This window comes from Rhipicephalus microplus, chromosome 3 (genome assembly GCF_043290135.1).
Source record: "Rhipicephalus microplus isolate Deutch F79 chromosome 3, USDA_Rmic, whole genome shotgun sequence".
Classification (NCBI taxonomy): domain Eukaryota; kingdom Metazoa; phylum Arthropoda; class Arachnida; order Ixodida; family Ixodidae; genus Rhipicephalus; species Rhipicephalus microplus.
The window spans coordinates 20,737,068-20,881,246 of NC_134702.1; the positions used below are offsets into that span (position 1 = coordinate 20,737,068).

Here is a 144,179-nt window from a genome sequence, read left to right on the forward strand (position 1 = left end):
AAAGAGACGTGGACGAAAAAAATAAATTGTCGTGGGCAGGGATCAAACCAGCGGCCTTTAAACCACGCGTGCGATGCCTTTACCAGTTGAGCTACAGCGGTGCTTACGCCGTCGTCCACATTACGGCACATACAGGGTGTCGCAGTTATCACGCAGCGCAATTGAAAAAGAAAAAAGAGTGGTGTTCCCGTTTTGTGAAGGAAACCTAGTGCATATTGTTCAGACTGTACTGTAGTGACCAATACTAATTTTATAATGATGTTGTATAGATAATGGGTCATAATTAGACATGTAATTCAGAAACACTCTCCTTATTATCAAAGTATCAATGAGGCAGGCGTTCGCATGTTCAAATGACATCCAAATGCGATAGTTTCAACAATGTACTCGGGGTGCTCTTTTTTTCTCCCGTTGATAAAAAAAAAACAGTGAAATCCGAAACCTGACAGCTTACTAGACTGCTGCGTGCACTAGTGCACATCGGAAAGCGGCGCTTTTAAACAGGCTCACTTTGAGGTAGATCAGTATCAATGAAAGAAACGTAGAACAAAAAAAAATACAGATGGCGCTATCTGCCAACTTTACGCCCGAATAAACACACCGCTTCTAAGTTTATCAGAACAGTGCTCCAGTCACGTTATCCATAAGAACGGTTGGCTGTGAGATGTGGATAATGATGGTGACGTGCAATCAAGCGCAATACATCCCCGCGAAATAGCGACACTACATTGCAGACCAATTCTCAGGCGAGTATATATGAGCAAGTTATTAAGACGACAATGACCACGTGGTGTTCCTCGTAAAGGGTACGGGTAATTCTGGCTCAACTCTAACAATATCGAACCGTTTTGTTTTTCGGGGCCAGTCGTTTATAAGGGCAAATTTGCCAGCACAAAGTGTCACACCAGCAGAGACCCCCCCCCCCCCCCCGCACTTTCTCGATGGAACATGAAAGATCGATAGCCGGAGGCTCGCCATCTAATCTATCTTTTCATTGTCAAGATTGTACACGCGGAGATTCGATGAATGTGTGATTCCGTGCCAGCTTGAAAATTAAAAGAAAGCATGTGTAATGGTTTAGGCCTGGAACATAAAATATAGTGGTTGCGCATGCCTGAGCCAACCGTCGGTTAATCTGCATAAAGAAGGGATCACGTGTCTAAATAGTTATCTCTCACACAAGCCAACACACGCATCGAATGGACAGGTTCGACTGTGGCACGGGCATACATGCAGGTAAGCTTTCGTGCCTTCTTTCTATTCCACGGTTGTGCGCCTTTGCTGTTGTTAGGTGGTATTTGTGGTATCTTGACGTTTATCTTGCGTCCCTGTTTGCACCCACTGTCTTTGCAACATTCGACTTTTTTTTTTTGCTTTTTCAATGCACAGTGCAAAAAAAAATGCACCTGCTACTCTTTTTGGTGAGGGCTTACTTGCTACGTTTATGACTCTCTTCCTGGAGACACGTTAAATATATTTTGGGCGCCACGACTCTCCAAAGGGAGTATTATCTCCAAGAAGATGTCCACGCTTCTTTTTGAGGAGAATCATGTAGGTGGCAAGCCAGAGCCAGCACCCCCCCCCCCCCCCCGACATACCCGCACACGCACTCTCAGGGCCCGAAGACTTCTTTCTCTCTTTCAGTGATATTTCAAATATTGATTTCCCGTCCAATAGGCGCACAATACATACCTGCATCCTTTCTTTTCATGGTCAGTCCACATATGTTACCCTTAATATCTTAAGCCTACGCTGTTTGTCCCATATTATGCTCTGAGCTTTCGAAAAGTGCGCGGTGATACGAATTTCCTCCTCTTAACCACCACTTGGCTGCTGCTACTGGGTGGCTTGCTGAGCTGACCATTGGGCATCATAGCCGTATTGCCGTAGCCACACAGTCGCTTCAGCTGCCTCTGCGATGTCCGACTGAGCCGTTCTTGTAGGACATATAATAGAACCATTCGTCTGGCTCCGTAGTCTTGGCATTGTCCCTGGCTTCGTACTTCTTGGACAGCAGACGAAATAGGTACGCGTGTACTGGTGTCAATGGCGCGATCGAGTGCTCCCTATTTCGCCCCGAGATGCAGCCCACGTTTATTGAGACGCAGCTCCGAAACCATCGAACCCTGCCGAGATCGTGACAGCGAAAATGACGATCATGCTCACAGAATGGCAGAGCAGCTGCGCAGACCTATTGCCTCCTTTCCCCGATTCTTCTCTCGTACTTCCTAGTCCATCCAGTGCACAGATTTTCGCTTTCTCTCTCTCTCTATCTCTTTCTCTCGCCTTCCGTACAGTTGCCGTTATGGAACAACCCCAGATCCCCACCAGCATTCAGCTCATCCCCCATTTCTTCATTCGCTCTCACTGTCTTCAGCACACATCTACTTGTTTTGTCCCCCGCTGAGTCTTGGTGAACCATCGACCGCGTTGTATGGAGCCCTCTGCGAACAATAAACGGTGGCGGAGGCTGTTGATGTGGTTCTACGAACACGTTTCTTCTGTGCACGTTCTGCGCAATATTCTTACGTAAATAGAAGCCGAGAGGCTATTGAAACGAGCGGAATGATGGGATTGCGGGGCGCGGGGCCGCCACCGTTAACGCAGCAACTAATCGCCTCGCGCCTGTTACAGGGAATCAAGAGATTAGCGAACAAAGGCGCATACGCAAGCTGAGAAAAAAAAAGGCTTGCGGTGTGTCAATTACGCCCCGGAGGAGATAGAGAAAGATAAAAAGCTTCGAGCCCAATTCACGAGAGGAGAGGCTAGGCGGCTGAGCGTGTAAAAAGGCCCCCCCCCTCTCCCCCTCTCTCACTTGGGCTTAGTTGGTACGTATTTATGAATTAAAATTAACAAGGCAAACACAGAACATGCCGTGTAGTTGTTTTTTTTTCTTTTCTCCGTGGGGCGCGCTCTGTGTTTGCGATGTTATTTTAACTCACAGTCATGGCCAGTGCTTACAGGAGCTCTTATGCGAGCGCTCTTATGAGCTTCAGGAGCTCCTCCTTCAACGAGAAGATTAGAATTATTTAGTCATACGTGTCAAACATGCTAAACGAAGGACTAAATTTTGATATTGCGTGCGCTACGTGACTTTGACCCGAGTTCGCCCGATTTACTCGCTCCGATTTACTCGCAAACTAATGTAGAGTAACTTAAGCTGGTTCTTTCTATACGTTACTACACGTGTTTGGATGAGCTGATTGTTGGTCAGGGATTGAATAAAGTGCATTCACACGTTTCAGAGAGGAGGTTTTAGAATTAAGCGACGAGAATACATCTGAACTCACCGCGCAGAATACACAATGCCAGACTGGTGTATATTTAATTCATTTTTTCTTTAATTCATTCCACTCTCAGGGTCAGTGAGAAATTGTGCACCATAAAGTAAAGCATAACTGTTTAACACACACACACACACACACACACACACACACACACACACACACACACACACACACACACACACACACACACACACACACACACACACACACACACACACACACACACACACACACACACACACACACACACACACACACACACACACACACACACACACACACACACACACACACACACACACACACACACACACACACACACACACACACACACACACACACACACACACACACACACACACACACACACACACACACACAAACACACACACACACAAACACACACACACACACACACACACACACACACACACACACACACACACACACACACACACACACACACACACACACACACACACACACACACACACACACACACACACACACACACACACACACACACACACACACACACACACACACACACACACACACACACACACACACACACACACACACACACACACACACACACACACACACACACACAGACACACACACACACACACATATATATATATATATATATATATATATATATATATATATATATATATATATAATGGCATTCTAGTTTGCGTTGTTGTTTAAGGTACCGTGAAGTTTTCGAACAAGCGATTCAGCTTTAATGACGTCCGAGGTATGATCGATGCATAGGAGCACACTAGCATGGTATGGCGTTAACACCAAGACACACAAGAACGCCCTAAATTCACTCCAAGTAGTTTCTGACATGGAGTCACTAAACATCATCAACTGCTTGTCATTCGTGGTGCTTCCTTCGCGTTTTCTTTTCAGTTACATGCATCAGGAGTCTCTCGGAAAACCGGGTTTTACGTCTCTGGTGGAGCAGGCCACTGATAGCAGCGTTAGTAGAAGTGAGCACACTTATTGGAGGCTCTTAAGGGGGTACAGGTTACGCGTTGGGCACATCGTTTGCCAGCATCAATATTGAAAGCGCTGGTGCTTGTTTACACCTGAGGCTCAGCTTCCAAGTGCCAGCCACCGACAACGCGGAACCGGGAAGCCCTCGAAGTCACGTGTCTTGGACGGAAGCTATTAAGAGTCTAGCTTTGGGAAACTTCCGAAGCACGTGTTTGCCCATTCACTGAGCGCCGTCCACTTTTGGTCAAGTGGCGAGTGACTGATGTAAACAGTAATTCGAGCAGTATATAGAAAGCAATTCTTGGCTTAGTGATCAGTGCCATTCTTACTGTAGTTTCCTGGTGAGTGACCAATCAAGCTTGCAGCTGAGCTGAGCCAGGTCACTTATTCGAGTCAAACGGTTTTACTTTTTTTTTTATCACTAACAGCTGGAGGTTGGGAAACATGCTGACAACTCTAAAACGGACTATACTCGAGATACAGTGCAAAACGCCTGCTTCGTGTGTGTTCTTGTTATGCAGTCGGGACCACTCTTACATGTTGGCCCGGTGCTTCGCAAGGCTTGAGGCTCAATTCACAAAGATTATCTTTCGTAAACGCATTTTACCATTGGTCAGCCGGCTTCGCTAATAATATGTCCTGCACCTGGCTGGTCGGCTAAAACATTATCTTATGAAACTTTGCAGCGTAACTTGTTCTTGTGAATGCGGGGCGTGATGAACAAGTACACGAGGACGAAGTGAAGTAACAGTTGGAGTCGGTGTTAAAACAGGTAGAGTTATACGATGTTTTGAGCAAGGCTGCTAGAGAATATACAGAGTGCTGATTGAATTCCCTTATTTTACAAAAAAACAAAGAAAACAAAATGGCAGCATATCCACGGGGTGAATGATGGAGAGTGGGGCGGAGCATCCGTCCGTCCATTCGTTCTTGCTTCCGTCCGTCCATGCGTCCGTCTGTGTAACCATCCGTGCGTCCATCCGCCAGGCCGTGCGTGCGTCTGTTCGTGCGTCCACGCGTCCATCCGTGCGTCCGTTCCTGCGTCCGTCCATGCATCCGCCCCTGGGTCCGTCCATGTGTCCATCCATCCGTGCAGCCATCTGTGCGTCCGTCCATGCATCTGTCTCTGTGTCCGTTCGTCTATCTATTCAACACTCCAAGTACCACCATCTCGCATCTTTTCATCATATATTTCCCCATATAGAAGCACCGCCATCCAGCGGACATTCCAAGGACTAAACGAGAAGTGGCACACGCACACTTTCTCACGGCTTGCGCTTCTTGTCTATTTCCCATATTTAACCACCTCGAGTTCATGGCACTGTATTGATTCGCTGTATTCATGGCACTGCGGCTCAACGCTCGCTAAACCTTTCTAAAACCAAGGAGGTTACGCCCAGCGAGTATAACGTAGCAACCCTTTCTTGTCAGATAGTGCTCAATGTACATGCCAATGGCTGCTAATGGGAAATGAGAGGCAGGAGAATTCGGCTTTTAGCAAATGCGCACGCTGCGAATATTTTTTATTGTTCAACAACGCACAGGAAAAATCTCCCACCGGCACCACCTTGCAGGTCAAAGCGTAAGACATGTTACGCTCTACTACGTGGGACGAACGGGTGCCACTTTAAAGAGCTTCGCCCTAACAAAGTAAACGAAAGTACGTTCTACTGGGTGCGGCTTATTTTCATGGGACGGCTTTCAGCTCTCCCATGGTAGAGTACTAAGTACTCTAAATCGTTAACCACTTTTTCTAAACACACAATAAAAGTATCGGGTGGACGCTTGAGCTTTGTTTTCAAGAGTACAACGCGACGGAACACATAGTCGGCCCGAGAAGGGCCTTCGAAGTCGCTGGGCTAACTTCGGTTTTCGATGCATGCCACAACCGTGTCGCGAGGAAGCGAACGTCCGCGCACGTAACATTGGCCATTCGTATCTATCCGGGAGTGCAAACGGCAAGAACCGTCGTAGTACTTCTCGCCCTTTCTCTCCCTTTTTCGAATCAGTCAAGGGCCCACCACGTGTCCCTGAACAGGCTGATCTACGCAGATGCTCATTCCGTTTATGCTTTGGTTGTCGACGATGATGCTTAAATAAGTCGGAGTTCCCTGTAATGGGTGAGCCTTTAGAACACCGACTCGTCGTGCGATGCGCATGCCTCCAGGTGAGCACGCTTTCGATGAGCGACGTCTGACCTTCTCTCGCGGTTCTATACAAACGCACGCCGCATGCACACCACGTGCGATCGCGGGTGAAGCGAGCAACCGGCGCACCTACGGTCGAATCTGTCTCGTGTGCCATTTGTATTGTCTTGCGTTTTTCGTGTGGACAGGTGATTACGACATCCGGTCAAATCGGTTACTCGCACGTGTCCCGCGTGAATTTCGAGTCCGTTCGCCCACTCGCTCACGCGACTAATGGTAACCTGTGACAGTGACGCGGGAGAGCACTGCGTGTGTCGTGTCGCAGCGCTTTTGCGAAACTCGGCCGGTGGCTGTGGTTTACGCCCACAACTCCCATTCGATGTATATGCTGGCCTCGTTGGCATCCGCACATAGGGAGAAGGGGCGGGGGGAAGAGAGGCCAGGGGGTCCGGCCACCCCATTCTATTCATCGATGGAAGGCGCCGAGTCTGCCCCATACCTCTTTTCGGTCAGTCCTGTGCCGACGTTGTTCAATTTACACGATTACGGTGATCAAGGTTTAAGAGATAGTGGCTGCCAATGACTGCATGCTGATGCTGCACGGATTCTAGAGGCTGTTTCCTTTCCTACGTTATCCCCGGGTAGCTGGGTACCACAGTTGGGATGTTCTGAGCACCACGTCATCGCTTCGTTTCAAAGTTGGCTTCCATCGTTTGCTTCCAAGTTTGCTTTTTTTTTCAGATACGGCCGACTTGGGAAATGAATTAGGCAATATTTGCCGCAAAGTGACACAAAGACGAGAATGGAGGACACAAGACGTGAACCAACTTCTCTGCTCTCATCTGTTCGCCACCTCCCATATTTAGCGCTCAATATTGCGCTAAATATTGCCTAATGTATTATGAACAATGACGAATTTCTCCCCTTAAGAAGTGGAGGGGAAAAGAAGACAGCCTAGTTTAGCGCTTTCTAATTTTCAATGAGTGACTGCTAGGCAAAACCAGTGTTGAATAAATATAGACTATACTGCTGGCTAACGCCAGGCTAATGCAGGCTAGAAGGTGAGGTCTATATGGGACCGTGTTGGCTACCCGCCACGCTGGTCGTCTCTTGGTTGTAGTGTTCAGGGTCTGACCCGAAAATCACGGGATCCAATCCCGGCCGCGGTGACCGCATATTTGGTGGAGGTGAACGTTTTTGAGGCCCGTGTAGTTAGATTTAGGCAGTCCAAATTTCCGTAGCCCTCACTTACGGCGTATCTCATGATGGTATCTTGGTTTTACGACATAAAACTGCGACAATAATTATTATGGGGCAGTGTTGGCTAATGTTGGTCATTGCTGACTGCTTTTAAGTATCTACATTATTGAAATCCACTTTGCCTCCACGATTGAGCCGTCCGCCATTTGAGAGGAAAATCCGAACGCAACCGTCATCAACGAACGTCCGTAGCTAGAAGTCATAGCGAACAAGCCGTGAAAGAACCACGTTGGTCTTGCAGCACGTGTCAGCCAAAGGTGTTTTATAAACGAGGGCACAATGCGGGCGCGATTCCATAGCGTGAGTGAGCCCGCTCTGCTCTTTCTGCGGTTACAAAAGCGACAGAGCATGATATTGCTTTCCAACGTGAAGCGGGGCAACGAGGATATTAGATGACACCAGGGGCACCGTTACAAAATCTGGCTGTATGATCTTCCTCGTCTCTCCGACAGCAGTGTCGAATACGCATTTGCGTGCGAATTGGTAGATTGGTTGCGGTTGCGATTCTTGCCGTGAAAATGAGATACGTTGTGAAACAATGCTCTTGTGAAACAGAGTTACGTTGTTAGAGTCAAAACAGTTACGGCTCGATGATGATGAAAACATTTTATTACGAAAATTCAAAGAACACGGGGAGGGTCCCCGTTGCCGGACTCCTATGGTAACCTCTGCGACAGCACAGGCCCTGAGAATGAGAGCCCGGCAGACATCGGTGGCGCCGTCGTGGAGGGCGCCTTCCCACTGCACTGGGGTACGGGTGGACCGAAGGATTGGAGGGAGCTGGGGGAAGTAAGCGGCGGAGTCCTCTACGGTAACGTGAAAAGTTGCGGGGATAGCGCCACAGCCTGGACAGTATAACGAGTCGGGTATATCTTATTCAAAAAGTGGAGGTTCGGGAAAGTTCGGGTCTGCAGTTGGCGAATCGCGAAGGATTCCTCGAAAACCAAGCGTTGACTTTCGGATTGTTGCAAGTCTGAATTATGTTCTGGCAGTGGGGCGTGTTTTTTTTTTTCCACGCAACAGAAGATGAAAAACGAGATTGTATAATAAAAGAACGACTTCGACGACCACAACAACAACAACAACAACAACAACAACAACAACAACAACAACAACAACAACAACAACAACAACGACGACGACGACGACGACGACGACGACGATGATGATAATAATAATGATAATAATATTGATGTAATATAATATTAGTAATAATAATTCCACGTCATGAAAATCTTTCAGCGAATCTCTAAGCGCACCAGTGTATGCGATTGGCTATAGAGATCATGGACATTGTCATTTCGAGCACCGTAATCACTATTATTATTATAATAATTTACAATAATCGTTTCTAACATTATCACCATTATTATAAGTGCCTCTAGTGGTGAGGAGGAGAATCTGGCCCTGCGTGGCATAGTACATACGAGTACATGCCGATGGCGCCAGTTCAGCTTGGCTCCGCTGTTAGTACTGTAAATGTTCGCCAATTTGAGCCCGGTTAATCCAAACTTACAGTTAATTACGCCATGGCTGCGGCAGAGTCTAGTGTATTTCTATGGGGGTAAACTGCGGATATTTGGAACGCACCAGTATCCACGACGGTTGCTTCGAATCGGAAGCGTCTGGTTTGCATCGCACGCACTCGCAGAAGTCGACCCCGATTGATCACAACGTGTTGGTAAACCAATTCAAACCAAATTTAGTAGAGACTCAGAACAACGAAACAGCGACAGATGAGAATTCGGACGCTGCGCTGGAGCTCTTGGGCAAGCTGCAAACATTGCTCGTGAATTTACGCAAGAAAATGCAAATTATTGATTAATTTTATTTTGGTTGCTCTTCCATGTAAATAAACGTGTTTTAGAGCATGAATATTTCGAAGTTAAGGCTCACTTCTCACATGAGTGCATTCCGGTGCTTCTTTGTGGCGTATCACTAACTGATCTGTCGATTTCTGTTCGCTGTTAGAGCTTCATGAACCTAATTTACCAAATCACCTGATGGTAATGCTGAAGGTAATGCTGAAGATGAGTAGGTAGGACCGTAAGGCGGCGTATTTCGGAGGTCAGACGGGATGGGACGGCTTTACGCTCTCCCATAGTAGAGTACCTAGTACTCAAAATCGTTACCCACTTTTTCTAAACAGGGCGGCAAGAAAAGTGGAACTCACTCAGCCTCACTCAAGAAATATATCTTGGGCGTTGGACTCACAAAAATTTTCCTGAGCCCAACTCACTCAAACTCACACTCACAAAAAAAAAAGTTTTCTTCTACAGGACTCACCCGTACTCAAGCTCAGCAAAATATTACCCACCCGGACTGATTCGGGATCAGACTCACGGCTTGATCTGAGTCCAAGTGAATCGATAGTTCACCGACCTATGCTGTCCACTCATTCAAACTCCGCTTAATATGAACACTTTCGCAACAACAGTAACAATAATTCAATTCAATAACAATTCAATAACAATAACAATAATAATTCAATAACGATAATAATAATAATAATAGTTCGAACAATCACTCAACAATATAATAGTCCTCCTCGAGTTTAAGTTACCGAAATTTTACTGTAATAATCAAAGCAGCAACAAAATCAGTTTTACAACAGTTACTGCTACTGTACTACGTACCTCCTGCTACTTATACACCTACTGGAATTGTGAACATGCAGCTACAATGCAAAAAAGGTGGGCGGGGGCTCTTAAGCACTCGCCTGAGACTACCCCACGGCAAAAACCATCTCCGTTTTCTTCTCAGCCGATGTATTAAACCGCCTATCCCCGCCGCCACCCCCGAAAGCTTTGCGCACCTCACGTGGTTTTGCTCTTGCTTCGGGATCGTCCACCTTTGACCAAGCGCCCCGCCACGGTGGTCTAGTGGCTAAGGTACTCGGCTGCTGACCCGCAGGTTGCAGGATCAAATCCCGGCTGTGGCGGCTGCATTTCCGATAGAGACGGAAATGTTGTAGGCCCGTGTACTCTGATTTGGGTGCACGTTAAAGAACCCCAGGTGGTCGAAATTTCCGGAGCCCTCTACTACGGCGTCTCTCATAATGATATGGTGGTTTTGGGACGTTAATCCTCGCAAATCCAATCAAATCAACCTTTGACCAAGTGACGATGCCTTGGGGTAACGCCGTCATGAGAAGGGACGTTACGGGACGTCACAGGGACGTAATAAGAAGCCACGACGACTGTAGAAATTTTGGTGGTGGGTGACGTCACGATGACGTAATATCGAGATGTCATCACGTGGCGATGATTTTTTTTTTCATCGTGTCATCCCGAGAGCGGTACCTTGCACTGTGTTGGCAAACACAGAGGTCCCGCTTTTGGACCCACATGTCGAGAACGGCACCTCCACACGAAACACGTCAAAGTCACTCGCGCTAACTTCGACGTCAGTTTTCACGTTTGACGCGGCAGTGCTTGCTGGGCCTTAATGTTGAGCCAGTGCTTGGCCTTGGCAACCGTAAAACAAAATATTGTGGTCTTTTCACTCTGTCTATTGATGTTTTCCCCCCACTCCTTGAAGGCTTCCCTCACCTAACGTGCTTTTGCACTGGCTTCAGGATCGGAAGCAGTACCAGCTTTCTGCATTTCATTCGGTGTTGCATTACCTCCGAGATCGCCACATTTTTGATCATGTGATGATCTAGTGTATAACGTCACCACGCTATGCCATTTTTTGCGACTTCGTAGTTACACCATGATGGCGTCATAAAGGCGTCACAAGTTTTGAAGACCTGTGACATCATAACGACGTCACGTGATGACGACGTGAAGCAGTAATCTCTGAAAGCGTAACTTTTTTTTATCACTTGATCGTCGGCTTACCGATGCCGACGATCACTTTGCTCGTTTTATGAGGCATTCACGCCTTGAAAGATAACTCTTGAACCATAAATGTCAGTTTCGTACCAGTTTGCCGAGCCGTATCTCAGAGGCCACCTAGAAAGAATCGTGTGGTTGAGATTTGTTTCGCCTGGTGGTGCAATAATTCCAGCTGCTCAGCAGTTTTCAATGAACTCAGTCAATTCATCGTCATAAATGATTGTGGCAGTCTATTGGCTCACTTCTTAAGTCAACTTATGCTCCGTTATTATGTCTATCTAGCATAACTCCTAATTTAAACCAGAACCATTCATTTCATACCAGTTTTAGGGGGGAAGCTCTTCAAGCCGTGGGTCTTGCATCCCCGATGTAGTAGTAGTAGTAGTAGTAGTAGTAGTAGTAGTAGTAGTAGTAGTAGTAGGTAGCCACCTCTAGTTTAGTCCTTGGAATGTCCACTGGATGGCGGTACTTGTGTATTATTAATATATGATGAAAAGCTGCGAGTTGGTGGTACTTTGTTCACTAGATCGACGGACGGATTGATGGACAGACGCACCGACAGACAGACGGACGGACTACCGGATACGCTTCGCCACATTCATTATTCACTCCGTGGATATGCTGTGATTTTTTTTCTAAATATTTGTAAAACCAGAAGGAAGAGCTTGAGCTGTGAGTCACTTATACCCTTAAAAGAATGGGTGCTTCATATCACTCGAGTTCATAATAAGGTGACTGTGGGGTTTAGTAAACTTGGTTAACGATTTTGAGTACTTCGTACTCTACTACTGGAGAGCATAAACCGGTCCCGTGGGCCTCGGTCCCAAATGATGCTCCGGTAGACCAACTGAAAAAGGGAAGTTCATTGTACACTTAACTTGTACATACACAAACGAAACATCGAAAACAAGCGACGACAGTGTATACATCTTACAAATGAGCACCAAACTTTAATTGATCACTGGATATCCAAATATTCCAAGTCAAAGGAAAATAAAATGAATCAAGTTACTCACATTTTAGAGAATGCCACATATGCATGCGTACTAGAGGGGGCGCATGGCTAGTATAGAACAACTGGAAAGTTCAGCTGTCTCTCCTTTACTCTGAAGAAACGTGTATGCTATCGTCGAAGGAGAGCCTCTTCACCGTGCGTTTCCAGATGCTGATCGAGGTATTTTCACACAATGAGCTGTATATTCTGGAGTTCGGGGTAGGCGCCTCTATGAGGCTTGCGCTGTACTTCCGCTAAACAACGTCGCCGCCACAGTACGTACGCTGTAAAGACCAGTCTTTCAAACAGCCTACGTTCTGCTCCCATGTGCACTGTGCGAAAGCCAAAGAGGCGTTGTACCACGTGCCAGACGCCTTTCGCCACCGAGCACTGAAATAGAGCAAGTTGGGCCGTCTCTCTTTTGCCGCAGTTTAGACAGCGGTCATTTGGAACGACTGCCCAAAGAACTAACCGGTCACGCGTAGGTAATGCCTTTTACCTTCTCAACCAGTCAAACTCGCGCACCTGTTTAGGTACGTGATTGCAACGCCATCGTTTCATTTTTTTTTCTGGGCAGGTTGCTTTTTCTTGCTCTTTGCCCAGTGTGCTACTTGTCACCATTTCGCTTATTTCCTGTGGTGAAACATCTTCCAGACTGCATGAACCTGTTGATTACACTGTTCGTTTTAAGCCGCTGGCAGTTCTGTAAAACTTGACTGACAGCGTTTTGAAAAAAAAAAATGGCAGCATATCCACGGTGTGAATGATGGATAGTGGGGTGAAGCATCCGTCCGTCCATTCGTGTTTGCTTCCATCCATTCATGCGTGTGTCTGTGTGGCCGCCCGTGCGTCCATCCGCCCGTCCGTCCGTGCGTCTGTTCGTGTGTCCGCACGTTGCATCTGTGCGTCCGTCCCTGCTTTCGTCAATGCATCCGCCCCTGCGTCCGTCCATGTGTCTATCCGTCCGTGCAGCCAACCATGCGTCCGTCCATGCGTCTGTCTGTGTGTCCGTTCGTCCACCTATTCAACACTCCAAGTACCACCATCTCCCATCTTTTCATTATATATTCCCCATATAGAAGCACTGCCATTCAGTGGAAATTCCAAGGACTAAACGAAAGGTGGCACACGCACACTTTCTTACAGCTTCCGCTTCGTATCTGCTTCCCCCCTTTAACCACCTCGAATTCATTCATGGTATGTACTGATTCATTGTATTCATGGCCCTGCGGCTCAATTCTCGCTAAACCTTTCTAAAACTAAGGAGGTTAAACCCAGCGAGTATAATGTAGCAACCCTTTCTTGTCCGATAGTGCTCAATGTACATGCCAATGGCTGCTAATGGGGATCGCAGCGTGCGCGTTGACTAAAAGCCGAATGCTCATGTCTCTCATTCCCCATTAGCAGCCATTGGCATGTACATTGAGCACTATTTTTTATTGTTAAACAACGCACAGAAGAAATCTCTCACCGGCACCACCTTGGAGGTCAAATGTTATACCTATTTCGGGTATGTGCCAATAGTGGTTACGTACTACGAGAGATGCACAAGCCACGCCATAAGGAGCTTCGCCCCTAAAAGTGGTTAACGATTTAGAGTACTTGGTACTCTACTATGGGAGAGCTTAAAGCTGTCCCGTGCACCCTGGAAGAACGAAGACTTTCTGGTTTAGAAAAAAAATTTATTCACAGCATGTACAGAACACAAAGGCTTCATACCGTTCCTGTAGCAGGGCATATACAACTCGGCACATCTATATTTCACGACTGTTCACTCATATATACTTCTTGAGCATAGAGCGAAATCGTTAACGGCACTCGAGATATATGATATACTGAAAAGCCCTCTTGCATTCTCTGTGTTGATTGCAGGATTTGCATTTCTATTGAGCTGAGGTGAAGGGGTGACCCAACCTATTACCTTTTTTTACCGATATCTTCAATACTATTTTATGTCTTTTACCCTAAGACCATCGAAAGCAAGTAAAAAATGTTAGTTACACACAACGTGACAGCTGTATAGAAAGTGCTTCACTTTTCCTCTCGCGATTCATTTTTCCTTCAGTGACGAACTCATAGAGAGTGTGTTGGTGGGTTATAGCATGGTCCTTCAATGCGTTTATTGAAGGAGCATGGTTATAGTGAATGAGTGGGTGGTGGTAATGGTGAAAACATTTAATAACCATTAAATGGTTACAGAGAGGTGATTGGGTTGGGGCCTTATTGGCCTCCTACCCTCACAGCACTAGGTGGAACCCCTATTCCGGGGCTCCATTGGCAAGCAACGCTGCCCGCGCTTGTTGAACCAGAGCCTCTTGGGCCTTCAGGTCTTGACAGCCGAGCAGGGCCGCCTCCCAGTCCTCTCTCGTGGGATTGGGGTTGGGGGGGATAGATGGATTAGACTGGCACGCCCAGACGATGGGAAAGGTGTCAGCCACCTCACCACAGAACTGGCACGTGCCATCAAAGGATGAATTGAAATGTTTTAGCACCGCCGGGCACAGTACAGTATTGGTAAACAGTTTTAAAAGGAGGCGCTCGTCAGCGCGATGCAGTCCCTTACAAGGGTCTGGATAGCTCCGGTGCTCCTCCTTGTAGTAATTGGTAATATCTTTGAATGAGAGGGCCGAATTGTCTGATTGCGAGTAGGCTTCCAAAGACAGGGAGATAGCCCGGGAAGAGAGTGCGCGGGCGGCCTGATCGGCCTGTTCGTTACCCCTGAGTCCTTGGTGACCGGGTGCCCAAACCAGATTTCGCGGAGTTGGATTAACGTATCGGCAGCTAGGTTCCAGTATGCGCCGAGCAAGCGGTGAAGCTTACCCTAGCTGATAGTTCCGACAGGCCCCTCGTGAGTCGGGGATGATATGTTTAGAAGAGGGATAGGTGAGAGCCAGAGCGATGGCAATCTCCTCCGCGTGTTGCGCTGTAGGCTTTGAAAGTGAGCCCGTTTACGGTGTTTGCGTTGTGTTTGACTGCGGCAGTATACCACCCCCCATGGTGCGGGCCGGCAACGTCCACGTAGCACACGTGTTCCTCTTGACCAAAGTGTCGCTGCAACGCTTCCGCGCGCGCTTGGCGGCGACCACTGTGGTTTTATTTGGACATGTTGCGGGGAAGGGGTCGGACCCAGAGGGCGCGTCTCCAAGGTTCTGGCACTCTCACCTTTTCCTCAATATAGTAATCGTGTTGGATGTGTATTCGGTCCAAGAGGCGGCGACCGGAATGGGTCTGTGCAAGGCGCGTGTATTGGTTAACGAGGTGGGCTTCTCGAAGTTCCCGGTAAGTATTCACCACGCCTAGGGCCAGAAGTCTCTGGTTGGACGTGGTGATAGGGAGGTCGAGAGCCCGCTTGATAACTTTACGGTGGATGACCTCGAGTGGATCATCCTCGTGTTTGCGTAGGTACAAGTAGGGAGTCGAGTAGAGTATTCTACTCGTTACGAAAGCATGGGCAAGCCGCATTGCATCCCTGCTTCGTAATCCGCCCCGCTTGTTGGAGACCCGGTGGACCATACGGCCCACCTGGTCTCCCACCGTGCAAAGTTTGGCTATTGTGGTGTCGGCCTTGCGTTGGTGGTGTATGAAGAAGCCAAGGACGCGGATCTCCTTGGCCTCACGGATCGGTCCCGAGGGAAGACTGATATGGAGCTGAGTTGTGTCCTGAGGGGAGGGACGTACGTGCACAAATTCTGACTTGGCCGGGGCCCACTGGAGTCCGCAGTAGGTTGCGTAGTCGTCGACTACAGTCACTGCTGCTTGCAGGCATGACTCCATGTGACCCGGGTTACCTTGCGTGGCCCAGATCGTGATATCATTAGCGTAAAGAGCGTGATGTATCCCTGGTAAAGAAGCCAATTTGGGGGGAAGATGAAACATGGCTATGTTAAATAGGAGGGGAGAGAGGACCGCGCCTTGAGGAGTTCCCCTCGAGCCGATGCCGTAAGGCCCATGTTCCTCATCTTGTATGCGTATGTAGGCTTGACGGTCTGTAAGAAACTGTCTAACATAATTGTATGTTTTATAACCACAGTTGGTCTGACTGAGGTGGTCAAGGATTACTTCATGCTTCACGTTGTCGAATGCCCCTTTAAGATCCAAGGCCAGGACTACCTTGTCATTGTGGGGGCATTCAACAGGATCTAATATGTCATGCTGCAGCTGTAGAAGTATATCCTGGGCTGACTTCTGAGGGCGAAATCCAAACATGGTGTCCGCAAAAGTGTGCTGTGTTTCTAGAAACTCGGAGAGTCTGTCGCGCACCATCGTTTCCATCAGCTTGCCGACACAAGACGTGAGGGAGATGGGGTGAAGGTTCTCCACGTCAATAGGTTTACTGCCTTCGGGATGAAGGTCACGAGAGCTGATTTCCATTCAAGAGGGAGAGGAGTTTCTCCGTCCCAAATGCTATTGATGTGTTTGAGGAACGTGGCGTAGGCTGCGTCGGGAAGATTGGCCAACAGTTTGACCGTAACCTGGTCACGCCCTGGTGCAGTGCCACGCTTCATCTTGCGTAAGGACGCCTGGAGGTCGTGGAGCTGGAACGGGGTGTCCAATTGCGTGTTCTTTTTGCCTGCGTAGGAGTATGCGGCCGTCCGGGGGTCCTTGGTGGTGCACAGGTATCGGTCCCTGAGCGTGTTTGCCAGCTGTGTTGTCGTTCCTGTAAAGTTGTGCATGACCTTATGTAAGTGACGTTGAGTCTCCGTGCGTGTTTGTGTTGGATCGATGAGAGCGCGAAACAGGCGCCACGTGTTGCGATCAGACATCTGGCGTGCAGCCGTGTTGCACCTGTCCACCCAGTTAGTGTCGGCTAGCTGAGCAGCATATTCCGCAGCTTGCTCCGTGAGTTCTAGGCTGCGTTTCTTGAGGCGTCTGTTATGTTTCTGTTTTTTACATCGTTTGGTGAGGCTTCGGCGGGCCTGCCAAAGATGGAGGAGGTGGTTGTCCACGTCCGTTTGAGTTTCCGTGAGCTGTATCAGCTGTTCGTGTTGTTTCAGTGTAGACGTCACTGATTTAGACCAGGTGTCGTATCCCGACTGGAGAGGGTCTACAATAGGTAGAGTGGTGCGGAAAGTTGTCCAGTCTGGGATATGAGCTTGTGTAAGTGGGCGTTTTAAGGGACGCATGTACACGGTTGTGTTTAATACACAATGATCACTACCGAGAGTGTCCTGTGTGTTCAGCCAGTCGGCATGGCGTATGTTGCGTGTAATTGTGAGGTCCGGGCAAGTATCTCGTTGAACAGAGTTGCCTACACGTGTTGGGCTGGCGGTATCAGTGTGGAGGGTGAGTCTAAGTGTAGAAAGAAGTTTCGCAAGCTTCCTTCCACGCGTGTCCTCTCGTGGGTAACCCCATAACCTGCTTGGGGCATTGAAGTCGCCGACGATCAGGAGGGGGTCCCGTCCTGCCACCTGCATAGCTTGTGTGAAAGTTGCGCTGAACGTGACGTTCTTAAGCTTTGGGGGACACTAAATGTTTAAAATATGAACAGGTGGGTCAGATCGCCTTATAGGCAGCACCGACACCATCGTGTATGGGAAATGCAGTGTTGTGGGGAGTGTGACTTCCTGGGCGGTATATTGCTTGTGAACAAGTATACATGTCTCCGGGTTGTGTTGAAATGTAGTGTAATTTGTGAGTTTGACGTCCGTGCCGGGTTCTTGAAGGGCAACCTCGGCAATGAGGAACTCAAAGGTCTCAAGATAGAGGCGGAAATGAGCCCGCTTCTTGTGGTTCTTGAGACCTCTGCAGTTCCACTGTGTTAGTAACAACGGCTGAGTTTCTCTGGCTCGCGACCTAGGGTAGAGGCCATGTTCGGAGATAGAGGGTGGGGTTGTGTTGTTAAGATTACTCAGTTCACTAGCACCCTGTGCTGACGTACTGGAGTCTTCAGAAAAGTCCGACTCATCTGGAGTCACTCTGTCACATTTTGAGGGGCGATTAACGTCCCTAATTGGCCCTACGCGCTTGAGGACGCGTGGATTGTCTTGTATCCACTTTTGAATAATGTGAGTTACTGTTTGTGTCACCTGTGCGATGACAGTCTCCATATGACGCGCGATGGTGTCGTGGATAATTTTGGGGAGGTCGGCCAATTGTGTTTCTATTGCATTCACCTGGGTCTCCAGGGCCGCGACGCGACTCTCTGCAGTAGTAGCAATCTCCCTGTCTGTTATATTTTCCTCTTTGTCGCTCAACGAGGGCTTAGTAGTGAGATTGGTTCTGAGCGAGTCAAGTTCGCTGGCTGGCTTTTCATTCTGAGATCGCAAAAGGGCGAGCTCATGCCTGAGTTTTTGTGTTTCGGTAGTGCTTGTGGCAGAAGAAGGTGGAGAGGAGAGAGAGAGAGGAGGGAGAGGAGGCGACCTCCACCCAACTGCCTACCTTGGGTTGGTTGCGTGCAGCGTTGCCAGATGGAGCGCCGAAAGCTGGAGATTCCGCCGCGCCAGGTGGTAGCGTTGCCGTTGCTGCTTTGCCAGGAATTGGCGCTTTGCCAGTTGACCGGCGCTTTGGTTTTGTTGGGGTCCCCGATGTCCTGGACCCTGGTTGCTGAAGCCTGATGAATTTTTCAGTGCATTCGCGGGAGCTGGTGAGGTGCGGATCCCCGCAAACTATGCACGTTGGGTTGCATTCGTGGGGGGCCATCCCCTCAGGACCAGCGCCCACGTTTTGGCCACAAAGGGTGCATCTTTCGGTGACCGGGTTGGGACAGATATCCGCCCGGTGCCCCAGTGCACCACATTGGTAGCAAGCTGGCACTGTCTTCTTGTACTCCCTGACGGGAGTCAGTTCTGCGTTATAGTGGACGAAACGCGGAACGTTCCTTCCCGCGAAAGTCAACACAGCTACGTTGGAGTTCCCCAGCTTGCGCGCATAAACTAGTTCACCGCCACGCCACTGCACACTATGTTTCAGAGACGCACTGGTTTCGAGGTTGTGCACAGAAATCACGCCGCGACACACATCACCGGTGAGCTTGAGGTGACCGCGAAGCGGCAGCGGTCCTTTGCTGGTGTGTATTTGAAAGTCCGACAGCAGTTTCTGAACCACCTCGTCATTCTGCGTGCCACAGATGATGATGTTTTGCTCCCAATTGGGAGAAATGCTGATGTCATTCATGTGCTGCCTTCCGATGAGTTGGGAAATGGCAGCGCCGAGCTCACCTTGTTGAAATGCTGCCTTGAGGGCTACTGTGATGCGTTGCTTGAGCACGATCACGTAGTCGCCAGGATTCATCCTGGCCGTTGGTTTCGGCGTCCACTTGGAGACTGGCGAAGTCTTTTGTGGAGCTTTAGGAGATGGAGCGCGAGCGTCTCCAGTGGCTGGATTGTTGAGAGGAGTTTTCAGTGCAGACGCTCCTTCCGCGTTTCTTCGACGGCGACGCCGAGCCTCGACGAGTTGCAAAATGTCAGCTTGCTCCGCCGAAATGGTGGATGGGCCGTCGTCTGATGGATTTGTCGGGATATACGACCACGACAGAGTCGTAGGGTCGTAGCCACGTTGTTCAGGCAGCGCCATGTTGAGAAGTTGACCGAGCGGCGTCTCCGCATCCAGCAGCGGCGGAGCCGCCGCCGTGAGGCTTAGCTCGTTCGCTACGTTGTGATGCAAAGTTGCTCGAAGTGGCCGAAAATTGCGCGTACCTGGGTAAGATCGGTGTCTCCAGAATCTTGCTGACTTGGCAGATGCAGTCACACAAGTTTTAGAGCAGCCACATTGAAAAGAGCACGGTTCCAGCCGAAAATCAACGGAGCCGATGAGCGTCGCGTCCGATCACTTCGCGAAGCGCCCGCGTCTCCGTGAATGAGTGAGAACTTTATTTTGGTCCAAAGGCAGCAGAGGCTGGACGAGACTGGAGGCCACGCTAGCACAGCCAGGTGGCCCCGCCCAGGATGGTGCCGGGAGGTGGTGTCTCTCTGCGATGTTCCGGGCCCTCCGGACGGACAGGAGTTGGTTGTCGAGTTCCGTGCTGTGCGTGGCAGCCTCCCAGGAGGTTTAGACTGGTAGTTATGATACCGAGTTAAAGGGGCACAAGCAGAGCATGTGTTTACGCAAAGACCACTTTTTTTTTGGCAATTTGAGGACAACCTCTACCGAGGCTATGCGAAACATGGCTTGGTAGCAAAGATCGGGAAGGCCAGCTGGATTTGCTCGATCAAGCCTAGCGAGCCGCAAAGGCCAGTAAAACCCTAAACTGAGGACATCACCCACTTGACCAGACACGTTTTAGTGAATAATAAAGTCACAGCTTTGCCACAAAGGCTAAGCAATGAACGCGATAGCAACAAATTAGAAGGTCACGCGCAAAATGGCAAGCGGATCGAAACGTGCCCCGCGTTTCTCACGCACAAATGACGCACCAAACTTACTCACAGGTACAGATGAACGCGAATAAGCGTCTCAGTTGTTACTTCGTTGTGTCTGAAAGGCGCCCCCTTTTCGCAAACGGAGACTGTGCAACTATTGCAGTGACTTGTGCGCGCTCCGTAACTACAACAGGATTGTTGCAGTGCAAGCCCAACGCCAGCCATGGCGTATGATCCTCCCCACTGGGAGATAACGGTGCGCGAGAGATTGTCCACTCCTCTCTGCGGGCCAATGTACGCGTGAGAGATGAGAGCCGCCCCGCGCTCATTGCACCATCTTGCTGATAATGCTGAAAACACGATATTCCCCCCAAGATGCCCGCCAACAGCGGTAAGTAGTAGATATAAATAGCTTGCCATTTAAGTGCTGAAGGAGGTATCCCTCGGTGGGTCAGTGGTTAACGCCTCGCATTCACGACGTGGAGTTCCCACGTTCGATTACGCGCGCAGGAGTCTTTTTTTTCTGAATTTTATTCTTCCTTGCGTTTTCATGTATATAGATACGTATACATACACGGTGCATGACGCCGGTGGCGAAATCCATCCGAGAGTGTCAATATAATTGCTATCGCAATAAAAGAAAGTTTCTTTTCTCTTTCTCTCTGAAGGGAAAGCTACGCGGGCGGAGCTTCTGCACACGTAGCAGTACGCAAAGTAGTCCAACCTGTTGCACGTCCGTAATGCTGTGGGAAGTGACGGGGGCGCACCATCAGTGTTTCATGCAGACGCAGATGACGCTCAATGTTCGAGGTACACGCAAAGAGGCGGTATGTTCTCGCACCTTCAGAAACACCAAGTCACAACGAATAAATAATAGAAATACGAATATCTTAGTAGCGTGCACTGCGTACAGTCAGGAATAGCTCCACGTAGAAAATACAGCCTCGAGGAACTTTTATATTTCAAGTTGAAAATACGGGCGTTATTGTGGAACTACATTTACTGACGGTAGGATGCACGCCATTTCGGCTCTGTAGCCTTCGTTCGCAAGACGTCGGTCATTCCAGTGACGCAGGCGGCGCCATGTGGCCGTGCTCCGAAGCCGTCACACGGTAATAATCTGCGACGGCATCAGTGACGCAGTTCGGTCTCTTAGTGGTCATGAACCAATGAACACGTCTTCACTCTACGACGCTGACGTGCACGCTCGTGACCTTACCGTCTCGTCCACCATTTCGACGTACCGTTGCGCCGCCTATACACCTTTTCACAGGAAGGAAAAAATCACCACCATGATGGGCTGTGCGCGAGAGTACAAAGGCTAAGGGCGCAGCGTTTCCAGTGCATTTTCGAGGGGACACGCCAATTTGCACAGCCCAAGGAGGGCTATGGTGGCGCCCAGGGAGGCGTTTATGAGAAGGTGAATAGTCACTGGAATGATTGAATTACGGGAACTAAAAAACTGTGCTTGGAACGAGGCACCGGAGTTGAAGTAGACCAGACGAATGCAGCCTATGAGGCTGCGCTTATATGAATCTCCTCGCCTGCAGCGATTCGAAGCCGACCCAATTCATGTGCGTAGGCGGGCTCATTGGGTCCGTCCTGTCAACTGGTGCTCCATCATCCGCGCAGTTTTATTTCAGTTTCACTCGAGGGCGACCCCGATTCTTCACCTGGGTGTTTGTTGGGGGCACTCTCACGTCTGCGTTCGTGGGCCCGTTGTAATTCTTCGGTTAGCTTTGCGTTTCGTGGTCCGCGGGGGTGGTGTAGCGGCTACTGTGCTCGGCTGCTGATTCGAAGGTCACGAGTGCGGCCGCGGTGATCCCATTCTGGAGGAGGTGAAATGCAGGAGGTCCGTGTAGTACTGAGCGACATTAAAGTGCCGTGTTAGAAAGAACGCCAGGTGGTTGAAATTTCTAGAGCCCTCTACTACGGCGTGCCTCATAATCGTGTCGTGGTTTCGGTACGTAAAACACTACATATTAGGGTATAATCGTTTCGTGCACTGCTGTAGGGAATCTCGGAGGTCACGTAGAAAGAAGCGCGTGGTTCTTGTCTGCTCCGCCATGTGCAACAACGATCCCAGATGCTCGCAAGAAAACTGCCTTGCTCTTTCGTTGAGCTCATTCAATCACTAATCATTAAATATTCCCACAGGAATATTTTTGTGAACATATTTTGTGTGAACATTTGGCAAGCACTCTCAAATTATGCCAGGTAGATTGCCATTATCCACTAAGAGGAAAGTATATTATAGCTGTATCTTGCCGGTACTTAGTTATGCATGGAGTAGAAACCTGGAGACTTACGAAGAGGGTTCAGCTTAAATTGAGGACGACGCAGCGAGTGATAGAAAGGAAAATTATAGGTGTAACCTTAAGAGACAAGAAGAAAGCAGAGTGGATTAGGAAACAAACGGGGGTTAAGCATATTATAGTTGAAATCAAGAAGAGGAAACGGACATGGGCCGGGCATGTAGCGCGTATACAGGATAACCGCTGGTCATTAAGGTTAACTAACTGGATTCCCAGAGAAGGTAAGTAGGTTAGGGGAAGAGAGAAGGTTGGGTGGGTAGATGAGATTAAGAGTTTGCGGGTATGAATTGGCAGCAGCAAGCGCAGAACCAAGTTAACTGGCGGAACATGGGAGAGGCCTTTGTCCTGCAGTGGACGTAGTCAGGCTGATAATGATGGTGATGATGATGATTATGCTAAGGATGATAGTGATGATGATGATGATGTGTGTGTGAACTTATTTCCAACGCCATATGTAGTCAACATAACTCTTCATTTGAACCAGAACCGCGAGTTTCGTACCAGGTTTCGTAGTGTTAGCTACACTGGCCGAACCGAAGCCATTTCGCGCGCACGTCCAAAAGCTGTGCTGCGTATGCGCGAGAAGCAGTGATTGCGTGCGCTTCATCGGTCTGCTCATTCCAGAGGAGTGACGTCATAGCTGCGGCAGAAGCATTTTGATCGTACCCCACGACTCGTACACCTCGAGCCACGCTGCTCTCTTCCGCAACGTCTCTTCCGCTACGTGCATATAGCGGGGCATTTGCCAGTATGGTATAGCAATGAACAAGGCGAGCAAAATCTCTGCTAAGCGGCGTAGAAGGGCAGAGAAGCTTGCCTGATTGGACCATGATGTAGTTGCCTGGAAATCAGCTGTTGAACGTAGGAAGAACAAATAAAAGCTAAACGTGCTGCTGGGACACTGGAGCAAAAGGAGGAACACCCACCAAGGCGGCGTCCCCGGGAGACCGATTGACTGACTACGCGATGAAATTCGGCGAAAACGCCAGTGCGACTCTGACCTTCGAGACGGACTTCGTAAACAATCCGTTTGCATGTGTGTGCAGTGTGCGTGAAGGACCGTGGCACATGAAAGATTTGACGCTGGTAATTAGTGCCATGCGTGAAACGTTGAGTTTATCGGCGCCGCCTTAGCTCGCACTACGTATATCCTGGCATAGCTGTGCTAAGCCACTGCTAGATTTTCATTTTTAGCTGACGTTTTTTTTTCTGAATATTTCAAAAACAAAAAAAAGGAAGCGCCCGACCAGAAGAGCCTGGAAGACGCACTTCCGGTCACACAAGTGTCGCTTTTGCCACGGCTCATGCCCAGAATAAGAGACACCTTGACGACCTCAGGAAACGGTGACAGCGGAGCGTAAATGATTGATATGACCGACTTGGCGTTATCTGTTCCTGAGATAGAGACCTATTACCTGAACTAGGACAATTAACATCATCGTGACATTCTCTCTTTTTGAACCTTGCAATAAACCATCAAAACCCCCCGTTAGCGCTCGCCACTTGTAAAGGAATGGCCACTGCATTTGAGGAGAACGAGCATCGCGTTATCGGACTTTCATCTGTTGAGGTGTCCACTCACCGGTGAATAACACGGTGGTGTGTCACGTCAGGAAGGGAAGCTTATCGGCTGCGTCATCGTTAAGTTGACGCATCCATAGCCTGCGGAAACTCGGGGAGTGAAAAAAATATTCCGGTCCTTAGCTTTTCTGTTTCCTTTTTTTTTTCCTTCTTGGTCTCTTTCTCCATCCGCATAACGATCTTTCATCGTAATTATAGTAAACCCGATGACAGCGCGCCACTGCGTCATTTATTTTCGTCCACCCGACAACAGTCAATATGCGCAGAAGGAACAAGAAGAAAAAGAGAAAGAAAGAAAAAAAAAACAGCAGCACCTGTTGATTCGCTCAGCTTGACACGACGGTCATGTCGACAAGCGTTGTGTGTGTGGGTCGTCTCATTCGGAGGAAGGAAAGTTGAGGAGAGAAAAAAAAAAAGGACGGTGAAAGAAAAAGTAACACGTTAAGAGAGAAAGAAATAAACCCCGTCGGGAGAAAGCTGCGGCGGACTCGTGACACGGACGGTCGCTTCTAAATGCGAAACCGTTCGTCCGCGTGCTCCCGCTACCCTTCCCTCCGCCTCACCGGTCACTCTCGTCATCCCCGTCATGCAGCTCTTTCGAAACTCGGATACTGCACCGAATTATTTACGTGCACCGCTATGAAAGATGCGTGCTTCACGAGTCAACTGTTTTTCGTTCCCAGTCAAATCGTGGAGAAGGTCAGTGCCAAAAGCCTTTTCGTTTGGCGATTTCTTACCAACGGCTGTTTTATTTAGAGTACTGGAAGGGTGCAATGGGTGAACGCCTACTGTAGCCACGCTCTCGGGAAAAAGAAAAACAATTGTAGCTGGTTGTCGCTGAATTTGAAACATCCGAGAACAAGCAAGAGCGAAAGAGAGAACACCTTAAATGGGCACTGACGTGAGTCTTACATTCAGACTTATCATTTAGTATTTTACTACTTTTCAGCACGAATACTTACCAGCTAGCTCAATTTAACCTTCTTGGATCTCTCGCCAACTTGGCGAGTGGCACTGACTGGGCAGTTCGCTAACCTGTACCGAACTTGAGCGACGCCACACGAAGACGGAGACTAAATGCAATGGCATCTTGTATGCGGCGCGTTCAGCTACTTCTTCTCGTTGATTTTCATCGCTGTTTCAGTTGTTTCGCGCTGTTGACGTTTCGAATCTCGTCATCTGATGTACTGACTTACTGCAACAGTGCTGTTTCGAAGTCTTTCTCTTCCCTAGAAGATAGAGTTCGCTTCCACGTCGGAGGCTGGATAATCGCGGTCCTCTCACGTTGTCTGCCTGAATTGTGTATCTACAGGCCTCAGTCATCTCGTGACCGACTGACACGACCTCCGCACTGAATCGTCATGATGCACGCAACTTTCACCGCAGTGCACGGAGCATGTGAGGAGCAGCGTGCGCACTCTGCGCGCGTGTTGAGAGAGTGCGTGCTCCTCTCCTCACGAGGGGCGAGGGTGAGGAGGTTGAGAGGGAGAAGGTAAAACGTCCGGAACGTGACCAGGCATCGATCGGGAACTGGGATGGTGGTGTGACGCTGCGGGCGGCAGGTAAGGACCCGGAGACTGGGCTGCGCGCGAAACGGACCAGCGCTCAGAGAGGAGCCGGAGCTTGGCCGGTGTGCGCGCGTAGAAAAAAGTTTGGCCGACACGGGCCCCCAGCACGGGATGTACCCCGACGACGCCGCAGCAGGGATGAGCTTGGGCACTTTCTTGGATTTTTGTGTGTCGAATCCGGCGCGAGAGCCTGTGTCTTCCCGTCTGCGTCCAGCCCTAGGTAAGCGCTTCACCAATACTTTTCAAAAACTTTGTTTTTTTTTCTTCTTTTCAGACCGCCGTTTTCTCAAGTTAAGCTCAATGACACCCACAGGCGTTTCCGGCAGATTAGTGCATTACACTGACAGAAGTCTTTAGGTTGAGTTCAATTATCTGAACAATGCTTGCCGGCATACGATATCAGTACTAAACACTTTTGTTACTTGGCAAGAGTGAACAGCTTTGATTAAGGCATGAGTGTACTGAGCAACAACGTGTAGATAACGAAGCCTTGCAAGAACTCCACTAAAGGACATACACGTCTTAAAACTATAATGTGGGCAATCTACATTCGACTACGTCATTTTGCGAATTAGTCGATAACAACGAAAGTAGGAGAATACATGGGCTTACTTTATTTGTTACACACAACATGATTAACAAACAACGGACAATCAAGCCAAGTAAAGTACAGAGGGCACTATTTTTAACAACTACGATATAAGCTTGTCAATAATGCAATGGCAACTACGAGTATAATCATTCCAACATACCAGCCAGTAAGTTTAATGCCATTATCTCAGCAAGACCCGTCGACCGTTCATATCGCTTTCGTGCGCGTACACCCGGATGGCAATGATTTGATGTATATCTGTAGAGAACTTAGTGAAACATGATTGGTAATACGAACAACTGAGAGGCAATATCAACATCGCTTTCATTCGTAGTTGAACCGAACATCAACATTGGTCTCAGTGCATGCTGACTACGTGGCTTCAGTAGAGCGCTTGTTTAAGGTGAAGCGCACTTCAAAGTGACTCTTGTTAACTACGTAAAGTAATGGCCACGTTTACTGAAAAACAAGGCCTGTCAAACTGGAGAAAAAACTTGCATAAAAGACAGGTGGCGATGCCACTTTAACGTTGCCATGACACTCTCATATGACGTCACGAATTTGAACAGATTATATACGGGTCTAGTGGATAGTCTCGTAGCAAAGATCTGCACTACACCACTTTAACAATAGAACCAAGCAGTGGACCTAGCAAGTTTCCAGAACTTTAATCTGCCTCATAAGAGAACTGAGATGAAGTATGCTATGACGTCACATTAAGGAACCGCTCGAGCTTTCTTCACAGATGAGGACGGTTGACCTTGTTTCTTCCCAACAAACTTCAAACTCTTTCTTTTTTTGCCAAGCGAATACATTATTGGAAAGATTGTCACTCATCCATCTTTAGTACCAAGCCAAAATGTGAATTCGGTAGTTAGATAATGCGTCCATAGCTTTGCTCTTCACTGTTCCCCTGTTGAAGTACAACGAGGATTGCAAACGGGCTAATGTACCGGATCGCGTGGACTGCGTTGTTTTTGAAGCACACGCATCGGCTTGTGAGCGCACCTTTAGCCACCACGTTATATGCCAGCCTGAGGGTGCGTCAAGTCTTTCAGTTGCGCAGAGCTTGAGAGCAAAGCATAGTTGACGATTGACACGAAACTAGCTTTTCTAAAGCACCAGCTCGGAAAACTCTGCAACATTCACTACATTTGCTGACAGGAATCAGAACAAAAAAAAAAAAAAACACCTTCGTTTCACTCGGTTTCCGCATGCGTTCGCATGCAAGAGACGACTTCGATCATCCGCCTGGCAGATGGCAATAAAAGCTTGTGATTGCGACCTTCCAAGTGAAATGTCAGGCACCTTGGCATATTGTTCGAGAGCTTTGATTGAGACACTGCGTTGCCTTTGTAGATTCATGCGTAAGCATACAGAGGGCGCTCTAGTACAAAGAAGCTGCACTTGTAACCAGGGGTGTAGCCAGGGCGTGACACATTGAGCACGTGCCCCCCTCTTCCCGAAAATATTTTTCGCCATGATATGGAGAGCAAAAAATGACCATTTTAAGAAAGTGCCCCCACCCCTCTCCACCCACCAAAACGTTCTGACTGCGCGCCTGCATGTAATTACATATAAACGTATACATAGCAAGAGGATACCTTATTAAACATTTTTAGTGAAATCTAGTAGATAAGAAATAAGCGATATTACACCATTTTCATACGTGAACAGTGTGACTCAGTTCATGCGCGCAGTAGTGGGAAGCAGTGGCAGCTATAATCTGAACTTCTAATACGTATGCCTGTTATAACGTGTTGTCCTCAGGCTGTGACCACGTCTGATTACGATCACGTACACATTGCTTTAGACCTTCATATTTTTTTCGTGGAAGCAATCTTTATGTGGTCTTTGTAATTGGTGACACAGCGTTTTGTGAATCATCTTCAGCGTTGTGTGCGTATGTCGTGCGTGGCACCAATATGTGCAATCACGGAAAAAGATCTATCATCTACATTTGCTTTTCGCCATGCTTCGTGTTACCTCGTTTAGCGCCTCAAACGTCTTATCTCTGGGCAGATATCACAATTATACGCAAGTGTGCCCTTACGACTTCCGATGCAAGAGCCGTTGTTCGCGAAGTGCATAGCGAGTGGTTTGAAAGTACCACCCCGTATTAAACGGAGACACGTCGCACCAATGCACGCAGTATACGGACCTTGTATGTTCCAACTGGTTCATCGGCGCAGGAAGTGTTTCCTGATGTGATGATTGATATGCGGGGTTTAATGTCCCAAAACCACCATACGATTATGAGAGACGCCGCAGTGGAGGACTCCGGAAATTTCGACCACCTGGGGTTCTTTAACGTGCACCCAAATCTGAGCACACGGGCCTACAACATTTCCGCCTCCATCGGAATTGCAGCCGCCACCGCCGGGATTCGATCCAACGACGTGCGGATCAGCAGCCGAGTACCTTAGTCACTGGACCACCGCGGCGGGGCTTTCCTGATGTGTAACAGCGCGGACGGTCCTGAAGATGTCCAACGTGAACATGGGAACGCGTGGGGCACCGAGCTTTGAACGACGCTTATGTCATGACAAATGCGAAGCTCCGCACATGCGCTGTTCGTTCGCGGTGTCGCTAGCTTGCTGTCGTGCGCGTCACGTCATCGTTGAGCTTATTCGACGAAGACGTGCGCGATGGTGCAGTAGTCGCGCCACTAGTGCACCGCACAAGCGCCGAGCTTGCATTGGTATAGGTAGGTGAGGTTTAAAAAAAAGGAATTGACGAATCTTGCACTATAAGCCGAGCAAAGCTTGAAACAGCTAAATTGGATGGTGCTGGAGATTAATCAGGTAGTTTCTAGGCCTTTACTATAGTGATGCAGGTTGCTTCTAGGTCGTTGCTATACGATTGAACTACATGATGGTAAGTTGTTTTCTGTTGACTCTCGGCGCAGATAGGCTCGAGTTAAAGCACAGACAGCCACAGGCACGACACGGGCACGTCGGTGGCATAGGGCTTTCCTCGCTTCAGGCTCTCCTCACGGGCAACGTTGCTTCTTCCGTTCCCTAGTGGTCTCGTTGTATGTAGTCGGGTATTCGCTTCCCCATTGTCACTTTGCAATCATTTGTTGGGCTAGCTTGTGCCTTTTTAATTTTTAGTGGCTATTGGTGGGTAATGGAACTTACCCAGTTTTTTTAGAACTGGATTGGATAAACTTCTGTTGCGTCCTCCAAAACGCAGATCACCGTGGTCGCTCCCACGTGGGGATTGAGACGCGGAGTTCCTCATCCGCCTCGCGGGCTTAGTGGACAGCCCAGACGAGCACATTCTCGTTTATCGATCGGGATACAACTTACACCTAGCTTACACACCTTCGCTGTTAAAAGCGCACGAGAAACGTGGACAAGTAGACACCACACTAGCACCATGTCTTGCACTGTGTCCTGCACATGCAAAGAGCTGTGTCTAAACCGCAATAGCTGCCTGCATTCAGGTGGTATTTAGCTATAGGCGGCGCTGATAGCACCGGGCGGTGCGCGCTGATATGTTTCGCACTGTACGCCGGCTCACGACTAAACGACAGCGATACCGTAAGAAAAAGAGGTCTGGACGCATTACGCACGTCCCGAGAATTGTATTTTTATACGGAGAAGCTTTGATTTGCCTTCCTTTGAGAACTATAAAAACATTGCTTACTTTTCATTTGGGCAATAATTTTCGAAACTCAGAAAGTGGATATTTTGTTTTAATATTTGGCTTTCGAAGTATTGCGCTGTATAACAGCGCACTGTGTCGCAACGTACTTGATCATTTTGTGCGTTCTCCCGATAGATGCACGAGTTGTATACGGGTATGTTTCGTGTGCGTTGTAAACTTTCCTCCAGGTTGTTAGGTTCCCATGCATGCCGGCCTCTCGGGAATGGTGTTCTTGCAAAACAGACTAGTGAAACAAGGCTATAGGCGGCACTGCATACCTTTACAATTTGTGCAAGAAAACACATGGGCGCTAAAAAAACAGTGTGTTTTGGGGCCTTATATTCCTGCCGTAGTGTTTATTTGTGCTAAACCCCCCCCCCCCCCCCCGAAAAAAAACATTTTCACAAAGTGCTCTCGCGGGATGCTCAACAGTCGTTATCGTCACGTCTGCCTTGAGCGCGAGATAGAGCTGTCCAATTCTTTCAGGGCATTTGCCGCAAACGTGGTGCAATTGATTGATTGATTTGTGGGATTTAACGTTCCAAAACCACCATATGATTATGAGAGACGCCGTAGTGAAGGGCTCCGGAAATTTCGACCACCTGGGGTTTCGGAAATTTCGACCACCCAAATCTGAGCACACGGGCCTACAGCATTTCCGCCTCCATCGGAAATGCAGCCGCCGCAGTCAGGATTTGATCCCGCGACCTGCGGGTCAGCAGCCGAGTACGCAAACGTGGTGCAGGTTGCCTGACATATCTGGACCCGACCGAACGTTTGTCGTCCAGCAATAGTAGAGATGGACGTTTTTTTTTTTTAAACTTCAATAGGACATAACACTTTTACCATTCAGTTTATCAGCGTGCATGAACAAGCCTGGCAAGACGTACGCAGTGAATTTATCCCAATCACAAATACTGTTAGCTAAACTCTGTTTCTATTGCGGTTGTCTCACTTTAGGAAATAGACGGCATGTTCCTGGATTTCCGCCTCTACGGCGATTTTGACATTCGCATGTGAGTACGCGCGTCAGCACAGTTTTGGTGAACTATATTTCCGTAGCATTCTTGAACCAGACTCTGAGGTAAAGTGGTTACTCTGTTTTAAGCCCCACATTGTTCAATGTGGCCCTCATTGGTCTGGTGAAGGTTCTGACAAAGTCGGTGTGCCTATCCATATACGCCGATGATATTTGCCTCTGGAGTGCTGCAGTTACTCGCCCTCAGGTGCGTGCACGAATACAGCGGACAGCAACCCTCACAACAGCCTACCTTCAGAAACAAGGCCTAAATATATCAACTGTGAAGAGCGCGTTGATGGCGTTAACACGCAAACCAATGACGCCATACCCTGTTTACATCAATGGGCAGAGTGTCAAATATGCACGGACGCATCGTTTCCTGGGAATAATAATCGACAGAGGTCTTTCGTGGAGCCCACATTGTGCGTATTTGAAGAAGAGACTGCTATCTATTGCGCATATCATGAAATTCTTGTGCGGTAAAGCATGGGGAACTTCTGTGGCCTCCATGCTACAGCTGTACAGGGTCCTATTTCTGGGTCTATTGCGCTACAGCTTGCCGGTACTGACTAACACTTGCAAATCGAATACTCATTCATTGGAGAGTTTGCAGGGTCAGGCACTGCGTATCTGCCTAGGACTACCCCGATGCGCTTCTACTTATGCCACAATCATGCTTGCCAAAGACCATCCGGTCAGGACATATATAGTTGTGGATTGCCTCAGAGCGCACATTCGACATGCTAGCCGTGTCCCCGACCACCACTTGGCCCTTCTACCTTCCGGAAGACCACGTGCTACGTTTTCAGACGTCATAGCCAAGCACATAAACAGCATTCCATCAGGATATACGCCAGCTGCGAGAACGGCATGCCCTTTGTGGTGCCTCGACCAGCCCCAAGTACGTCTAGAAATTCCGGGAATCAAAAAGAAAAGCAGTCACTCCTGAGTAGCATTGAAGCAAGCAACACTGCTATTATTACATGAGTTGTACTTAGACCGAACGCAGATATACACTGATGGGTCCGTCTCATCCAGCAGCTCATCAGGTGCCGCTGTAATTCCGGCTGCAGCAATGACAATCAAGTTTAAGTTGTCGCATATGACTACCTCTACGGCATCAGAGCTTGCTGCTATAAGGGCTGCTTTACAATATTTCGTTCAAGAACGTCCAGGAAAATGGGTCATATTCTGTGATTCGAAGGCAGCGCTTCAGAGTTTGCAGTCTGCCATGCGTAGGAGGAGCCATGACCAACTGGTACAAGAAATAAGACATTGCCATCATGAAGCTCTAGCACGAGGGCATGATATTATATATATCAATGGCTGCCTGGACATATCAGTATTACCGGAAATCAATTAGCCGATGATGCAGCCCGCTCAGCCCATGAAGAAACCCGTGTAGTCCCGATTCCTCTATCAAGGAATGATGCAGCAAGACAACTTTACCTGCTGGCTCGAGATCTCACACGCACGTTCTGGTCGTCTACCAGCTTCCAAAGGTGTCAATTTTATGAACTGGATCCTTCGCTCAAGCTAAAGCTACCATCACAACTTTCCCGCTCCGATGCGACACTGTTATGCCGCCTTTGGTTGGGTGTTGCATTCACAAAGGTGTACTCCTTTCGCATTGGTATGGCAGACACTCCTACATGCGACTATTGCGGAGCTGAAGAGACCATCGAACACGTCCTGTGCAGCTGCGCTTGCTACGACACACAGTGATGCCAGCTACGGATGGTTTTGAATCGACTTGACCCCAGATCATTTTGTGTGCAGAAGATACTAGGACCTTGGGCATCTGCCTCAGTTGCGCAGAAAGCAACTAAAGCACTGCTACTTTACCTTAAGTCAACAAACCTGAGCGACCGCCTGTAGACTGTGTGTGCTCCCCGAGTGTGCTCGTGATTGTGTGTACATTGTCATCTTTCTGCAACCTCTTTTCTCCCCTTTATCCCTTCCCCAGTGCAGGGTAGCAAACCGGATGTGCGTCTGGTTAACCTCCCTGCCTTTCCTTGCATCTTTATCTCTCTCTCTCTCTCTCTGTTCAGCTGATTGCCCCGCCACGGTGGTCTAGTGGCTAAGGTACTCGGCTGCTGACCCGCAGGTCGCGGGATCTGTACGCTAAAAAACACACCGATGGACTGAAATTTATCGAGCGCACCACTACGGTTCGCCTCAAAATCACGTGACGGTTCTGATGCGTCAAACTCGGATTTTTGTTTCATTGCTGCTTCGTTACATTAATAAGCAAAAACAACAGAGGTAGAGCGCGACTAAACAGAGATTTTAGCTTTCTTGAAAATGAAAACTGCAGGACAAACTTAGATTATTCTGTGCAGGCGGGAACACGAAAATATTCGTGACCGTTCGACGTCATCACATGCAAAGTACGAAAGGTTACAAAAATAAGAGCTGTACGAGCGCACGAAACGAATTGAAGCGCCATCTGAGTCCTCTCAGAGAAGCGCATTGCCGGTCACTGCGACTCTCGGTGCTGTACCACCGCTCGAATCTCAGAGCTCCTTGATATCGACCGCCTGGTTTGAGATGATAGCCGCCAGATGGCAGGTTGGCGTTAGTCATTTGTAGGGAGCCTTCATACGCGTCGGCGCGCACATGAAGGCTCCCTAGCTATTAGTTAGGGAATGTTGATTGCAAACTGGGTTATAATGAACTAGAAGAGGTGGCTATCGCCACGCCGTTGCGAAGGGGATGCCAATCTTGATAACGACGATCTTCATCATTCATCAGTCACGGATATAAGTGATCACTGTTCATTCCTTCTTACATGTGAGGGTGAACATCTCTCGATCAATACCTCATGGTTACCTTGCTATCCGTCTCCCTCAGTGATGAGAGGCGTTCCTGATCGAAAACATTTACAGTAGCAGTTGCCGATGTTCGCGCGCCTGCACTAGTCGGCACGTGGATGCTGTTTATGGCAGTGTGGCTTAACAGAAATAACAGCGTAAGGTGTGTCGAATAAATCGTTTTGTTATGTACAAAAACATGCCAAATATAGGCGTATGATTATTATTTGGTAAAACAAAAACGTTTAGTTGAATAAATAAACAAAAACATATTTTTGCTTTTCGCACTTGCGTCCTCTGGTGTTTGGTGAGAGCACTAGTTTGTTACGTAGCCGTGACGTACTTCCTGAGGCCAGATTTTGCGGTGTGTCCGCTATTAACTTTTTCTTTTTTTATGCAATGAGGCATTCAAATGCGAAGAAGAGCGTGACAGTTCATGCAGTGACGCGTTTAACGATGATCATATTACACGTAGTGTTGCTTATTACAAACGCGGTATGACGATTATGAGATATGCCATAGGGGAGTGCTTCGGAAATTTCGATCATCTGGCGTTCTTTAACGTGCACGGCAGTCTCACACCACACGGGTTCCTAGCGTTTTGCCTCTATCGAAACGCGATCGCTACGGCTGTGACGTACCACCGATCTTTGGTCAGCAATTGCTTATCGTAATCGTTGCACCACCGAGGCATACTGAGGGGCATATGTACAGAGTGAATTTTTATGAAAGGGAACACGGGAGCGAGTGGCCTGCGTGCTCCGGCGGCTGCTGGAAGTGCGTTCAAGCGGAAGCTAGAGCAACCACAGTCTCTTGTCGCGTCATCTCGCGGCGAGCCAAACAACCATTCGTTGCTGATATAGAACGGCAATATTGCAGCCCCTACCCCTTCAAGGCGATTACCAGCTCTCGCGTAATCCCCTTGAAGGGGAGAGGGTCGCAATCTTACTGCTGGTTCCCTATAAGCAACGAATGGTTCTTTTGCTCGCCGCGAGATGACGTGAGAAGAGACTGTGGTTGCTCTAGCTTCCGCTTGAACGCACTGCCAGCAGCCGCCGGAGTGCGCAGGCTACGCGCTCCCGTGTTCCCTTTCATAAAAATTGACACTGTACACCCAGTCTGTAAACTTTATTCCACTTATTTCCATAACGTGTCTGCCATTCCATGCACTGAAGAGATGCTTGGCAGACCACGAAGTTGCACCTCTGAACAACCTTATTAGTGCATATTCTCGGTGTCCATACGCATGCGCAGCTGCAAGCCACTGTCATGTTCGCGCAGGCGCAATGACAGTTTCATGCTTTGGGCATGACGCGAGTGCCTCTATCGTTGTAATGTTTTCGCTTATCTCATTGTCATGGCGGCCTCAGCCCTGGGCGCCGTAATATTTGCAGCACAATTCATTATAATAACCAGCCGACCAACCAATGCATTTCTCTGTAGCCTCGTCGGCATGTAACGCGTTGAAGTATCTCGCACCTGATGCTCGCTATGAACTAAGATTGTACAATCCAGTATGACAGTTGAAATGCGGCGCTTTAGCACTCCTGCTGACGTCATCTTATTACACGCGCACTGTTGCTTCGTGAGCGCGCAACGTAGCATCATCACAACCATAAAAAAAAATACCGATCAAGTACCGCGAATTAGGCTGCATGGTGCTTCTTTGGCGTCGCTTTATTTCTTGTAAGGTGACTACGAGCCCAACATAAAGGCGCGGGCTCCGCGTTTGACGTCACGACGGACGTCAACGAGGTCCGACTGATCGAGAGGCTCTCGCCTCGACGGGCTAATGGTAGTTGCGTAATATACCCTCGTGTCCCAGGAGCCCGCATGCAAGTACGATGCCATGGGGCTCGCGGCTGCACACCTCTGGCCGTGACATCGTTAATCTGGAGCACGCGCGGACCTTCGGCAAATTGACGTCACGCGGCGCTCTGCGTCGTCGTCATGTACAGATTGGGAGCGGCGCTGTACCTGTAACGTTTTCTGTCAGAAATGGGTTGCTGTGCAGAGATCAGCTTGCAAGTGGTTCCGGCTCTCTGTATTAGGTATAGTCGTCACTTTCGCAATAGAAAAAAAAAGCGTATCAACCCACGTAGTTGTAGCATACATATAGATGCTGTATATAGATGATAAAGTTATAGCAACTTATATCTGGGGTTTTACGTGCAAGAACCACGGTAATATTGAGAGAGGACGTAGCAGAAGCCTTCGAAAATGTTGGCCACCTGGTGCTTTCTGGCATACGCTGACCTCACACAGCCTCAAGGATTATAATCCTCAAGGATTATGTCTCCGTCGAAACGTGAGCGCTGCGGCAAGAAATCAACCTGAGACCTTCGAGGCAGCAACGGTGCACCGGGATCATTGTACCAATGAGGCGTACTAGTTAAGGATGTTGGGCAGCTTTAAGTGGTCATTCGACATTCTTCTTTGTGTTTGTGCGTGTGCAGCGACAAGGTCAATTTTTTTTTGTTTAAGTGCGTGTGCAAACCCTATTGGCATCACGAGTTCGGCTAACGATTTCTGCGTGGTTTCGATGGCGTCAGAATGCCAGTCATAAGGCAGTTATTATTAAAAATTTTCGAACATTTCAGACAACCCGCTGAATTAGACTTGTCATTGTCTCTCAAAGACAACACGTGCAATTCTTCCTTCTGCTCTTCATTTCTATTCAAATGTAATCGAGTCACGCTGCGCACACTACCTTGGTATTCCTTCATTCTTGAATCGAAAAGGACTCGAGGTGTGCTAAAAAAAACACAAGTATCGGGAACCTCGACAATGGGTGCCTAAAAGAGCAAGGGATGCTGTAAGCCGCATCTACATCGAGGCGATGTGCTGAAATGTTGGAATGCATTAAATAGTGCTCCATTGGATCTCAGCAAAAAAGAATAAAAGAGAAAGCAGGTTGAGGAGTATTCTTCTGCACTCACCCACTCCGGTATTTCGATGGTGTCGCGCACAGGGAAATCCTTACGGAAGCTTCTGGCGTAAGCACGCACTTCACCGGTAGCGACGGGAACGTCGAAAGACATCTGCATAGCTGGAAGCAATTACCACTTTTGCCGAGATTTTTTTGTGGAACAAATTTATCTCCAACTTAGCATGTGCTATTATAACTTTCATGGGGTATTACGATCAGGTAAGTATATTGAAGCTATACTGCTTAAAACATGCTACCGCTCAAGAAGCTGACTTTGATAAGAAAGAAGGAATAAAAAAGAAAACAGTGCAGTTCACAAGAAACGTGTGCGGTTCTCCACCCTACGCTGGGGGAATAAAAAGGGGAAAATATTGGAGAGAGAGAGCAATGCAAGAAGCAAATGAGCACTAGATGCTCGTATCCGGTGCACTGCAAAATAGTCAAAGCCGTTCAAACAAGCCCGTAGTCTTTAAAAAGACCAAAAGTGCGTTACTGTCTTGTGGGCAGTTGAGTGACGGATATTTGTCAATCCGCTGCTAAAGTTTTCGCATGTCTTCCGGTGATACTCATCTTCTCAATCTCTATTAAATACCGCGGTAGAAAAGGTGGCTATGTCGAAATCTTAGCCATCCTATTTTAGGGTGGTGTGCTTCTCTTGCAATGAATGGGGTCACTGCGTCCAAGCAGCAATGGGAAGTTGGATCGAGAAACCACACAGCGTTTCGAAAGTGGATAACAGCTTTCGTTAACACGTTCCCATGAAATCATGAAGCCTGCTCTTCATAATTTAATGAGATCATGCCACAAAAATGCTACACAGTGAAATCGATCTACTGATGACTGTTTCAACTAACTTCTTGTATTAGTTATGAGTTGCTTCCCGTGGACGGAAATTGGCTGTCGGGTAAACACAGGGGACAAGGGAAGGGTGAAAGGTCTTAAAGAAAAACGGAAGGAGGGCTTATTGGTGCGTATCAGTGAAAATTTGAGAGCAACCTAAGAAGGGGATCAGACGTTTCCTCAGTTGTCTTTGTCTTCGATTGGCCTTACATGTTCAATGATCACTGGCACCGTTCTAAACTTGATGCACAAGCTGTTCGGTATATCATATCCTCAACACCGGAACAGCACTATAACCAGGACACATGTGTAAAGCGCCAGTGCCATGACACTGCTACTCAACCGCCACTTAGCTCATACAACGAAGTTAACGCAGACTAGGTCCAGTTTCAATCTCCCCGCCACAGACGTCAGGTTCGCGGCAGTTCCACGGAGTTATTATGACCAGTGTGTGTCGTGCAAGCGACGTCTGTGCGCAGAGTGGTTCTTTAAACCAATCTGCCACTCACACAAGGAATAAATGAAGTTGCCTCTAAATTCCGGTGCACTGCTGCAAGCTTGTTATGCACCGAGGAAATGGACAAACCGCCTTCTCTCATAATGCATGACTAGTCCAGTGTACTGACGGTTTGAACGACTATAAGGATTACTACTCTAATGGCTCATTTACTCGATGAGACTATTCAAGATTAGAGGTCGATTCAACTTAGCCACGGAATTTCAGCTCGCAAAAGGCAAGAACATGGTCTCATTGTCTTTTGTGCTCACTTAAATTTCGCTATAAAAATTAACCTACTCGCCCAACACTCAGTTAACCTGGAGTCCAGTAGAACTTAACTCGACCCGTTGTCACTACCTCCAATATACAAGTTTACGCATTTTTCTAACTAGTAAAGATGATTGACATGTCGTATTAACAGCGAATTGAGGTTTACTTCACAGTACTAGAACAATGCGTAGGTTGTCATGTGACCTTGATCTTGGTGGTCCGCAGTGTTGAGCCTTCGTCCGGCGTGAGCAACCGTCGCAGTAAGAGGTCCGCGTGATAATCGCGACGTCCACGGAGGAGCCGGCCCGGGAGGACCGGGCGACAGCGTGCGGAGCCGTCCTCCTTGGTGGGGCCACCCCACCCTCCGCCGCCCCCAGCAAGCGGAACATGAAATCGCTGATGCCCGACGTGTACCCCGACCAGCTAAGGGAGCTCAACCCGCTCATCTGCTACGTGCAGTGCCTGCGCGGTAAGCCACACGATCAATATATCAATCGACCAATCAATCAATCAATCAATCAATCAGTCAATCAGTTAGCGAGTGGCAACATTAAGTCAGTGAGTGGCAACATAAGAATACTGAGTGGTTGGCAACATAAAATCACTGAGTGAGTAGCAACATGGAATGGACGAATGAATAGCATCATAGAATCAGTGAGCGAGTGACAGCATAGAATCGGTGAGTGGTGGCAACATAGAACCGATGATTGAGTGGCAACATAGAATCGCTGGATGAGTGGCAGCATAGGATAACTCAGTGAGAACAGCATATAATCACCGAACGAGTGGCAGCACACAGTCACTGAGTGGCAACGGAATCGGTGATTGAGTGGCAACATAAAATCGGTGAGTGGTGGCAAAATAGAATCGATGATTTAGAGGCAACATAGAATCAGTGAGTGAGGGACAGCATAGAATCACGGAATTAGGGGTGGCATTGAATTGCTAAGTGAGAGGAGCATGGAATCACTGAGTGATTGGCAACATTAACCGAATGAAAGCAGTAGGGCATCGTTTATATAGGGCTTTACTAGATTTTTTTATATCGGCCCATTATCGGACAATATAGAAAAGAGATTAAGGCATTCCGTTATTGTGCATCACGCGTTGGGAAACTACTGTGTATGGACTGTGGAGCCACTGTGTGTGTCACTTGTAAATTCGTCACTGTCATTTATTGCGCCATAAAAGCTCAGGTTTTCGCGTGAAAATTAACTCTTCTTGTTCTCGGCTTGTGCCTGGCGAAGGAAAAAGAAGCGTGTTTTCAATGAGCAGCATAACTGAACCTTTTCAGAAGCTTTAAAAGAACAATTACAAAGCGATCCCTCCGTGGAAAGGTTTCTGGCACATTTCTAGTTGTGTTCAGCTTGGCCATAAATTGGCACCGTAAACATGTGACGCATCATGTCAGGATCATCAAACGCCCAAATGTTCCACCTGCCTGCTCACGTGCAGCGCTTCGGTTTCGCGATGACGAAACTTCAGAAGAAACCTTAGCAGCGTTGCCTGGCTAATCGAAGCCACCCGACTCTCGCAATCGCTTGCGCTGTGTCGCTCGAAGCAGACGTCACGGATTTTGGGAAACTTCACCGGGTCACTGTTATTATGGACGTCAGCCTACCACCCGAAAAAGCTGACTCAAAGTTGCGCAGGCCGAGGAGACAAAAAAAAAAAAAAAAAACGATTGGTCAAGTCCGGTGGATTCGGTTGACGTCACGAGGATTGCACGACACGTGATTGATGTGACTGTTGTGTCGTCAGTAGGGTTACGAAATGTAAAAGAAAACCAAAGAACAATCGCAAGAAAGGTGCTTGTAAAGTAAGAAAGTAGCCACGTCAAAGCAACGTCGGCGTCAATTTTAGCGTCTGCGCGTCTCGCCGAGAAAGTTGCCTCCGCGAAGTGGGGTTATGAAAAGCGCGCGTAATTCGAATGAGAGTCGCCCGTGACGTCACTTCAAAGGTGTCCACGTGTTTGGCGGATGGTTAGCGGCGTTGACACAGATTCTCGAAGGTGATCGCTTACTCGGTAGTACATCGGCTGCCGGGTAGAGCTTGTCAGAAACTCCTCGTTTCGAGAGGACAAGGCCATGTTTCTCGAGAGTCAGTATCAGTTTTGTAGTATGCGGAACAGATAAATCATACGTTGTATTATGGCCATAACGCCCGTTAGGCTAACGTAAATCTATATTTCATGCAATCTGTGCAATGGCGTAAGTATACAGGTGAAATTTACCTGCAAAGAAACTGGAAAAACGATCAGCTAATTTTATTGAAGAGTTGGACGTAGCGCTTAAGATGCAAGTTAGGTTCTTGCAGTGCCTGAAGGTTCTGTCCAATGTCGATTGGTCGAGAGAACTTAATACCAACGGTAAAAAAGTACGTTTAAGAGTTAGCGAAACACTTTCATTGATTACGTTATTGTCCGCGTTGTCACGTTTTTTAAAGCGAAAGCGAACACTTGGTGATTGAGTAACTCACAGCCACATAATCTACACGCATTTTCTCTCGAAGTTAACAAATCTTTACTAATTCTACTCCAAAACATCAAGTGTTACTTTTAGTATCGCAGTAAGATGCGTTTAAAAAACAACCTAAATGGAGTGTAATGTTATCAGTACTATGTCTTTATAAATAAGCCCTAAATGCATTTAAACTAAGTTATACTGTCGAAATTGATGCTGTCGTCAGCTATAATAAGAAACCCAAAGTTAGAAACAGATGTCAACTACGATGGGAAATGAACTGCCCACTTAGAAAGGAGTTTATTCAATCTGGGTAAATCAGGCCATTAGGTGATTTTTCTAGACTAAAACAGAATAATTTAATATTCGTAACATGCCTTTTAGTATAGCTGCTTCCTTGCCGTTCCACGCTTCTCGCGTCGTTTCTGCGTCGCTTAAGCGAAACATGTTTGAACTTTACCAACGAGGTGTCAGTACACGGAGCATAAACTTCAAGGTCTGTTATATTTCCAAGAACACCAATGCCCGCCGTTTGCCTGTTGTGCCTTATTGAGATACAAATTGCTAAATTTTGTTAGGTTTTAGAAGATAACTGTAGCTTTTTGCAGTCTTTCGCTAAAGTTGAGAAGGAGAGTGGCAGTACAGTGTATGTCCATTTACTGAGCCATTTTGTGTCATACTTGAAGAAAATTATTCTAAAATCTGTACTCAAAATATGTACTTTTCTTTCTCTTTATGTGGTTCTGCTTTAGATCATGCGGACGACACCTCCAATGCGAGCAAAAAGGCCCATATTCGATCCAGCGCTTTCAAACACCTGAAGAATGAGAGTTGTGTCAAAAATGGGGTAAGTCCACATCTTTTTACAACATTGCTTCGATCAGTGTTGTAGACGGTTACGTTCATTGAGTTTCATACAATAATACCTAGAGAGGAATCTGGCATTGCGATCGTGTACCTCCATGGGAATTGTGCAAAATACAGGTTTCGGATTGGATGTGGTCAGCTAGCGAACTGTCTACAGACTTTTTTTTATAGTTTCAGTTTCATTATTCGCGCAGCGCGGGTAGTGGGGTGCATTAAAAAGCACTGAAGCAGCGCCTTTGTTGTTCAAAGAGGCTAAATACCACTATAGTGGTCTTTAGCCTTTTAGAAGTTCAAACCTATAGGTTTGAAGTTCTAAAACTTATAGGTTCTTCAATTCTATAGGTTGGAAGTTCGCTGCGACGTTGGAGCTTTACGTGTCGTATTGTACAGTTTAAACGAAGCGCCGTCCACCCACCGCTGCGCATGGATGTAGCGCCTCATGCCAGTGCAGGATATTGCGTTGAGTTCATGATTCTTCACGAGTGAATTTTGCCTAAACACTTAAAATTTCGACGAAGCTAAGCAGACACACCTTCACGCTCCGCTGACTCGACTTCACAACAGAACCAGAGGTGCGTTCGGGGCAGACCACCTGGACAGACGCACCTAGTATCGCAGAAGACTAAACGTTAAGTCTTTCTCACTAAATACTGTACTGTTATACTGTTACTTCAATAAATAGACCATTCATACTTTCGAGAGAAAAACAAGCTTGTTTGTTTTCAGGCGTTGTGAAAAATTATTCATTATATCTTGATGCCAAATCTGGATCGCAATGGCAGAGCAATACATACCCTGATGGTTAAATTTGCCCTGGTTTCATTTTTGCCAGCTCGTCGCAAAAACTTTTGCAATAAAGCTTACACACAAACAAATACAGCAAGTTACAATTAAAGACAAGTCCATATCACTTCGTTCTACACTGAGAAAAGAAGCGTCCCGAATCTCAAGAACGTAATACATCCGAAGCGGATCCGAAGCCTGTACTTCCCATAATTCACACGGGGGTACAAGCACCGCTGAAGGAGCCCGCGTAGACACTAGCGCCAGATTACCCTCTAGTTATTATTTCATGAAACTCTATGGTTACGACCTAAGGATAAAAAAAAATCACAGCATATCCGCGGAGTGAATAATGAGTGGCGCGAAGCGTCTGTCTGTCTGTCTGTCTGTCTGTCTGTCTGTCTGTCTGTCTGTCTGTCTGTCTGTCTGTCTGTCTGTCTGTCTGTCTGTCTGTCTGTCTGTCTGTCTGTCTGTCTGTCTGTCTGTCTGTACTTCCGTCCATGCTTTCGTTCATCCGCGCGTCCCGCTATTTGTCTGTCGGTCTGTTTGTTTGTCTGATACTGCTGGTTACGCCTGACGCAGGATAAGGTTAAACAAAGAGGAGCTTCGCTCCTAAAAGAAGCTTCCTCCCCAGTACTTCGACCCACCTGCCACTCATTTGTACGAGAGTTGTGCTAAGTGTTTTTTTTTTTTTTTGTGACCATGAGTACTTTTCGCTGTTCATTTGAATACTGCGCGTACCATCGACTAAAAGCTCGTCGTCTCTGCTCAATAGAATATATATCCTAGAGCAAAACGTCATGCTCTTTGTTGAAATTTGTAAGACAGTTCAAGTTGTTTAATCAAGAACCAGTGACATAAACAAGTGTCTCTATGTAAAGATAAGCTACTTGAAATTTAAACGGATCGCTCATTTGCACAAACGTTTACGCGCTGCAATACGCATCGAAGTCGTTAAACATTTTTTCTAAACGCATCATGCGGCTGTATGCTCCCCCATAGCAGAGTACCTATTGCTCTAAATTTTTAACCACTTGTTCTAAACACACATCAAGTGCGAGGCCCACGGGACGGCTTTTTGCTCTCCCGTTGTAGAGTAACTTAGAACTGCATATCGTTACCCATTTTCAGGGGCAAAGCTCCTTATGCAGTGGGTCATGCGTCCCAGATATATGTAGTATTAATAGGTGTAGTAATAGGTAGCCGCCTCTCGTTTAGTCCTTTGCATGTCCATTGGATGGTGGTATTTGTATATGATGAATATATGATGAAAATATGCGAGATGGTGGTACTTGAAGGGTAAACTAGATGGACGGACGGGCGCATGGATGGACGAATGCACGGACAGACGCACGAACTGACGGTCGCACGGAAGGACTGATGGACGCTTCGTCCTATTCATCATCATCATTAACTCCGTGGATATGCTGTGATTTTTTAGGTTGTGGTGTACACGTATCCCGAAGGAGTACGGCCACCAGCGTGGGTCCGGTCTTAGCGAGCCGCAGGGCACGCGTTAACCGTCGCCGCTGCGGGAAACACGATACTGCTCAAGTCGCAACACTTTATTGTGGCAACACCAAACGCAGTACAGCCCGTTGCAAATAGGCGCGGCGGGAAAGCAAGTAGGCTTATCCACGCCACGGGCACAAAGTACTACACAGGGGTGCCACGAGCACGTCTCCGCGGTAAAGGTGATCCACGGAGACACCGGGACAAAGGGCCCGGTTGCTCGAGCGAGGGCAAAGGCGCTCGCGTTGGCTTCGAAGGGAGACGGGTCGGCGTAGCTAGGCCACGCACTAGGACACCGTACTGCCCTTCGGTTGTGAGTACGCAGCGGGGCAACAAAAGGTGAGCGTTCGCATCGGGCGCGAGGCGCCGTCAGCGAAGTCCGACGAGCCCCGAGCGACGGGACTCGACGGACGGAAAAAGAATGCGTGGCTCACCACTTGAAGTCCCGGACTGTACTCACCGCTCCCGACGCAGCGCGCGAAAACCTCTCGGGGGTCCCCCGCGCGCGGTGCCACAGTCAACATCCGCTACCGGGTGAGGGAGTTAAAAGTCACTCCGCCCTTCCCAGCGCGGCTGACGGCAAAGGAGGGCAGACATGTCGGGACATGAGAATGGCAGAAAAGGCGGGAAAGCCCGCGCAAAGGCAGCGGGCCAGCCTCAATTCCCACAAGGTGCGAAGCTCCTTATGCCATGGGACGTGCGTCCGCGATGTATGTACTACTACTACTACTGCTACTACTACTACTACTGCTACTACTACTGCTATTACTACTACTACTACTACTACTACTACTACTACTACTAGTAGTAGGTAGCCGCCTCTCGTTTAGTCCTTGGAATGTCCATTGGATAGCGGTACTTGTATATGACGAATATATGATGAAAAGATGCGAGATGGCGGTACTTGGAGCGTTCACTAGATGGACAGACGCCCGGATAGACGCACGGGTGGACAAGCAGACAATTAGAAGGACGGATGAATGGACGCGCGGACGGACGCACGAACGAATGAACGGACGCATGGACGCACAGGCGGACGCTTGGACAGACGCACGCACGGACAAATGGTTGGACGGATGAACGGACGCACGGACGAATGTATAAACTGACACATAGACAAATGCACAGACAGATGCACGGATAAGCGTAAGCAGGAACGAACGGACGGATGGAAGTATGGATGGACTGACGGACGCTTTGCCCCACTCATCATCATTCAGTCCGTGGATCTGTTGTGATTTTTTTATAACGACACAAATACCGTTGTGGGCGTAGCTTGCACTTACTCCTAGGTCGTAACCGACTGTGGGAGTCTGCTTTGGTAGTGCCACCTTTACTTTCCACCATGTTTTTATTGAAGCGCGGTATGCTGTATCTACCTTCTTATGGTGTAATTACGCGTGCACTGCTTGCAGGAAGGATTTGCTATTGCTGTGTCCCTTCAAGACGGAACAATCATCTACGTATCTGGCTCCATCACATCTCACCTCGGCTATTCAAAGGTAAATCACAAGAGCGGTACCTTGCGTTCTGTCTGTTGTCACCTGCTTCTCGTCCATTGGCAGCGTTTAGTGTTAAACGTCACAGACACTTTGAGTTTCAAGCTCCGACAATGAGGCTGCAATAGTGATTGAAGAAACGTAGCACAGACGGAACAGCTTAAAGACGCTGAGGCTGCGAAAAATAAGGCTGCAAAAAAAATGGGGGGAGAAAGCAGGGTGGTTGACAGAAAAATGTACGGTTGGCAACCATACGCTGAATTAATTAGAAATGAGAATATAAATGAGAGAGAGAGGGGAGGAGAACGATACCGTTAGTATCGAATAAAGGTTTCACTAAGTGTCCTTGCTGTTGTGCATGGCCGAAACTTTGGCTCCAAGCTGAGGCTTTCCTTGTTAGGCTACACCATGTGTTTTAGCGTGGAAGGAGGGCAGGTGCAAAAAGGCTAGTCGCACTTCCCGCTAAACCACAGCAGTGTGGCCTCCCCTTCAAGTCAAACTAAACCCTTACCCATGGTTTGGGAGGCCACCAACAAGGGTTTACAAACACAGGTTTCTGTATCCAAAACGAAATTCTGCCGACACCCATGTACTATACTCTCAAACTATACTTGCTGTGATTGTCTCCCTCTTCCTGCAATGTATGATTTGCGCCCTTTCCCATTGTATTATCTGCTCTAGAGTGGGGCTTCTTTTTTTTTTTTTGACGTTTCGTTCCTGCTGGGAATCCTTAATCTGACCTTCGGTTCGTGCTTTCTTCTTCTTGTCTTTCCCATATATTCTTCTCACAGGATATGCTGCTCGGTCAATGCATAATGAACTTCCTGTACCCTCGTGACCGCATAACTTTCGCCAATCACCTAAGCCACGGCCTCAACTCTTGGTTCAACGAGGACGCGAAAGGTATGGGCAATTCGCAGAGCCACCGCTGGTGGCAGCACACTTTGCCAAGCGCCACGGTGCAAGTCCCCTTGTTTCCCGAGCCAGAGCCACCTGGTGGCGATCTGCAAAAGATGCACTTATTCTTGCTTCTTCTTTCTTCCTCCTCCTCCCTCCTCGAGGTATTTGCCACAGCCGAAGCCAGAGCACCTTCCTATGCAGATTCAGGTAATCATACGCGTAGCACATGAGTGTTTGACGTTTTCTCGTCAGCGACATGCTTCCGCGTTAACTTCAAAACGTTATCATGTCGCCTCTATGTAAGCGCACGAGACCAATAAGAGAAGATAAGCAAAGCACACAATTTTCGTTCGTTGGTCAACATGACTGTTAACCACTTGAACGCTGAATTATTACTCGGAGCTTGCCGCCCAGTCACAGGCGATTATGTGGTAATCAGATATACATATATTGTTCGGTTGTATTTCAACAAGGTTGCGGTCATTAGATTTATATTTAAAAGATAGCAAGCAGGCAAAAGAGCACACTAATACCTTTTGCACTCCTGAATTTTCTGTGCTAGACAATCAAGGAAGAAATTTAGGAGAAGATGGCTGCTTGGATAGACCGCCAATTCGTGCGCACAGCGTGTCGCGCTGTAGCCGACGTTTCGACAAAAGGTCTTGTCTTCAAGGCTTCAACTCAGCGGCAGCCTTACCACATCAAGTTCCACCTTCAAACAAGGCAAGACTTCTTGCCGAAGCCGAAACGCTTACTCCAGCGGCAACCTGTGTTCGCGAATTCACACAGTGATTAAAGAGCGACTGTATGCTCCCTACAGACAGACAAGTCTAAAAGGCAATCGAAGGTACCTATAAATTGTCAGAGGTCATTTCATTGGACAGAACTTCTCGCAGTGGTAAGAAATGCTAGGAAAAAAGAACGAATGTTTCTGCTATAACACTTACGCTGAGCACACAAACAGACACGTCGCCATTTTTGCTGAATGTGATCACCGTCAGTCGAAGCCACGAGTGCTCTGTCGTGCCGCCAAGGACCCTTAATGTCTACATCGTTGCCAGAACGGTGTTTACTTCCTCTGCTTCTCTCTTCTCGCTCGGCTACGACGACGTCCAAACGAGCAGGCAATACCAGAGCCTGAAATACGGTTATGGCATCTCGGACAAGAAGGTGCAGTACAAGCCGTTCCAGATGTCCGTTTACATCAAGGATGCCGCCAACGGGGATGACGTCAGCGTCGAGAACGCCTCCACCGCCATGTGCCTCGTGGTCACCACAGTCGCCATCAAGACTGCCTACAGGGGTGAGTCGCGAACGTCTGACGTCGCAGCCTTACACTGGTTTATTGTGAAGCCGTCTCATGCTGCCTTGTGCCTTCATCGTAGTAGTTATAGTGGCTTAGGCGTCACGTATGTCACGTGGATTGAGGGGAGAGAGTGATTGATTGATTGATTCGTGGGGTTTAACGTCCCAAAACCACCATATGATTATGAGAGACGCCGTAGTGGAGGGCTCCGGAAATTTCGACCACCTGGGGTTCTTTAACGTGCACCCAAATCTGAGTACACGGGCCTACAACATTTCCGCCTCCATCGGAAATGCAGCCGCCACAGCCGGGATTTGATCCCGCGACCTGCGGGTCAGCAGCCGAGTACCTTAGCCACTAGACCACCGTGGCGGGGCGGGAGAGAGTGAGGCTCCGCGGAAAGGGGAATGAGCTGCCGGCCACCGAAAGTGGCGAGGCGTAGGTCACATGATCTTAGGGCGAGATAGACGCTCGGTGGAGTGGGTTGCGTTTCGTCGAGGGTGGCGAGGTCACGTGACCTGAGGGGCAGGAGAGGCTTGCCAAAAAGAGCTGTGCCTCGCCGAGAGGTGTGAAGCGAAGTAATGCCTTACGCAATGGGTGACAGCTTCGCTGTCTGGCGGTTTTCATGGTGCTGAACTGGCTAGATCATTTTTTGTCTATACAAGATTATGATTGAATAAGTTCGTTCCTGTTAGGGAACTCTCTCAGCTGATGACCATCTTCACATATATACTTGTGATGTTAGTGATTGTACGCGTGAATATAATTTTGAGTGTCGCCGTCTTGTATGAAGCCTCAAGTGCGTCATAAGTGCCTCCGTGATTACATTTCCCGAAAAAGTTCACTCATTGCAACAAGCAATGCTTAAGCGTCATCGGTAGTGTAAACTTGCGCAAAGCTTCCTGGATGCAACCAAGACAAAATATGAAGGTTGAAAGGACGGGGTACTCTAATCTTGTAAGCAACAACCACCTTTCACTGCCAGGAAGCGTTGTGTCGTGGTCGTTCTTGCACCCTCTTCACCAACCGTGCGCTACACTGAACGGTGCTTGATCGTAATGAATACGAATACGTAAGGCTGAACCTTGTTTACGGGAGACATTCAGCTCTAGTTATTGATATCAATATCTAGCTCCTGTTTAGTAGCTCCTTAAGTAGTGTTTTTGCTACGACTGGCAAGCGGTATTTTTGAATGTTTTGTTTTACGATGTCCAGCCGTAAACTAATAGCCTCAGTTATAACAATTAAACGTGAGAACAATAAACCAAAAAGCCGTTCTTTCTTTTACAGTGCCAGCGGAAACTCCCGCCATGACGTGTTTTTCCACACGTCATACCGCATCCTGCCATTACAGCCACGTTGATCTCAGGTGAAACTTTAATTGCCTTTAGAATCACGATACTGAGCAAATGAAGCCATTCTTTATTCGAAAATTTCAACAACCAAAGAACCCACATGGATCAATGAAGACAGGAACCGATAACAATGTTATCTCCTGAAACTCGTAGAAATATAAAAACACTCGAAGAAATGCAAGTATGGATGTACTGGCAGTCTAACGAGAATTTTAGGCAAAAACTGAAACATTCCAATAAGAAATAGCTGTTACGATACATCAAATTGCCAGATGCCATATCCGATGAAACCGTTCATCTCTACTTCCTTCATCCCAACTGGTAAAATATCTTAAAGTAAACGTCATTGTTGTAATGTTATGTCACCTGCCATTTACCGAAGAATCATCTCGTTTACATACTCACTGAGATCTGCCCAAACAGGTCCGGCACCAAAAATTAAGCATGTTGTCTTCATCACTCGTTGTCATGCTATGGATCTTGATGATAGCTGCAGCACCAGCGAAAGTAGGAAGAGCTAAGCGTTCGACATTCTCACACCTGATGCCAGCCTAGAAAGACGAGTGATGGATATCGCTGGCCAACTTTCAGATACTTGTATAAGTGCGTCAGCCGATCACGTGTGCTGATCTCAGTGATCTCACGGTAAAGGGGTCTTCACACTAACATCTTCGTGGAGCTATGTTCTGCAGTGCGGATGCAGGTAAAAGGTGTACTTACCTTCTTCTGCTAACTGTGGATTTGTACAGACTTTCCCATAATGAGTAGTTTTACCTGACAACATTGCCATATGCCAGCTTTGCAGTGATAATAACATCGATTCTAATTCTTACAATATCTCCTAATCATGTCACATTTGATGCCATGTGCAGCGCTGCAGTGTACCTTGGATACTTGCCTCAAGATATGCTGGGCCATTCAGTGTTCGATTTTTACTGTCCGGAGGACATGGAGTTGCTGAGGGACATTTACGACTTGGGTGAGTGTACTTACGCCTTCCCAGCGATCACCTCAGGCACCCTAGTGATCTACATCACTTTCAAAGTGTTGACCCTTAAATACCAGTGTTGTTGAACGAAACCGTACGTGGTTCAGATCAAGAGTGACAGGTGGCGCTAATATTCCTTTAAGCGGGAAACATTTTTTTCTGGCACGCTTCTACAACAGAATGACGAGTATTTTTTACTTACTCTTAGCGACGAATCTCAGTGCTGATTCCAAACAGGGCATCAATGTGTTCCGTGAAGTTCTTTGTGGCGAAATGTCAATAGGAGCAAGCTAGTGTACTCAGGTTACCTCTTGTCCTTCTTGTCGTCGTTTTTTTTTAATTCGGAGCATTTCTTAGTCGTACGTTGTCGAGCGTCGGCGTCGGCGCCGTCTACACCCCCACTGCGCATGCTCGCGTCTCGTGCCGGCCCAGGAAAACATCCCCGAAACTGTCGCTCCCCTCTCCCTCTCTCGTCTCGCAAGGCTGACGCAAGCAGCGTCTGCTAGTAAAAAAAAAACAACTGCTCGCGCTGCTCAACCGTTCACTAGTCACACCGTATATGTAGGCACTCGATCGTCGCGTTTGCAATTCAGTTAAGGGCGTCTTTACTTGGTTTTCGCTTGACGTTAAAGGCAACGCTTCTCAAGCTTCATTCAATAAGTAAGAATAATAAATACCAAATAACAATTAAGCATTGCCAGACCATACCCGATTGCGCAACATTCACGCGATGCACCCGTCACTCTGCAGCGGACTTACTCCAGTTCCCAGGAATCCGTGGGAAGATGTGGGTGTCATTTGTTACAGCTGTTATTCAGTTTGCAGCATAAATACTGAAAATAGACGAAGAATAGACAGGGACCACCCTCATCACTTGTTGTGTGCATAGTCTAATGCGTTAATATAACGAACAACAACCGGAATAAATGGAATTTTTCTAAATTGCTTTCTTCTTTGTCGTGTTCTTTCTTTTTACCCTCTCGCAGTGATGAAAGAGCAAGGCCACTCTTTCAGAAGCAAGCCGTATCGTTTCAGGGCGCTCAATGGTTGTTTTATTAAGCTCGAGACAGACTGGTCCTGCTTCATCAATCCCTGGACGCGAAAGCTTGAGTTCGTGGTCGGCCAGCACAGGGTTATCGAGTGAGTACACATTCGTTTCTGTAGGTTCCCTTGTTCTGCACGAATAAGCTCAGCATTGAAACAAGCAGTTAAGCAAAAAGAAAACAGGGTATGATCTTCAAAGGCCTAAATCACGTTGGCACTCTACAATTGTTTATCCGATGGAATGCCTGTTTTTGTGTTGGCTGCGACATATTTCGAGTTGGACTGCTGATAATTACAATGAAACTCTGTCGTGGCATGTACATCTCGATATCGCTAAACGGTAGTAAGTGAAGTCCATAGCTGTCTGCACCTCATGTGGTCCTGCAGTGCTCCCATGATGCGGTATGCCATGATACGGTCATGTTTCATGAATAGAACATGACCTTGCGACGAGGTCATGTGATGACGTCGTGACATGACGCCGGTAGATGTGACGTTGTAGTGACGTCACAATTACGTCACAATTTTCGGCGTACTGCGATATTACGGTGACGTCATGGGGCAATTTTATGACACGATGATTATTTTTGCTTCAGTCGTGTTAACGCCACCAAAGCCGCGAAGTGTAATGGTCACGATTCTTGTTTGATGAGGTATCGAATGCTTTTGTCTTAAAAAAAAGGACCCACAACAAAAATAGGTTAACCAACTATTACGATACTGCCTAATGATAGAGTACCGCATTCTAATAAAAGTCGTGAAGTAGATGTTTATACTTTTAACTACGTATATGTTCAAAAGGCCCAAGTGGAGAAATAACGTAGAAGCACCGCCTTGGTATTACTCCTTACATCTGCGTTTCCTACTCGTTCCTTTAGATCTTAGGCCTGAAACTCCCGCCTCACATGGACACCACACATCTGCCTTTCTTACTCACGACTAGAATATCAGCTGCGACTTCTTATCGGCACGATCACGCCTCTCCCTTTCGTTTTTTTTAATACTTACTGTTAAGACAGTCCACTTCGTCCCTCATCGTGCAGTCACTTTGGCTTCCTTTTTAAATATTTTAGCACACTAATAGCATGCACTGATAGCATTATGTGAATATGAGTCTCAATGTTGCGTCTCTTTTTCGTCTCTTCATTATGCCGTCAGAAATTGTTCATTGTTATTCACCATAGTTTGTCAATGTGACCCATAATCTTGCTCTTCCTTCTCTCTAGTACTTTCCATTTTCAGTTTCTATTTTCTTTTCTCTACTTTTCAACTTTATGCTTCCGGTTGTCAGTTGCAAAACACCCTGTTTGTTCTCTCTCCCTTTTTCGTTGGCGCCTATGATTTTAAACCTTAGTAACAGTTCATAATGACCGCAACAGGGGCCCGAGGAACCCAGACGTGTTCGCCGAGTCGTCGCCCGAGCACTTCATGGGTGACCAGCCCATGACGGGGGAAGCCCACAATAACAACAGACTCATACAGGAACAGATCAAGGACATCCTTTCCCAGGTACGGATGCGTGATGGACCTCGGTTTGGCGAATCCGCTACCACAATGCAGATTTCAAAAATACGAAGCATTTAACAGTGTGGTTTTGTGGGCCATTTGATACATCACGTCAAGGTGAAGGATACCAGGAAGGTTTAGACGGGAGCACAAAGAAGATCGTCACTGGGACTTTCTGGAACGCTTCACTTTTACGAATCACTTCAGGAGCCGGGGCGGGCTATCGTGTCCTGTTTCTTTTTTTTTTAATAAAGTGATGAAATAGGAGAGTTTGGTGCCGTTATGGTGGCACCGGCTACTCCTTTTCTCCTAATAGGCAATATATGCCGTAAGATTAACAATGAGGGCACAGAATGCGAATTTGTACAACATACGATGTGAAAGTACACATTAACAAAACTTCACAGGTCACCTCACATACACTTTATAGGTTCATATGTTCCCCACACAAGGTCCTCAAACGACAGTTCATATTCGCCTAATAGATACATATGTGCATCATGTCATCTGCTGTCACTGCATGTCGTCACTTTGAGTCAGGCAGGCGAAACCACGTATAGCGTAGCAATGTACAGCATATCCATGTATAGTATAGGAGGCGGGAAAGGGAAATGAGAGTGAGGAAGGAAGATGGTAAGACATGGCATAGCAATGTATGACATCACGACGGCCAAATCTTGCATACAATAGCCACTTACGGTATAGTACAGTAAATGGGCGAATAAGGAAGTGATCGCGAGGTTGAGGGGAGAAGGTAGAGCATAGCATAGTATGCACAGCATAGCATAGCGTAGCATAAGGCACGCATAGCATAGCATAGCCATGTGCAGTATAATATAGGAACGGATAAGGAAGAGAAGCAAGGTGCGGAGGAGGGACATTAGGAAGCCAGCCATATTGGTCAGGGATTGTCGACCACAATGAGGCCTACGTCGTAGGCGATTTGCGTGACGTCACAAAGATGCGGGAGCTACGCTCAAAGAGTCTGTGCAAACGAGGAAAATATATTATCTTCCTGGGAAGTCCTTAAGCAGACAGATTATACAAGAAGGGGCCAATCTTAGAAAAATCAGGTTGCCAGAAAGCGGCGAGCAGCTAAGAAGTTTCAACGTAGCAATCTGCACATTTGTGCCCGGACTGCACCGGTTTTTTCTGTTTTATTTGTCTACAAGTACCGAGTTCCCCAATGTCTCCCGCAAATGTGCGCTCAGGTTTAGTTTCGGAAACGACAGAAGTGCATGTCCGCAGGGCTTGAAAAGGTGGTCAGCGAAGAAAATTTCGTTTTCGAATACACAATTTCGGCTGCATTTCCTGTTTGAGTAATTCAATTATGCAGATGCTCGGGTGCATGCAGGTTAGTTCGCATAATTAACTTACAAAGAGATAACCACCTGTTTCGATTTCTGTCGCAGCCCGTGAAACTTCGAGAGAACAGCAACATGCGCCAGCGATCCAACAAGAGGCGAAAAGAGCTCGCATCTTTCGTCAGCACCCTCGTCGGAGAGATGACGCACAAACGAGTCACCGACAAAGGTATAGCATGCTGTACCCTCATTCCGTAATTTTCGTAGCGTAAGGCATAGATGTTTTAACCAACGATGCAAGCAGATTTCAGCGTAGTAAGTGGCAGGTAAGGTTTAGTTGAATTTTGTCCATCCACTCTCATTGCCGATGTTTAAAGTGTCAGTGCAAGTAACCAATATAAATTTTCGTTATTTCTACGCAATGGATGTCGCTAGATTTTTTGTTTTCGAGCTCTGCAATGAATATCCCAGGGACCACTTAAAGCATTTAGCATATTGACTGCGCATTCTCCTGTAGTATAAATAAAAAAAAACAAGACGCCACTGTTGTGCCATGCCTGTCCTAATGTACCGCCCATATATCATCTGATAGGTGTCACAGACACAAAATGAAACACGTCTTGATAGTGCGTTCAACAAATGTTTACCAAGTTTCCTCTCTGGTCGCTGAACTATCTAAAATAAGAAGTTATCTTATCTCTTACTATGCTGAAACACCTTGTCTTATATTACGGATCTCTGGAGCAATTTTATACATACGACGATATGCCCTCATGCATAAAATGAAGCCATCAGCTATGCAATGACATCGATAACGTCAAACACATGACGCTGCATTTCGAACGATTCGGTGTTATTTAACGCGCACTGAAATCGCACAGTGCACGGGCCTCTAGTATTTCAAGGTTCGAGTCTGACAACTACGGCCGGAATCGAACCCGCGACCTCCGGTTCAGCAGCCGAGCTCCGTAACTGCTACACCATTGCGACGGACTTGCTAAACTTAACCACCGTCTTGGCCAAGAGCAAATTTTCATAAAACAGAGTGACGTTATACGTGCTGGATTTTCGCGTAAGCGTTGCAAGGTTGATGACTTACACATATTCAAGTAACACAAATATGATTGTTTCTTACTTACCTTCCCCTTGCTTCATACATCAAGGAGAGGAGCAAGTAGCCGCAACAGCTGAAGGATGCACGTGTTCAGTGAGTAATATTTGAGATCGTGTGTGTTTGTGTGCGTGTGACAAAGTGTTCACTATATTTGTGCCCTGGTATCCTGACGATACTTTTGTAATTTTATGCGTCATGGTACGTGAGGCAACTTTGGGTTAGCTTAAGAGGCTCATAAGGGAATTTAATCATGGACTTTTCACCTAACGAAGTTGAAAAAAAAAAACACATGGCTTATTTATCTCGAATGTTTATCTCGAATGTATCGTATTTGAAAATATGTTCTACCTATATATGTTCGAACTGAGAGTAACGCTTCTTACAGTGCAGTGAGCACAGTCGACGCCGTAAAGGTAAAAGTACGTGAAATACCAGTTGACATTCATGCAATTTCGATGTGCTTTGAAAGATGACCTATAACTTTATCGAATTCAGTGGCAGCGTAGTTACATTTAAAAAGTGCGACTTTCTGGGAGAAAAAAAAATTCAGTGTTTCACATTGCACTACCCACGATCACTTGCGAAAACAATTTTTTTTTCGCTCGGAAACTTTGAAGCCCAAGTTGAGTAATCTTGCGTTTTTCTTGTACCTGAATCCAGGACCTTGGATCGGTTGTGATGGGGGAGATTTCACCGCACCAGGAACTTCACGACTCAGACCCTTCAAGCGAGTCGCCGCCAAACATCCAGGAGATAAGATACCAAGAAAATATTGAAAGGTGAGTTGCTATGAGATGTGGCTGTTTTCATGAAAAAAAAAATAAAAGGCTGTAAAGTTGCGTGTGAGCAGCCTGTGAAAAATTAAGATATTCTTACCTTTAATCTAGAGGAATAGCTTGTCGTCACGTCTTGTACCGTCTTGCGGAAGACACTATCGATCCTTCGATAAGAGCCAGTGTTGTTGTAACCATACACAGAGGCCAACACGAGCCAAACAACCCCGATGTGCCCTGATTTGAAAAATTATTAATGGCACTGTCTTCCAAGAGAATGGAGAACGAGAATTTTTATTGCGTTACGGTAGGAGTCACAAAAGGGCAAAAAATGTGTACCAGCTTCCATTAGAACCTTTGAAATACGAGCGCGATACGTGAACTGGGACAGGAAAGACATTGACAAGCGCTTCCTTGAGAAAGTTGAGTGCTTGCTCGTGTTGTTCCTGTTTCTGTCTACGTATCGCGCTCGTATTTCAAACAATAAATCACCAGTTCACCCAATCAATGATTTTGATGAGAAATTTACTCTGTGTACCTGTATATCAGCAGGACTGTTGGTTAATATTGGGACCCACCATGCAATATCTGGCTTGGCAAGGAGTTGTACTGCTGACCTCGAGTACACGGGTTCGATTCCCTGTCACCGCGGCAGCATTCTGACGGGTACCCCGTAATAATTTGTAAGGTTTGACATGAAAAACCCAGAATTTATTTAAAGTTCGGTATTCTCGGTTGTCAAAATAAACACAGATTTTTATTGATAATTCTAACGGATTTCTTCAATCTTTACTGATAAATCACCGTCGAATTACAAAGAAAGAAATATTCACTTTTTGCACGCAGGTTCTTCGCGAGCAATCCCAAGACAAATTCGTCTGACGAACCGGCAGAGATGAAAATAGACAACGATCGGAATTCACCCGAGAACCGCGAGGAAGAGGCCATCAAGGCCACAGGTGAGTGACGTGTGTTTTCATCCCTGTGATCACGCTGAAAGTCGTCGTCACTTTCAAATTAAAAATTTTTGTAGGATTCAATAAAACACATATTTTGATATTCGTTTGCTCTTTTCTGTCGAACGTGAGGGCAACCTCGGTCGATGAAACCCATCACGAGGTTGTTTTGCAGTTACATGTGGGTTGCGAAGTCATGTTGTTGTGGGTAGCGAGTTTTGCACTGTTGCAATCGCACGCTAATTTCTGACCTAACTAAAATAGGCCACATACAGTTAAATTATCGATATATCTTTAGTTTTCTGATCTTACAATATTCTCTGGTGTCCGCGCATGGAAGTCTTTCGCTTCATTTCTCTAATTAACCGATCTTAATAATAAAGGGCGCTTGAACGTGTGTCAAGGCTATCTGCACGAAATCCAAAATGGCAAAATTTTTGAATCAGATAAATATGATTAATCACTATTTGAAGACACAAAGCATTACCTGTATCTTCCTTCACCGTAGCCTCGTTCCTACTGCGAAGCTTGTTCAGAATCTACACTATTGCTGTACGGCGCTTTTTCTGATAAGTTGCTTCCCGCATAAACCAAACGCAGAATAAGAAGCACTCCGGCCTGTCTATATGCTCTGAGTCGTTAGACGTCACTGATAGCTAAGAACAAACTATCCCAAACAGAAGAAACTTCGGCCAACACACTTTCAACGGCACTTGTGCTCGTGTGCTGTGCCGGCTTACATATCGATGTGGTTCCTTTGAACCTCAATCGATAACACCGAGGGCGAACCCCACGTAACGATGCTCCCCCCGGTGTGCAGCTTCACCGCAATCCTCCGAAGACAAGTCTGCCTCGGACTTCGCGGTTGTCGACAGCAACTACGCCAGTGCTGGAGGCAGTGGAGTGAGTGGCATCGGATGCGGAAGCGGCAGTGGCAGCGGCAGTGGCAGCGGCAGTGGCAGCGGAAGTAAAGGCAGTGGAGGAAGCGGCGGCAGCGGATCCGGCAGTGGTGGCGGAGGCAGCGCTGGCGGCGGCCGTAGTTCCGACTCTAAGAGAAAGCACTCTTCAGTCACGACTGGCGACTCTGGAAATGAGTCCTTAACTGTCAAGGTGGGTTACATGGTTCTTCTTAGAGATTAAAAAAAAAAGAGGCGATAGTGTTTTGACAGCCTTCTTTCGTGCATAGCGTCGCATTTTCAGCTCACCCTAATATACACTAAGGTATTTAAAATAACGTACTATATGTAGTTTCTGGTGAAGAAACACACCACCTAATACTTACGCATTGATATTGCGCCTCAGATATGCGTAACATTTCATTTTTGATCGACAATATTGAGAAGTATGAACGCAGCCACCAATTCATGACGGCTGGGCGTTCAGCAAGCGTTTAAACTTTGGCCGGCTGGCTTGTACGCGTCACAGACAGACATACAGATCAAAATTTCTGCGGTGAAATATCTCAGGAAAGCCTATCATTTTTTTTTCAAAAAGAGGCACGTTTGTTTGAATTTTTTTAAAGGCAACTAATAAGTCGACGTTGATTGTGGAAATAGTGGTTCAGAAACATCGCAGTGTTATTTTTGTGCCAAAGAAGTGCTTTTTTTAATAAAAGCACGTTTTAGTAGTCCCACGGTGCACGAATACTTTAGGTGATTGAACGACGCGAAGCAAGCGCTTTGCGGGGAGGGACTGATTATGTTTTCGTTTGCGGCGTGCCGATAGATGGCTCACCCGACTGAGGATCGTGGCGGCCTGCTGGCAAATTATTCAAAGCCCATGAGGGACGGTTTTCAAATCTAAGAAGACCGGGTAATCGTGCAATATCAACCACGTGACACGCATAGAGCGGTGCCGTGAAAGAGAGGGTGATGAGAGAGGAGGTTGATGATGCGGCGAGGGTATTGTGGCGACGATAAATGAGCACCGCTACTTTACTACATCACGGGGCTTTCCTACACCGAGAAGGGGGGAGGAAAAGCCGGGGTATAAAGCCCCTTTTTACCGGGACAAAGTTCCTAGCGCCATTTGCCAGGCTCCTAGCGAAGAACATCATCGCGCAGCCGATGGTCCCGTCATTCGCTCACCTAAAGTATGGACCCATTCTATGTTTGTCAACACAGGTAGGTCGATGTTGACATTATGGGTAAAATTATAGCGACGTCCGCACGTAACTTCCGCCGTAAGCGCTGAGGGCCGCGATGTGCGCCAACAAAGAAAACTAAGTTGTGAGACGCGACTCACATTCAACCGTGACGCACCTCGTCGGCATACCGTTTTTTTTTTCCTCGTTGCTTGACTGAGAACATCACATGCACCATTGAAAAGGCAACAGAACCAGTGGTAGGCAGAGCGTCTTTCGCCTACCAAGAAAGCGCCACCGCATTTTTGTGACGTAAGTCCGGTGGAACTTGTCTATTCTTGCACCGTGAGTGGTCCGCATCGGGTTAGTGCCCTTAAATTTACCTACCTCAAGCGGAACATGTCACGTCACTCTTGCCGTGCACAACATTGCCCGGCCTTACTGCGTGGCCGCCGGCACTTGTAGCAGCAGAATGAAAGTAGCGGGAGCAGCAGCAGCATTAGTGGCCATTGAACAATTTCCTGCTATGGCCTGCGAGATGGCAGACTTGCTTGGTTTAACTGAGCCCCGCTAGATGGCACGACCTGATGAGTGTAACCAGAAAAAAATTGAACTTTTGAGCCACTCGCGCCATTTCCCCGTAATAACGTCAGGCGGTTCTCTTTTTCCATGAATCAAACAGAAACGATCAAGCAGCATTTTCGTTACGTCTCTTGATGCACGGAAGCTTCTTTATTTAGTGCACCTAGTTCGATTACTAGTGACTAATTATAAGTGGTACTTCTCACGTTGTGCGAATGTCTTACGCATAGCGCATGTACTCTCGTGCATTTACACTCATTTATCGGTAAGTAGGGCACTGCTGTTGATAATATTAACATTTTAGACGTTGTCATGCATTCAGCTTTCGCTCTGACGTAAGTTGTTCTTTGACTCTTTTTAAAAAAATATTGCAGCGTTGCATTTGACAAGAAGAAGGTAGAGATGTACAGTACCATTCTCTGTTCAAGGGCACACTATACAGTGAGCACCGCTGATATTACCAGCCCTGTAACAGTAAGTAGATAAGAGAACAATGTTCACGCGCGAACTAGTCTAACAAAGGAAGTCAAAAGTTTCAATCAGCGGTGGTCTTACGCAAATCTAAGTCACCATGATTTTGCAAGAAAGTGTAATCCACACATACCATGCACGCAAATGTTACATCTTGCAGCAGACACGTCTGTCTGTGACAGGAAGGGCGCTGACTTCAACTATTTTAACAGCGAAGATTTTTTTAATTTATTGATTGATTTGTGGGGTTTAACGTCCCAAAACCATCATATGATCGTGAGAGACGCCGTAGTGGAGAGCTCCGTAAATTTCGACCCCCTGGGGTTCTTTAACGCGCACCCAAATCTGAGCACACGGGCCTACAACATTTCCGCCTCCGTCGTAAATGCAGCCGTCGCAGCCGGGATACGATCCCGCGACCTGCGGGTGGGCAGCCAAAACGAATATATATATATTTTTTAATGGTGGAGCTCCAATGTTCACCGACCGTCACTGGAGTCTCTTAATTTTTGTGTTCCTAATTGAAACATAAATAAAGAGAGCAAAGTTTTCCACATAAATTTTGGCAGCAAGGGGCAGTGCAAGTACTACTTCATATTTAATGTAGCAACTGTTATTCCAGATACTGTTTACAACATGTCACACATAGTTCAATATATAATGAAAATTTTGCGTCGAAACCGTAACGTCATTACGTAAGTGTCACGTCGTGGTTTTCAATCAATGTACATGGCATCTTATTTGGCTGGCCACATCGTCGATACGCTTTTGAATCTCGCAAGTATCAATGGTCGAAATTCCTGGCGGGAGACAGCCGTAATTCATGACGTAACAGCTAACCAGCGCGCAAAATTCAAGACGCTGTAGTTCACAGTGTCTGGCGTCGGATGGCGTGTGCAGGAGCAGCAGATGCGAGCCAGCAGCAGCAACAGCAGCCGCAACGGCAGCGCTGGAGCCGCGAGCGTGCAGGACAAGTACCCGCCCTGCCCACCGCTCACCGAGGAGGTGCTCCTGCAGTACAACCGACTGGCCTACAAGCACATGAATAAGCACCAACAGCCCCAGCAGCAACATTACCAGCCGCAGCCCGGTATGGGCAACGGAGGCGGCGCGACCGCGGACGACCACAAGGACAGCCACCGGCTCAAGCGCAGCGGATCGCCGCTCGTCAACTCAAACCTGCACAAGCACAACAAGTCGTGCAGGGAAAGCACGGTGGCAGACGGTAGGCAAACAAACACTCTACGTACAACGGCACTGGTAGAGTAACCAAATTCGTTACCAGGACAATTGGTCCATAATCTTTAGGATCTCTTCAACACTTTTTCAGCATAGTCTTAGAACGCTGCCGATTAGTTGTCGAGGCACCTGAGAACATGCGATCCCATCGTGACCGCCAGAAATTGCTCGATCTTCTCTCGACACATCATGCCATAAACTGAAATTATACCATAAGCCGAACTCTTCGTACACACACGCACACATATATAGTTGTGATGCGTAACGTCGAGTGTGTAGCCCAGGTTGTGCCTAGCTGCAACATAGCGTCCTGCGCCGATGACAGGAGTCAACGAGCGCATAAGGACAAGGCTTCTTGAATCTATGCTTCGCTACGAGAAGTGAACTGCCAAGAGTGACCGCACATTCTTCGCCACTCGCAGGCTCGGCAGCTGGAGCAGCAGCTGCGTCGGCTGCGCCATTTCCTCCACTGCTGCACGCCGCCGCATCGCTGGTCACCTCGCAGCAGGACAACGTGGCAGCCTTCGTCCCAAACCTGGCCATACCCACTTACACCTACGTGCCCCTAGGGGGCGCGCAGTCGACCGCCAACAGCACGCCATTTCTCATACCCGGTATGTATAGAGGCATGTAGCATTATCTGTGGTTCGTTCAAGTACTGCACTCTTTGGTCCGTTCGCTCTTGGGTGAGCCGGCTACAACAATGCCCGGCCTTAGTTAACTTTTTTTGCGGACGACCGACAAAAATTCGCAACTATCAGGCGAGGAGCTATACTCCCATTTGCGGTTTTTCGTTGAATGCTCCAGTTAGTTTCTTATCTGACAGCTAACTGCGTGAACAGAATGAATGAATGAATGAATGAATTAACTTTATTTAAAGTCCGGCAGTTTTCACCGGGCGAGGTGGGGGAAGAAGGGATTAACCCCTGTCCCTTCCCACTCACCGTCGATTATAATGGTGGTGCCTCAGGCGAGCGCTCGAAGTCCTTGGACCCGGGCGGCATCTTATTTAGGTCCTTCGGGGCGTAATGCAAACAAGAAATAGGACACTGCAGACGACTCAGGAACATGTGTGTCCTATCTTTGTGTGTCTCTTGTATACATCAGAAATAAATCACTGACGTTAAAGCACCTTGAAAACAACTTGTAACGTATGTTACAATGCATCAATTCCAGTGACCCACACTATACGACAAATACGTTTACTGTTCTTGCTTCCGCTTCGCGCAGAGTTGGAAGCCCCGCTAATAATTAGCAGATTTGGGCTTCTTTTTTCACCGAGTCTCTTGTGGAATTCTCTGGTGTCTTGGCGCGTTTTTGTTTGTTGCTTATTTGCATTTTTTTCGTCAAATATAGTTAGCGGCCAACACGGTCACCAATAGCACGATCATCGTTCACTAATGGCGTGTTGTCGACGACTTTCAGTAGTTGAGTGTTGAAGTCGAACATACGTTGGGCAACCAACCAGTATCGTTAAGCATACACTGGCATACGTGCATTCAGTCCAATGAAGGTATACCTTGTAGGCAATGTTAAAAATTAAATGTGGGCTTTCACTCATAGTTGCGTTTTTTTGCTTTTTTGCCGTACAAATCAATTAAGTGTTTTTTCCAGCTCCCCTTTGTATTGCAGTGACATTTTTACTATATCTAAAGATATTTTCAAGAATGGGAAAATTAGTCGTTTGACTTTTTTTTGGACTTCTTCGCGAAAGTCGTACGGCATTTTTGGGCTTCTTTTGTGATGGTTATTTGCTCGTTAGCATCTGATTACTCTCATTTCACGGATACTAATGAGTAACTAATGAGTGGTCGTTGCCCTTCTTCCTTTTGTGCAGTGATGTACGTGGGTGGCGTGCCACTGTACCCTTCGCTGCCGACGGGTGATGGACCACAGTCCAAGGGCATGTGGCAGTGTGGTGCCCTGCCACTCATGCCTCTGTGGCAGCAACCGCCTGTGAACGGAGGTACCGCCGGCGCACAGGAAGCGACCAAGGCGGACGCCAAGACACCAGGAGCTCCGACGGGGGCCGCCACCGAAAAGCACTCCGATAATGCTCTGAGGAAGGTGAGCGAAAAAGAGACGTGAGATCCTATATTATCGTTTTCGCGTCTTTTTTTTTTTTTGTCAAATGTACGTGACACAGGACCTGGGCTGTAGACTTACTCAGATTGATTTTTATAAACCGTGCGAGACAGGTTCAGTAGAATATGCTTGAAAAGCAAGACGTGCGCTAAATATAAACTTATATTAGTCCGCAAAGCCATAGTAATTATACTGACAGGAAAAAGGCAACACGAAAACTCCTGCACGCGAGAGCCATGGATTTCCAGAGGTTGAACATCCGATCACAAGGACCAGTTTCACTGTCGCCACTTTTCAACAATTGCGAATCAATTTGCAACGGTGGCAATAGGAATCGTCACTAAATTTTTTTTTCATTGCCCGATGAGATGTCAATGAATTTTAATTCTGCTAACTTGGAACCAGATTTTCACAAGTGAGAACTTTTGGAGACGAAGCGAAGACTTAAAATAACAGCTGATCTATTTGGCAGGTATTGATGTTAACATAACGGGGCATGCAAACATGGACCCAATAGAGAAGCCATGACACCACAAACAACAGCGTACGTGGTTGCGTTTGTGTTAGCACGCCTAGTAATTTAAACATAATCGAAGGAAGTAGGCAAAATATTACAGCTAATATTGACAAGTATTTGATTGCTGCGTAAACTACGTTCCTAGTTGAATTTTGGGTAAGCACTAGTGCATTATAGCTCCGGCAACACTGTGCGTTAGCGTCCTGCTCCATTCATTCAAGCTGCGAGGAACAGCAGGCACTTCAGTTTGTTTTGGTAGGGCCCCACATTCGCACACGGTAGGCATTGACTTGGTGTCCGAAGAACAGCGGTAGACTTATCTACGGCGTCTCTAGGCAGGCTTATTGCTATATTAATGAATTTTCTTTCGTCGTCCGAGTCCCGGGACACGACGACCGAATGCACTATAATTGCTGTTACAAATAAAGCAACTGTTTCTTCCAGGCCCTGCAAGATGGGGCGGACAAGACAAGTGGTCCAGCGACCATTACGGGCCTCGGCGACGGCTCGGCCAATGGTCGACGGAGCAGCAGCAATGCCAATGGCGGCACCGAAGTGGGGGGTTGTCCGATGCGACCCTTCAAGCCGTATGCGACGGGGTTCGGCAACGGACCCTCGGCTGGAGGCGCCAATAAGTCGGACGCGGACGAGCGGCGCCACAGCGAAAGCACCGACAAGGACATGCACCAGGACGACTCCGTGTCGCTCTCGTTTGGATCATCCTTCTTCGAGAAGTCCGAGAACTCGGAAAGTCAGTTCTCATCAGAGAAGTCTTCTGAGGTACGCATAGTTTACTGTTACTACCTCGGCACCTGTCTCAACAAAAAGCCGTGCGCAGAAAACCTGGCAACACTTCCGCAGCGTGTCCGTGTAGTGCTAGAAAGACAAACGGAGATTTGTTTGTTCGGCGGGATTAACATCTGCCGATTGCTGGTTCAATAAAACCTGTAGCTGGGTGATTTAGTTCATATTTGAAGTTAAAGTGGGTTTGCGCAAATGAACACGACTGAGTCACCAAGAATGATCAGAGGCAGGTCGTTGTTCATTCTTTCTGTATCCCAGTTGTGTTAATAAGCGCACACTAGTTTTACCTTCAATGATTGACCATTACCAGACTTGTAATCGCGAGTGGTTGGGTTGTTGGCACCGGAGTCCTGATACGGAGATCAACCAGTGTCGTCTACTTGTTCTTGACTCTATAGCTCTTCTTCTGCTGTCCGTCGTCATTTTGTTCCAACTAGCCCACTTTGTCACACTACATCAACTAGAGAAATACAGGAGTTTCATGGCAGGAACGAAGTGTATTCTACTGTGTTTTCTGTTGTAAACCTTCAGCAGATGTGTGTTCGTAAATTAGTAGCCTCTATAAATGTTTTGATTCATCAGGGGTGCCCATAAACAGTCAACGGAGTATATACTGATACCAACATTTGAAATTATTGCATTGTTGGTATAATAAAAGTACTGGCGTCAAGACCACTAAAATGTGTACCGTGGTTGCTCGGAACGCATTTATTACACTTTTATTACCACTTTTTTTAAAGACATGCATTCGGGCTCTATATTGAGGAGATGCTGTCACACTAACGTGTAAACACAGAGGGATGCAAGTGTCTCACTGGGACAGTGACTCTTGACGTCCATGCATCACTCTGTAGGATTGTGTTAGTTACACGTGTTGCACATAGACCATGACAAGTGAAGCGACATCCAGTGGATGCGATAGCAATTTTGGCTTCATGCAGGACGCAGCCGTGCTGAGTCTTCAGGATAAGCACCGTTGGGGTGGGATCATCTTGCAGATGTTTGGCGACGATAACTTTGAAAATCAAACTAATGTATTATACATATTTTCTTTTTCAAGTGCGTGAAGAGCATTAACAGTACATGCCAAGGAAACAAGAGACTTCCGTGGTGTCCGTTATTCTTGTTTTCCTTTAACTCCATTGCGCATGCCGGAATACAGGACAAGCTAAAAATATTGTCGACGCTATGCATGAACTTGTTTTCTCCTGGTGTAGGACACCGACTCTGAGATGAAGGACCGTCGACGCAAGCAGCCCTTCCGGGCTGTGCTGCGCGAGCCGCACTGGACCGAGGGTGTATCGCTGACGGCCGACCTGGTCTACCGGTACCAGATGCGGGCGCCCGACGCGGCAGACGTGCTGCGCGGGGACAAGGACAAGCTGCAGCGGATGCAGCAGCCGAGGCTGGTCAACGAGCAGCTGTCCGTGCTGCAGCTCGAGTTGGAAGACGCACTCGAAGATGAGCCTGCTGCAGAGGACGAGCCCATGAGAGGAGGCGTCAAGGTCCGCTCGCCTTCCGCGGGACTCGGGTCGTCCAAGTCCGCGACGCTTCCGGACGACACAACGGAAGCCGCGGAGGCACAGGGCTACGCCATGTACGCCATGGAAGAGGAAGACCTCACGCAAGTGGGTGGGCACTTTATTTTGTGTTGTGCATGTGAAGTCTAAGTAAAGAACGATTGAGTCGACAAAAAGAAAGATTTCACAAAAAAAAATTGCCCGCAGCTTCCCTCGGGGAACACTGAGGAGGATGCGGACCATATAATTGGTTAACGGGGTGTTAAAGTGCGACTTACTTGGGTCGATGGCTAAATTGGTTAACGTGGTTGTGAAATGGGGTGTTAAATTGCGACTTACTTGGGTCGATGGCTAAATTGGTTAACGTGGTTGTAGGAGGGGGTGTTAAATGAGTGAACACGTACACACGTATGCGAAAGGGCGGCGCTGGTCGAAGGGACGTCGATCATTGTGTTTGTGGATTCGTTGGAATTCATTTCACCGCGACCTTGGACGTCGACGCGCCGTACAAACCAACCGACGAGCGGCAACTGAGCGAGCGAGCGCCGACCTTGAGTATATATACAGCACGACGGCGCATGCACTGTCAGCTGTTGAATGTTCTCGAAGCGCGACGCCACATGCGCGTCCACTGGAGAATCAGGAGAATTGTAGATGTCGAACGCGGTGTGTAGAGGAGGAAGGGTGCACAGATAGTGGAGGAGTGAAGCGCGCGCGGTGTGTAGAGGAGGAAGGGTGCACAGATGGTGGAAGAGTGGGCGACGGCGCGACGGCGCATGCGCGCGCGTCAGCTGTCGAATGTTCGAGAAGCGGTGCGGACGGCGCGGACGGCGTGGACGGCGCACTACAAGGCGCGAGTATAAGATGCTTCCGCATCTAAAAAGTCACAGCTTTGCCGCAAAGGCGAAGCAATGAACGCGATCGCAACAAATTGGAAGGTCACGCGCAGAATGGAAAGCAGGTCGAAACGTGCCCCGCGTTTCTCACGCACAAAGGACGCACAAGACGTACTCACAGGTACAGATTAACGCGAATAAGCGTCTCAGTTGTTACTTCGCTGTGTCTGAAAAGCGCGCCCTTTTCGCAAACGGAGGTTGTGCAATGATTTTAGTGACCTTTGTGCGCCCGGTAACTACAACAGAATCGTTCCGACGAAACTCAAAGGCTAGCCAAGACGTACGACTCCCCCCACTGCAAGATAAGGGCGCACGATCGAGCGTACAATATACGATACAGAGTGACAGCGTTACACAAGCTAGTCAAAGGGCTGCTTCGCATCTTATAACGACTGTAGGTATAGCAGAGGTGGTTGAAGTGCCAGTATGGACACCAGAGAGGAAAAACACGAGAAGTATGCACTGACTATCACTGTAAGTATGGAGTTAACGTTAGTTATATTGCTGCCAAGTTAGGGATGTTTGTTCCATCATGCAGAGAATAAAACAGTGGGCGAACGCAGAACACCGACCAACTGGTATTTTGTAGATGACAGTAATACATTTGCGTAATGCCGCCTAGATGCATTGTCTAAAGTTCAACTGAAATGCTCATGTACTAGTTGCTCACTCTTACAGCAGTTACATTATTGCGAATTCGTGCTAACAATGATCTTCCTTTTTTCCTTCTCCTATCAGGAGATCACGGCGAAGGAAGAACGGATTCTCTCCTCATACGACCCTGACTTTGCTCTTGCCGACTCTGACGCTGAATTTTGATTGGTAATCATCGCGTTTCTCTATCTCATTGGATCCAGTTCACCACACCTGACTTTCTCGTGAAAAAAAAGTAAAGGAAATGAAAGGAAGAGGGGTGGCCCCTCTCTTCCTTCTGTCTCATCCGCCTACAATCATCGCGCAGCGAACATAATGCCTCACGGACGGCGAGCATTCAAGCTTCCCGTCCACGCGTGCCGCGCTGCGCGCTCCAAGTGTAGTAGCGCCTGTTCATCGACAACCGTGCACGTCTGTTCGTATCTTCTCCGATCAATAAAGACCAATTACCGCAATATCGGGCTTGACTGGATTAGTGTCTCCAGTTGCTTTGCTACGCGGTTGTTATGTGTCATCGAGTGCCTGACATCTGATGACGCCATGAGTGTGTACAACCAAAAGGACGTGGGTAGGCTTGTCAAGGGGACAACATCCCGGGGGTTTTGAATTTGTGCCCTTTAGGAAGGTTGCTTTGCCATGCACCCTAGAACTAGGGCGTTCTATAGCAAAAGGCTTTCAGAAACACTCCGCTGTAGGTCGCCTTCTACGCATGGGCCTCAGAAAGATATTGTCTTCAGGGGTGCACAGCTATGTTACATCGTCATCGTATTTGGCAGGAGGGGGGGGGGCGCTGGAGTGGTTTGGGTGAAGTCCAATTGATGTGTCCTAAGGGTCGCAGATGCTCCTTTTGCATCCCCCTGCCGACGCCCATGCTTCACAACCTTCTAATTTTTTCAACACCCACAGAAAAGGGTGTCAAGAAATATGTATTAGAGTGTAAGCGCCTAATGCATTGAGATCTACCTTGGGTAAGTTGTGTGGGCTTACCCGTTGCAACGATGAAGAGCGGCAACGAAGTTTGGGCTTTCGCGACTCCGGGAGCTCCGACTTCTTGGTAGTGTTGATCACTGGCAAGAAATATCGCGAGATGGTTCTCGATGCGGAATATATCATTGGTACCGAGGTGAGTACCTTGCCACCTGTTTCCGTGGTCCCTGCAAGTCGTTTTACCAAGAGGTCATCTGAGGTATCACTGGGCACAGCTGCACAGTTGAAGTGATTCTCTGTGGCTGAGTCATTAGAACAACGCCCTTCACGATGTTCATCTTCGGTAGTGGTCTCTGGCCGGGATGAGCTTCGAGTCTGGTAGCTGCGAAGAGTCCCGAAGTTCAAGAGGTGAACTGGAGTGCACAGCTGCAGCCTTGAGCTACATCCAACCGCAAGTGACCGCATTCGTTCACGGTGTGGACTAGACCTGCAACGACCAGCTCCACAGAGCCAGTTCGCCCTCCAGAGTACATGGCGTTTCCACAAAACAAAGTCAAAGGGTGCTTATGACTGACTACCATGACACTCCCAGTAACGTCCCCAGAGACGATTTCTGGAGCTACGCCCGCTCGCAGTCACGGACGAATGGGACAATGAAGAGCGGCAACGCAGCTTGGGCTCTCGCACTCGCCCCGTGAGACAAAAAAATAAAGATGAGGCAGAATAAAACAGCCAGCCTCAAGAACAGGCGTGGTGTCTATATTTCTCCGCCTAGTGCTTGTCACTGTAGACGTTTCCTTGTGGTCTGAAGAAGACTGTTTATTCATCTCCTGCAGGGGCATTGTCTTTGTCTCCTGCTCTGCCTCCTCTTTCTAATCATCGCCATCAGCGGCAGCAGCAGTGCAGGCCGTGCTATCATCGGCACTATCATAATCGCTATCATCGTCGTATTTGTCGTCGTAGTCATCATACCCTAATTTGTTTCTTTTCCAATGAACATTCTCTAGACCATGGTTCTAGACCATTGTCTACACAAGTCATTTAGTTGACGTAACTCTGCGTGATCGGTATAAACAACGTCACTCGCTCCCGTTTGTTGCAAGAAAAGTGAGCTCTGTTGCACATCAGTGAATAAAATTTTAATAGAACCTTGTTTGTGAATTTATTGCACGTGAATGTTATGTATACCAAATGAAAAAATGCTTGCATAAAAAGGGGAAGAGGAAGGTTTTCTGGGACTTAATGGAGCCTGGCAGGGTTCATTGGACCAACATGCTCGAGAACCCCTGCTCTAGACAATATTTATTTACATCAGATTTCGTCCTTCTCATTCTTTACAATATTATATAGCTTGTAAGATTGCTTTAATTATTTGTTTTCACGATTTTTTTACCTACTACAGTGTGGCCTATCTCGATCCCTCGTCAGTTTGAGTCAGTTTTCCCATTCAAGAAGAGAAAGCATTTTAAATTCGAGTTGAAATAGCAGGTAGCCATTGCTTGATACTACCACGTAAAGATAATTTAACGTGAAGCTCAGAAGTTTCTAGTCTTCAGCTTCATTATCAGTTGGCTCCATTAGGCTGTGTCTAAAAACAAAAGGTCCCCCTGGATTGATTGTTTTTCTCTTTTGTTAAAATAATTCATATTGAGGGGTGTTCTGGCATATTTGACGGAACGAGGTCTTTTTTGTCAGCACACTGAACACTCACATCTTCGATAACTCTGCTCACACTATCCGAGCTTTAAACTATGACTCTCCGTTATACGGTTTCTTATTCGACCCTGTTGCGACTGATCTGATTAACAATTGATTGGCTGAACGTACAGGGCCTGTTGTATCGTATGAACACAAACGTATGAAAACAACTAGGAAGAACCCAGCCATTAACATGGCATTTCCCGAAGACGTCTGACGAAACGTCCGAAACGTCCGCCATGCCGAAGACGTGGTTGTGCGAGGTGCTCAGGTGCTGACCAAAAGGTTGCGGGTTCGATACCTGTCGCGGCGGTCGCATTTCTGCGGAGGCCAGAGGCCCGTGTACTGTGCGATCTCAGCGCACGCTAAAAAACACCGGGTGGTCAAAATATAAGGCCCTTCGCTACAGCGGGCCTCGTAATCTTGTACCGTGGTTCTGGCACGTGAAACATCACATATTGTTATTATTCATTGTGCTTAATTGCCTGATCGTTTCATCTTTTGAAGACTCGTATCAGCAGCGGCAATCGTGGTCTACAGAATGCGGAAGAGATTCGCAAAGAAGGTGCCGTCTTAACGATACACGAAAGCGGGAAAAGAAAAAGAAAACAGTATCATACAAAAAGTATCACACAGACCGGTGAATGCAAGGCCACTATCTCGACAAATGAACAACTCGCGGTGATCGCACGGCACGGGTTTATAGCGTCACGCGTTGTGTCTGGGACTGCGCATATATTTTGGTAACGTGAAATGGGCTCCGGTCCAAAGGGCGCATGCAGCATAGTAAGCAACGGCGACAGAAGCTCGCCCGCCGTGGTCACAGCGAGGGCATTGGATGAACGGCTCTTGTTGCGTGGTTGAGACGTCGACGACGGAGGCGAAGAAGGTACCGTTATTTGCACACTGCACGCTATTCTTCCTGGGTTTGTATTTTTGTCGCACCCGGTGCTATAGCTATGCATGCGAGGCAAGGGACCAGTTGTACCGTGCATTCAGGGGGCGTGTAAGAACACGACAGGCGGGTGGGTCGGAGGAACGGCGAAGATTTGTTCCGTGATTTGGGAAGTCAAACTGGGTGCACACAAGTGACTGACGAGCAGACGCGAGAATGCGGTACCGAAACGCTCCTACGCTACAAATGTTTGTTTACCGCAAACTTGAAAGGTGGACCACTAGCAAGGTCACGACTTTCACGTTGTTCATTAAGAACACACACACAAAAAACAAAAACAAGAACAATATTTAATGCGTGAATAATTTTGTTTCTGTAGTTCCCAGTGCCTTGAGAGTAAATAAATGAAATGAAATAGTATCTCCGGTTTCGCGCACCAAGACTTCGATCTAGTTGTGAGCTAAGCCGTAGTGCAAGGCTTCGAAAACGTTGACTATCTGGTCTTCGTTATCGTTTACTAATTAGCCCCTGTACACGTTCGTGTCGCTGTTAGCCTTTGTGTCACGGCATTTGTGTTTATAAAAAGTAGTTAACGATTTCGAGCACTAGGTGATCTACTATGGGATAGCTGTGGGCAAAACAATAGCATGGTTGCTTTTAGTCAGTATATAGGCGAGAGCCGTATAACCACTGTATACCACAAAGGTGGACGGCACCAGAGCGAAACCTATACCAGTCATCGTTTCAGAACGCGTAAATAACCATTCTTTTTTTTTTACATTTGATTTCGGCGCTTCGTATATCGTTTCGTACTCTCACTCTATGCGTCGTTTGTAGTATTCTCCAATAACCCTAACTATTCAATGGTGCCCGGTTCTGATGTTTTTTTTTTCTTCTCTTTAAACACGTGATCGTTGAAGGTGCTTTAGCTTGATGATAGCTTCTATATCTTTGCTGTGTTTTGACAAATGAAATATTTCAGGCTTTGATGGGGGCAGATTTAGTGGTGCTTAATTATTCTGAGTCACTTCAACACGACAATAGAGAATAATGAGTGGCGTCTAGAACGGCTCCCTATCCTGTAACTACGACTTGAGGAGGCACATAAGTGCAACAATAAATCTATTTCGTTTAATAAATTGTACTATGAGAACACTTAGCGTTGTCAATTAGCTTAATAATAAACAATATAGTCAAGTTCAAAATTGAATTCCTAAATTTCGCTTTGAAATGTCTCTGCATGGCCTCACGAAATAGAAATTGTATTTTTCTTATTTTTTTTTTTTGGGGGGGGGGGTGCTTGGCATGTTAAGTGTATGTCCCCATGATCATCATTTTTTTACCGATTAGAAACGATGTAGAAGTTAGTAGGTGCCACAAAAATCAGTGACGTGACGACGTTTGAAGGGGGAGTTTTAAGATGGCGTTGCCAGCCCCCCCCCCCCTTCTTTTTTTTGCTCGTTTTCTCGCTGACTAAATGTTTTCTAGAAGCATGCATGGTGTTCTCGGTATTCCGAAAGAGTAATTTCATATTACGAAAAAAACAAAAAATCGTTTTTCTCTTTGATGTCCACTTAAAGTGCATGCTTAAACGTGCCTTATACAAGTGCGTGTCGTTTCTGCTGGATTTCTTGGAATATGCTCGGCCGCTACATTCTGAGACGAAAGGTAAAAACAGAAAGAGGCATCTCGGTTCAATCTGGAGAGTGTTGAATGCAAGGACCCCGTGTTGATCGTTTTGCAATAGAATTGCTTGAAGTCGTTATCGCAGCGTGCTGACCGTTCGCATTGGAGCAGTTAGCCGCACTAATGGGGCGATGGGCCGTCCCGGAAAAAAAAAATTCGTTCCTACCCGTGGTGTCACGTGGAAGGCGAGCGCTGGTCACGTGCACGTTCCTCGTTTGCGGCAGCGTTCATGTGCGATGTTCCGTGCCTGTCTGAGAATCGGTCACGCGTGCGACGACGCAATCAATGGCTTCGGTCACGTGACCTCTGTAAGAGCGTAATGATAACGCGAACGGTGCAACTCTTGCACGCATTGCCAAGGACGTTCATGTGTCTGTCTCGGGCATACGTAATGGATGTGCGCGCATTGCATCAATCAGCGCAATCAGTCGAAGGGCTTTCATTCATTTCCTTGCTTCTGCGTGTGTGCTTAAACATGCACGGCGGCAGTTGTCAGCATATCTTCTCTCTGATTCGCTCGTTTTGTTTTACAGTGAAAGCTGTTATGAGACCACAACATGGGTCATGCACAGTTGCATGTTGTCCGGCACCACCACCGCTGCCGCTGGTGTCCGTAACCACATCGCGCGAAATTACAAAAAAAAAAACCTGCACTAATGACACAGTGTGGCTTGAACCTGAGTCTGCTGGATGCCAGCTTAATACTCTACCGCTGAGTTATGCCGGTGCGTGTACCTCGTCAAACTTGCCTTAGGCAGGCATGACCTAGCATTAATGGCACAGCGGGGATTGAACACGGGTCTGCTGGGTGCCAGCCAAGTATTTTACCACTGAACTACTGCGCTTTTTCTTTCTTTGTTGCCTGTGTACATACAACATTCACAAACAAATGAACATCAAACAAAGCATGAACAAAAAACAAAATAAAAGAGGTAAAAACTGCCTAACTTAACAGGCTTTTTTAAAATTCCTTCATCTGTAGAAGGCTTTCTACTTGATGAAACAATTCGGGCACCTCTTGTTAAACATTTTGTGGTTTGACAATACTTCTTCAATCTGCCTGTTCATTCGTGGAACCACTGAGCTACTCCGGTGCTTCTGACTATAGTTGTCAAACTTGCCTTTGTCAGGCTTGATGTCGGGAAAGCAATCGCCTTAATATGACTTATAAATCGTTTTGCAACAGTGAAAAAACAATCATCGCACAAAGCGATTAGCGTAACGAGCGGGCCGTCCAATGCTCCAACCTATTGCAAAAGCTTGTTCTTGTTTCCCTGTTGACTGTGGCGCATATCCACTTCAGCCATAATTTCTCATCGTCGTCAGCCACTGCATGGACAATTGGCACAAAATTCCTAGCCAGTGTTTAGCGGAACACGCTTCTGAGAAGAATGACAAAAAATAGCATAACGAATGCCTGATTACTACACAAAAAGTTCATTATTAATGCCCTAGTGGATACCAATCAAGTGTGCTTGCAGTATTTACCCAATGAGTTTTTTTTTTTTTTAAACCTCTAAACGGCCGCTCTTCTAGCTTTCGCTGCGACTGTGCTGCGCCTACCACGCAGGCCTGGCGCTTTCTTTTTTTGTTAAACACTTATTTCATATAAAATAAATGAAAAGTTTCTTGTCATGTCCGTAGAAGTAGTGGTTGGGGCGCTCATTCTTTTACGAAGTAACCGTATATTGAACGAAGCAGAATATCCAGGTTAGTAAAAGAGAAAGATAACGATAAAAGACAGAGAGGTTAACCATATAGTTTCCTAATATAAAACTCTATGGAGTTAACCAATGGAGGACTCCAGTTCGCTATCCACTACATGAGACAGGTAAAAGAATAAAAAAGAACAAGAGTGTGACAGTAGTATAAACAAGATATTATAAGTGATGTTCATGAAGAAAAATATGATGTAGGGAAACGTTTCTTAAACGCAACAAGATAAGCAAGTCAGGAATGTGCATTTAATCTCTAGGGTATGTGGTCATAACTGAGGGTTGATTCCAACAACACAAAAGTAAAATCACGGAAGCACACGCAATTGCATTTATTAGAGGTGCGTTGTGTTTCACGACAATTCGGACATGGTTGCTTGGCTGACAGCCAGATTGTTCGGTGTAGTGTGTGCGCGATATACTCAACGCTACATCAAAAAACTCCCAAGCATTTCCCCGAGGGTGAACATGGTTAAGCGCGAATGCACGGGGTGATGCTGTGAGGGGGAGTAAAGTTAAAATCCGTTTGCATTCGCCAGTGAGTTGACGTAATCTCCCCCGTGTGATCACATTGCGATTCCCAGGAACCATTAGACCCTCTCGAGAAATCTTGGTGAGTTTACGCGTATATGTGAGAGTAAATTCGCACTATAATGATGCTTATGTCCGCGGCCCGCTTGCGCTCGGCATCACGGGCCCTTCGCCGCGCTCCATTGTCTTCAACCGGCACGTCATCTTCAACGACGCGTGCAAAGCTCTCATTCGATTGCGTTGTACTCGTTGTTAGAGGTATCGCAGTCGAGGTTGATGCCTGCGATGGATCCATACCTATGACGATTTGCTGATCTCGAGCAAGTCGTGGGGGCGCGCGCAGCCACGGAGCGGAGGGCGGAGCGCGCGCAATCACGTGGTGTGTGACGTCACTGTGCCGTTGCTACAGACGCTCCTCTCCGCTCCGGCGTGCCGTTGCTAGGGGAGAGGAGGAGGCGCACCGTGGTTGGCGGATTCAGGGTAGCTTATAAAGTGCATTCGCACTTAAAACTTCAGGTCTGCGCGGAACACATGGCCCATAGTTAAAGCTGGAAGTGCGGGCTTTCTAGAGTCCGTTGTAAGCTCTCTTGGGGCAACTATAGCACAAGCCCACTTGCAGGGTAGGCACTACGCCCTAAATGATCATTATTTTGATGAAATAGGGAAGCAACCACTATGCCATTATGCATCATTCTGCGTATAAACATAGTACCCTCTACACATATGTAAGACACTACGTGTACTTTGTTGATGCAGGGGCTGATGACGATGAAGAATTTTGGCTGAATGCTTTGTAGTACGTGGGAAGCATTAATGGTCACACTCGTGTGGGAATCGACATTGACCTGGTTGTTAAATTACTCTAATACAACATATGTATTAACGCGATTCTTTGCCTGACACGACGCCGGTAAAGGATCTTTTTACAATGAACTTCATACACCGGAAGCTCCATAGCGGAATACTCGACTGCCACCAAAAAAGAAAAAAAAAACGGACTAAAGTGTCTCTCAATCCGGCATATTTTTTTCTCACCTCGTACTATTTGCCGCGAGTTCCGGCTGTGGGTGACAGCACCATCTCCCGAAAGTGTGGATATAGGTGGTAAAAGCGGCACCCGTACAAATACACGCAGCGAGGCTCCGTTGCGTGCGGTACGAGCCAACTGTCGGCGAATAAAATGCGTTAGCTGCACTTTACTTGTAATACGTACGTTCCTTTCTTCTGAATCGGTGCACGACGCCCATGCAACGTCGCCATAGCCGGTGAATAAAGCGCATTCTGTCTTTCAACGAAATGCTCGTCCTCGATGCGTGCTTGCGCACTAAATCACGCTTTTGCTGTGTTATTTGTACGTGTTTAGCTTCTGTTCCGCCTACTACACACTTCTATAGCGCGACTGAACTACTTATTTACTTCTTTCTCATCTGCGTACAACAAAGAGAGAGAGAGAGAGACATCGTACAAGGACCGCATATCTGTGCGATCAGTTCAGTATCACCTTTCCCATGAATACGCATATGTATGTTTAGGGGCGGAGCCCTAATGGCGTGGCTAGTGCGTCCCCGGTGTGGGTAACCGCCCCTCCTTAATTCTTGAACCAGCCATAGAGGGCGGTACTTGTACCATAAGCTGAAAAATGCAAATGGTGTGACACTAGAGGGCGTTACTTGTAGAAGAGACGAATCGACGTCACACGTACGGAAGGAGAGAGAGACGATCGCGCGACTACAATTGCGTGTTCTTCGGCGGCGCCGTACGCCAGGGGGTGCTCTATAGTACAATAAAAGCACCGTTCTGGCACGCGCGCGCATTCATAGGTTCGGTGGTGGAGGACGGACCAGGCTGCTGAGCGGCGTGCGCGCAGGGTGGCGGCGGCTCGCGCTCGAAGAAGGGACCCCGACGTGCGGGCGTGCGAGGCAGAAGCTGCACGGCGGTGCCGCGAGGACCCTGCAGTACAACGGGAGGCCGAAGCGGCAGCGGCGTGCGGACCCAGCTTCGCCCGACTCTCCATCATTCACCCCGTGGATATGCTGCCATTTTTTTTTCTCATTCGGTGCACGATAAAATGTCGGACAGTCAATAAGTCTAGTCAGGAAAGCTTAGTGACTGATAGGGCTTTGGACTACCATGCGTTTACCACGTGTACGCACAAGCTCTTGCACCAGTAGAAGTATATAAACCTTGTAAGAGTTCAGCAGACAGCTTTAATTGGTGGATTATGTGCATGACAGGGCTACAACAAAAGTCTGGTTATTTTGTGGGACGAGCATGTTTTTTAACGAAAGATTACTGCAGGTTTCCGTCGGTCAATAATGATGCCACACAAACGCTCAAGACATTGTAAAATGAGATTTTCTGTGAAATTATATAACCATAAATGTAAGGCATGCCGTCTAAATTAGTTTTAGGCGTCTGTGCTTTTAAAGCGTTTCTAAATCTGAGCACATCGTTGTGCACGGCAACTTTGTTTTGAGTACAGTTTAATTACTGAATTGTTACAGCTTATGTGATAGTAATATTTTGTGTAGTCGTACCATGGCTAGATGAAGACAATTAAGGCTCCTCGCATAATCAATAAACTAGAGTGTCGCACCTGTACACCTACCAACTCCGCACAAGTGCGGGGCCTAGAACATCGTTGTTGTTAAGACACTAAAACGCTGCATTCACACACCATTTAATAGTCCTCATTTTCAGGAGGATGCGAAGTACATTTTACGATGTTCTTGAAGCGGAAAGTGGCAGCTACTCTGATATTACTCTGGCGAATGGAGGGTACGAGGGCAATAAACAGGAATTTGGACTTTGGACGCGCTGATATTATTACAACGAATTAGCAGCCGAGGAATACCAAATGCTTTCGCATGTCGTTTCAGGCTTACAAGCAGTTACATTCGCTGACATAATTAAACAAACCACCCTTTAGGAACGTTAATTGTGCATTAAAACTTGTGATTTTCGCATAACCAGTGTTGTAAACGTTGTATAATCATTTTGTAATACTTTGGTAGCCGTTTAGCAACGTGTGCATTGTTTCATGATTGACCGCACGCTGTTTTTTTTGTTGTTTTTCTCTCTTTGTGGTTTGCTTATTTTATGTAAACCTGAAACTGATGTAATTTTGATGCATTTTCTTTTTATTTCCTAATTTCTTGAAGTTTTGAAAATTGACGTCAAATTGTTTTTTCATGTTTTGTGCTCTGCGTATTTTTGTAATGCCAAGTGAAAATGGGTAGGAGCCTCGTCAAGCTGCTAACATAGCAGCTTTTTGCTCTTATCCTTGCGTTTTCTTTTTCGCAACTCCGTGAAGAAAATGCTCAATAAAACTGAAACTGAAACTAATTCATGACGTACGCGCCCATGGCAACGTGATTTGGCTATAGCAGACGACTCACGGAAATATCCACACCACGGCCGGTCTGGAGCGCGCGCCTCCAGACCGGCCGTGTCCACACTGGCGCGCTTCAGCCAGTTGCCGCAAGGCGGCGACTCTGCTCGATCTCGTGGCCAATAGCGGTTAAGGACACCGGCGGCGGCGGATAGCTACTGCGTCAAAATCAGCTGTTGTGGTATTACAACCATTTTTGCTGTAACACATACGACCACCAAGGGGTGAATAGGGCGGGTGCACCAGACAACGCAAGCACATAGGCGAAACAAACCGATAGCGATACTAACGCACAAATTAACCAGAAGCCACAATATCTTTAACATTTGCAAAGGCATAACAATAGTTTCGTTTTCAGAAACAGCGGATATAAATGATTCTAAGACCAAATGGAACATCAGTACAATTTTATGTAATATTCGTTTTTTTTAAAATATACACACGTACTTTTAATGCCCATGAAAAAATTTGTTCTAAGATCATGCATTTAGGGCAGGCCGTTCATGGCTTGAATGGTAGCCAAAGGAGCGAAGTCCGTACGAAGTGCACGATTCTGAACCTATCACTGGTGCCTAGATATATAATGGGCAGCTTTGCACGAAACGTGACGCGACGGCGTCTGGCAGGGTGACCCGTTCACCGGACCGAGAACTAGGCGAGCGCGATACTTCATTTCCCTATAAGCGTGCAGTGTTGCAGCAGGTCACGGACCAGCGTATACGGAAGCATGTGCTGATGACAGCTGTATACTACGTACGGTCATAATTTGAAAAAAATAAAGAAAAGTATTCTTTCACACTTCATTACGTAACTGGCCACACCTCACGTTATGAGTCTGACTGCCTGTAGTCACTGGGAATTAATGAATGCCATGCGCTTGAGAGGTCTTCAAGCTTATTAACGTAAGAAAAATCAGCTAATTATCATGGTGAAATTAATAATAAATTACACTTCTCTATGTGCTGTAGTACGAGTGAGCAGTACGCCGTCCCTAGACTCGGAAGAGATGCAGAAGAGAAGATACGCTAATAATATGCAAGCTGTACATTCCTACTCTCAACTACAGGCATTTCTCATCCGGCACAATGAACACGCTATTTCAATTGAACACGCTGTTTTAGTAGCGGACGCTCAGTTCTTAAGAACAAGCTTCGCAAAACCTTTTCTTTGTAAATGGCCGTCCACCATCGTTAACGATCCAACACTTATCCCGATTGCCTCTCATCAGATCTTACGTTCCGCTTTAATTTGGCCAACTTCTTTCTGAATGCGGGGCTGTCTGGCTCCTCGAGAGTAACTACAGAAACCACGCCCCTCCGTCGCGTTTTCGGCAACGCTGCACGGTTTTAACGCGATGGGCGCGTGCGGTCGATCGAAGTCGCCGCGCGTTTCCGGGAAGCCTGACCCCAAAAGGCCGTACACCGGCCGCGTTTACAAACAGGCACGTGCCAATGTCCGCAAAGAGCACGCGCCGGAGTCCTTTACGCACGGACTGACCGACGGTCGCAGATTGTACAAGTCAACGCGAAGTCGGGCGAAGCGAAGATCGTAGGGGACCCTCTGGCGACCGGTGAAATGTCAGTCTATCGCGAAACGCGCTTGAATGATCGTGCAGGCTAGGCTCGACTCTGAAGCGATGAAGATGACAGGCTATGCGACGGAAGTGCCCCCTGGGAGGAGTGCTGAGAAGCAATCAAGTGCGCTACGCGGATGTCTGTAGTACCATGCTATGCAGCGTACACCCACTCTCAAGGCTGAAGAAGACTGACATTTGACGCTCCGAAAAGGCAAGGAGCCAATACCATCTCCGAGTTAAGATTGGAGAGAAGATATGGTTGTAGACAAGTTTACCGCAGCAGCATCGATAAATAAACGCGTACTTTGATCGAATTCAAATTCTGGTTTTTTAATATGCGAATAATTTAAGGAAGTACAACTTCTTTCGGAATATTCTCCGCGTCTAGGCTTATTAAGGCCGTATAGCATTTGATGAGCTTAAGGTATTTTTGTACGTTTGTACAGTATGCGACTCGGCGCTGCCTCAGTTGATGCAGATGTTTTAGCTGCGCAGAAGCTTGGCGAAGCATGAATGCGTTTTGTGAAGCGCGTTGGACAATATAAAGTTAGGTGAGAAAGTTCCGCATGTTTAACATTATTTTGTTTTGTATGTAACGCTTTACAGCACTTATTTCAACCAGATAATTGGTTATTAATAAAAGATTTTAAGAAAGAAAGAAGTAAAGAGGTGAGCTTTCCCTCTCTCTTATACCAACTTATTTTATTACTGCACTACTTATCACTCTGCCTGACCAAACTAACGTCCTTCCTGTGTATCATGTTCCCTGCTATGCTGTTACGTGCGAAGCACCTTTTAGGGGCTTGGCTCGTCGGCGTCTCCCGTCGTTGCGCTCTGTCACGTATTGTCGCGGCCTATCACCATTGTTAACTTCACGTGATGATGCCATCTTATCGTAACATCAGGAAGAGACGAGGTCGACCAAATTTGTGACGCAGTCACACCGTGATTATCTCCAGGCTTCACGGTACACTCTTATTCTGCTCCTGGTGAGATGCTGGCTAATCCAAAAAAACCAGACGAGAGACATCATGGTTTCTGGACTATATCCAGCACTTTAGGTGAAACCTACCTGATTAAACGTGCAGTGCAACCAGCTAGAGCACCTTTCCTTCTTTCTTTCTTTCTTTCTTTCTTTCTTTCTTTCTTTCTTTCTTTCTTTCTTTCTTTCTTTCTTTCTTCTTTTTCTTTTTTCTTTTCCTTTTTTACGCCTTATTTTTTTATCTCTGTTTCCAAAACACTCAGAATGGCGATGCATCACACTGTTATGACATTATTTATAATCGCCTTCTTCACAATGATTCGAGTTGTGACGTACATTGCTCTTTCTTGTACAAGTACTGAAAATCTTGCACAACTTACAATGGTGCGTCCTTTACCTTCTAAACGTTTCCACGCAGGGAAATTAATGAGGAAGCTTTGCCTTTTAAGCTTTGCCTCCATGTCACCACAAGGGTGCAACTTCCTCGCTGGCAGGCACTTCCGTTTTAACGCATCTCACTTCGGCGTGCTGCTCCCTTTCAATCTCCCCTCTCTGCTTCCTCCGTTTTGCGTTCGTGTGAATCAACTCTATGCGATAAGCACAACAAAAGTCTACAATTACTTTGGTACTGTTATCCAAACAAAAGAGGAAAGAGAACTTTCGTAAGGATTTTTATGTAGGTAATGTATATTAGAAGGCACCGCATTTTTTTTTTTTTATTGACGAGATGTGAGCAGATGTTGGCGCGCAAATACGACGCCGGTTACCCCTTTTCCCTTAAACGTATCTAACATTGAGCACGTAGTGTGCAAGTCTCCAAGAGTTAAGTCTATAGTACATAAAATACTCAATTTAGCATAACAGTTAAAACATGACATTTCAAAACAACGAATTCAACAATCACATATATGTACATCTACGGGGGCACAAAGTGTCTCTTCACTTGAAGTCTCTAAAGACAGCTCCAAGCCATACAACGATTCAAGAAGGTGGCGTCCCGGCATTGACTTGACCAAACGCCATCTCTCGGTATTTTTTTCACTTTAGTAAATGTTTTTCTCACTCTCCTTCTCTAGCTCTTTCTCTCAACATAAGAAGCTACGAATATTCAGGTGCAGTGGCAGTGGATTACCATTAGGACAATCCGAAGGTTGAAGGTTCGACTCTGATGGTGACCAGTTGTCTTCTTGTCCAGTTTAATTTCTTCATATCTATATTGTATTTACAGCAATACAGCGTAAAGACTGCAAGTACCGTCCACATACGTTTCTTAGTTGAATTGTCAGTTGATTTCCAGTAAGGTTGTGCCTGACAAAGAAAGACAAGCCCTTCAATTTCTCATCTTCTGTTCACTATGCATTTACGAAGAACTGAGCACTGTCATGACACCTACAAATGACGCATTTTCACCCAGATATTAAATGTTCATAGGAGTACGCTAACTCAGTAGAGAAAAAAATTTACTATCTTACCTTCTTTATGGAGATTGACGGATGCGTTAGCAGCATGTTTTCAGGCCACGTCTACCAAATAGCGTAACGCAATGTACCACGTCTGCTACATAAGAAATATAGCGGCCGTGACTGAACATTGCAGCGACAAACGAATGCAACCGTGAATGAACCACGGAATGCTGGGAAGGACTCGAGCATAGCACACGTCTACTTCATGTTGGGTGAGTGTCGCGGGCTTTTGTTCTTTCTCGAAATAAAAAAAATGAAGCAGATTCTAGCCCAGAACAAAAATGCTGGAAGGAAGGAAAGGAAGGAAAATAGGAGGAAAAGAGTGGCAGGGAGGTTGAACAGCCTATAGGCAGCCGGTTTGCTACCCTGCGCATGGGAGGGGTATGGGGGAGATGAAAGATAGAGAGGAGAGAGGTAAGAGAGATAAACATAGCACATTCGGCAGCACACGTGTGCACACTCAGTCATAGTCCAGTCTTGTCCTTCGCGGTGTGTGACATTGCTGTTACAGTCGCTTGTTCAAGTCGGTGCCGCGTAGGAATTTTAACAGAGCTGGAATATGCGGTTGTGTAAGGCAGCCTACAACTTAACGATCGAATTTTATTGACTAAAGTACTTAAGACTTAAAAAGTTGAATTGAAGCCATGTTCAGTTCATTAATTCTTGGTGATGAAAAAAAAAACGAGTTGTACGGCTGTTAGTAGTATACGCCCGCTAACACTTTCCTTGAGTGCCTTAAAAAAAATAAAATCTTGCTTCGGGTTAGCTGCATACGACATCCGGTATAGTAACACTCACGGAGGTAACAATAAATCAATTTAGAATGATAAATTTTAGCCTGAAAACTCTAATATCATCAATATTAGGCATATTCCTCTATCTAGATTGACCATCAAGGTCAAAGCTTAATCCTTAAATTTTGCGCCGAAAGCTCCATGTGTGACGTCACGTATTTTGTAGCTGGCGGACATTGGCCCAGCGAAATTCCCCGAAGCCTCCTGTAACCGCTTTCTGGCCCCTCAAGAAAATGCCCTTAACGTACACAAATTACGGATGACGTAGGTCCCAGCAGGCGCCGTAAAAATTTATGACGTCATGGTGACTAGGGCGGGAACATCAAGGTGGCGTCATCACCCATGGCTTCTTTTAACGCGGAACTGTCTTATTCCGGGGCCCAGCAAGTCATCACTGATGAATTTTCGTCACGGAAATACAAAAGTGGAATACAGACGACAAAGAAACCGGTTGTTTCGTAGATTTGGATGACTTTGGACTCGAACCCACAACCTTTCGGTTCTATCCACTGCGCTACCGGCACTCATGCCTGATCCTTCACATACTCCACGGCTCACAAAGTGACCTAAGTGACCTGGACGGTGTGGCCATCTGGGATCGGTGAAGTGAAGCACTGAACCATGACCCTAGCGAGCACAGGCAGTGAGCGCTTCGCCAGTTCCAGCCTTTGGTTCAACGAGGTACACGCCAGCGGGAAGCGGAACGCCTTCACGCGTTCACAGCTTAGGTTACGATACGAACTCTGCTTCTCGCGTTTCTGAAGCGATGTATTTTGTAAGCATCAGCAAAGGAGTGACCTGCCCAATCACTGGAGAGTGCACGTCATCGCGCCTCTGTCGTTAAACGACCACGCTTTGAATGAGTGCATAACGAGTACCAGCCTTTGTTACGTGGTTCCCGTTTTGCGCGGGATTCAGCATATATGCTGTGCCCAGGTGTGTGTTAACTACGTCACCAATCACAAAGTTCGAACCATGGACGTCAGTCGTTGGGATTGGCAGGCGTGAGCCACTAGGCGTCAATGTGGGTTGTCGTTGACACGTCTTTATTCACATTTTATGCCCTTTGAGGGCTGCGGTGAATCTATTGGGAGAGACGGAATTAAATCAAAGAGAAAAAAAAAACGAGAACAAAAAAGGCAGCGCGAAAAATGCAGTCCTAATGAGCGTCTTGCGAGTTGACGTTCTGGCTGTCACGCCATATGCCATGCCTGAATGCGCCGGTTCTAAGTCCGTCAGTGTGGGTTCATCCACGTAACGCTGCTATAGATGCCGAAGAGCAACAAACGCTGAGCAAGATGCAAGGTTTTAGCGGGACGGCTCAGTGCTCTCCAATAGTTGAGCACGAAGTACTCGAAATCGTTCAACATTTTTTCTAAACACAGCTCTTAGACATTATTGCACAATAAAGGAAACTTCTATGAAGACATGGTGATTTTCGTGTTATACTGATTCCTATGACGAAGGGATCAATTATGTTCCAAGTGGGGAGCACTTTAGAGGTTCGGGCTGTCGTACGCTGTCGTCGTCCCTTGGCACAGCACAGGGAAGAGCACACATAGTATAGCTATACTTAGCATATTGAGTAAGGTCCCTAGATGAAACAACTTGTTTCATCTAGGGAGCTTATTATTGAGCACACACTCAAGTAAAAGTTTTCTTGTTCTATTAGTGCATTGATGATGATAAGTGGGGAGCACTTCAGGAGCCCGGGTGGTCGAATGTTGTCATCGTTCCGTGTAACGCAGGCAGAACTACATATATAAAAAAGATGAAGCAAACAAGAAAGAGAAGGAAGAGGGAAAATATAGGAAGGAAAAGAGAAATAAAGAAAAACAAAGAGAGCAAGACAGAAAAAAAAACTGTGAAAAAACGGAGCAGGAAAAAAAATAGAAAGACGAAATGATTATTTAGACAGATTTATCAGTGCAATAGAGACGGAATTTATGGACAGAGCGCCGTGTGTGTGTTTTTTTCCACAAGTTTCATATTTTTTGCGCTGATAAATCTGTCTAAATAATCATGAACCAGATCACCCAAGCAGCTGTTTTAGACGAAATGAAACAAGAAAAATGGCCAGCTGTGCCTTTTTTTGAAACTTGGCACCACCTGTGCGAAGCTGCCTCAGTTTATTATTTTTTCGTGCTTTCTCGCTGACTAAACGCCTTGTTTTTTCTCTAAGCGGATGATTTTGGTACTGCTTAAGAATATTTTAATACCGTCGAAATCCCAATTTTTCGCTCTGTCATTTTAAAGTGGCCGTACAATAAATACTTTTTCAGTATGGTCAGTAAACGCTGCATGTCGGTTCTGGAGGCTCCTGAGAATATGCAAGCACAAAATTATGGCGCGGTACGTGGCCCGGAATTCGCACCTCTTTTTCCAAGTTAACCAGCAATTCCTCCCTCTCCTTTATACGAGTGACGTGATATACCCAAATAACCACAATATGTACCCAAATTCACGGCCATTGGTTGATTTCAGCAGCGCTAGTTGCATAGTTTTTTAGGCTGCACCTAGAGGCCGCCACGCGAGCCTTGGCGTGTGCTGGAAATAACTCCGAAGTAACCTGCGCGTTCAAAGAAAAAAAAAAAACCTCGAAGTCATGACATCTGCGTGACGTAGCTTCTTTCCCCGTGTCCTCAATCTCTGCTTAGCTTCCAGCGCGTTCGTTTGGGACGAGAGAAGAGAGAATGAAATTACAGCATGCATACCTCTGTAACTCTGCTCGTACTCTAGGGATTCTCAACATTGCTGTGGTTGTATATTTGTAATGCAACAAACTTGTTTAGTGAGGTCATGTAATGGTCACTAGTAAAAATGTTGCAGGGCTCCCTTCTTTAAATAAACATACAAAGAAATCATCCCTGTTTTATTGAACGTACAAACATACAAACACACGCGATTCGTCGATGCTATTCGAACTTTTTTTGCTGACAGCTACATACATCTACTCCACAGAAAAAGTACTTCGTGCTATTCGCAATATTCACCATCTAGAGAGGGCGCTGGTGCAAGTTCAACATGGCTGTCGTTTGGGGAATCGTGCTAGAGCCCCTTCTAGTACACTGTAATCGTGCAGCCGGCGTGCCGGCAGCCGCCACCGGTGTGCCCGTCACTTCGACCTGTGTAGTATTTTCGGCTGCAGCCACCGTGTTGTCAAGGCTTTGCTGAGAAGGTCTTTGACTCTAGCATGTATTATATCCCACACTGCGTGTTGAGAAACGCCCGTGCGGCGTGTATTGATGGAAAAGAAGTTTCGAACGTCGGGCACATCGTCTGCTGCGGTGTACAGCTTTGTGAACGCTGCTCGTGCCACGGCTGGGGAAGACCGAGCGACCGTGCCCGTGCAAAGCAGGAAACCTCGCCTTTGACTGCACGGCGTCTGCACAGCGGCATCTAACATATCTTGTGATTCTTCTAGCTCAGCAAGCAAACAATAGATTAAATCATTTCTACTACGACTCGCAGTAACTGTCCGACTTCACAATAACCGTACCCCAGGTGGTCAAAATTTCCGGAGCCCTCCACTACGGCGTCTCTCATAATCAAATGGTGGTTTTGGGACGTTAAACCCCACAAATCAATCAATCAATCACAATAACCGTAGTAGACATTGCCAGCGACCAAATATAAAACACCAGCGAGCAGCCAAAGTGAGGCCGACTCAACGATGGCATGGGCTGGCTCTGTGGACATCCCCCGAACGACAGTTACGACGGATGCCGCATGGTGACGTGACCATCTGTGAAAGATGCGCATAAATTTTTGTTTTCTGTTTTGTTTCAAATTCAGATATATTTCTGATTTTAAGGCACTCGTTATTCATCGCGATCTGTCGACAGAGTCCAAAGAGCCGCACGAGTCAGCCCTGTTGCGTAAATGTGCTTTCATGCGAGTCGTAATACGATCCCGTACAAAAATCCGCGCTTTCGTACTCCCGCATAGTTGGCGAAGTCAGTAGCGTGTAGAATTTCCACACACTCACTTTCGGCGTATTTCGTACTTCGAACGGTTCGCATAGCGTTCAGGGGCGTTTGGAATTGTGCAGTTATTTCTGTTTAAAGTAAGAAAAAAACACCGTTGAGAGTTTGAAGTTTGTAAACTATGTGGGCTGAAAAGAAATAAAAAAAAACAAGATTGAACGCCTGACGTCGCGTTTGAGTTACTTCGTGGCAGTTAAAACGGGAGAATCGTTTTACTGCTGCAGTATTCCACAAAGGAGATACACAATGTCATTGTGAAGCAATGCATGCAGTAACGAAAAATGTGTAGCATGGTCACTGACCTGTTATTTTTGTCGGTATATGTTCCTTATAAAATAGTTGTTAGTTATAAGGAATACCACAGTGCAGGGCTCTAAACCACCTGGTATTATTTAGCCTGCACCTAAATCTAATCACACGAGCCTCTAACATTTCGCTTCTATTGAGATGTGGCCACCAGGGCCAGGATTCGATCCCGCGACCTTCAGGTCGAGCACCCTTATCAGCAGACCTCCCTGGCAGGTGTCTGTACATCCTCCCCATGGATGTTCGATATGCGAAAGCATATTTTAGCGTTCCAGACTTGCGGAAACAGGTGAGTTGTGGCAGCTGCCCTGTCCGACCGTAATTATTTCCATGCTACCAGAACTCGTCAGCACTGGTTAACGTTGCGCAGCCTTGGTGAAGGTATGGCTCGTTCCTCTGGTTTTCATCCCGTTAGCTCGGATTCTAATACGTAAAAATTCGCGTTGAGATACGTGGAAATAGTGGTACGTTAAATCACCGTAAAATAATTCTTACTGGATGAGAAGACCTTCATTCCTCCATATATCTAAATTCTCGATCTATCTCCATGTATCTCAATTTTTTTTTAATATTTGGTGCGAACCATAGCGTAGTTTTATTCTGAGAATGCAACGTTTTCTTGAAGACCCTTACAGTAATTCGCGCCTGCAAGGGAATAAGGTATATCACACGAGCAGTAACGTCACTATGAATTATTTGGGGGCAGAGGGATGTAGAAACATGTCTGAGCAATGGCGAAGCAGAGTGGCGAGCGCGTTGAAGACGCTTGCGCTCGGCTTCCTTGGCTCACGTCTCGTCGGTGTTACCCGCGCGCTGTCTGCATTCTCGAACGCGATCGGATGCATGGACGCATGCACGGACGGAAAGACAGACAGACGGACGGACAGAAGGGCAGACAGACATCCATCCGTCCGTTTGTCAGTCTGTGCCTGCGTCCGTGCGCTCGTGCATCAGTCCTCCCATACTTCCGTGCGTCCATGCGTCCGTGCGTGCGTCCGTCCGTCCTTGCGTGCGTCTGTCCATGCGTGTGTTCGTCCGCCCGTCCGTGAGTCCGTACATCCGTCCGTCCGTCCGCTTCACACCACTCATCATCATTCACCTCGTGGATGTGCTGTGATTTTTTTAATGTTTAAGCGCATTTTATAAGTGTTCGTGTTTGTGTATATATCTGCAAAATTTTCGTTAGAAGGGTGTCTTGCTAGGTGAGTTAGCACGATAGTACTATCAAACGTAGAGCGAGAAATACGGACATAAGGAGCGAACCCATTGCACTGGGTACGTGTGCTTCTTTTTTGTTATTGATGAAAACCGTAGTTTTTATCCCGCCCCCTTTTTGGCTTCGCCAATTACTGAAATAAAAATGGCAGATCCCACGTACAGTGGAAACCCGTGACATGCGAAGCACGATGAAGAAGGTTGATATGCCACTTTAAAATCAGCGCAACGTTACGAAGAAGAAGCAAATTAGGCCGTACATGACTTCCATGTCATGATTATCATATTTGCACATGTCATTTGCCTTCGTCAACTGTTCAGGTTCTTGATACTAAATTTGGTATATGTGGAGCTAGTGAAACGGCCACGAGCGCTCTATCATCGTAGAATGTAGTGATGTTTTAGATGACACGCATATCATGATTATCATGTTTGGACCTGTCATTTACATTCGTCGCCTATTCCCGTCACGTAACACCAAATTTTGCATATATAGAGCTTGTAAAACGGCCGCGAGCACGCGAGCATAGCATGTAGTCATGCTTTACATGACACGCATATCATGATTATATTATTAGTCGTGTCGTTTACCTTCGTCGTCTATTCACGTCACGTGATATCAAATTCGGTATATGTGGAGGTAGTGAAACAGCCGCGAGCGCATCATGAGCGTGACATGTTGTCATGTTCTTACATGGCACGCGTGTATGCTTGCACCAGTCATATACCTCCGTCATCCATTGACGTAACTCCATATTTGGTATATGTGGAGCTATTTAAACGGCTGCGAGCGCCTCACGAAGGGCTTTGTATACTCTGACGTAACGTTGACGAGCGCGCACGCTGGGCACAGCGACGCTGCGCTAGCACAACGGACGCCAGGCGCGACCGGTGCGACCAGCGTCTGTCGGCGCGGCTTGGTGGCGATTGGCACGAAATGGAACATGCTGCATTGAGTCCTCATGACGTTACCCAGCTCTACCCAGACAGCACTGCGTCTGCCTTTCTTCGTAATGGAGGTACGCCGGGCAAAGCAACGCAGCGCGGTGTGCCCGCAAGCATATGGCAGGCAGACCGGCAGATGGCGTGGCATCGCCGGCGTTGACGCGACGAAACGAACGCCGGTGCGCATGCGCGCCGGGTCACGTCGAACTGTATTGCCGCCTTGAGTGTGGAATGTAGTCATGTTCTTACATGACACGCATCTCATGATTATCATGTTTGCACCAGTCACATACCTTCGTCATCCTTTCACGTCCGGATATACGAAGTCTAGTAGATGCGAAGCTAGGAAAACGACCGTGAGCGCACCATGACCATGGCGTGTAGTCATGACTAGTCATAACACGAAAATCGTGACATGCATGTCATGATTTCCACGTTAGGGTCTGTCAGTTATGTTCGCTATGCAGTCGTGTCATACCATGCCCGTTTTGCGACATGTCATGTGAACTAAACCACCGCAAGAGCAGTAAGACCATAAAATGTAAATCATGACATTCATGACATAAACGCCATGCTTTTATTGTTGTGACTAGTGACTCGTGCTCGTAATACAGTCATGTTATGACATACCACGTTTGGTGTCGATCGCATTATCGAAACGGCCAGGAGAGCTAAATGTCGTAACCGGCTAGATAGATAGATAGATAGATAGATAGATAGATAGATAGATAGATAGATAGATAGATAGATAGATAGATAGATAGATAGATAGATAGATAGATAGTGCACACAAAACTGAAGGGAATGCAACCAAACGTGTTATTTAAAGCACCGTCGCACTGTCTATCGTCGACGGCTATCAGTGCACGCCACTCGCTGCTAACTACTAGCTGACATAAAATGGGCTTTCCTTCCTTTTGGTCGTGTGAACACGACACTACAGGAGCGACAGAGAGCGGAAGCAATGGCGGTTGCTACGTCATGCGAGATGCGATCCGACCAATCATCGTGCAAGCATTTCCCGTCGCCGCCGAGACTCGGTTCTCGTTGGTCCCACGGGACGCTGTCGTCGGCGGTGCATGATCCTTTGCGCACGGCACGCAACACAGGCTCTCCCTGTACAGAGGCTAGAAGCCACGTGCGCTATAGATAGGTTTCGTCGTATCGTATTCGCCACCGGCCATCGTTGATCAGGCTGCCTGGCGACAGGCCTGAACACGTGGTTTTAAGTGTTCGGCGCGAGCCACGTCTCAGCCTTCGAACGTCGTGTCGACTTGCACGTGCATCCGGTGATGGCGCGATGACGGCCGACGCGCATTCCTTCGACTCGTATGATGCATTGTGCTCCGCGAACGGCGTCGGATGTGGATCTGTCGCTTTTCTTCGGTTTCTCTCGGCGATCACGAGGTGCTTCGCAGATCGGACGGAGCCGGCCGAAACGGGTCTCGCTGGCTTTGTCCTTACAGGCCTCGCGAAGTGGTCATAGATAGTCACGTTTGACTGTGAACTCACCTGTCTGATTGCGATTAGATTTACAATATGTAGTAGATTTGTTATCGTGTGCGGACTCAAACTGTTCTTTAAAGTCCGATCCCAGTTTACATCTCTTTAGAAGTCAATGTTATATTGCAAGTAACTCGCAGAAAAGGCTTGCGCATGACGCAGCCTGAGCGCAAGGTATTCTGGACTAGGGGTGCCTATCCTTAAACACATTAAAGATTCTTAGTCTCTCTCTCTCTCTTTTTCTCACAGCACATATCTTTGCCTGATTATGCTACTGCGAGGGTGTGATATATTTAAAACAACGGTCAACATGCCTTTGCGTTCGGAGTTCCTGGTGAGGCAGTATAGACGGTTTCAAGATATCAACCGTTTTGCTGCAAAAGAACTTCCGGTCAACTCATTTACCAGCTCGTAACGTCGAAACTGAAATGAAGTTTTCACGCTTTTTCAAGGGTAGGGAAAGCCTTTTATTATTTTTTTTTCAGATAAAAAGAACATGCGTAAATTTCAAGGCAATTTCGTGTAGTTTTCATGTAGCTCAAAATAACATTTTTTGAACATATTTCTCCAAATAAAGGAATAGAAGTGTAGAAAATAAGCGGGCTATTTTTTAACACTCTTCTTGCCCGTCGATGCGATTCAGGCACATCGGTGGATGAAACCGGATGTCATCGAGGGTCTGTGTTTGTAAACAGTGAAAGGGTCAGTAGAATCGGCTACACATTTTAGAACTTTTCGCAAGGGCAAAACAAAACAAAAAAGAGTGCGCGTGCGTGTATGCGTGGGTGTGTGTGCGTGGAGTGCTTGAGCGTATTTGTGACGTCAGAGGCATAACAAATATTTCTTTCTAAAAAAAACGGTGGGGGAGTAACTATGTTTTATGTAAGTTCGTGCGTGTGCCACGCGCCTGTGTATATACACGCATGCGGAGCTGACAATTTTTGTGGGGAGGGGGGTCGGACCGCCAACCCTCACCCTCGCTCTCTGCTACGTTAGTGCGTGTGGTGTAGAGTATCAGAAAATGGGAGCGACATCTATAGCGTCACGAAGTGTTTAAGAACGCACTGACACGAAGCGCAAGAACAATGGGATTCCTGGCGTGATCGACGATGCGAGAAAAAAACACGGTCACGCTTGGGCTGATTTACGCATAGCAAGGCTCCGCCAGTCAGTCAGCTCCGCCGCAAGGAAATTTGCTGCAACGATGAACGTAACTTGCTTTGTTTACAATGACAATAACATCAACGACTTCAAAGGTCAGAACAAGCGTAACAAGCAGTTCTGTTCAGTTGTTCATTTACCTTTAGGGTCTTCCGCAAGAGACATTAAATAAGGGGTGGGTTAAGAATTTTTGACGTGATTTGTGCATTAAATATTTTCATACGGATTATTTACACGCCCATCATAACAAAGCCCATAAATATTTTTGGAAATATTGATCTCTTCGTCATTCACTCTAGTAATGCTGTTACTCCTGTAGTGCCCACGAACAGTTATGTCTTCCAAAAAATTGCGAAAAAATACTGACTGTTTTTTATTCATATTGTGCAGTTCATTTAGGAAAAAAATATCAATGAAATTTAGTTTGAAGTATAACCTAATTAGTAATAATGGGAGATAATTAATTACCATCGTATAATACGTAAGTCAATGTACCTTATTCAGAACATGTGAACTCTGCAATAGCTGCTTATGGTGACACCAACAGTAGCCTTTAGTAGCTTTATTGAGGTACTATATTCAATGTATCAAACATGGTACAGTAGACATTACACGATTAAGCGTCACCACCCCGTATGCATTGGAGTCTTAGATTCTGCTCTTGGAGACGTTGCGTTTGCGATTATATCCGTACAGAGCGAACTTAAATTGTATTGACCATAGAAATCCGCTTTGGCGAATGCTGAACATTCATCTGCAGAAGAAAACTATTCGTTACTGCAGTTGGTGGAGATTTTGTGCGAGGTTGTTCGGATCACATAGAAGTATCATCATCATGAAAATTTGGCAGATAAAAAAAAGGATATCAGGAAAAAAAAACGCGACACTGACCAGCTACACGAAGCAAGAACAACCGCTGGCGAAGTGGGCGCATGCATTGACGATGCTTCAACCCTACTAAATTATCTTTAAACTATGAATGATGTCGTTTCAAAGATATTCATTCGTACTTACCATCATGTATGACTCTCTTTCACAAAGTACTGTAACATCAATAACAACATAGGTAGAAGAAGAAAAGAAACCAAGAACATGCAGCATGCAGCATGGGCAACGAAAACTTGGCCGGAAAATGACGCGCAAAATGCCGTAAGAAATTCGAGGTATGTATAGCATGGTTCAATGCATAATCACAGAGAGGTTGGCCACTTGGTTTGGGTTCATAACCAAGTGAACCCAAACAAACAGAACGAGTAGAAAGGACAAGATGACGAAAAGACATGCGCTGTACTAACAACGTCAAATCAAATAAAAATGAAAAGTTTTATTTTTGCATGACGTGGTTAACAGCGTGAAGAATATACAGAAGAGGGTCCCAGGGTCAAGGTCTACTGGATTCAATTCACAGCAGTTGTGAGTTATCACTTCATTATGAGCATAATGCGTGCCCCAGCTAAATGCTACCACTGTGCAAAGCGTCGGCATTTAGGTGAGTCGGTTTGGTTCCATCGCGATTATTTGATTCTTTCTTCTTCTGTGTCAATGCCATGCTACCAAATCATCAAGAGAGAGAGAAAAAAAAAAACGAGAAAAAGGAAGGCAGGGAGGTTAATCAGCTGCTGGTATCCGGTATGCTTCCCTACACTGAGGTTGGGGAATAGGGGGCTGAAAATCATCAAAATGACTACGTCACTGATGAACGTAAGATATCGGCAAACGCTGCCCTTGCGAGGGCGCGATTATCGCAACACGGTTAAATGCACGCGTTGTCACAGCGCACTTGTCTACTTGTCACGTGACTCGGGAGTCTCAAACACTGCTGATTGTTCGCAATTACCCGTAGCCAAACCTCTTCGCACATCCTGTCCGAGTCAAAGGAATTAATCCCCCGGATGATGATGATTAGGATGACTATGATCAAAACTTTACTACTTCCAAAAGAGGGGACCGGACGAGACGTCGGTTATGCTGCTTAGAGGAGGTCAGCGGGGACCCCTTGGGACACCGCGGCCTCCAATGCGCGTGTCACCCGGAAGCTAGCACTAAGGAAGTGGCTGGTACGATCAAAGCAACCCCAGTAAACATGTCCCACGTGGTTTGTTATCCACAACATCTTACGCCGAAAGCGTAATCAACGATCCAGAGCTCGCGAATAGTATTGAGGAAACTTGCCCCAAACACATATAGTTGCTCGAATTCTCGAGCGTCACTAATTTGAGGCAGCGTATAGTGAGGATTGCGTAACGAGGCCGCCTCTAACCTGACAAACTCTTATCTTTCTTACTAGCGTTCTCCGTATAACTCTATGTCGGAGCGATGCACTGAAAAGGGGGAGAGAGGCAATCTCTAATGCATATCCGGGAACTACGAGTGTTTTAAACACGAAAGGCTTCACTCAACTTTGCGCTTATCAGGCAACGTCTCTGCCGGCGAGAAGTGAGTACAGGTTTTGCATGTGTCAATAAACTGACAGATTGAAAGAGGCATCGGAGATATGCGTCTATCGAATACAGGAAGGTACTCCGATCAGGGATCACGCGTACTTTTTGTACGCTCGATGCGGCCGTTATCTCGTGGCAGCGAACCCCCCTTCCCCCCCCCCCCCGCCCAGGCACTCGAATCGCGATGACGTACGGCAGCCGAGGCGTCGCTTTATCGCAGCTTCGAAGCACTGACGGACAGATAGGTACGAGTCGGAAATATATCCCCATCAGGACGCGTGCAGAGTCCGCGACTGGGTATGCCCCCACAGCTACTTGAAATCGCAGACACACATGCATGCGCAAAAAAAATGATGATATCTGAAGCCATTTATGACACTTATCAGAGCACGCTCGAAAGGATTTACTTTTTTTTTAGGGGCGAAGCTCCTTGGGCCGTGCCTCCTCTGTAGTCGCAGCAGTATTTGACCGATTGATTGAAAACTTTACTGGACTATTTACAATGTGCTCTCGCTTGTTAGCTTCAGCACCATGAAAAAACAAACTTGGTTGACCTCCAACTGGTCACCTTGTTGGCAGGAATGACAATCGTGCGCAAGGCAGCACACCACAGGTTAAGCCTGGCTCTGATGAGTGGGTCTTCAAGTATCCAGTTGGTAGTACCTTTCATGTCTTGCTGTAGCTGAGGCAGGGTACGTTGGGCTTTTTTTTTCATAAAAGAAGTTCAGTAGTAATAGCATGTATAGTTACCTCCAGTTTATGAGTTTCTCAGCAGATGACGCTGTTTGTGTATGCACTTGGGAATAACGTAACTAGATGGCGCTAGTGGTTTCCAAATCACTTCCACGGAGTGAATAATGAGTGGGAAGAAGTGTCGGTCCATCCATGCTTCTGTCCACCTGTCCGTCAGTGCGTTCGTACGTTTTCCGAATGTCCGGATGCTTTGCTTCACTTATCATCATTCACTGCGTTGATGTGTTGCATCTTTTATCTTTTATGTTCTACTGATCTGAATGTAAACGTTTTCTCCAACAGATTTTGATCTTGCAAACATTCCGTCCACTTGGTATGCCCTTGTTTTCTTTAAGTATGCATTACAGTCTTATGTATCTATGCCATGACGAAGGTCGGGCTCCGGCCGTGACGTTGGCAATAAAGCACAGTATTTCATTTGTTCGTGCGCTCCACCTGATTACCTACAGCACTAGTATATATATATATATATATATATATATATATATATATATATATATATATATATATATATATATATATATATATATATATATATATATATATATATATATATATATATATATATTTCCTAAGGGGGACAAGCGTTCGAATGAGGACGAGGACACGCATATGGACAAAATTTCTAATTTCAGCCCGTGCTGTCAACAGCAGAAATTTTGCGAACTTTTCACTTTCTCTGATTCTCTTTTCAGTTAACTTCTATCTTTCTGTACTGCCTCCCCTAAATCATTTTTAGGGTAGCGAATTGGATTTTTTCCCCGTTTTCTCATCATACCACTCCTTTCTCTCTTCCGCTATAGCGCACCAAGCATTAAGTTCATTTGCATGACGTTTAATCGAGTGTGCCGACCCAAACGATAGAGCGTAGAATTGATTCGCGACTGAATGCAATATAGCGCCCAGCAGGAAGAACACGGCGAAAGGCGACGCTGATAAGAAATTCGTCAAGTCACTCCTCCGAGGCGAGGGATGTGCCAAGGCTCTCTCCTACACTCCACGCTGCTCTGCGTCGGTGGAGCATTTCATCAGCGTCGCGTACGCTGAGGACATGCGTAAATGACACGTGCTGACGCTGCCAGATAAAAAAGTGATTCGAAAGCCGCTGCTGTTTGCTTGTTTTTTTGTTTGTTTTCTCTTTTTTTTTGTCCGATACTGAAGCGTCGCCCAGACTCGCTGGCGCAGAGAGCGTCTTGCACGCAAGAACTCCTTCCTTATCATTCGCGACATGAGAGACAGAGAGAGAGAGAGAGACTGCGATAAGGCAGAGGGTTGACTGGCTCTGTTCGAGTCGAGGGCATGAAGTGGTGCCGCGATAACGGTGTGACGGCATTGGGCCGATTCTGCTTCGTCACGTAAGGACTGCGGTTTCGAGAAGAAACGCGAAAACTGCTTGCGTTCTTTATCTGCGTCACTCCGGTGTTTCTTTTTTTTCTTTCTTTCACAAGGAGTGCAGTCGGTCATCACAAACGTAGCTGCATGCACGTATTGTTTTTTTTTTAAAGAGAGAGAGAGAGAGTGAGTCCACCTTCAAGGCTAAAGGCTGTGACCTGGCTGAAGGTTCCGGTATCTCTTGGGCAATGTTGACTATCAGTTTCCGTATAAAAGAACAAGATCACCGGCAACCCACGGTTTCTTTTTGCAAACTGACGGCCGCTGGAGGCGCGAGTACGTGGATATCAGAGATCAAGTCTGTCTTCACGATGCCCGAGCACGAATATGCTGACGCGAGGAACAGCAGTCTATTCGTGTGTCCATCAACACGTGCCTACAAGGCGCTCTGCCAAGAGGATTTGGATGTTGACACTCAGGTATTTGAACTCGTTTTCATTATTCGAAATCGGCGTTGTGTTCATTCTTATGCTAAATGTTCCGATTGAAACCTAGGCTGCGTTCGTCGTGATTAATACTTATAAAGCCCATTCCCGTGGGCCTGCTATAAAATGTACATCAAGCAGCTGAATGTTTTATAATTGCTGCTTTAATTTGTGGCTTATTGTGACGATTGGAACCTGTGCCACGTTCGTCCTGGCATTAATATGTTGCACAAATGTTTCGCGGAGGCAAATGTACGGTATAAAATAATTTTAAGCAGCTTATCACCAAGACTACGAAATTCGATTTCACCATCACATGCGCGTCTATGGAATAAACCTTTTAAAATCAATATACCTCTCAATACTCTTTCTTACTGACTACAACAATCTTGCTGTAGCCTTGAATCATGCCTAATTACGTTCTATTAGAGGTTTTTTGCTGGCGTAAGATGTTTTTGTACAATAGTACTGCCACTGAAAAGATTTGGGGCTGCCCTCGCTCCAATTCAATTCCTTGAACATATACTTGTAGAATGCGATCACAAGTGTGACGTGGGTTGAGGACTACAGTCAAGCTAAACGTATACGTATTACATTGAAACTATTGCCCCAATAAAAAAGAAAAAAACGCGAAACAGGAGACAAAACGCGGCAGCAAGTGCGAACTATATATACCACTTATCGTTTACCTATACGCGTTGAACGTTTGTATGGCGGCCAAAACGTTGCGCGAAAAAAAAAAAAGTAACCGATGTCAATAAGTGTTTCAATGTTATTGTTCGTGAGCTCTTTAGTTACATGATTTAGTTTTGATCTTTGAGCTTCGTGCAATTAATAACCGCCCTTTGACGTAAAACATCAGACACGATGACAGGTGACGGTGGATCAAAAGTGTGGTATATATATATATATATATATATAATATATATATATATATATATATATATATATATATATATATATATATATATAGACAGGCAGACAGATAGACAGACGCTTCGCCCCGCCCATCATCATCCAGTCCGTGGATATGCTGTGATTTTTTATGTTCATGCTTTCCAAGAAATTAAGTGAGTGAGCTGCATAGCTTGACAAAAAATGTTTACTGAGGCGGCTCTGTTCTTGTGTGTATTCGGGATTGCACAAAGAGAAATGCTCATAAACGTTAATCAGTAGCCCGAGAATGTATTCAGGGAGGCCTTCAGAAGGCCAGGGGGAGATAAAAAGGTGGGGGGCCGAGAAGTAGCCAAAAGTTGCATTCGAAATGAGCTTTCAATCATACCTAAGTTATGTTCGAGCTTGCATTTGTATACGTGCGTGTATATAAACACAATTAAAATTGAAAAGTACCAGTGTTTTTGAAGCCGCCTCTCCCCCCATCCCCTGGCATGTCTATGGGGGGAGGAGGACTTCATCGAAACAACTAGGATAGCCGTTAGAATTAAATGTTTCATAGGCGTAAGCATTTCTATTTTGACATAAGAAAACTCCCCGTCTGCCTCAGTCCCTTTGTAACACAAGGCGACCATCGTTGTAAAGCAATAATTTCGTTTTACAGAAAATAAGTTTTTTAAAGTAATACACCTAGTGCGCAGAGAACGTTTTCCTAATTAAAAGATACGAACGAATTTTCAAGATAACAGGCACACATACTGTATAATCTGGCCTGTTATATATACTACGTCATTTGTGCACACAAATTCTACGACCAACCCGGAGAAAGTGCGGGGGCTTTTCAGTATGGCGTAAGTTTGGATTCCCTCACTAGCCTGTATTGCGCATAATGGCACTCCGAAATCCCGTCTTCTGCGCTTATGGGCGTTTCCCTCGGGACGGCTTCATGCTCTCCCATAGTAGAGTACCGAGTACTCTAAATCGTTAACCACTTGTTCTAAACACGTCCGCTTCGCGAATTCTTCTGGGACAGCGTACTGCTCTCTCATAGTAGAGAACATCGTACTCGAAATCGTGGAACTGTTCTTTTCAAACACTCATCTCAAAGCTAGTGCCGCTGCCAAACGCGGCGTCGTTTCTTCGCCAACTCGGTGAAAAAGCTCGCCGAATCGTTATAAATATTTTTACTCTTGAAACCAAATAAATTTTTCTGGTGGTTTTGGGTTACTAACTTCGTGCCTCACGCTTCGAAGTCGAATGTCTCACCCACTGGGCCAAAACCAAAGGTCAAAAGCTGAATCGTATTTCATTCTCGCCCTTGCAGAATGTGGGTACATGTGAACAAGGATGTTTTTTTTTTTACTTGTGATACAAGACAAATGTAAAAGGGTAACGCTTTATAGAAATGTAACTTGACAGCGCTCTTTCTGTCCTTGGCTCTTCTTCTGTAGTTACATCGTAACTGCTCGTAGTCTTGCGCTGTGCAAATATGTTTATAGAAGGCTTCGTCGAGATGTTTCGTAGTGTATGAATAAAAGCCGAATTCGGAATACAGTGTAAAACCGTCTGAGAAAAGCAGCGTTAATTCAAACACGGACTAAGAAACACTACACGATCATGACGTTGTCTGTGTTGAAATTAGCGTTGCTTTTTTTTTAAGATCCAAGCCAACAAGCTTGCATACATTCGGTTTCAAGTGTGAAATGGCATTGTTGACGACGAGAAAATTTGTGGCTTTGCGAAAATTCAGTGACAAACACACATATAGTTTCGGGATGCGCGTATTGTAGCACTGTTACAGACATAGACAAACTCTGGAAAGATGATAAAAGACGCCAAGCTGATACTACCAGGAAACAGCGTTCCGTATTCGCACTTCAATCAATGCGCTGTGCTCGGCGACAAGGTTTCTTGACAGCACTGTCGAAGCTACGGGACCGAAGCAACACTCCTCCTACCACGCCGAAAAATAGTGCTTATGTTTACTGATAATTTTTCTGATTTGCCTTGCTGAAAGAAATGCTGCTTTATGTATAACGATATTCAAACATTTGCGGGAAGTCGCATGTAAAGTTCACTAATTATTCTGTTTACGAGAATGCCTTCATTTTGTTTCCATTTCTTGGACTGCCCCACCGTTTTCCAGCACACGCGTTTCCCAAAGTATAGATGGCGCTCTTTACGTATAGTGGATCAATGTGTGACCGCAAACTCACTATATAGTTCTCGCAAGAATTAAATAGTACTCATAATATTGTTGCGAGAATGAGACACGCTTTGTCTTCTTCATATCCATGCACTTGCACGTAGCAATATGCTCCTAATATGGCGCTAAAATGAATACTGAAGAATCAAAATGTATCGCCCATTCACATTTTTTTCGTGTATACGTTGGTCTACACTCGCTCATGATGGGACTTCGCAATAACGAAATCCTTCGCAAGCTGCCGTACTACCTGCGCTGCAAACATGCATGTGCAGAAGCCCCACCTCTATAAGCCTCCGCTCTAATGTCACGATGAGGTGTCAACGAGTGTAGTGTGCTATAGTGTACCGTAGCGCAGCAGGCGACTCGTGATTAGTTACGACCATGTAGGGTTCCCTAACGTGCACCATCTAAATGCGACCCCCGTATCTGGGAATCAAACAGGCTACCTTACCTGGGACACTGGCAAGACCAACATAAAAATCACGGGTAGTTGTTTCCCAGCGGAAGGTTTGCACACGACACTAATTCGTTCATGCCACACCTTGACGCTTCTATAGAAAACGCGTCTGCGAGTTTTTATTTACTCCGGTACCACAGGTTTCAGATACAAAAAAAAAAAAGAAAAATGATGTAAAGCTGCCGACGTATCTGACTGGTCTCTTCGTAGCCGTGCTTTTATGCGCGGTCTGCATTCAGTAGGAAAGACAGCTCTGGGAAGATCACCCGCTGTAGCACTGCCCCAGGGCCGCACGCAGTCAGAGGTATGCGAGACGTGCGAACGATAAGAGAATATGAGAACTCCCCCGCGGAGCCAGACTCGCGTTTGGGCGTGCACGCGGGCTACGTTTCACCGCCGAGGGCAATTATCCCGTCTGCATTCCGTTTAGAAAGCGCCCTGCGGTGGTCGTTGACTCGGCATCCGATGCCACCCCTTGTTTCTTGACGGAAAATTACTGCATGCGGATGGGTCGCTGTTTCATACGTTTGGGTTTGTGACCCCTAAACAACTCCGAGTTCAAAGACGAGACATTAGTTCCTTCCCTATTCTTCTTCCTGGAAGCGCCTTTTCCACCTGTTCACTTATTTCTTCATGAAACACGGGAAATGACGGCACTAGGTGTTGAGTTAGTCGGGATTTCGCGCTTTTCGGCTAGCGCAGTCTCGAATTAGGAGAACGAAGTGAAATCAGTTTACCGATCACGATAGTCACGCGAGACAGGGCGGGAAGGGCGTGTGACTGCACGTGAAATCAGGGTAGGAGAAAATTGGCCTGCAGGATATCCCTTGTATATCGACCAATCGGGAGTTTTATTTCACCCTGACGTCACGCGACCAAACTGTTGGCGTCATGAATTGTGCCGCAAAGACGCGACACGCCGCGGGAGAGAATGATGCGCTTCGTATTTCGGGGAGTTGTTTAAGGCCTCTTTAAGGCGGAGGCCTCTCCATGGAGCCCGAAAATTGATCGTCGGCGCATACAGCAGCGTCAGTGTCAACGCGAACGAGTGGTACAAAGAATCGTCACTGAGTGATGACGCTCTCGTGTGACGTCATCGCTACCGTCACGTGCGGTAACATCGCACGAGGACGTCGTCACGCGACTGAAGCCCCTAACTACCTTTCCTTAACCTAATTCCCGGGGAACGCTGATGCGTCCGTTTGAAGAAAATAAGAACGCATTCTCTGTTCACTGTTTGAATAGAAAAGCTGTAACCTTCTATGCGAGGTATATTAAAGAACACAAAATTTTTAAAAAGTGCGAGCTCTTGAGCACTTAGAATTTAACCTTTATCGCAATAAATTCACAGGTTCATACAAGAGTGAAACACCTGACAGGTTGGTGAAGATGCATGACTTAAGAGTATACCGCGCAGTCAATGGGGCAAAAGAGTGTGTCGGCTATGCAAGGTATCGAGCTGAAATGACCAATATTGTTCAATTTGGGGCAGGGTTACTAAAATTAGTTTTTCGTTTCTTTGTTTTTGGGATGCTCGTTCATTAAAGGTAAGCATCCATCTCTTTTTCTTAGTACCAACCATTCATGTTTATACTTGCAACACAGAGTGTAACAAAATGTTTCGCGTTGTTCAACTAGAATCACTCAGCGCTGCTTTCGCTAATTTTCACCGTCAACCACATATAGGCAGACAAGCATACATCGTACAGTTGTGTTTCGCGATAATGAAATTGGCGTATTTATTGCTTGGAACAGTTGTTTTGAGCTTATAAAAAAAATCATGATTCACCAGCTACCGCATGTTAACTCTGAGTCAAATGCCAACTGACGCAGGTAGTGGGTCGTACGAAGCAAGCAATGCTTATATAATACAAAAATGCCCAAATGAAAAGAAATGGTTCCGCCAACAGACAGTGATTGTATACAGTACCCTAAAGCCTCGTAAGGTCAACGGAGCCTCGACGAGGTCGCCGTAACAACGACAGCTGTGCACAGCAGTTGCGCCGATAGCGCCGGTATTTTTCCATGACAGCTGCGTTCGCACAGCGAGCGGGAATCCCGCTCAAGTGACTCGTCCTGATAAGAGCTCCTCCCGAGATGACTCTATAGGCAGCCACGAATTCCGCCGACGACAGGAACGGAAGTCGTGTTGATTTCCAGCTATGGTCAATGTGATTTGCGAATCTTATAACATCAGGTATAGTAGCTCGAGATGCGGCGTCTCATAGCTTTTTTTTTTTTTCGTACGCGTACTTACACAGCTACGAGATGCGTTCGCTGTGCGTCTGTGCGTTGTTGGAACCTGTGTGAGGTTTCCTGCTATGAAGTGAAACAGTATCGACGTCAAGTGAAACCCTAGCAACGGTAAGTCTTAGCAGTAATAGAGTTGGGCGCCGGTCAGTCATCATCGTGGACATGCGCAGTGCTACCAAATGGTATATGGCGTGCAACATTCCATTGCTAATGCTGGCCGCTGGCAGGGTTTCATTTGATGCCTATGGTACATTAGCGTACACGAACGAAAGCATTTCAGCAACATTCTTTCAATTGGTAGTACACCTCTTTTCATGGTTTGTACAATTTTTCTAGATATTGTTAACGTGATCTTTATTTTGCCTTTCCGGTTCATTGACAAAAGGCCACACAAGAATGCGGAACAGAAAGAACACAGACACTTGTTTGTTTTGCCGCGATACTCGATGCATCACTTCTTGATGAATTACTCCCTTTCTTTACGGCCATCTCGAGCTACTGTACTTTAAACAAACAAATAAAAAAAACGAACTAGTTTAGAGGGTGACAGTATACGCTCTCAAACGGTGCCATAATCAACATTGGCCGGTTGTGAACTCCAGCGTCGATTTGGTGCACTTCGTTTGACGTTCCGATATATTCCTGTGCCAGCGACGTCGGGAGTTCCGAGAAAAATAAATGACTCAGAAAAAAAGGACAGTCCTCCCATGATCTTCTGCGCGACGCAAGTCATCGCCGTCATTAGTTTGTCGCCCAAAACAACGTAGGGTGGGCCAGTTCATCAAAACGTTCCAGAATGTACGCACCGGGCGAACGGGTTGCGTTCAGTGACGTCACGTCTGGCGCCAAGCCTTTCACCCTTTCGTCTCGTTCTTTCTCTTCTACATCGTCTGTCTTGAGAGGAGAGACACGCAATCCGAGATAGCGGGAGAGGGCATGCAGAAACAGAGGAGACGGGGAGGAAGTGAGCTAAATTGGAGCACTCTCTCTGCTTCCTCGCTTCTCTCTCCTGCCTTTCTCTCTCATCAGAAGCGCTGCTCCAATCAGAGCGAAGCGTCAGGGCGAGCCTCCACTGTCCAATTGGTTGATTCGTTCAAGTGTTCACGTGCGCACCTCGTGCCCCGAACGAGCGCCTGCGCATAGGCCCTCGCTGAACCAGGAACAAAGGTTATAAAAAGATCCCGCGAGTGTCTACGCAGTCAGTCTTGTCTTGTCTCTGCGCGAGCCAGATTACTTCGCTTCGCTCGTGGGACCAAAGCCGGCTACGACGTGAAAGCGAGCGCCGCCGATCATTTTGTTGTTTTCATTTGAGCAGATTCGCTACCGTTTTCCGATCTACTGCCGAGGCACACAAAGCCACCTACCGACCGATAGACGCGTAATAGAAAACAAAAGAGAGCGCGCGGCGAACAAATTTGTTTTCGCCCGCTTCTTCCCTTATTTTACCGACCATTCCATCCACCACACCAAAGGGGGACCCGGCACATCAACCGGTAGCATTCGACGCAGCCCTCAACCTTCCCTGACATCACAAGCAGCGATAGAGACTCCCGCCGGCGAGCGTCCGCTTTTCAACGGAATCAGAGCACCGTTCGATGGAAACAGGAGTGTCCCGTTACAGCAGCGTTCCGGAATGCGACGCACCCAACATATCGCTTCTTAGCGAAGAGGCCGACCGCTGCGACGGGTCCGGAGAAGTCAACGACGACTGCTGGCAACAGCTCGAAGCCTTCTGGGGAGCCGAGAAGCACCGCTGTTGCCAACAGCACGAGCCGGCCGCCTTCGAAAGCAGCAGCACCGAGAGCCAGCTCGAGAACAGGGACTTCCTCAGCGAGCCACCGCCGCAGGAGTCCTTCGAGGAGCCGTTAGCTAGGGTTGGTAGTATGCATCAGCATTTCGTATAGGCTATAGGCCACGCACGTCCACGCAGCCTGGTAGTGCCACGTCGGCAATACCTTGGAAACTACGCTGAAGCGGCTCCAGGCTTTCTTCGCTTATCACCGCCGCAGTATTGAAGATTACCATACTAATTGGGTACCTATATGAAGCAGTCGGCGCAATGGAATAGCGCACCGTAATGTACACGAAGAAGGGACGTGCAGGGCACGTGGAGCGTACTCAAAACCACCAATAGGAATAGCAGACTGGATTCCAAAAGAGGGCAAGCGTGCCAGAAGGGCAGGCAGTCAGGCTGACGATGATGAATATAAACGATAACGAAGACATACGGCTGGTAGCCATCTCGCACGAGTCCATACTTTTGCTTATTATAGCTATTATAGAGGAGTGGCTGCTTATCTGTAAGCAGCATACAGTGGAGCAACGCAGCGTAATAGGCACGATCAAGATTTTAGTCTAGCACGATGTCTTTTGTAGCTTACCGTTACAAGAGATATAATATGCATTGGGTACAGGATAGAAGCGGTGGGCAGAAATGAACGCGGTATCGTATAATAAACCATATGGCCGTTAACATGGTTGGCACACAAGACACAACATTTGTGAGTATAAGAAGCTTTTATTCGCGCTCGACAGGCGATGGCAAAGCAGCTGGTTGTATAGATGTCACAAAAGTTTATAATAGGAGCCGCGCACGGGGCAGTAGGTACGAGTAAGGCTAGGCTCAATCTACAGACGCGTAGACAGCCGGAAAGGAACTCACCGAGCCACATATCTCACAGCCATCCCACAGTATCGCTCCTTCGCGCTGGTGGAAAATCCGGTCCGTAAAAAGCAAATTTTGAGGCGAATTACTGTAACATCCGACAAGATGGGGAAGCTTAAAGACGTCGGCTGGTATGCACAGTCGCCAGCGCGTGGCACTGACACGTGGCGCGGGGCTGACAGCTCGGTTTCTTTCAAAGGTCTCGGCCGTTGCTCAGTCATTGCCGCTTGCAGCAGCAGCTGGGGTTGATAGGCCTAGAGAATCCGCGTGTTCTGGACGATCGGGCGCGCCGATGAAGCAACGAGAGCGAGGGAGCGGCGAAAGAGTAAACGGACGCAGCAAGTGTACTCGCCCGTGGCACACATTCGGCAGCTGGCGACCGCACGACTGAACTCACCGACGCAATGCGCCCGCCTCCGCGCGTCAGACGAGCTCCGTTGCGCCGTCTGCAGCTAACTCCAGACTTATTTCCTTCTCTCGCTCGAAGGCTTCCCAGGCGGGCAGGATGCTTTTGTTTTGACTTGCGCCGCTCTTAAAATAACCCGCAACCTCGCAGAAGGGCTAGGTAACGAAGTGAAGGGCGGGGGACGGCGCTGAGTAACGAGGGTGGGATAGGATTGCACGGGTTTGGCGACCCTAACCGCATTCCGCCCTTGCCACTTTTTTTGAGTGTGTGTGTTGGCGTTTTGGTTCTATAGTTTATACGCCACCACTTGTCCTTAGTTTTAGCATTAGACGATTCTTTTAGGCTTGCCGAAAGAGTGAAGCAGTGAGGTGAGCCTCGATTTGAAACGGACGGTAACCGAGACTAGAAACCTTCGCTATAGATGTTGCGCCACCGATATCGTTTGATACTTGGTAAGGGATACGTATAGTGTATGGTCATTTGAATTTCGCTTAGATAAATTGGCCGAAGGGTAGTTCAAGGGTACACTACTCCAGCACAGCTTCGGCGTATTGGGAAACATCGCTTGGTTAGAAGTGTTAGCGCTTTACATGTCTGATTCATATTGATTGGCTCTGTCGTAATGTCATTTCGGTTTTCAAGTCATGACAGGACCTAAGATCATTGCTTCATATTTCATTCACGCTTATGTCTAGACCCCCCGCAATAAAATTCTTGTGATAATTTATGTGCAGTTGAGCATAAATTTGCTGTGTTTTCTTGCTGTCAATTCTATTTCAATGTTTGACGTGTCTTCGTCTTTACAGAAGGCGACCAAAGGAAACCAGACAGCGGCGGCGAGCGATTTTTTGTACATCGTCAGGGGCGAGGACATTAACGATGTGCCTACCAGTTACGTGGTCAACGGTATCAAGCCGCACGAGTTCCCTGTTATCGGTGAGTTGTTATTGTTACGCTGTTCTATTATTCTCTATTATTGTTGACGCTGAATGGACAACACCTTTTCAAGATGGCATACGCAAAAAAGAGCGGGTTACTTAAGAAGTACTGATGGGCTGGTCCGTAAGTCACTGGATGATATTCATAAAGCAGCGCACAAAGACGTAATCATGAAAATATAAAACAAAAGGGGCAAACGCAAGGCCTGGACTGCAAATGATGCGTTGCTTTTGAAAGACCCTCCTCGTATAGAATAACAAGCGCGTGCGCTATAGGACTGCAGGGAAGTATGACCAAGACCACAAGAACAATTGCACAGATTTGACGTGTTTTCGTGAAATATTTCAACAAATATGCCGTTATATTCTTATGTATTCTCGTTTTTTTTACGGAATTATTACAAGGAGCAATTGATTTGACCTTCCATTTGTCGATTTACGTGGCCTATAAAGGATTTCCTTTTGTTTCTCTTTGTGCACGATCTCCGTCCATTTCTGAGTAGTAGCACAGCGAAAATCACTCCAATCAAACGTTAAATTACAAGGATATCTAGCTGAGCAGTAACAGTTGCGTTCCGGTAACCAGCGTTTGTTCTTTCGTCTTCTGTTAAGTGTGTGTGAATATATTTTGTGCGCTGCTTCATCGACTGCGTAAGCTAGGACGATTATCACAAAGAAATCACGTATTACTGATGGCTAATCTTGCGTCATCGTGCGCCCTTCATCGAAACGTTTGACTCACGTTATGGTGTTTGGCATTAAGTACGCGAAGTAACGACAATGTAGATCGTTGCCGCGCTGCTTTGTATGTGCTATCGACTGAAATGTTGGAAGTAATAAAACAGGCAAACTGAAATGTCGCGCAAATAAAAAAGTACATAAACGAAAGAAGTGACAAAGGCAGTCGCATGATTCCAGCCAACAACCAAATTCTGAAACATTTTGGAAATATTTAATTAGTCATTTAGATTAATGTTATGAAGCTGCCCTTTTGCTAAGCAGGTGATGATGTACACAAGACTGGTAAATTCATTACATAAAGTAAGTCGTGGCTTCCTGGTATCATCATTATCATCATCAGGCTGACTACGTCCACCGCCGGGCAAAGAACTCCCCCATGTTCCGTCAATTTACACGGCCGTGTGTTTTCTGCTGCCAAGTTATAGCTACAAGTTTCCGAATCTTATCTGCCCACCTGGTTTTCCGACAGCACCCTGTAGTTAATAAGGGTTAAGGTGACGTAGAAGAAAAATGGCAAACTTTAGAGGAGCTTTTTGAATATGAACACAGGATGAACACACACGCGCAGATCGTATAATCATGAGCTAATTAACAAGATGTACCTGCATTTATTGAGGCTTTACCGTACCAGCAGTGATTCTGAAAAAAAAACAACAACAAAAGAACCATTATTGACCTGAGGGTTAAATTGAAATATTTGCGCTCATCAAGAGCTGACATCATTACCAAAAATCACGCGCCTGTAAGCTTGTTCCTTGTGCTACGCAAAATGCGGTTGCCTCGCGACAACTACAGGCTCTCACGTCACCTTAATTCAATTCATAGTCATCGAAGAAGTGTACTGTAGGACGCCGGCTTAAGTATTAACGATTCCCTGTAACGCCAGCCAGGTTCATTCTGTACAACTCGAAATTTCTCCCTTTTTGTGCCATTTAATGAATCAACTGTGTTCTTTCCCTTGGCACTCATTCTGCTTATTGATTTAGAATATGCGATCTACGCATGCCGAGTCTTTGCCAAATGTGCTTTTTAATTTCAGCGATATCGGCTCTATCCATCTGCCCTATACAGTGCAGCGCATTCTAACGTCAAGCTTGCCTTCTTCTTTTTTATCAATAGCTACACACTCTTTATGACTCTAAAAGTTCCTTATCTATCACTGTTATAATTGTGGTCACCGCACAGCGCTTATTACATATCACCTAGAATAAGTCCTTGTACGAAATTGAGAGCCCTCAATTTTGACTCTTAGACTGTTTGAACATCCTAATTTCAAACTCGATATGAAATTCAGGAAGTGCACTCGCAACATTCATGTGGCAGTGCATATCAAAAATTATCAAACCTGTCTCAGTTGTGGAAGTTTTCTTTCGGTTTTACGATGATGGAGTGAAAGATGTCATTGCCTACGACATTAAGAAACAGAGCATATCGATTAATACTTCACGGCAAGAAAGAGAGACAAAATAAAATGAGGGAAAAGCAGGGAGGTTAATCAAAAATAGGAGCATCCGGTTCGCTACCCTGCACTAAGGGATGGGAAAATGGGGAAGAAAGCAAAGAGCGAAATTCTTATCAATTTTTATAAAAACTAATAATTACGCTTGAATCACTGACAAGGAGATCGACATGGACTAAACTATTCAAATCAAATGACTCGTAGATTATATATTGTTGTCTCATTCCCCTCCCCCCCTTCAAAGACTCGCAGATAACGAAGACAAATGAGGTACAATGTCCTTGGTTGTTTCGGCTCCATTTTCCTCCTCTGTTTTCAGATAAAGTTTTTATTTCTGCGCCGGTTATAACGCATGCCGAAACCTTAAAAATCACGCTTGGCTGGGAAAATGCGCTTGCCGCGCGGGTTCCAACAGACCTTCAGTCCACCGCAAAGCTAAAACAAGTAGCTATAAGGTATCGTGAACTTACAGCGCAACACCAGACAAAATACAGGACAGGGAAGGGGCAAAAGAGAAAGAAAAGACGGCGCTTTTGCTCCTTCCCTGTCCTGTATTTTTTCTGGTGTTGCGCTGTAAGTAACTTCGCGATGGATCCTAACCAACTGGCCCAACTTACCGTCTTACTATAGCTATAATGTAGCTGTTGTTCCTAGGAATGGTTCGTGTTGTCCTTATGCTCTTTCTCATATGCTTTTTTGTCGTTTTTCGCTTCACCTATCTTGTTCGGAAAATTCGCTAGCAAGCTTACATTACTATCTGTAGTGAAGGCTGATGATGATGAACTGCTCAGTATATCTATGCCTAACGTTGCCTGCAGGTACCTACGTGGACAAGCGCGTCGTGCCGGGTTTCCGTTACATAGTGCGCGTCAATCGCACCTCCCGCTTCCTGTTCGGAGGCCGGCCGCTTCACCTGGAGAGCGTGGGACGGGGCTACGGCAAGCGCATCACCTTCGAGGCGCCGCCTGGTGGTCTGAACGAGAATGACAACTTCTTCTACTCGGACACCATCGCTCAGGGCTACGGCTTCGCCCCGGTCGCCGTTCAGGTCGGAGACCGCTTCCGCGTCCAGGACAGCGAGGGCGAAGAGTGCGGCGACCTGGTGCTCGACGAACTCCTTGGCGAACAGACCGAAGTTTCGTGCGACGTCCGCAAGGAGGACGGTGCCATCGTCAAGGATATCGTGGTCGAGTTCCACGCGAGGTTCCTGTGCGTGAACAACCGGCTCCTGGACCGCCAGCTGGTGTGGAACAAGGTCCAACTCAGTGCAACCGCGAGGCTCGTCAAGGACCGAGGAGCGACCAGGGCGCGACTCGAAAACCTACTGCTGCGAGACTGTCCGCTGGCGGGCTATGAACTGGTTCCTTTCTCGGGCAAGCGGCAGCGTCTGGTCGACCGCGAGGAATAGAGAGACCCGACCTTTGCCCTACTACTTCGTCCATTGCTGTAGAGATCTCTTCTGTGGCTCGTACCAACTCACTCCGCACTGCCTCGTCGCTTCCTGAGCTCTCGAAGAGCGCTGAAGGAAAAGCCCCACCGTAAAGGGGCCGATGCGTAGTCGTTGGGATGTGCACTGGCGTCGTCTAACTTGTTCCGGAGCATGGTTCAGCGTCACGGCCTGTTCGCACCCTAAGGAGCGTGAGCGGTTGTTGTCTCTGCCACTAAACCAACTTCTGGTCGACCTTACAGGCAACATCATCTTGCTAACCCAGAGAAATATTCTCCACTTCTGCATAGCCCTGCTGAAAGGGCGACAGCTAAGGAAAGTGCGGGCGTGTGTGACAGGGCGATCTCCCGGGATCCCGAAAAAAGACACCAGTGTAGAGGAGAGGGCGTGAGGCTCTGATCGCAAAGAGAAAGTCTGCGGATTGTTTCGCGTTTACACGTTGTTCAATGCCGATCGCTGGGAAGATAAATGAGCGCAGAAGTATGCGCTCGGTGTGGTAGTCAGCAAGTCTGGCCGTGTCTTCCTGTGGGAAGAGTGATATATTTTTGGATTGATTCTACTTCCAGTCCTCGTTTACACAATACTTATCAATGAACTCTGCACGTTTTGTCAATTCCCATTTGTTTTATATTTTGTTGTTGTTAGACAAGAGGTACCATACACCTCTCGCCCTGCTGCTTTTGTGACTGCATTGTTATAAGCGTCTGGTGAGAAACCTGCATATTTTACGCGGATCTTACTCTATTTTACTTCGGTTCGTCATCGTCAACCGAGTAACTGGAACCCATTCCTGTGAACCCCGGCTGACTTGGTTTTGACGTTGTACGCATTTATTTAATCCGAGAACTCTGTAATTTATGCACCGGCAAGTGATGTCACGTTTGTGTTACGCTCTTGCTGCTGCTGGAATGTCAAATAAAGGAACAAATAAACCTAGGACCCTGTTGTTTTCTGTGCGCTATCGATTTGTCACCGTCGTCATCATTCCAACGTGTGTTATGAGCACCATCGTTAAATAAGAAGGTATTATGAAGGTTGCAGCTAGCTAAGGTAATCTACTTTCAACATAGTAGAATGACAGCTTGCTTAATCAGTTTTTTTGTTGGTGTTTAGGTGGTGGGTGCTTGCTAGCTCTGTTAAAGGTGCACTAAAGAAAGGCTTCATCATGCGTGGTCGACACGAATTTCGGTGACGCAGCGTGAGCCCTTCAGAGTGAATATTCCCAGTATACGGCTGCACAAACAAGACTACGCCGTATACTGCCTGCTACCTCAGAGGAATTTTCCTACCAATGAAACCTTAGCAATCGTTTAATGTTAACAGATGTCTACGATTTCTTGTTCATATTCATTGGGTCAGCGGTCATTACCTGGTCAAAAACAATAACGTTAGGCAGAATGTCCCAAGTAATCTTGGGTATGAGAGTATAGGCTAAATAATAATAACCAGGGGAGGTGTAACACTTTATGATTATGAACCTGCGAGACCTAAGTTTTAAGGTGAAAAACAATAACGTTAGGCAGAATGTCCCTAGTAATCTTGGGTAGTAATCTTGGGTCTCTTTTTTATGCTGTGTTTATTTGCTGACAATGTATTTCAGTGTTGCTTGATGATTACCTTTTTTTTTCTATCATGGGAGGTCCCGCCTGCGGTTCTTACCTTGGGACCTCCCAGTGAATCTGTACCCATGCACTTTTCCATGTTCATGCTTGATGAATAAAATTCAAAATTCAAATTAAAAAAAGAGAGTTAGGCTAAATAATAATAACCAGGGTAGGTGTAACACTTTATGATTATGAACCGGCGAGACCTAAGTTTTAAGGTGAAAGACTCAAGGGCCTCATCACATGATGGCCTTGTAAAATGCCACGTGTCGTGAAAAAACGCTCGCCTGCTTTAGAATAAACCAAACCAGATAATGGACCATCTGAGAATGAATTTCCGAGAAATAGTCAACCCAGAAAATGAATCGAAACAGGCTTGGCTTATTGATAGACTGCGCAGCACCTAATCAGTCCACCAATAATCCATGTAATGGCTCTAAACTGTTGTGTGAAAAGACCTCATACATTCATGTCGGATAAGGAGTCTGATGTAATATTACGTGGTATAAACGTGGAATCGCGCCACGCGTTACACAACGCGAATTGCGTTACGAGTCATTGGAAAGCTGCCAATGAAAGGGACTAGATACAAATCATCACTTGCCACAGTAGTAATGAAGATTGCAGCTGCTCACATGATGTCTCCAGCTCCAATGACGGTGTTAAAAAATTACAGTACGCTTGAAGTTCACCTTCAAGTGCAGGTCGTGATATGGTAATCAGTCCTCGTAGGTATCACCTTCTGAACTGCTAACCTGCTTCTTTTCTCGGTGCATCCATCGATAGGGGTTTTAGAAAACAATATACTGTGCATGCAACAATGGACGTTTCAAAGTGTCATTGAATGCCTGCTGCAAGCCCGGTTGTTAAGTGACCCCTACATCATCTTTATTTCTTTTGAGATTCAGTGAATTGTTCCCTAGGTGTCCGTAGAGCAATATGCGAACCTAAGCAGCGGTTCACTTTGTTGATGGCTCTGTTGCTGTTGAAGTGGTTCAAGTATGTCTGAGTGCTTGGTGATGGGTGGGCGGCGGGCCTTCGGAACACCCACTCATTGCTGAATTCGCATGTTTTGATGCCTGGCGCAATTTCACGTTTTCACCGCGCAATATGTGATTCGAACCCGGTCCCCGTGTGTGCCAGCCCAGCATTTTACCACAGAGCCACGTCGGTGCTTGAAACCCCGCTGGAAACTAGCCATAGGCAGCCTTAATGACGGGGTAGGAATCGCGTTAATACGAATAATAAATCGTTCAAGAACAGCAAACGAACAGCCAGGCGTCCCACAATGTGCACTGCGTAACGAGTGAAAAACGTCAGGCAGTTCATCGTCGCCACAGGATAAAAAATTGCAAGGCCTGGTGGTTTTTGTTAGACAACGACGTTGGAGATTTGAAGATGTAGGCTCAAGCAAACGTTTTCACGTGGTACTTAAAGTGTTTCCCTGCGTCTCCGTAACATGTACGCAAAATGTGTTACATCTCCGGCACCTTGCACATATTTTGAGACTGTGACTACCTAGATTAATTATTTGACGTGGTTCTCTATAACACTAAGTTTTTTTATTGCTTGAATTTGACACGTTAATGATAGGAAAGGATCAGAAATCCAAGACTAGAGAATACTTCAGCAGGACACGGCCTGAAAGTTGAAAAAAAATCACTGTGCTCAAGTGCCTCGAAGGACAGATAGAGGAGAGTGAGAAAGAAAAGAAGCTAATCATCGCGCACTGTGGCATGTTTTGTGATACTCGAGAAATTTCCAAACAAAGCACTGGTGCGTTGACGCTGTAATCAGTGGGGAGTGAGATGAGGTGGGTAGGACTGGCATTCGTAAGGTTTAATAGTAGTAGAACATCAATTCAACTATTTTAATCTGCAGAGATAAGTTCTATATATAGTTTAAAAGGTATACTGTCGCGCCTGCAGTACCCAGAGACGTTTTAGTCGACGCATAATTTACACAGTTTTCGACACAGTAGAGAGAAGAACAGTGTGCGTAAAGAATCATCTGTCTTTTTCACTATTACTCGTAAAAATTAAAGCAGTATTTACTTCCGGTATCAGAGGAACATAGTGACGATGCTGCAAAAGGGATACGTGAAAACAGAAACTGGCAAATCACCGAGTCAATCCAGTGTTCATCTGTGTGGCGCATCACTAACAAGACACCGGGACGTTTTAGTCATCGGTGACTTGCTCGAGCAGCTAAAGGCCCTGGCGAAGTCATGAACGTAAGTTAGTGGGGCGTTGATATATTCCCTCGCTGCTGGCGACAACTTCATCGGGCAGTGGTGATGACTGCCGAAGATGTAAAAGAACTGGGAATCGGAGAGCTCCCAGAGATTCCAGGCCACCTTGACATGTGCCACTCGGTCGAGTTGAGGGCGCCCAGAAGAGTGGACAACCCGAGTGCACTGCAAAAGACCCGGTCGACGTCCAGTGAAGAGTTCTTTCCGAGGTGAGTCTCGACGAAGCAGTCTTTCAGTTTCTGAATGTTGGCGTGCGTTCGCGAGTTCCAGCGTATATTGCGCAGAGCCGTGGCCCACAGACCTTCGGCCATCAGCTGGCCCAGAACAGCCATGTTCGGTAACCACGCACTGTACGTGTCGGTGCGGATGAAGTTGTACACCGTAGACGAAAGCAGGAGGAACCAGTTTTCGACGAGGTGCAAGTCCCGGTATCTGGTAATTGTCTTCGCCGCCAAGACGGACAGGCGAGCCGTAGTCAAGTCGAGGTTGTAGTTGCGACCATTAAGAATGTTCCGCGCGAAGTCTGACGTAGCGGTCGGAACCCGCAGCGAAGCACTGCTCGCAAACGTCGGGGTCAGCAACGTGACGTTCTCGAAGAATCCCTCCAGCGTGTCGGCGTCTTCGGGATCGAAGAGGACGCTCTTCTTAAACTGTTCCTTCGCGGCGCTTCTCACGGTAGCGAACATGTTTTTCGCTTCGGCATCCTTTTGACTGCTTGTTAAGAGCTCCGCTTGGAACAATCCCCACAGTCCGCTCAGGAGGAAGATGCTGCTCGTGCAGATTTTGAATATATTGGAAGAGACGGTGTCACATTTGACGTTGAATTCCCCAACACCGCTAACGACTGCGTGCCAGATAAGTTACGCTGCTTTCGAACCATCGAGAGCATTGCCAGCGAAAAGATTATAAACAAACCTAATCCTTGGTGCACCTCGCACGCGGATGTTTTGGACGTTTTTGAACAGTAAGCCGTGTGCCTCTAGTGCTGCCTCGAATTCATCGACGTTCCAAATCTCTCGGCTGAACTTACTGGTGCCTTGCCGGAGATTGTGCGTTGCCAGCTTATCGGGGACATGGCTAACGTTCTGGCATAGCTGCTTCGCCATTACAACCACCTGCTTTGGGGTTACCGTAGTGTTTATTATAGCCTGCACTGCTTCGACCGTGCTGGCGATATCAACCGTATTACGATCGTCCAGTGGACAAATAGGCTTAGCTAGTAGATGCAGCTTCGTAGGGTCGAAGTAGGTCACGCGAACGACCGATGCCAGGGAATACTTCAACTGCGCGGCTACGCAGAACATCATGGCGCTACGAGAGTCCGCTTTCCTCAGAAGGTCCGCAGCGTCGAGAGCCAGGGCAGCCGCCAGGGATGCAGTGAACGACTCGTGGCGTAACATGGCGTGTATGCACGTCCGGTAGTATGTGTACAGGAAGCGTCCCGCTTCGCCCATTGGGGCGCCCTTGGGCATGACGCCCGTTATGATGGCTTTCTGCAGCTGAGCTTGAAGCGCAGCTTCGACTGATAGCTCGTCGCTGATCACGTTCGAGCAGACGTAGGCGAAGAAGTCTACGCACGGACTCGTTCTCCTGTTGACAGACATGACGAGTTCGCGGGCTTCGTCTGGGCAGCAGAAGCCCGTGTCCGAAGGCTGGCTACTGTCCTTTCGCATCTTGTTCACGTACACGATGACGAAGGTGATCGCCGTGGCGACGAGTAGAGATATCGGCAGGCCGCAGGCGACGAATAAAACGCGCTGGGATTGGCCTGGTGATGCCGTTGAAGGCACATTGGCAACGTCGGCTACTCGGGGAACGTCGTCCTTCGACGGTACCCCGATCGCCACGCCCGGATCAGTGCTCTGTGTCATGGAGCTTCGTGATTATGATGATGATGATTCCACAGCCATGGCTCGTACCCACTCAGGGGGATCGGCCAAGAATCGATGACTTAATTCAGTAAATTTTTTTAATATTGAAACCACCCACCAGAAAAAAGAAAGAAAAAAAAAGACACCCTAGGCAGAATGAAAGGAGGGCAATAGTTGTTTGTCACTCGTTCAGATAAGACAATTATTCATTACATTGAATAGAAATCAGCATGGTTAAACAATGCTCTTGTGTATGTTGAAATTTTCTTGCGCAAATAATAATCACGCAATTAAAAGCTCAATTCTTTTACTTTCGTTAAGGTACTTGCAAACTGCATAGAAAACGTTCTCGTGGCTGAAGCCGAGATTGTAAGCACCGAAGGAAAGTATGTTTTCTATAGTGAAATTCAGCCCCAGGCTAGCGAATGGGAGGACTAAGTTGTTGTTGTTGTTGTTGCCCCTTCGCACTGGCACATACCCACTATGGGGGATTGGCCATGAAATCTAGAAGTATCCTAAATGATATATATTAAAAGGTTTATCCTTAATCAAAAAACTAATGATGTAATAGAAAATAATCATTAACTAAAAAGGAATATTAAACTAAACAAATAATTAAAGATTGAATCAAGAAGAGAAAAGGTGAGGTAATACTACAGTGGAAGACAGAAATTTTGAGTAGACCAGACAATCGAGCTTATCTCACCCGGTCACAATCAAATGAATATGCAAATTTCATTCAAAATTAGACAAGTGTCGTCAGAAATATATTTAAGCAGGCATTATTATGACATGCGCTTTGATTCTCGAATGAAATTGCATACAGCATCGAATACGCTCCTGTGGCTAAGTTTCGGTGCCTTTAGCTTGGGAGGACTAAGTACTTCTGTTCTTCTTCTTCTGGTTATAATCTACGCGCACGATTTCTGTGCATGACCGCTGGAGCGGTCAAAAAACAGCGAAGCCAATGCACGCAGAAGCCCGACGAGAACCCTGGCTTCCGTGTACTGCGTCCGTGCTCTTGAACTAAGTCAATAAACTAATTTGAGTTTCCTCTGTTATTTTTTTTTTCTGATGCACCAATGCTGGGCTTTGGGGTTTGTTTAATATCAGTGGCACATACCCATTAGGGGTTCTCTGCCGGCCGGACTTCTCGCTGTAAAACGGCGGATATCAAACAATTGAACCTTAAAAATAGCCATTTTTTTATTAACGCGAAGGATATGGAAGGATATTGTATTGAAAATCCTCGTAGTTATTCACATGACGTCAACAACTCAGGCCTCATGGACGCAGTGTTTACGCTAAACTGTCAACTATTAAGAAGACATAACCCGCGTGAGTGCTATACAATCCCCGATTGCCTAACCTAATAAATGCTTTAGACTGAAGGCATTGTACGCATCACTACGTGAAAATGCGTCCACGTACTTGAACGTGATTGGGTGTAGACCAAAAATAGCTAGATAAGACTGATGTTTTCATAAAGCTGTATAATTTGAAACACGTTTTTAAGCAATGTGATGCAGTTTCATATCAGTAAGTGTTTGTTTTACACTATACGACTCCAAACAGTAGCGAAACAAGGAATATTTTTTCAGAGGGCAAGGGGGAGCATCAACCATAATTTATGATTATTTTATGATATGTTCATGTGTAAGATTCGAAACATTCAAAAATTTTGGGGAAGGGGGTACAAAACACCCCCTCCCCACTTGGCTACACCCATGACTTCAAGTCAGGCACCATGCTTTGATTGAAAACTTGCCAGGAAGACTTCAAGCATTAATTTCGCTGGGTTTCTTTAATGGGAACAACGGTAGCTGTGAAGCCGACGCAGATTTTAAAGATCTTTCCTCGGATTTCTCACTGCGAAAATTTGCCTACTCTTCCTCCTCATCTCTACTTGGCCTTTCGCGGGATTTGTGAAGTCTCGACCAGGCTTTGTTTCCGGTGCGTCTTTTCGACCAGCGTGGTCGCTGAAAACGCCTCAGATTTCGGTGCGCTCGAGTAGGCACACTGAGAGGAAATACAACCTACTGCTGAATGATTCTCGAACGATGACCACATACCCTTCAATCTATGACGTCACCGAAGTACGACGGCTCTCCTGCGTCCACTGGGCCAACGTCCGATTTCTCCCGAAGGCGCATACATGCACACGTGGTCTCTAGCGCATCTGATAGACAGACTTCGGTCGAGGTCAAACACGTGGGATGCTTTCAAACAATGAGATACCATTTTTAGAACAGCCGACATAATTTCCTTTAATCGATGAAAACATCACGTCGAAAGCGACTAATCGATCAATGGCTAAACCGACGAACGATTATTTGGTTAGAAATTTTAATCGACCATCCCTTGAACGAACTGAAAGTTCTCTCGAGGAGTCGGTGTATGCCACGGCAGCTCGATGAAAAAAAAAAAAGCTATTAAGTTCGCAGCAGGGTCCCGGCTTGGCGTAAATATCATGCGGCGCAGTCATACTTTTCGAGTGCTCAATGCAGGCCTAGAACACGGCCCGTAGCAACGCTCAAAACCGGGTCGAAACAAACGAACGAAGACCTAAATAATACAATTAGCAGCAATAACGAGGAAGTAATCGCGATAAACTTAATATTGCTAAAAATAACTTGAGCCCACGTGGTTGTCTTCCACGCAGTGCAAGAGAGAGCGCTACCATCTTGCAGGGCGCACGATTACACATCCCACCTCTCTTCTCCGTCTATTTTCCTTCTATTCTTTTTATTCCTCCTTCCCCTCACCCCTATAAGGCACTGCGCCGTGTCGCCTGAAGGCAGACAGAAATTAGGTGCCTTTTTCCTCTTCATTCTAACCACTACCAACACTACCACCACTTCGCCGGTGCTTGGTCACTGCGTGCGAAGGGTATAGCAACCTGACTAAACTAGCTGCAGACGATACGTGTCTAACCTGCCGTAACAAGCATGAAGTACTTAAAGGGCATCAAAAAGTAGTGCACATGTTGCACACCAAGCTTGCAAATCTTGCTGACAAGATTACTCATGTCGAGGAAACCTTACCAGGGCAGCATTGTTTTAGGGGCGAAACTTTTTAAAACGGCATCTGTGCGTCCCTCGTAGCCGCTGTAGTATGTAACATGTATAACACTTTGACCTCCAATGTGGTGCCGGTGAGAGATTTCTGTTGTGCGTTGTTGAACAATAAAAAATAGTGCTCAATGTGCATGCCAATGGCTGCTAATGGGGAATGAGAGACAGGAGCATTCGGCTTTTAGTTAACGCGAACGCTGCGATCCCCATTAGCAACCATTGGCATGTACATTGAGCACTACCTGACAAAAAAGGGTTGCTACGTTATACTCGCTTGGTGTAACCTCCTTAGTTTTAGAAAGGTTTAGCGAGCGCTGGGCCACAGTGCCATGAATACAGTGAACTAGTATATACCATGAACTGCAGGTGGTTAAAGGTGGGAAGTAGACACGAAGCGCAAGCCGCAAGAAAGTGTGCGTGTGCCACCTCTCGTTTAGTCCTTGTAATGTCCGCTGGATGGCGGTGCTTATATATAGGAAATATATGATGGAAAGATGCGAGATGGTGGTACTTGGAGTGTTGAATAGATGGACGAATGGACACGCAGACAGAAGCATGGGTGGAGGCATGAACGGACGCAGGGGCGGATGCATGGACGAACGCAGGGACGGACGCACGAACAGACGCACGCACGGACGGGTGGATGGACGCATGGACGGTCACACAGACGGACGCATGGACGGACGGAAGCAAGGACGAATGGACGGACGAATGCTTCGCCCCACTCTCCATCATTCACTCCGTGGATATGCTGCTATTCTTCTTTGCTTTTGTCCAGCGGTCGTGACTCTACACGTTTACCTTAACCTTAACGTGATCGGCTGCTAGGTAGACGGAGGAGTGGGAACACTACGAGGGGCAATTATCGCGTGACCACTTCATGATGATGATCCGACGATAAATGGCACCTCACGACTCGGAGGGATCGGTACTTTTTCGGGTTTCATGATAGTGACGCTGCATTTCGTTCAATTTTTTTTATCAAGGAGCCGTGTAATTGATTTCATATTTAGTATGAGTCGTGCTTTGAAAAAGAATGAACATGTGAGCGCTGTTATGGGACAGCAGCATGCCGTCTCTGTTTTTTAGGTGCGTGTGCGTTTCGCGAAATTTTATTTCAACGAAGCGTGTTACGAAAACTTGGGCGCCGCTTCTGTGCAACAAGTACAAGAACACGCTTACAATAAGCTGTTAATGGTTCAGGGGACTATGAGAAAGCCTTATTTCCTTTAGAACAAATGTTCAAAGTATACGCTGTATTCTACTATGGGAGAGCAAAGAGCTGTCCCAATTTCATGACGCATAATTTAATTTGTGTTTAGAAAAGAACTGGTATAACATATTTCAAGCTAATTGGTCGTTCATATAGAATCGAAAAGAGCGCGTACTGACGAGGACCGAACAACAAAAAACAGACACAGACGCTGAGTGACAAATGAAGTTTTATTGCTCATACGCCACGAAAATAAATAGCACGTATTGACAAAAAAAACAAAAAAAGAGGCGCAGCGATAGGAGCAAGGCTTTATAGAGCAATTGACTAAGCGAGACCGTGATTATCTCGCCCCCGATAGGAAGGCTAGCTATAGAAGGGCTATTGATGGGGAACTCACGCAGCTGTTTTGAAAGTTCATGATATTTTGGACTTTGTATTTATTGCCTTGTTCCATCCTCGCAAGTATACGGGCCATATCTCCTTGTTCAGAAAAGTAGTATGGTGATTGGAAACAGTGCTTGATGATTCGCAGTACTTCGTTCTTTCTATGGGATAGCTGCAAGCCATAGGACTGCACAGCGTTCCACGATTTTTTTTAGAAAAACTGTTTAACGATTTAGAGCGCACGGCACTCTAATATGGGAGATCAGAAAGCCATCCCAGTTGCAATGTTCGTTTAGAAAGAGTGTTTCACAATTTCGAGTGCTTCATACTAGTACTGATACTGATAGTATTATCACATCCTTGAGCGTCTCTACAGTATGCCTTGTATATGGGGGCTTGGGCTTTCCTCAAGCGAATTGTTTCGCTTTTCGCTCAAGTTTACCTACATCTTCAGGATGTAAATAAAACTGATCTGATTTGATTTGATACTCAACTATGGGAGAGCAGTGAGCCGTCCCGATGGCAGAAAGAATCCCAACAAGGAGTGTGTTTAGAAAATGTGGGTAACGATTTAGTGTACTAGATCTCGGCTATGGGAGAGCATAAAGCCGTCCCGTAAGCATCACTTAATTGCATGCATCTAGTGTTTAGAAAAGATCATTGTCACAGACATCAATAGCATTTCAACAGATTATTTTCTTCTTAGACATACAATAACGATGATGACAAAACAGACTTCATTTACATGAATATGGATATGAGATGACGTGGAAAGAACATGTACATTCGGTAGTTCCCACAAACACAGCCGCACAGAAATGTGTCACAAAATGACAGATGCACACATGAATATTGCAAGGTAAACAAGAGGCACAAATAAAGCACAAATAAATATTGTAATGCACTCTTCAATAAACTCTTTTAATAAGCTAACGTAGGCTGGGCGAACTTGTGCCCGAGAATTATAGCACAGCTAGATTGTCTCGAGGATTCCCTTCTGCCTCTTCTTCTACGTTCTTCTTTTCTTTCAACCCGGTTCGCGCGCAGCTGGGTCCCGCAGGCTCGTGCATCGCAAATCATCTAGAAGGCACAAGTATTTGCTAGCGCGCGTAATTTGAAGTCACATTGTGTCATTTCTCCCCTTTCCAGGGTGCATCGTCCCGATGCTTGTGTCAAACTGGTTGCATGGCAGTCATTCACAAACCCTCGTCAGGAATGTCGTTAACGTCAGAGAACGTTGTATCTTCAGCGTTTCATTGCCTGTCGTGATATGGTTTCATCCTGACGACATGCACAGTTTCCGTGCGATGCCGCCGTCGGGATGAAATATCCTGTCCCTCTGGCATAACTTCGTAGTTGAGCGAGCCGACGCGGCGGGGCACTCTGTACCGACCGAAATAGCGGCGAAGCAGTTTTTCTGACAGGCCACGTATTCGTACAGGAATCCACACCCATACTCTGTCTCCTGGTGCGTACTGGACGTCTCTTCTTCGCAGATTGTATCGATGCGTGTCGGTTTTCTGCTGTTGGAGAATGCGATATCGTGCCAGCTGTCTAGATTCTTCTGCTCTTTGTATGTAGTCGTGAACGTCATAGTAATTCTCGGGCGTCTCGTCAATAGGTAACATTGCATCTAAAGGTGTCGTTACCGTCCGGCCAAAAACAAGTTGGAATGGCGTCATCTGTGTTGTCTCTTGCATCGCAGTGTTATAGGCGAATGTTGCATAGGGTAGTATTTTATCCCAAGTACGGTGTTCTATATCAACGTACATTGACAACATATCAGCCAGCGTTCTGTTCAGTCGTTCCGTTAGACCATTTGCTTGAGGATGATATGCCGTCGTTTTTCTATGACTGGTGTGCGTCAATTCCATGATACATTTCATCAGATCGGCCGTAAGTGCAGTCCCTCGGCCCGTGATCAACGCTTTTGGAGCTCCGTGCCGCAGTACTATGTTGGAGACGAAGAATTCGGCTACTTCAACGGCTGATCCTTTAACTAGAGTCGCTGTCTCGGCATATCTGGTTAAATAGTCGGTCGCAACTATTATCCACCGCTTTCCCGATGATGACGTAGGAAATGGGCCCAGTAAGTCCATTCCCACATGTGTGAATGGGGCTTCTGGTGGTTCTATCGGTTGAAGGAGACCTGCTGGTTTTAGCGGTGGCGTTTTACGTCTTTGGCAGTCCCGGCAGGTTCTGACATAGTGTCGTACAGAGCTAAGCAACTTCGGCCAGTAGTATTTAGTGCGGATGCGTGCTAACGTTCTGCTTACTCCTAGGTGTCCAGCTGATGGATCGTCGTGGCAAGCCTCCCAAATCTCTGGTCGCAGAGGTGAAGGGACGACAAGCAGGAATGTCGCTGTATTGTTGTCAAAGTTCCTTTTATACAGGATGTTGTTTCGTAGGACAAACACTGACAAGGCGCGGACAAAAGGTCGTGGAACATCGACAGACTGTCCTTGTAGGTACTTGATCAAGAGGAGTATCTCAGGGTCGGATCGCTGCTGATGTGCCATCTCTGATGGTGTCACAGCTCCCAAGAAAATAAAATCTTCACCATCCTCGGTGGAAGCAGAAGCAGCAGGTTGAATCGGAGCACGTGACAAGCAGTCCGCATCACTGTGCTTGCGACCTGACTTGTACACAAGCGTGATATCATACTCCTGTAATCGCAAGCTCCATCGTGCAAGCCGTCCACGTGGGTCCTTGAGATTTGCCAGCCAGCATAGCGAATGATGGTCGCTTATAACTCGAAAAGGCCTACCATATAAATATGGTCGAAACTTGCTGATAGCCCATACCACGGCAAGGCGTTCTTTCTCGGTCGCTGAGTAGTTCACCTCAGCTTTCGAAAGAGTGCGACTGGCATACGCAATGACTCGTTCTTGTCCGTTTTGCCATTAGATGAGCACGGCCCCAAGACCTAAATTGCTTGCATCCGTGTGGATATCGGTTTCCGCTTCCTCGTCAAAATGCGCCAGAACAGGATGGCTTTGAAGGCACTTTCGTAGTTCATTGAAGGCATCCTCTTGTTCGGCAAGCCATACGAAAGGCATTTCCTCTTTTGTCAGCCGTGTCAGTGGTTCAGCAATTCGTGAAAAAATTTTAACGAACCGTCGATAATAGGCGCAGAGACCTAAAAATCGCCTAACAGCCTTTTTGTCTGTTGGCTTCGGAAATCTTGCTACGGCCTCAGTTTTTGCAGGGTCTGGGCGGACGCCTTCTGCACTGATGACATGGCCGAGAAAAAGGAGCTCACGGAAGCCGAAATGACATTTCTGCGGTTTTATCGTCAAGTCCGCTGATTTGATCGCAGTGAGCACGGCCCGGAGTCTTTCCAAATGTTGCTCAAAGGTAGCAGAGAAAACTACAACATCGTCGAGATAAACCAGACATGACTGCCATTTAAGACCACAAAGCACTGTGTCCATCATCCGTTGGAATGTGGCGGGTGCTGAACAAAGGCCAAAAGGGAGTACCTTGAACTCGTATAAACCGTCTGGTGTCACAAACGCTGTCTTTTCGCGATCTCTTTCGTCCACTTCTATCTGCCAATACCCACTTGCAAGATCCAATGAGGAAAAATACCTGGCATTTCGCAGTCTATCCAGAGTGTCATCAATTCTTGGCAGAGGATAAACATCCCGTTTGGTGACGGCATTCGGCTTCCGATAATCAACGCAGAAACGTAAGGTTCGGTCTTTTTTCTTCACAAGAACAACAGGTGACGCCCATGGACTTGATGAAGGCTGGACTACATCGTCTTTGAGCATTTCTTTAACCTGATTACCAATAGCTTCTCTTTCTTTTGGTGACACTCGGTAGGGATGCTGGTGTATTGGCCTCACTGGCTCGTCGACAATGATGCGATGTTTAGCGACAGGAGTGCGTCGAACCTTAGATGACAACGAGAAACATTCGGCGAATTCTCTTAAAAGACGCTCTATTTGCTCTTTTTCGCTTGGTAGTAGGCCTGGCTCGATGTCGATGGCTGCAAGGACAGACCCCACGTATTCGAAATCAGAATCATTGGTTTCAAAAGTTCGCACCTCCGTAACCTGGACGAAATCATTCAGACTGGCGATGACGGTTCCTTTTGCAACGTGCTGCACCTCATTTCCAAAGTTTGTGAGTAGAACATTTGCACATCCGTCACGTAACTTAACAAGGCCTCGTGCCATGCAGATTCCTCTTTGGAGTAGTAAGGCAGTGTTGTTGTCAGCAAATCCTTCGAATTCACTGAATGCTTTGTTGTTTACTGCGACAGATATGCTCGGTCTCGGCGGAGCCATGACGCCATCATCTGCAATACAAAGGTCATATACGTTTTCTTCCGTTTCAAAGGTACCAATCGCGTGCCTAGTCGAGAATGAGACGGAAGATTCCCGCAAGTTAATTACAGCGCCATTAGCTCGTAAGAAATCCAAGCCGATAATCAAGTCTCTTGAGCATTCCGGCAGCACAATAAAACTGGCGACGTACGTGAAACCCCGTATTCCGATTCTTTCTGTGCATATTCCAGTAGGGTCGATGAGGTGCCCTCCTGCTGTGCGAACTTGTGGTCCCTTCCAAGGAGTCAGCACTTTCTTTAGTATTTTAGAAAGTCCGCTACTCATCACTGAATAATCTGCGCCGGTATCTACCAGTCCGATGACTTCGTAGCCGTCAACGAACACACGTAAATAGGAAGCAACGTCACTATCGAAGCACCGGTTTCTGAATCGGTCGTCGTTCAGAGTCAGCAATGGAGGTTTTTCTGCATTAGCGTCGACAGCGGCCTTGCCTCCACAGGTCGCTGACTCTAGTTTTCCCGACGCGGGCTTGGGGAACGAGACCTTGGGGAGCTTGCTGAAGGTCGGGGGCTAGGCGATCTATACCTCCCCGTTGTCATTGCCCGAGGTTGGTGTCGTTGGAAGCCACTTGAGGTTTGACGACCTGACAGGTGTTCTTCAATTTCGAAGGGACGTTCACCATTTCGTGGTCGAGGTGCATTAACAGGAAAACCACGGAGTCCTGCCTGGCGGTAGTGGCACGTTTGGTAGAGATGACCAGGCTCCCCACAGTGGTAACACAGCGGTATCCTGTCGGGAGTGCGCCAGACATCGCTCTTTCTTAGTCTCCTCTCTGGCGTTGGCTGCAGGGTGCTCGGCGGCATCGGGTACTGCATAGGTGTAGCCACCGCGACGTCCGCACGTCCTGGAGGTCCTCGTAGTAGCACATCAGCATACGTCATTCTCGTCTTCTGTGGCAGTGGCGGCCCTGGCTGTGCGTTGCTGAAAGGTTCGCGTACCACCTGCCTGACCTCCTCACGGATCACATCGGCCAGAGACGAAAGCATTGGAGCGTTCTGGTCAAGACGCTGCCTCTGCAGCTCTTCTCGCACAACAGACCGCACCAGCTCGCGTAGTGCTTCCATGCCGTTACCGAAGGCTGGTGGCAACATGTCCAAGGAAGTGACGATCGCATCCCGGTTGTATAACCTTGCTCGCTGTTGTAGCATCCTTTCCATTGTAGTCGCCTCGGAACGAAACTCGGCGACGGTGCGCGGCGGGCTTCGAATTAGTCCGGCAAAGAGTTCTTGCTTCACGCCTCGCATCAGATGGCGCAGCTTCCTGTCTTCGCTCATATTTGGATCCGCTCGGTGGAATAAGCGAGACATGTCTTCCAGATACATGGCGACAGTTTCGTTATTGCGCTGATTTCTTGTCTGGAGCGCAGCTTCAGCTCTCTCTTTGCGGTCTGTGTTCGGGAAAGCAGCGAGCAGCTCCCGTCGAAAATCATTCCATGACCGGAAGGTGGCTTCGTGGTTTTCATACCACGTTCGTGCGCTATCTTCCAGTGCGAAGTAAACACTTCCAAGTTTGCGCTCTTCCCCATATCCGTTAGCCTTTGCGACGCGTTCAAAGTGCTCAAGCCAGTCCTCTGCGTCCTCGTAGCTTTCACCGTGGAAAGGCTTTGGTAGCATTGGCTGGTTTACGACAATGTTGGCTGGAGTGACCTGAGCTGTCATGTCAGTTGCGTACCCGTTCACAGCCGTTGATGTTCCAAGCGAAGTCGATAAAGGTGAAAATTCAGGACCCTCACCACGTAGGCGTCGACTGCAGCGCTGATGAACAGGCGTCAGCTCGCTGGGTCGAAATCGCTGTGGTTCTGGACTGTGCTCCGTCACTCGAGAGGGGCTTGGCATCACACCCAGCACTTCCACCAGATTTGTAACGCACTTTTCAATAAACTCTTTTAATAAGCTAACGTAGGCTGGGCGAACTTGTGCCCGAGAATTATAGCACAGCTAGATTGTCTCGAGGATTGCCTTCTGCCTCTTCTTCTACGTTCTTCTTTTCTTTCAACCCGGTTCGCGCGCAGCTGGGTCCCGCAGGCCCGTGCATCGCAAATCATCTAGAAGGCACAAGTATTTGCTAGCGCGCGTAATTTGAAGTCACATTGTGTCAATATGCACAATACGCATATACATGTTGGCATGTCATTTCTGCCGTCATCGCATCCACACATCAGCCTACCAATACCAGGCCGGCCGAAGGACAAGTTTCACTCGTCCGTCCCAGACCGACACAAAAGGGCAAGACCAGTGCCGAAGGAATTCATCTTCACGGAGGAACAAGAGCTTCTCCGACAAAACAGACAGCAGCTCCGAGTACAATCAATATAGGATGGGGAAGAGTGCACGGTGGCGATGGCCCGCTGCAACCGCCTCGCAGCGGTTGCGCCAGGGGCAGAAAGAACCGGCAACAATGAGAAGACGAGCGAAGCGCCCTCGACAACAACTCCTAGAAGAAACGAAGCGATTTACTCCGAGGCCCATCCGAATGAAATGGCGCACAACATGGCTCGAAGTCTTACGTTCCAAGTCACGTCAGATGAAGCGGCCACCCAAACGGGCCTTTCTGCGCCGGTGTGGGAATGGGACGATCGGCTCACTAAATTTAATGACATAACTCAACACTATCGACTGCAAAGGCGGGAGTACCGCCCGTTTCACCCCAAGCTAAAATCGGGCCCACTCCGTTCAGTGGCGACAGCTACAAACACGCCCATACACGAACCCTGTCATCATGCACCACATATATCCCGACGTCTATAGTTCTAATCTATGCCAGTACTGTACCACCAGAGCCACTCTTGACCATATACTATGGGAATGTCCAGCATTAATAAGAATTTCTGGGGTAACGGCCTCCAATGAAGACCTTCGGGCGCGTTGGCGGACTGCGCTTCTCAGTTCGAGCCTTGACAAGCAACTCTGGGCAATCTAGAAGGCCAAGAAAGCTGCCGGGAGACACGGTCTCTTCGTTAGCTCTTAGGTGGGAGCCCAGCCCAGCAATCTGCCCGAAAGTAATAAAGTCTGTTTAGAATGATGTGTTCAACGATTTCGAGTACTTGGTACTCAATTAAAGGAGAGCCGTGAGCCGTCCCAATGGTAACGCAGAGCATATTAACGAATACCTCTCTCTCAAAATTTACGTATGTGAAGCGGACAGTGCAAATACATTAAACGTTCGCCATACTGAAAACTTGAGCCCCCATACTTTCTCTGCCTAGGTTGAAAAATGTGTACGCATATCCAATATAAACAATAATTGATCGCATTTTGCTCTTCTCATTGATGTCATCTTCCAAATTCCGTTTTCTCTTTTATTCTAACATACTAAAAGAAAATACATATATCTTTAATAAGTGCTCTGGACTCTCCACTTTCAAATTAATACCACACATGGCGCCCATACGCAAACGCAACGCCCGTAACAGCCGCTCACGCTATTCTAAATCTCCCAACAAGTGTGACCCTCTGTAGTACGAGATATACAAAGGCAATCACTTCTCCAATTGATCATATCAACACTAAGAATTCCTGCTTATCGCGTAAAAGACGATATGATTGAAAAATAAATGTGCTAGTTTTTGACAGCCGAATCGCCTCCTCGCGTGATCCTTGCTGAAGTTTCGTCGTCACGTTGTCAACGCTGAGCCACTTTGAATGTGTAAGCCTATGACGCTTATTATTAGGCTACACGTATTCGGCGTTATTCATCGTGGGTCGTATGCACGAACCATTTTATTCATGGTAAGATTTACTAGGCTTGAGTATGTTATATGCGACCTAGTTTTGCATTCTACAGAAATGACGACGATATGCTCGTGTTTCACCCTACTTAACTAAACAACGCTGCTCCTTCATGTCCTGACCTGTCAATGGTGTTCTTTCTGTATTCACGTCCTTGCAATTTTGGTATATATACGAAGGAGATGGCCATGGTAGCGCCCGAACGTAGGTGCCTAGACAGACAAAAAGAGCCAAAGTCTAACCGGTCCACTAAACAATCTTTAAAAAATTACAAGGGTCACTTTAAATATGCCCCTTCGTTGTTGTCAGTTGGATACGTGCCAATGAATGGTTCTCGATAATACGACGGGGGATATAATGGCATTATTCACGACCCTTCACTACGGCGTTACTCCTAATCCTGTCGTGGCTTCGGGAATCGAAACTCCCAGAGTAATTGTTTAAATACCACTACTCATAGCCGAGATCATAGCGGGTATATGGAGAAAACAATGAAGCGTGTAATAGTTGCTACTCTGTCATTGGGATTTGAAATGCATCTACCTTATTACTTGCTCATAAAAGTAAGTGCGAATTGACGAGAACGGAAGAGAGACAACACATGCATGTGCACGCAAGTGAGCGTTACACAAGTGCTCGGCTATCCGCGTGCATAAAGATGAAGCCACGTGATTGCAACGTGCTAGTGCGGCCATCTTGATCATTTTCCGGGAAAGAATTGTCACTTCTTCATGCCACCACATTTACGCACCGGGTTGAGTGCTCGTCTTTTCATGTATACATTTTGTGATCCGGCTTCCGATAGATCACTGTTGAAAATTGCGCTTGTGTGCGTTCTCGCTGTCCCGTTCTCGTGAATTCAGTGCCGAGCTTACCTTTATGAACATGCGACACCAGCAGGGCCACTAAGCCACCCTATAATCTTATGACGTCGAAGTTGTTTCTCACACTCTCTCACTCTCTAATCGGCTTCTTTGTTTGGAGTAATCACGCGCTATCGCCAAGGTTTCTCAATGAATCATACATATTTCCACAATGACCACGTATATAATCGTTAAACACAGAACCGTACTTTCGGCAGCGACCAGTCAGCACCAGTGTTATCACCGCAGACCGCTTTCGATGTTCAGTCTACCGAAGTGTTATCACCGCTGACCACCTTCAATGTTCAGTATACCGAAGTGTTATCACCGCAGACCGCTTTCGATGTTCAGTATACCGAAGTGCGGCTGCACGTTCACGCAGCCGCCTCTGTACAGGTCAAAGTCCAGGTCGTACACCGCCGCGCAGCGCAGGGTGTCCACCGTTGAAGTGGCGGTGAACTCGGAATGAATGGTGCCGACCGACACGAAGGCGTAGTAGTCGTGAATGGCCGTTCCGGCCGCCACAATGGTGCCGTCCGGAAGTGTCACCTCTTTCGTCGCTTGTCCCACAAGTCGCTTCGAGATGCTGGAGCAGTCGCTGGCATTCGGATACGGGGTGACCTGTGCGTCGTAGAAATCCGCAACAATTAACGTTTTCAAACATGCGCAGGAGTAACAGCGTGTAGGCTGGAATTGTCACCCACTGCCTGCAAACTGATAAAATTATTTTAATATCCTCCACATTAAGTTCCAAGAAAGAAAATAAAGTAGATAAGTTGTTTTTAGCAAGTTTAGTAATAAACTCTGGAACACTTTTTGAGCATGGTCAGAAACCGCTGTCGATTGGTATACTATATAGTGAATGCTCCCGAGAACACGCAAGCCAACTATTAGAGCGCTGCACGCGGCCTGGAATTTTCAAATAGTTCTGAAAATCAGCTGAAAATTCCTTTTTCATTTTCGACAAACGGCGCCACAACAGAAAAAAATGATTCGTCCCATTCAGTGTATCAGCCAGTGGCTGATTTGAGCATGGCGCGCTCGGTCGTTATTGGGGCAGCCGCTGGAGGTCGTGACTGTTCACAATTGAGGACATCTGAAGGTGGCGCCATCTCTCGGGTGAAGGGAACGGGAGCCTGTCATAACTGATTGGGAAATATGAGACAAAATCATATCTTTCGAAAAAAAAGCTAGTTATTGAAAACTATTCCGGGCTATATGTAATAGGTCACACAAAATCATATCTTTCGAAAAAGAAAGCTAGTTATTGAAAACTATTCCGGGCTATGTGTAATAGGTCACACTGGTAAATTTATAGGTAAACTTGCAGTATCGCCCTATGAAGTGTGTGGCTTCCCAGTGCAATTGAACACCACCGTTAGAAACACATCGGTTCCCGTTGTTAAGTATTCCCATTGTTAAATACTCCCATTGCTAAATTTTGTGGGAATCCAGGTGGCCTGCAGTGCTACACTGTAACTTATCCAGACTGTTCAAGTGAGTCGCTGTTGTTTAAAACCGGGTGTCGTTTTTTGATAACCAGGTTTTTCCGTCAGATATGATTTTTTTTTCGCCCATTTTCCCTTCAGTTACGGCAGGCCACCCATGTCGCAGACTAGAGGTGGCGCTACGTGCAATTGCCCGCAAATCCTGGTCGTGTGCACGTGTGATCCAATCGAGAAGCCATGCATTCGAAGAAAAAAAAAGGGGGGGGCCCAAAGTCACAATGTGTGCGTGACGTATTTCGCCCCCGTGTCATCCCTCCCAGCTGAGCTTGCAGAGCTGCGTAGGGACGAGGGAAGAGAAAATACAATTAAAGATCCCGGCAAATCTTTGTAACTCCGCTCATACAGTACGAATTTCAATTTTTAGGGGCGAAGCCCCTGAAAGGGGCCCTGAAACTTTTTGAGTAACCATGGAATTAATTCACTGGAAAAGACGTATTGCCTCAAAAAAAAAATCAACGCCACAAAATTTAAAAATTATGTCCAGTACGGACGGAGTTACAAAGAATTGTCACACGCTGCAATCGCATTCTCTCTTCTCTTGTTGTGAAGAAAGCGCTGAAAGCTAACCAGGGAAGGATGGGAGGGGCAAACAAAAAACGCCACGCGCGCCTCCTGACCTTGAGAACTTTTTTCTTTTTTTTTTCTTGTAATGCGCGCGTTTTTCAATGCGATTGCCCGCACACGTGTGGAGAATTAGCGGCCTCCCACGGCGAAATCTGTAACGATCGTGCGCGCCATGTTCAAATCAGCCAATGACTGATAGATGGGCTTACTACGAGTGAATATTGGGCTTGTTCCGTTATTTGTCGAGAGAAGAGAAAGCAATTTTCAGCTGCCTTTGATAATTTATTGTGAATTCCAGGCCGCGCGCTGCGCTATAATATTTGGCTTGCATGTAGTCGGCAGCCTCTACCAACGATCAGCAGCGTTTTCTGACCATGCTCAAAAAGTGTTGGAGGAACACTTTAAGGCGGGGGTCTGTCCATCCTCCATTGTTGTCGTACGTAGCTACCAGGATGCGAGATGGAAGATGGTGGTACTTGGAGTGTTCACTAGATGGGCGCCTGAATGGACTCGTGGGCGGACGGACGGACAGATAGACCAGCAGATGGACGGACGGATGCATGGACGCACGGAGCGAGTATGTGCCACAGGAGATATGCGAGATGGCGGTACTTGGAGTGTTCTCTAGATGGACGCACGGATGGACGGGCGGACAGATAGACAAAGAGACGGACGGACGGACGGATGGACACATGGATGATCGCGTGGACGGATGGAAGCGGGGACGGGCTGATGGATGGTTCGCCCCACTCATCATCATTCACTCCGTCGATATGCTGTGATTTGTGTGTGTGTGGGGGGGGGGGGGTGAATTCGGATGGAAATAAGCTGCTTTAGTGCGCCCATTCCATGGCTACTTGGAATATTCTCTTTTCACATATATAAAACAAAGCCGTACTATCAATGCGCATGCGCTATTTGTTCATTGTTGTATTCATATCCAGCTAAAAAAATTAATACTTCGGACGTTCATCTTGAAACATGGCACAAGGACTGAGCCGGTGAACATCGCACTGTCTTCGCTGAAGTGGTCAACTTGTACTAATAAGCAGCACATTGAGGTTAAGGAAGCACGCCGTGACTAGTCACAATGTCCAATTCATCTTATGCGCAATACATCCCGCTCTTTATTCGCCAATAGTGCAAAAAACTGGCAATAAGGAGTCATCGCAAATGCCGCCCTCGTGAGCGTGCGACTAAGCCCGTGATGGCGGCATTTGTGACGACGTCGGAGCAAACAATCCCTATCCGAGGAGGGAGTTCTTACCGGGCTGACTGCCGTAAGAGCGCAGAACTCGTACAGGGCAAGAATGCCGGGCGTCATGCTGATGTTTCCCTGGGTCACAGAGTCCGGGACGATGGCGGGTGGCGTAACTTCGTAGGCTCGAGACGTCGGCAAACCGGCCGTGAACGTGGCGCACAGCCTTGGTACCGTGGCGGTCGTGCGCGTTGCCGCCGCCGCCGCCGCGACACTCGTCATGTCGGCGAGCAGGGCGACCGCTTCGGTCGTGGCCGATTCGCACATGGTGACCACGTCGTCGAGGTGGATCCTGTGCGTCTCGTAGATGATGAAGCTGGTGCTCAGTGGCGTCACGGCTCGGGTGACCGCTCGCGCCAACCTCGGCTCCGCCGGAATGATGAGGCCGACCGCGTAGTCGACCGAGTTGAGCTCGCTTATTCTCTTCACGGCAGCGATCACTCGGGCGAGGTATGCGATGTCTTCGGGATAGCCGCACGGACCGGTGAGGTCCTGAGTCGACGGTTTAAGCTTCACTCGGTCTCGAACGCGCGACATTTGCTATGGAGGTATTGTGCCACCGAGCTGTATGGTGAGCTACAACTATAACCTGCTAATAACAGTGCCAACTTGGGCCACACTAATCTTCGTTCCCTCTTCCCCATCATGTCAGAGTGAATTTTGGCGATTGTCGATAAAGAATAGAACACCGGCCTCGTTTCATCTAGTACTTGCGATGCTTCACTGCTGACCCGAAGGTTGCGGGATCGAATCCCAACCGTGGTGTCTGCACTCTAATGGAGCTTAAATGCTCAAAGGCCCGTGGGCTCAGTTTCGGTTCTCGTTAAAGAGCCCCATGTGATCGAAGCTTTCGAAGCCCTCCATTATCTCTCAATCATGTCGCGTTTTTAGGCGTAAAACTTAAACAATTATTTATAGAAACAGAACAAATAAATACTCTAACTGCTTCGTTCGTTCACGACTGCATCGAGCATTTGAGCCCGACCACAACTTGGCCTAGAGACGTTGAAAGTGTTGGAATTGGAAATTCGTTTATGGGTTATTATGCGACAGCTTAAGCTGATTAACGCACCGGATTTACAGCATTGCGAGCAAATCTGCAATGCGGATAAGAGGCTAAAAGGATTTAACTCGAAGAAATGAAGGCTACCGAAGTAGCATCTCGTACGTGTCAATCGCTCAAAAACTACGTCTTTCATGAAAAAGAGAGCCCCCGAGTGATGCAAGAGCTTTTCTACCTCTAGTGACGTGAACATTGGAGAATCAAGAAAAGCTCCACAGAAGGTTGACACCAGCGCCGGTGGGGCTTTCGGCATCGGCGTGGCGCTTGTAAAAGTACGTTGTGACTGATTATGAAGTTTGTAATCTGTTGCACAGTCCTGTCACACTTATTTATTTCCCGTCATTTAGGCTGTTCATACACTATATCATTACACAAACAAAATAATGCACTGCAACATTTTGTCGCTCTTTGTTCCACTACAATATCTACGAAGTGTTTTTTAGTGTTACGGATGAAAATTAATGTCGTGAGGAACAAGTAGAGAAAAAAAGTCACCCTGTTTCAATGAATGTAATTGCTTGCATGTCCTCACACCAGCAGCTAAACGAAATATATTCAGTTGATTTTTTTTTGTTTCATCACTGAAGCCGGCGTCGCAATACGGTGACATCGGTTCTGTAAAGTCTCTGGAATATCCGATGTCATGCTATATGATATTGACTTCAAGATGCGAATTATTGAAGGGGTTGAGTGAATACCTTCCAATCAATCACGGCGCCCCCGATGCCGTGCTTGTCGCTGAAACGCAGCAGGCTCGCGCCGAACTTGCTCTGCACGACCGAATCACGACCCACCCTGGACAAGTGCGCACTGTCCTCTCGATGTCCACCCACACCGATGAGCAGCGGGGGCAGGGAACCGCCCGTGGCCAATCGCCGCACGAGCTCGGGAAGCCTGTAGACGCCGTAGTGGACGTCGAACTCGGGTACCCGGTTGCGCACAACGCCGTCGACGACGGCCACCGACCAGTAGAGGAGGCTGTTGCACAGCGACAGCGGCATGATCTCCGGCACGAAGTCGTACCGCTGGGCCTTGCGGAAGCGCGAGTTGTTGAACACGCAGATCAGATCGCCCCTGTGCGTCGAGACGGCGCGCACGGGGATATTGTGCGTGTTGAGCTGCCTGATGTCGTCGTTAAGCCTCACTGGGCGCAGGCAATCGCGCGACACGTTGGCCCACGGGTCGCCCGTAAACGGCAACGTCCAGCCACCCGGGTAGGATGCCGTGGTCGACCTCGAGTCCCCAAACGGGATGAATGGCGCGATGACGAGGCCCGCGGGAACGGACAGAGCGGCCAGAACCAGGAGGCAGAGGAACCACGTCTGAGAGACGCTGGCGCGCAGACGTCCCAGCTCGTTGCGCATGTGGCGTCGAGCCTCGACGGCCGTCAAGCGACGTCGTCGGGGTACGCCCATGAGACGTCGCATGTCCTCGTGTGGCGCGACCAGGATGGGATAGTCGGTGGGGATGATGGCCGAGCTCGAGACTCGCGTAAAGTGCAGCAGGTCTTCGATCGTCCTTGATTGTTCCGGGAGGTTCGGCGACTTCAGGGACCTGGAGCGAGAGGTCTTGCGCTTTACAATACCACCGGCTATCGCGGTGGTGTCTTTCGCAGGGGCCGTAGAGCTAGTCAAGTCCGACGAATCTGAGCTGCCGGAATCGGAGCTGCTGTCCGAGTAAGTGGTGAAAAAGGAGCGGCTGGCCTTGGTGGTCTGCGCCATCTTGAAGCCTGGACTAGACGTCGTCCACCAAGTGTCGGCGGTAACGGGACAATACCAGGGATTTCAGTGCTTCAAGCAGGCCGTAGAGGAAACGTAGCCAAAGTCGACGATGGTAGCCTTCTTCTGTGTCTTTCTGCGAGACACGTGAACGCGCTTGCGCGTGCGTGCGTGGATTCTTGTTGTTTGTGATGATGATTGTTAAACCACTTTTATGAATTTCAACCAAAATCATGATGGACCACGTGGCTTGCTTGGGAAATCGGTGGTCTACGATGCAAGTTTGCCGATGCGTGACGAGAGAATAAAAAGACTAGCGGTGGTAGGCAAGTGATCAATAATAAGTTTAAGTCATAGAGAATGTTGTTCAAACTCAAGCAGTGCATATCACAAGGCTTATAACAGCGCAATAGATATGATTTACTTAGCTCTGCTGACGTATAAGAAGAGGAGAAAGAAAAATTATTCTCGTTTATGTTCATTCAGCAAAAAATAGTTTAGTAAGATCACCTAATTGATGCAAGTAGATTATTGATGCAAGTAGATTACGTAGAAGTAGAAGATAAAGTAGAAGTAATTGATGCAAGTAGATTGCGTATTCTATATTTTCTGAGTCGATTCAATTTTTCCCACTACTTGAGCACTTTACATTCAGCCATTATGCCACTTCTTTAAATGGCTGAATGGTCGCGGTGGTTATACTTTTGATGGAGGCTAAAATGCCTGAATCTCGCGTATTTAGATTTAGGTGCACGTCAACCCCGATACGCGCGTTGAACATTTGACGCACGCCAGCGTTAATGAGCAACAAAATATCCCCTGTAATTTGGAGGCCCATTAAAGTCTGCCGACCTAGGAGCCTACGTGCAATAAAACTGGCAGCAGAGTATGTCGCTTTTTTTGTTGTGACCTAAAGGGCGGCGCTGCCCTGCTTGCATCTGTCGCACCGATTTCGCAGTCTACTCAATTGTTTCTGTTGCCTCTCAACTATTCTTAGAGCGTGAGGCCAAGCTGGCAAGTGGCGCATAGTAAAAAAAAGAAGAGAAAAAATTCCGCCATATCCACGAAGTGAATGATGATGAGTGGGCGAAGCTCCGGAGGTAAACCTGGTAAACCATGAATCATCTGTACATTTTTCCCACTCGATTTTATTACATCGCTCCCCCTAGCATACGTCGCCGCACTAAATCGAACGATTGCCTTCAACCAATGACACGCGCCATATGTGACATCATTCCTATTTTATAAGATCTCGCGTCTTTCATCAACTACAAGTACCGCTTTCTAGTTTATAACATCTTGCATCTTTTCATCATCAGCTACAAGTACCACCATCTAGTAAACACTACAAGAACTAAACGAGAGGTGGCTACATACAGGAGACGGTACCGCCATCTAGTGAACACTGCAAGAACTAAACTAGAGGTGGCTACATACAGGGGACGGTACCGCCATCTAGTGAACACTGCAAGAACTAAACTAGAGGTGGCTACATACAGGCTACAGGGGACGCACAGCCCACGCCCTAAGGAGCTTCGCCCCTAAAAAAAACTCTGGTCTTCGCTACAGTTTGTACATAGCCCCGCCACGGTGGTCTAGTGGCTAAGGTACTCGGCTGCTGACCCGCAGGTCGCGGGATCGAATCCCGGCTGCAGCGGCTGCATTTCCGATGGCGGCGGAAACGTTGTAGGTATGTGTGCTCAGATTTGGGTGCACGTTAAAGAACCCCACGTGGTCGAAATTCCCGGAGCCCTCTGCTACGGCGTCTCTCCTAATCATATGGTGGATTTGGGACGTTAAACCCCACATATCAATCAATCGATCAACTGTTTATACATAGCCTACTGATTGAGATTCACAAACACACGCGCATGCACATTCTAATTTTCTCTTACAGGTTCTTATCGCAAGCACATAGACCGGAATTTTCATCACTTGCAGGGGACAGCCATATCTGGTGAGAGGCTGCTGATCATATGGAACGGATGACCGCGATAATGCCCGGCCTATCTTTATCGCATCTTTGCTGTGGTCAGTTATCACGTAACCAAGTCCGCAGTACCTCGCACTGGACCAATTAGGCCTGCTCACTGTTTCTGCCATGAGCTTTAACGTCATTCTGTTTAAACCGTCGTGTTTCGCTGCACAAACGTGCATACGCTTGCTCTCGTCGCTCGACAGACATCGATTGCCAAGCCTGACGAAAGTTTTTGTGGCGTGCTGGTGTGCTTGTTGGTGATTCGAGAAGACCGTGTTTTTTTGGTTTTTTTTTGCTGTGTCCGTGTTAAGTGTGGACATGTGATGCGCTTTGTGCACTGGATATTCGCCATGTGTACAGCTGCACAACCCACCGGTTAGGCGATACTGAGTGGCAAATTGTTGTGACTAATGGACTAAAGTTGCGAGTGTTCGTGTTTCCTAAGGTCAACCGATGAACGAAATCGGCTCGTGTCGTTCGTCGAACTGACATAGACGACCGTTTTCTTCGTAACCCGAAGGTACGTGTGTCCGTAATATATATTTCCAAGTCATTCCAGTGGCATTATCTCCAACATGTTCCGTTCGGGCTCTAAAATGAAGGCGTCACGTGAGCTTCTGACTTGTTAAGGTAAGCCCTGGGGCATTAAAATAATAAACGCGCGTGGTAGTACATTTTCAGAAGATGCGTTTTCCCTCAGGGCTTGTAAACGTTTCGCTATCGGTGATTATAGCACCGCGGACTTCTTGTATCATCTCCGTTCACTTGGTTGGGAAAAAAAGGAAGGAATACTGTTACATTGCTTAGTGCATCGTTTTTGTGCATAGTATTTTCCCGCCGGTGTTCCGACCATTCAATTGCAGCATTATATTTTGCGCCAGTCTCGCCAACATCTTAGCCTAATGTTTGCGTGAAATGCCTATGCCTGTAGACACATACGGTAAAGCGCTTTCCTAAATTGCTTTCAGGCGTATGAGCTCTACTAAAGACTAGAATATTTAATAACCACCACCAAGTTTACAGATGCAAGAACTGGCACTGCAGTGGATGCACCCACGGGGGCTACATGGTTTAATCTGGAGGTCTAGACCCAGTACTAACACTTTCCGCAGGCCCTAAGTCATACGAGCGACTACGCATTAGTGCGAGAGGGGCCAGAGCAAAAGAGGAAATGCCGTTCCTCGGAGCGGTCACAAGATATTTTTGCGAAACGAAAGATTGTTTTCCCTTGCGACGTTCATCACCCTGATATTGTGCTGAATAATATACTTGTGGCAGGAGCACAGACTCTCCTCAATAATTACCTGTCTACGAAGACAGATGTTCGAAAAAGTTCAATCGAATCTGCAGAAACCTTTCAAATTGAACGTATTTCGTCACCGTGTTGGGCCATCAAATTTCGCTCTTATTGATCGACCACACGTTCGATAGCGCACAATATTTCTGACTTTTGTGCGGAAGAAATGTCTCTCAGATAAATCACCACGCGCTTTCAAGCGTAATGCACCACTTAAACCAGCGCCTTTTTTTCAACGCGAAAGGCAGATTAAAGCTGTTAAGCTTGTAAAACTCGCCGCGAACGATTTATGACTTAACGGGAGACGATGGTGGCATTGAATTCACAGCCGCCCGTACGTGCTCTCGCTCGGTCAAAAGGAGTGACGTCACGGTGGTGGTGAGCAGGCCTGAAAATGGCCGAACGCGCTGAGATGATAGCTGAGGTCAATACTATCCCCCGTATTCTAGAACGGCCCTTCACTCAACGATCCAACTTCATTTGCGAAAGCCGATGGGAGCGCTATCTCTAGGCAGGGCAAGTCACTGCGTATCAGTGATAATTTGGTGCTATTCTTGGGTATCGCAGCGTCATTTACGGCCAAGCAGCGGCGCAGTGCTCAGCTCGGTCAAGTGAAGGGTGAAAGTCGAGTCAAGGGGCGTTTGTGAATACGGGGGTATTATGTGTGCTTGCTCTGAGCGTGGATGCGCGAGCATAAATAATCTCTTCCATAAAATGGCTTTTCTCGTCACTTTTGATGAGTGTCCGCTACCCGCCCACATTGCTGGACGAGATAGCCAAACCGCGTCACGTCCAAGGCCAGTGAGATAACCAAAGGACGCACGGCATTAGCAAGGCATGTCACGGCATTGAAAAAAAGAGAGGATAAACTATAATAAAACAAAACACCAGGTAGATTACTGTGACCAGGCCAGTCTTTTGGTGGCCCCGCTGCGCCACAGTGGCTCGCAAAGCCTAGCTTGGTATCGCCTGCTGGCTTTTCAGAGACAGATGTGCAAGTCGCGCCTGTCCCGGCCACTCATATTTGTCATGTGTGCCCAGAGTCGACCTCTAGAGTGCTCTCTCCGTTACACGCTACATGCGGTATAGTGCTGGAGTACCTCCGCAACAGGGATATAATTCCTCGTAACCCTATAGATATATTTCGACGCACTATAGCGGTCAGTCTTTTTATTCTTACGGGTCAAATGTGGTATAGGGGACGTATGTACCTAGTGCCTCCGCATGAATCCATGAATCTGTCTGGACATATTGCCTATAGTTTGTAAATGAGAATATCATTGCAAATGAGGATATTGTTGTAAATGAGGATATCAGTTAGACTGTAAGCAACGTCAATCCGGCGCTCATTGCTTGTTCAGTTGGTTGTGAAGTGGTAATGTAGTCCTGCGCTTCCAGCGTTGCTCCTCTAGACTGTTGCTTTGCGGTGTCACCTCTTTCGAAGGCGAGACCTCAACGCACAGAGTTAGCATAACCTCATAAGATAGACCGTCACTCCCTGTTTGACTACATGGGTAAATATCTTCGTTCGGGCGGGTTAATTGTGTCTCTATAAAGTACTTCGCGACGACACCAACATCTAAACGCTCAACGATAGTGACGTTTCGCATCACGTGCGGAAGCATCCGGTATGCCCAGGCATGGACCAGTTGACCCCTGGTGTAGACGCCGGCCAACTTTATGTCTACGCGGTGCACGAGGGTCTTTGAGACGCTCTCGGGAACAACTGCGGCCAGAAGTGCGAGGAAGTCGCCGACATAGACGCCACCTCCACGGCCGTATTCTCCACTGGTGCAGTACGGGTAGCTGTCGGCAGTCACGTTCCATAGGAACTCCTGGAGTCGACCGTTCTTGCTGGCGACACTGCAGTACGTGTCCTGCGCGAGTAGGTACGTGACTGCACATTACGTTTGCATTGCAATTCAAACAATGTAAATGTCTACTTGAACCTTGAAGTGATGAATTGTCTTCGAATAAGGGATGCCTGTAAAGCCATGATACCTGTTCTCGACAGGTCTTTTTTTAATTCTTGCCAAGATGACTATCATTACACTGTTTAAGTCGCGAAAGTAGAGGTTTCCAAACTATTTTATTTGCTCCTTTCGCAGAAAATGTATACATATAGTGCAAGCATGGCGGCCCCGTGAATGTGCTCTCACAATTTAAATCATTCGCCGAAATAAAGCTAAAGTCTGCTAATATTGAAGTGCCAAGGTTTTCTTCTTGAGAACACCGTACACAAATTACTCTTCCAATTTCAGATTACAGAAAATGCTCTCCTTACGCCACATCTTCTACATCTGGCAGATTTACCGCAGAACTTGGGTGCATATTATGCATGAAACAGAGTGTACTGTTGGAGTGAAATATTTTTTAGCACGATAGGCTTTCTTGGGAAACTTCCACCGAGCAATCTTGGTCTGCCTGTCTGCCTGTTGGTTTGCCTATCTATTGATTAACCACCCGGCGAAAGTTTAACCCTCTGCTTACCCATCTCGATCTGGTGGCTGCGTTGATACTAATTGTGACCATTGTCAATCAAAAAGCGAATATTACGCATATTTGAGGTGCAAAATCAATACGTAAGTGTTGGGTAGTGTGTTTCTTTATTTAAAAAAATGCATAGATACGTAAATATAAAGAGCACAGTTTTTATTTCGCTGCGCTCACATTGCCACTCTTTGAACAAAAAGTGGGTGTTTCCTACGATAGACGTCAGACTTTGGGGTTTTTTAGACACGTAGCGTCACCTGTTTGAGCAGTTTTGGGTGGCGCAAAACCCGATTCCCTTGCACAATGCGCTGCACAACTAGGTGCAACCAGCGCGTGCGAAGCAGCAATTGCGTTAATTTAGGTGTGTTTGGCCATTTAACACTGAGAAAAAGAGCTGCGAATTTCTCTCCGTTAGTCAGGCGCGTCTCCGAACCGGGGGGCGCTACGAGCGCTCGATGGTGACAGACGCACTCCACATCGCCTCCGTAGATTTTCTGCTATTTCTGCGGACATCCACCTTGGTACCCCTGAAACTTGGATTTATCGTCACCGCCAAGTTCTCCGCTTCGCCTAGACAACACCTTCGTCCAGGTGGGTCCAGTTTTGACAACTTGAGGGACGTCCTTCACTCCCGGCTACAACGCCGTCTCGCTAAGGGCTCTCAGCCCGGCGATGGCGGCCGCTAACGTGGTTACGGGCTATGATCCTACCTCAAGCCAAATGCTGTCTATGGAGATTTCATCCTCCGAAAACACCATGCCATCAGAAGATGAATACCTCGACGACATGGTGAGACTGTGGCAACGCAAGCAAGCGAAATCGAAGCCTGCGTCTCAACAACAACGAGACGCCACAGCGGGCCACCATTCCCCAGCCTTGCAAGGAACGCCGGCGCGCCATCCCTCCGGCGGTGTGCCTACCTCTGCTCCGTCCTCGCAGCCAGCGAAGCAACGCAAGTGGCGTCCGCGTCAAACTCCTCGCCTCTCTCGCGACGACTACATTGTAGTGCTGAAACCTCGCGTTCCCTGCGAGCTACGCACATTTGTCCCGGCCGATCGCGCGGGCGACGCCATCCGCAGCTACCTCGGCAACCGGACTACCACGCAAATTCAAGTGTGGGCAATCTGGGAACAGAACATCTTGGTCTGTAGCACCACCATTTTGCCTATGGCACAGCGACTCCTCGGGGACTTCCAGCTGCAAGTGGGGGATCAGCAGCTGCCCGTTCGAGGCCACGCCAAGGCACCAGGGGATACATGCAAGGGCGTCATCAATGTAAACCCTGCTGAAAGCCCGGAAAAGATAAAGTCTGAACTGTATTGGCCTCAAGGTACTATTCTTGTGGTCCGTAAACTCGGAGATTCCGCGGCGGCGGTGGTGACTTTCGAGGGCACGAAGTTACCCCGCTTCCTCTTCTACCACTGCGTGGCGACGTATATCCGCACCTATAAGAAAACGGTCCCTGTATGCACCAAGTGCGGTACCATCGGTCATCGACCACCTCAGTGCCCTCACGCCACTCCAACCCAGTGTGCGAAATGTGGAACCCCCGCACCTGCAGGTCTCAAT

General features: G+C 47.1%; 2 protein-coding genes across 6 annotated transcripts; both read left to right on the forward strand.

The window, feature by feature from the left end:
- The first annotated feature begins 18,806 nt into the window (after positions 1 to 18,806).
- On the forward strand, positions 18,807 to 68,586 carry LOC119180946 (uncharacterized). 3 transcript variants are annotated; one of them, XM_075889037.1, is made up of 22 exons: positions 18,807 to 26,516; positions 39,137 to 39,380; positions 42,126 to 42,220; positions 45,951 to 46,037; positions 46,826 to 46,937; positions 47,096 to 47,141; positions 48,059 to 48,237; positions 49,531 to 49,609; positions 50,468 to 50,574; positions 51,570 to 51,723; positions 53,007 to 53,136; positions 54,546 to 54,666; positions 55,601 to 55,644; positions 56,212 to 56,330; positions 57,171 to 57,283; positions 58,101 to 58,390; positions 61,317 to 61,641; positions 62,078 to 62,269; positions 63,493 to 63,722; positions 64,702 to 65,037; positions 66,279 to 66,693; positions 68,216 to 68,586. In XM_075889037.1, the coding sequence occupies exons 2-22, from the start codon at positions 39,299 to 39,301 to the stop codon at positions 68,260 to 68,262; spliced, it is 3,303 nt and encodes a 1,100-aa protein (XP_075745152.1). In that variant the 5' UTR covers positions 18,807 to 26,516; positions 39,137 to 39,298; the 3' UTR covers positions 68,263 to 68,586. The 3 variants fall into 3 exon arrangements, with proteins under 3 accessions (XP_075745152.1, XP_075745150.1, XP_075745151.1); XM_075889035.1 differs by having other exon boundaries at positions 66,279 to 66,689; XM_075889036.1 differs by lacking the exon at positions 18,807 to 26,516 and having other exon boundaries at positions 39,120 to 39,380; positions 66,279 to 66,689.
- Positions 68,587 to 71,306: 2,720 nt separating this feature from the next.
- LOC142761637 (uncharacterized) lies at positions 71,307 to 112,321 on the forward strand. Of its 3 annotated transcripts, none has more exons than XM_075889040.1 (3): positions 71,307 to 71,645; positions 107,607 to 107,736; positions 110,757 to 112,321. In XM_075889040.1, the coding sequence occupies exons 1-3, from the start codon at positions 71,595 to 71,597 to the stop codon at positions 111,344 to 111,346; spliced, it is 771 nt and encodes a 256-aa protein (XP_075745155.1). In that variant the 5' UTR covers positions 71,307 to 71,594; the 3' UTR covers positions 111,347 to 112,321. The 3 variants fall into 3 exon arrangements, with proteins under 3 accessions (XP_075745155.1, XP_075745154.1, XP_075745153.1); XM_075889039.1 differs by lacking the exon at positions 71,307 to 71,645 and adding an exon at positions 97,453 to 97,910; XM_075889038.1 differs by lacking the exon at positions 71,307 to 71,645 and adding an exon at positions 104,915 to 105,603.
- The last annotated feature ends 31,858 nt before the right edge of the window (positions 112,322 to 144,179 follow it).

What these genes read in the sequence shown, in the direction of transcription:
- LOC119180946 (XM_075889035.1), top strand. Translation starts at nt 39,299, where the DNA reads ATGAAATCGCTGATGCCCGACGTGTACCCCGACCAGCTAAGGGAGCTC. An exon ending in GTTCAACGAGGACGCGAAAG is followed by an intron (nt 46,938 to 47,095) that starts GTATGGGCAATT and finishes TCCCTCCTCGAG; the next exon opens with GTATTTGCCACAGCCGAAGC. An exon ending in CATCAGAGAAGTCTTCTGAG is followed by an intron (nt 65,038 to 66,278) that starts GTACGCATAGTT and finishes CTCCTGGTGTAG; the next exon opens with GACACCGACTCTGAGATGAA.
- LOC142761637 (XM_075889038.1), top strand. Translation starts at nt 105,325, where the DNA reads ATGGAAACAGGAGTGTCCCGTTACAGCAGCGTTCCGGAATGCGACGCA. An exon ending in TCGAGGAGCCGTTAGCTAGG is followed by an intron (nt 105,604 to 107,606) that starts GTTGGTAGTATG and finishes TCGTCTTTACAG; the next exon opens with AAGGCGACCAAAGGAAACCA. An exon ending in GCACGAGTTCCCTGTTATCG is followed by an intron (nt 107,737 to 110,756) that starts GTGAGTTGTTAT and finishes CGTTGCCTGCAG; the next exon opens with GTACCTACGTGGACAAGCGC.